This window comes from Scomber japonicus, chromosome 3 (assembly GCF_027409825.1).
Source record: "Scomber japonicus isolate fScoJap1 chromosome 3, fScoJap1.pri, whole genome shotgun sequence".
Taxonomy (NCBI): domain Eukaryota; kingdom Metazoa; phylum Chordata; class Actinopteri; order Scombriformes; family Scombridae; genus Scomber; species Scomber japonicus.
The window spans coordinates 30838763-30955823 of record NC_070580.1 but is presented as its reverse complement, the minus strand read 5'-3'; the positions used below and the strand labels follow the sequence as shown (position 1 = coordinate 30955823).

The 117061-nt window shown below is 40.1% G+C and overlaps 13 protein-coding genes across 14 annotated transcripts in view; 4 read left to right on the top strand and 9 right to left on the bottom strand.

Annotated features, from left to right (window-relative positions):
• Positions 1-8368: 8368 nt before the first annotated feature.
• LOC128355895 (dynein axonemal heavy chain 12-like) lies at positions 8369-16297 on the bottom strand. The gene is made up of 11 exons (XM_053316278.1): positions 16155-16297; positions 15703-15755; positions 14297-14431; positions 14055-14213; positions 12684-12929; positions 11195-11366; positions 10880-10985; positions 10584-10763; positions 9630-9758; positions 9336-9464; positions 8369-8530 (listed from the first exon to the last, which is right to left on the bottom strand). The coding sequence occupies exons 1-11, from the start codon at positions 16295-16297 to the stop codon at positions 8369-8371; spliced, it is 1614 nt and encodes a 537-aa protein (XP_053172253.1).
• A 3983-nt stretch (positions 16298-20280) lies between these two features.
• rps23 (ribosomal protein S23) lies at positions 20281-23224 on the bottom strand. Its single transcript, XM_053316287.1, has 4 exons — positions 23172-23224; positions 21530-21689; positions 21013-21133; positions 20281-20469 (listed from the first exon to the last, which is right to left on the bottom strand). Exons 1-4 carry the CDS (start codon positions 23173-23175, stop codon positions 20323-20325), a joined length of 432 nt encoding a protein of 143 aa, XP_053172262.1. The 5' UTR covers positions 23176-23224; the 3' UTR covers positions 20281-20322.
• A 7310-nt stretch (positions 23225-30534) lies between these two features.
• atp6ap1la (ATPase H+ transporting accessory protein 1 like a) lies at positions 30535-33689 on the top strand. Its single transcript, XM_053315587.1, has 5 exons — positions 30535-30612; positions 31395-31549; positions 31742-31792; positions 32560-32797; positions 33426-33689. Exons 1-5 carry the CDS (start codon positions 30535-30537, stop codon positions 33687-33689), a joined length of 786 nt encoding a protein of 261 aa, XP_053171562.1.
• Positions 33690-37444: 3755 nt separating this feature from the next.
• Positions 37445-42495, top strand: pde12 (phosphodiesterase 12). Its single transcript, XM_053316275.1, has 8 exons — positions 37445-38092; positions 39225-39652; positions 39954-40059; positions 40363-40507; positions 40747-40825; positions 40913-41035; positions 41173-41378; positions 41870-42495. The coding sequence occupies exons 1-8, from the start codon at positions 37506-37508 to the stop codon at positions 41987-41989; spliced, it is 1794 nt and encodes a 597-aa protein (XP_053172250.1). The 5' UTR covers positions 37445-37505; the 3' UTR covers positions 41990-42495.
• Positions 42496-44164: 1669 nt separating this feature from the next.
• gmppb (GDP-mannose pyrophosphorylase B) lies at positions 44165-54677 on the top strand. Of its 2 annotated transcripts, XM_053316280.1 has the most exons (10): positions 44165-44247; positions 45436-45630; positions 45760-45840; positions 46198-46246; positions 47624-47766; positions 48306-48464; positions 48598-48676; positions 50778-50905; positions 51870-52052; positions 52146-54677. In XM_053316280.1, exons 2-10 carry the CDS (start codon positions 45502-45504, stop codon positions 52275-52277), a joined length of 1083 nt encoding a protein of 360 aa, XP_053172255.1. In that variant the 5' UTR covers positions 44165-44247; positions 45436-45501; the 3' UTR covers positions 52278-54677. The 2 variants fall into 2 exon arrangements, with proteins under 2 accessions (XP_053172255.1, XP_053172254.1); XM_053316279.1 differs by having other exon boundaries at positions 51870-54677.
• Positions 54678-55913: 1236 nt separating this feature from the next.
• Positions 55914-62882, bottom strand: LOC128355342 (E3 ubiquitin-protein ligase TRIM39-like). The gene is made up of 5 exons (XM_053315586.1): positions 62751-62882; positions 61319-61498; positions 58936-60363; positions 56520-56865; positions 55914-56041 (listed from the first exon to the last, which is right to left on the bottom strand). The coding sequence occupies exons 1-5, from the start codon at positions 62880-62882 to the stop codon at positions 55914-55916; spliced, it is 2214 nt and encodes a 737-aa protein (XP_053171561.1).
• Positions 62883-63162: 280 nt separating this feature from the next.
• Positions 63163-64605, bottom strand: LOC128355341 (E3 ubiquitin-protein ligase TRIM39-like). Its single transcript, XM_053315585.1, has one exon. The coding sequence runs from the start codon at positions 64603-64605 to the stop codon at positions 63163-63165; it is 1443 nt and encodes a 480-aa protein (XP_053171560.1).
• Positions 64606-66489: 1884 nt separating this feature from the next.
• LOC128355340 (nuclear factor 7, ovary-like) lies at positions 66490-67965 on the bottom strand. Its single transcript, XM_053315584.1, has one exon. The coding sequence runs from the start codon at positions 67963-67965 to the stop codon at positions 66490-66492; it is 1476 nt and encodes a 491-aa protein (XP_053171559.1).
• Positions 67966-75652: 7687 nt separating this feature from the next.
• Positions 75653-77098, bottom strand: LOC128355339 (nuclear factor 7, ovary-like). The gene has a single exon (XM_053315583.1). It carries the CDS (start codon positions 77096-77098, stop codon positions 75653-75655), a length of 1446 nt encoding a protein of 481 aa, XP_053171558.1.
• A 2736-nt stretch (positions 77099-79834) lies between these two features.
• LOC128355337 (nuclear factor 7, ovary-like) lies at positions 79835-81371 on the bottom strand. The gene has a single exon (XM_053315582.1). It carries the CDS (start codon positions 81284-81286, stop codon positions 79835-79837), a length of 1452 nt encoding a protein of 483 aa, XP_053171557.1. The 5' UTR covers positions 81287-81371.
• An 11880-nt stretch (positions 81372-93251) lies between these two features.
• Positions 93252-95631, bottom strand: LOC128355336 (E3 ubiquitin-protein ligase TRIM39-like). Its single transcript, XM_053315581.1, has 2 exons — positions 95499-95631; positions 93252-94705 (listed from the first exon to the last, which is right to left on the bottom strand). Exons 1-2 carry the CDS (start codon positions 95629-95631, stop codon positions 93252-93254), a joined length of 1587 nt encoding a protein of 528 aa, XP_053171556.1.
• A 436-nt stretch (positions 95632-96067) lies between these two features.
• Positions 96068-97600, bottom strand: LOC128355335 (nuclear factor 7, ovary-like). The gene has a single exon (XM_053315580.1). It carries the CDS (start codon positions 97598-97600, stop codon positions 96068-96070), a length of 1533 nt encoding a protein of 510 aa, XP_053171555.1.
• Positions 97601-100211: 2611 nt separating this feature from the next.
• lmcd1 (LIM and cysteine-rich domains 1) overlaps positions 100212-117061 on the top strand; it is a 17773-nt gene continuing 923 nt past the window's right edge. The window contains exons 1-6 of the mRNA XM_053316281.1: positions 100212-100265; positions 109491-109579; positions 110666-110921; positions 112995-113144; positions 113478-113729; positions 115606-115824. Coding sequence (XP_053172256.1) covers positions 100239-100265; positions 109491-109579; positions 110666-110921; positions 112995-113144; positions 113478-113729; positions 115606-115824 — 993 coding nt within the window. The 5' untranslated portion in view covers positions 100212-100238. The remainder of the gene's footprint in view (positions 100266-109490; positions 109580-110665; positions 110922-112994; positions 113145-113477; positions 113730-115605; positions 115825-117061) is intronic.

Below are 117061 nucleotides of genomic sequence, written 5' to 3'. Positions count from 1 at the left end.
TCACACAGCCACTCCTCTTTTTCTTCTCCCTTCTCTACAAAAACCAAACCTGGACAGGTGAACAGACTCTTTCGGCGTTACCTTGGAAACGCTCCCGGAAACACATCCAAGCATCTGTTAAAGCAATAGATGGCGATGATAGACAGCGACTTTTATTTTTTTTTTTGTTTTTCTTTCTTTCTTTCTTCAGCAGTGCAGAGGGCCAGCGTCGTGCCCCACAGGGAGATAAAAGTGCATCATAGAAGTAGAGTTTAAGGAGAGAATAGAGATGATTTCTTAAAAAAAAAAACTTAAAAAAAAAAGAGAAAACGCTGTTATTGTCCATTTTTTGGGGCTTAATTAAAAAAAACGTTAGTAGTTGGTGTCCTGTAAAAATCATCCTCTGGGTCATTGTGTAATTTTGGAAGCATAAGTGTCACTTTACCCAAATTGTCTCATGATGAAAAGTCTGGTTATTTACTTTTCTTTTTTTTTATGTCAACGAATCCCAAAAAAAGACCCCAACAAGTATCTCAGTGTGTGTGTCGCCGAAACCGGAAGTATCTTATTGCTTTGTGCCATAGAGCTCCATCGATGTCTTAGTTACACTGGGTGACATGAAAAAACACACACACACTAGTTTCATTTAACTCAATCCCACAAACATCATTTTACTGCCAGAAAATACTCAAAATAGCACCAAATCAAATTAATCCTAAATGAATAACTCACATTAATCCGCTGTTGAAAATAGCAAACAAACACATCTCCTGTTTGACTAACACGAGCCTTTTTTTATTATTATTATTTGAAATTAAACTATATATTTGTGAGATTTAAAGTTTTTTTTCCTAAATATAGGCCTATATATAATTATTTCAATTGTATTTTTTTTACGCCTTTTATTTAATAGCAGAGAGGAGACGGGGGTCGCGTGGGGGTTGGTTACGTGGGAGGACGTTTGTGGTTCACGATCAGCGCCTTAAACCCCTTAAACTGCCACGGTGAGCCTATAAAGGTCGAGTTTGGTCTTGAAAACAGCAAATGGCACCAAAATCCAATCCATTTAGTAGCTTTTCTGGAGCTTTCAGTCTTCTGTAGCAGATGAAGTTGCTCAGTAGTTTTATGGGGGTTTTTTTGTTGGTTTTTCTGGTGACTGAAAGCTCCGGTAAATCTAATTAATGCACCTTATAACGCAAATGTTTTGTCATCAGCTGTTTCCAACGTCAAACAATGAACTTAAGGTGTTCATTTTTAAACCCAACGTGAACAAGAAGTCCTGAAATGCTAAAAGAAGTGAATAATTGATCGTGGTGCTACAATCAAAAGCTCCAGAAAAGCTACTAAATGGACGTCACGTGATGAAGAGGAGTCGGACCAACACGTTGTTAGTTTTTGGGGCTTTTTATGGGATTTGTTGACAATAAAAAAAAAAATCTAAGGTTAAAACAGATCTTTATGTTAGGGCTGGGTGATGTATCGATATTAACGAAGAAGAATATTTTTCTGATATATAGTTTATATATAAATATATGTTTTATGATAGAAATCACAATATGGCCAATGGTGTAAAAATCACAAAATAATCCGACTGATTAACTTTTAAATCAGAAACATAAAACAAAAACTTCTGTAACTTTTTTTTAAATTATATAATTTGCTTTGAATGATTGAATTTGAACGACATCAGTTTATAAAACATGATGTATTAAATCATCATGAATCTACTGAAAGCTGATAAAGATGTTGAGTTATCGCCCAGCCCGACCTTCTCATTTAAAATATAAAACAAAACGTCCCTATTTGTCTCATCTGATCGATCAGACGTGTTAACAATCACATCGGTCCATTTATGCTTCCTTCACTGAGTGTCCAGAGACGCAGCAGCGCCCCCTGCTGGTCAGCGACAGGAACTCAAACTGCAGGAGCTGGAATTAAAAGAGAGCAAATATAAATATTTTATTTTTGGTTTATTGAGGTGATAATTTATTTTTTTATTGTACCTTTACCCATATGTTTGGGTAAATGTTTTGTCTTTTACATGTGTGTCCCCCCCTCCCCCCTCTTCTTCTCAAATGTTTAAAAAAAAAAAAAAGATAAAAGAAAGAAATGTAAAGAAATTAATTGCATCAGAGACACAATGTGTGATATGTCAGGAGGATATTAAGCAGTATTATTTCAGCTCACTCAAGTCTGTTTTTTATTTGCTGCTGACTCAGCTCCAGCCTAACTCCAGCTCGATTGGTTATCGACTAACAAAAACATGTCATGAAGAATCGGTCACAGCAGCCAAAAAAAAAAAAAACCCTCAGACTGAGATCAGCTCTCTGAGCTCCAACACTGATGGGAAGCTCTTCTCCTTCTTCTTCTTCTTCTTCTTCTTCTTTAACTGTGTGTCTGTTAGGACGGACGTAGACGCCATCATTTTGTCTCTGAGTTTTGTTTCACTTCACCTTTTTTTTTTTTTTTTTGTTATTTTATCTTTAAAGGCGTCGGTAAAGAACTGCATGCACATGAACATCCTCCTGTTTCCACCACAAGGGGTCAAAAAAACATTCTCGTTACTGTCGCGACTGACTGAAGCGGCGATGGTTCCACGTGTTCTCCTCTCAGATCAGATCATGATATTTATTCATGAATATTTAGCTTCTATATGATTGATTGGGAAAATTATTTAGCAGCATTTTCTACATCTTGACATCATCCTGACTGTTTGTTAGAACAGTGAAAAAGTAAGTGAGATTAAATCTTTCCAGAAGCTTTTGGGCTCGTGTTGTAATTACTGACATGACCAACTCCATTCATTCATCCAGCCCCCAACCTCCCCCCCTCCCCCTCCCCTCCTCCTCCCCCTTGCATATGAAGTGTTTTGTCTTTCTAATGCAGCACTGCCAAGTCCACATCATTCAGTACTACTACAGAGTCCAGATAGAGGAACATGTGGCTCCGATCCATCAGGCTGCAGAAACTCTCTTAAAGCTTAAAATCACTAATGACCAAATAGACTCAGGAAATAAAAGCAGCTGCAGGAACTTAATCAGTCACATTCCTCCTCTCTGCGGTTTCATCACATCTAATAACTTATAAAAAGAAATTAGACTGATGGAAACTCGACTGCTTCAGCTCCCAGAAGTAATTCCCAGAGTGTGTGAAGCTGAGATTGAAAGATGTTCTGCTACATGAGGAGACCCCCGATCGGAGCATTGCAGTTTCCTTTTTGTACACTTTAACCCTCATCTCACTTTTTTTTCTTTTTTTTTTTTAAAAGTCAGAAAGTCAGCCACCTAAATGTCAGAAACATTTAAATATTTATGATGTAATTTCCATCCCTGTTAATACTGAAGACACGAGGATACGAGTAGCAGCTATAGAGTTTGTTTCCAGGTTGAATAAAAGATGAACACATGGTGCATCGAGACTTCCTGAGGTTAAAATGTTACTGGAAAAAAAAAAGTTAAAGTGCAGTTTAATAAAAAAGTATCACGCTTGCTGTAAATTAGATGCGTTTTTTTTTAAAGGCCTCAAACTCTTGACGATGACACCCTGAATTCATGTCCAAAATCACAGAAGAAGACGATTTCTGCCAGAAAGAGAGAAAAGCAGAAGTAAAAGTCAAAATGATGAGATATTAAATTTAGACTTGTGAGATTTTTATTTATTTTATATTATAAAATTGTGACTTTTTTTGGACTTTGCTGAGTCAAAATTACAATATTAATTACACAGTATCTTATAATCAGGATTAATATTTTCTGACCTATTATTATAATTTATTACTTTAGCAGTCAGAGAAAGTTAAATCTTTTACACAGTATTTCTTTTTTTTTGTGCATTTCATGTAATTTTTTCCCGCGCTATTTATATTATATTTGACTTTTGAGTAAATATTTCACTTTTGGACTTATTTATACATATATAGCTATAGCTGCATTAGTAGCTTCCTTTCATGTGTGCTCTGTTTAAGCACAGACTACTTAAAGTACCATTTGAGGGTTGAAGAATTGTCAAGTTTGAGCATCACACTGTTGCATTTTATACATTTTTAACTCCAGGAAATGAGATGAGAGAGAAAGATGATGACTTATATGCAACAATAGTCTCCTGGGTTGACTCCAAGTTGCAGCTTTTGCCCAATTTCTTCACCTATTGGTCGCCATGGTGACCCGTGTGTCTGATTTAGCGTCAGTATGTTTTTTTAAATTACTCCTCCTACATTTTTCATTCTTTTTATGTTTCTTTTTGGCGGGAAATTGGCGTCTAAACACATTCAGAGTCACTATAAACACGACTACTAACTCACTCACTCACTCATGGTTCATGCTAACAGGCTATACGCTTCCTGTATATCATTTATTCCGACACACATGCTAACAGCCTGAACGCATCACATCACCAGCAGTCAGTCACGCGCATGCATGAAAACACGTCACACACACACCTCCACCTTTCCTTCCTACAGAGTTCAATCTTTACAACCTTCAGAGCTGAAACGACTCACAGATCAGATGTGTGTCAAATGTAAAAGATAAAATACTCATCCTGAATCATTTAATCTTGTATATTCAATCTTTTAAAAGCTTATTTTTCTCTTTCAAAAAACAACAACAGGTGTTTGATCTTCCTGCGGAGGTCAAAATAAAATCTGTGACTTCAGCACGTGTGACTCGGCTCATTTCATCAACATTTTTTTTTTAATGAATATCGGGTTTATGATTTATGAGGCGATGCTTCAGCTCCAGACACCCAGGAGCAACAAAAAGCTCTGGGTTTACTCTGCATCATTCAGGTCTATACGTGATCTAATTAATCACTGAAATACAATATCAGCTGTGACACGTCATCCATCTCCAGGTCCTGCATGGTCTTTATGAAGGAAATTAATTAATTCATTTTAGTTTATAATTCAGCTCATTTGTTGTAAAGTTTGCACACAGAAATCTGAGGGCAGAGTTTTATTAATCCATCATAGAATAGAAGTGCTTTTAAGGCTGCAGCCATCAATTATGTTCATTATCAACAGGTCTGACGGTTCATATTTAATAATGAGTCCACTGTAGAGTTTATAAAGTGTCAGAAACTGGTGAAGTCCTGAAGGTTAAATTAAAATATTTAGATGACTTGGTGTCTGATAAACAGTTAAAAGTTTAGTTTTAAGAGTTTAGTATCGTGGAAAACTGGTACTAGTGAATATTTGGCTTTAAAATTACAAATAATGTTAATTTCAAACATTGTTTTAGGATAATTAACCTTTAAATAAAAATATCATGCATACTTTTTTAACCTTCATGCCGTCGTCCTCTCGGGTCAAATTGACCCTGTCTGTTTTGACTGTTCCTTCTTTCCTCCCTTTCTTCCTTCCGTCTGTCCTTCCTCCGTCCCTCCTTCTCTCTTTCCTCCCTTCCTTCCTCCACCCCCCTTTCTTCCTTCCTTCTGTCCTCCCTCCCTCCCTCCCTCCTTTCTCCCTCTTTTTCTTCCTTCCTTCTTCTTCCCTTCCTTCCTCCCTCCTTTCCTTCCTTCTTCCTCCTTCCATCCTCCCTCCCTCCTTCCTTCTCTCTTTCTTTCCTCCCCCTACCTCCCTCCCTTCCTTCTTTCCTCTGTCCTTCTTTCCTTCCTTCTTGCCTTCCTGTTTTCCTTTCTCCCTCCCTCCCTCCTTCTATCTATCTTCCTTCCGTCCTACCTTCCTCTCCTACCTTCCTTCCTTCTTTCCTTTTCTTTCCTCCCTTCCTTCCTTCCTCCCTCCCTCCCTCCCTCCTTTCCTTCCTTCCTCCCTCCTTCCTTCCTTCTTTCCTTTTCTCCCTTCCTTCCTTCCTGCCTTCCTTCCTTCCTCACTCCTCTCCTTTCCTTCTTTCTTCCTCCCTTCCTTCCTGCCTTCCTTCCTCACTCCTCTCCTTTCCTTCTTTCTTCCTCCCTTCCTTCCTTGACACGAGGACAACAGGAGGGTTAACCTTAAAAACATGCAGGAAAATCCTTCCACCAGTCAGACGGCAGCAGCCCGTTTGATGCCTGACAGACAAGCTCTGGGGCAAAGAGTCAAAACTCATCACCTGCCGCTGCTCATATTGCTGACTGAGTGCGCATGCGCAGAGAGTCTATCAACATATTGATCAACTTCTGTCATCTGATTTTAGCAGCTGGACAGTCAGTCTCTGTTTATAGAGATTAAAATCCAGAAAAGTTGAATTTAAAGGTACCAGCGTGTGATCTGTTACACCACACGTGTCCAAATTATTCCATAAAGAGCCGTAATGTGCCTGCAGGTTTTTGTTCTCTAACTAATCGATAGTCTGAATCCTGAGATCAGCTGATTAAATGAATCGAGGCTGCCCTGCGGTGCTTCTGCTTGGTTAGAATTAAAACCTGCAGACACATTACGGCTCTTTATTGAATAGTTTGGACATTTCCTGTGTTACACGATCTGAAGTTACACTGATTCTTCTTCATTGGTGTTTAAACTATTTAACACATGAAACACAGAATCAGATTGACTCAATCGATTTGAGCAAAATCTCCCAAGAATCAATCGAAAAGTTAATAAATTAAGAAGAGTAAAAAAAATAAGTGACATTTTGTGCCTCATTTAATGATATTCTCCACTATTATTTCAATAATTCACTTTTATTTTTTATTCTTAGGAGATTAGCTACAGCAATGTATTAAAAAATAGTCATTTAATCTCCTTAAACGCTGCCGTACATGCTGTTAGTTTAAAATACTCTACTTGTTAAGTAATTGAAGCATTGGTTGCTACTACTACTACTACTAGCCTATTTTTACTACATACTTGTCTTTGGATTTGTAATAATTTTATTTATTCACTTATTTATTTTTCTATTATATTTCTTGTGTACAAAGTGGAAAGATTCGTCCTGACGGTGGCGCTACAGCAAACTCAGAGTTTCATCACAATAAAAAGGAGTCATCATCCTCAGTGAATCATTAACATCCAAAAACACATTTCATATTAAATCAATGTTTTAGAGGCACGGACACATCGACTGTCTGTGATCATATGTTGAATCACAAAGTCTCGTCATGCATGAGAAGAAATAAAAGTGCTCAGAAATACCACGTCAAGTTTGACACATTACAACATGAAACATCAAACTGGGCATCACGACGTGAGTAAGTGGAAGATGAGAGGAGAGGCAGCTGCTTTAAGGTCAAACATGAAGCGATGAGATCAATTAATAATTAAAATGTTTAAACCCAAATAAATGAAATGATAAAAGAATATATGAACTTTTAAAGAGTGACGCTGCCCTGCATTTGGTGTCATAAATGGGTCAATGATGTGATGCAACCCAGTGTCAATTGGTGTAACCAGTATTTTTTTCATAAAAATCTATCTATTATATACAGGAATATAAATATTAACTAAAATGTGGAATAAATATAATCCACTTTATTTAGAAAAAATGAAAGTTTTTAGGATATGTCCTGCTCAATATCGAACAAAATACTTTGAAATTTAAATGTAGAAATACTCTTATTACACTCTATTCTTTTCATTTGATGTTTTAAAATAGTCATATAAAATATTTAATATTCATCATTCTTTTGTGGTTACACCATTTGACATTTTCAGGAGCATTCAGTCTTACTTTTGTTTAAAAAAAATGGTGCAAATGTCATTTCAAATTATATAAAACCACCAAAAATACAAAATGTACATAAGCTCGATGCTGCTTTTAAAGATATTTTTGAATTGCTCATCTTCTTATTTGTCACTGACCCCAATATGAAAACAAGCAGAGGAATAAATGATCATTTACAAACTGTGATACACATTTCTGTCACCAAAAACTGATTTAGAAAAAAAAAAAAACAGTACAAAAATATATATCTGAAATAAATAAGGGACAACCACAGAAAGAAAAGTACAATAAAAATAGAAAAACATATTTTGTCTTTTATTTTTAGATATGTGTCTGATTTAGAGAAAATGACCTGTCGGAGTGATCATGCTGAATAACTCTGGATTATCTTTTTTTTTGGGGGGGGGGGTTTGAGAGGGGAATGACCTGCAGCATTGGTCCCTGGCCGGATTCGAACCAGGGACGCTACGATTACACGGCACGCGCTCTAACCACTCCACCACCAGGGGGCTCCTTCTCTACATTATCTTGATATTGATGTTTGTCTGCACACGTTGCTCTGATGGCCGTACAGGTCGTACTCCAGGTACTGGATGTAGTCCTTCAGTCGCCCCGGCAACGGCAGGAAGCTCATTAAGATAGGTGATCTGAGACGAAGACGACCGAGACAACGACGGATCCGCAGACGACAGAGATGCTTCAGACAGCGGGCGTTCTCTGAGGAAGAGGAGGAGGAGGAAGGAGGAAGATGAATGAAAACTGGCTGCGTCCGTGTTTCTGATAAGAGTCGGATTTTACTCACCTTGCAGTCTGCAGATGTCGGGCCACTCTCGCTCCTCCATCAGCGTCGCCTTCAGCTTGGAGCACAAAGTCACATGATCCACGTAGTCCAACAGAGTGAGAACCATCTGACCCGAGAGGTGCTTTAGCCAGGAGACGGTGATCACCTCGCAGAACTGCACTGACAGACACACGGACAGATGTTCAACATGATATGACGAGTCTGACAGCTGTGTGATTGAACTCCACATCATTCCTTAACCTTCCTGTCGTCCTCCCGGGTCAAATTGACACCGTCTGTTTTTACTGTTCCTTCCTTCCTTTCTTCCTTCCTTCTTCTTTCCTCCCTCCCTCCCTCCCTCCTTCCTTGTTTCCTCCCTCCCTCTTACCTTCCTTCCTTCTTTCCTTCGTTCTTCCTTCATTTCCTTCCTCCCTTCCTTGCCTCTTTCCTTTCCTTCTTTTCCTCCTTCCTTCCTCTTTCCTTTCTTCTTCCTTCCTCCCTCATTTCCTTCCTTCTTCCTCCTTCCATCCTTCCTCTCTCCTTTCCTTCCCTCTCTTTCTTTCCTCCCTCCCTCCTTTCCTTCCAAAAAGGAAAGGAGGGGGGAAGGAGGGAAGAAGGGAAGGAGGGAAGGAAGAAGGAAGCAAGGAAGGAAGGAAGGAAGAAGGAAGGAAAGGAGGGAGGAAAGAAAGAGAGAAGGAGGCAAGGAAGGAAAGGAGGGAGGAAGAAAGAAAGGAAGGGAGGAAGGGAGGAAAGGAGGGAGGAAGAAAGAAAGGAAGGGAGGAAGAAAGAAAGGAAGGGAGGAAGAAAGAAAGGAAGGGAGGAAGAAAGAAAGGAAGGGAGGAAGGAAGAAAGGAAGGGAGGAAGGGAGGAAAGAAGGAACAACTCAAAACAGACGGGGTCAGTTTGACCCAGGAGGACGACACAGGGGTTAAGCTGCTTTTAGGGTCTCACTGATAAACTGGTGTGGACCTGTTCGTTACCATGGTGTCTTTGATCACTGTGTTGGTCCATCCCTCGTAGTCCTCAGGAATGTGTGAGCCGTTACCATAGGGACAGTCAAAGCAGCGCTCCACATCGTAGCCATAGTTACACAGCATCCTGAGAATCACCTAACACACACACACACACACACACACACACACACATATATATGACTGGAAGGATTAAACAATGAGAACAGTTTTCCTCCCAACAGTGAGAAATGAGATCAGTTAAAGGTGACTGAAACTAAAGCTGCTGCTTCCAGTGACGTCTGTGAATCTGAAGAAGTTTACCTCGTCCTTGAAGGCGTACTGCAGGGCTGAGGGGAAGTGTGTCGTGTTTATTCTGGAGAAATAGTTGACGTTGGCTCCAAACCTCAGCAGCAGGTCCATCAATTCATAGTTGCCCAATCGCAGCGCAACCTTAAAGACACAGAAAAGGTCTCACGGAGGATCAAATGGAGGATTGAACCGACAGCGTATCCATCCAGCCAATACTAATATGCAGCGGCTCAAGTTTTCTTTTAGTCTCTGTGCAGGCATGATGGCACTAAAGTCACACCTGAACACCAACTCTTTATGCTAAACGAAGTTACTGTACTGAACACACAGACATGAGGTTAATATCCATCTGAACATCTCGGACTCAGAATGAAAATAAATGACTGAGATATCAAAAATGTTCAACTATTTCTTTGAGTTTGGGGAATTTATCTTCTTTAAATCTTTGATATTTGAAGATAGTTCATGGAAGGAAGGAAGGAAGGAGGGGGAGGAAGGAAGGAAGGAAGGAAGGGAGGGGGAGGAAGGAAGGAAGGAAGGAAGGGAGGGGGAGGAAGGGAGGAAGGAAGGAAGGAAGGAAGGAAGGGGGATGGAGGAAGGGAGGGGGAGGAAGGAAGGAAGGAAGGAAGGAAGGAAGGAAGGAAGAAGGGAGGAAGGAAGGAAGGGGGAGGGTACGGGGAGGAAAGAAAGAGAGAAGGAGGGAGGGAGGAAAGAAGGAAGGAAGGAAGAAAGGAAGGAAGGGGGATGGAGGAAGGGAGGAAGGAAGGAAAGAAAGACAGAGGAAAGAAGGAAGGAAGAGTCAAAACAGACAGGGTCAATTTGACTCGGGAGGACGACACGAAGTATAAGTGACTTTCTCTGTGCTTTCAGTCATGATGATGCACTGATATTGTAACACACACACACACACACACACACACACACACACACACACACACACACTCACACACACACACACACAGCTACCTGCAGACATTTAACAGGGTCTTGGTTGGCCATGGCTCCGGCCTCCAGCAGCATCCTGGCTGACGGCAAGTCGTTATTAGAAACAGCAAAGAAGAGCGCTGACTTCCTCTCGTCGTCATAGCTACGGCGAATCCTGGGATAGAGCATGTAGTTTGGGTCATAACCTGCATCCAGCAAGGCCTGATGGGAGTCAAGAGAAGGTGGACGTTTAGTTGAGGTGTAATCACTAATAATTGTAGCCTATGACAGACCACACACACACACACACACACACACACACACACACACACACACACCTTGATGCAGTTTGTGTGTCCTCCTGCAGCAGCAGAGTGTAGAGGACTCATCCCGCTGTCGCTCACGTCATCGAAAGAAGTTACTGGAATCAGCAGCTGTAGAGCTCTGAAGAACACCAAAATACAAATGATGTAAAGTTGGGGACATGTGAGAGACAGATATCTTGACTCTCAGTGTCTAGTATGGCACCAGCTCCAAAAACGAACTGAATCCTACACTTCCCACAATGCAACTTGCAGCATAACATCACTAAATTGACCTTCCCTGTCTTGTAAATGCCCACATGGAGACAAATGATCTATTATGACATTTACTGTAGGTGTCCTCTGTGAGCCACACGGTGGATCGGCATGTGTCCTGTGAGTTTGGCAACATTGGGGTCCGCACCGAATTCCAGCAGCAGACTGATGACAGCTGGATCTCCACATGAAGACGCCTCGTACAGGATAGACGCGTCATCCTGCGCCTGTGATCGGACGTCCGCTCCTGAAGAACACACGTTAAAGGACACGTTCACAATCTTGGATGTGTCCTTAAGAACTATGAAAGAGGATTTTCCTCGCTGTAATCATTCCTCCTGTTCATTCTGGCTATTAAAAGATCCTCTTTAACCCTCCTGCTGTCCTCGAGTCAAGGGAGGAAGGGAGGAAGGGAGGAAGAAGGAAGGAAAGGAGGGAGGAAGGAAGGGAGGAAGGAAAGGAAGGAAGGAAGGAAGGTAGGAGGGAGGAAGAAAGGATGGAAGGAAAGAAGAAGGAAGGAAAGAAGGAAGGAAAGGTGGAAGGATGGGAGGAAAGAAGAAGGAAGGAAAGGAGGAAGGATGGATGGAAAAAAGAAGGAGGGAAAAAGAGGGAGGAAGGAAAGAAGGAAGGGAGGAAAGAAAGAGAGAAGGAGGGAGGGAGGAAAGGAAGGAAGGAGGGAAGGAAGGAAGAACAGAAGGAAGGAAGGTAGGAGGCAGGGAGAAAAGAAAGAGAGGAGGGAGGGAGGGAAGAAGGAAAGGAAGGTAGGAAGGTAGGAAGGTAAGAAGGAAGGACAGAAGGAAGGACAAAAGGGGGATGGAGGAAGGAAAGGAGGGAGGGAGGAAGGACAGACGGAAGGAAGGAAGGAAGGGAGGAAGTATAGTAACAAAAATACTCTACCATTAAAATATATCTAGTTGATTTGACTCATTTGGAGCTTCAGATAAACTTTTAAATACATTTTTGCACAGAAGGAGGACTGAGGATTTTGTTCCCTGTCGCTTATAATGTAAGAACATTATGAAGGAATCCTTTTGACACATTAAATCACAAAGCTCCAGCCGGTTTGAGAGAAAGAGAGAGAGTAATTAATGTTTCTCTACATATTTGAACTGCAGATGAAATAACAGAAGCAGCAGAGGCAGAGATAATTTAAGGATTGCTGCTGTTTGCCCATTAGCCACGATAGTTTCCAAAGTTTATATTTATAACCCTGCCAATGCCATGGCTCACCTACTTTTTTTTGCCAAACCATGTGAGTAAATTTTGCCAGGAAAAATTAACGTAACTTACACCACCAGGGCTGGAAAAAATACTGCAAACTTTGTACATATTTTGGAATCAGATGATCATAATTTTGGAAAGCCTGAAATATAATGTGTTATTTGATAGACTGACTCAAGCATTCACATGATTTCATCCCCCTTTCTTCACCCAAATCATTTTTTTTCAGTTATGGCCCAAACTATAATCTGCCATGTCAGGTTTACCTTTTAAAGACAGTGCTCAAGAGGTCAAGTAATAACAAAATAATAGGCTCACTATAGAAACCTCCATCCTCTCTCACCTCTCCTCAGTAGGGTCTCCACCACCTCCAGGTATCCTGCCTGAGCAGCCAGGGCCAGAGGAGTGAGCCCATAGTGGCTGCGAGGGTCCGGCTGTGCTCCGGCCTGCAGCAGCAGCTTCACCAGCTCTGAATTTCCCACCCGAGCTGCCTCATGGAGGGGCTGGCGGCCGTGGCAGCCCTCCTGGCTCACCCTGGAGCCATGCAGGAGCAGCAGGCTCACTATGTCAACGCGCTCTGAACGGATAGCTGCAAAGAGACAAGAGAAAGAATTTAGATAATTAATAACTGGGGACTGTTTTCATGTGTCATCAAAAGGATCCCATAAAGGGAAAACTCTCCCCTTCACCTTCTTAATAAAACTGATGAAAAAGTGAAAAAGTTGTCATTAAGCAGGTAGTACCGAGTCTGAAGAGTGGAGCTAATGTGGATGTGCCTTAAACCTGCATTATCTCTAATGGCCAGCAGGGGGCGACTCCTCAAATCAGATTGTATTGAAGTCTGTGGTAAAATGACCCTATTTTTCACTTTATTACCTTAATAAACAATATTACATAATGAGTTTATGGTCTCAATCATTAGTCATCAAGTCTTCTTTAATACAGCATGGAGTTCATTTTGTAGATTATGGTCACATTAAGAGTACAATAGATGATTTGTAAATGGACCCTGGAGATCTCTCTCTCTCTCCAGCTCCACGCTCTCCTCCAAATATGGTCACTTCTCATCACTTTTGGCTCCAAAAAACCAAGATGGTAATGATCAAAATGTCAAACTTAAGGCTTCAAAGCCAATGCATGATGTTACAGTGGCTACATCCATTATTTTTTATACAGTCTATGGTTGTGATTTTATGTATTTTATGTGTTTTATGTCACATTTAAAAACTATTCAATCAGACAATAAGCTTAATATTTGTCCTTTTATACGTTTTCCATTTAATCATGGCATAGTAGATGCATGAATAAAAAGGAAATACATATTATAATGTAGTTGTTTTTTCACTTTATTTATTTGATTTGTTCAGTTAGGCAGTTTAAATCTTCCAAATTTATAACCTACGTATATGGAAACATCTGCATCTGCTTCTACTCAATAGTTTGATCACCTACATTGATTTATATTAGGTGAAGACTTTAGTGGTTTTGTGATATGTAAGTTTGGATGACAGTTTCCAAATGTGGAGCTCAGTGGACGACAATAAACAAAAAAATCATAATTTGATCAAGATGTATTTGAAATTGTGCTCTGAGCTGTTGAGAGAGCTGGAAATCAAACTGCTAAAGGACAGTAAACAGGAAACAAGAGGGAAATCTCTCCTTTGTTCCCAATGACTGAACGGGTTTTGAGAAAGAGAAATGTTGGTCATCCTACCTACAAACAGCGGTGAGTCCTGGTCAAAGTCCTGCGTGTCCGGCCGAGCTCCATGTTGAAGGAGGAAGTTGGCGTTTTCTATCAGACCCTCTTGTACAGCCAGGAAGAGAGGAGTCTGACGGCGGAGGGTCTGAAGATCCACAGAGCGTGGGCCTGAAGCTGGAGACACCGAATATATCTTATCATCCATCTCATGTTGTTTCATTAATGATGTTTTAACAGGTTCAGAGGCTGAAACAAACCTTTGAATATGAACTCTAGGATTCTTTGGTTTTTCTGAGCTGCTGCTTCATGGAGAGGAGTCCAACCTCTGCTGTCAGTCTTTAGAAACTGATCCTTTTGTCCAGAACATAACTTCTTCAGGAGCTTCTCGTTACCTGGTTGATTGAATAGATAGAAACTTAAATCTGACACACATGTACTGTACAGTGCTGCCGCCCAAATCAGCCAAAATCTGAACCCCTAAAAATGTTTTCCTCTTTCAGGCAAATGAAAGAATTGTGTCTGATAATACTGGATAATAGGAAAGGAGGGAGGAAGGAAAGAAGGAGGGAAAGGAGGAAGGATGGAAGGACAAGAAGAAGGAAGGAAAGGAGGGAGGAAGGAAGGAAAAGAAGAAGAAAGGAAAGGAGGGAGGAAGGAAAGAAGGAAGGGAGGAAAGAGAGAGGAAGGAAAGAAAGAGAGAAGGAGGGAGGGAGGGAGGGAGGGAGGAAGGAAAGGAAGGAAGGTAGGAAGGAATGACAGAAGGAAGGAAGGTAGGAGACAGGGAGAAAAGAAAGAGAGGAGGGAGGGAGGGAAGAAGGAAGGAAGAAAGGGAGGAAAGAAGGAACAGTCAAAAGAGACGGGGTCAATTTGACCCGGGAGGGCAACAGGAAGGTTCAATGTGCTTTCAAAGGAAGTTGATGAACGCCAAACTCCACAGAGTCATTTAACAGTTGATCTGAAGCTTATCGGAGGCGTCTGCATGATGAATAATTAAAGTCTTTTGGGAAATAATGACAACATTCACTAATTTGCTTAATTTGTAAAGGACTACATGGTGTAGAAGTTTATATTACCCCTAGGAAGGGTATATATCAGACATTTTGAAAAGTTACACATTTATGAGCTTTAGAAATGGACCTAACTAATAAATAAATATAAAGTTGTAACCATCAAAACCTTGTGAAGAAACCTAGTTGATCATATTTATCATATTATATTCGGCAATTTCTGTAAATATCCCAAAATATCCTTCCTTCCTTCTTTCTTTCCTTCCTTCCTTTCCTTCCTCCCTGCCTTCTTTCTTCCCTTCCTCTTTTCCTTTCTCCCTCCCTCGTTCCTTATTTCCTCCGTCCTTCCTTCCTTTCCTTCCTTCCATCTGTCCTTCCTCCCTCCCTCCTTCTCTCCTCCCTTCCTTCTTTCCTTCCTCCATCCTCCTTTCTTCTTCCTTCCTTCCTTCTTTCTTCCCTTCCTCCCTCCCTCCTTGTCTCTTTCTTTCCTCCCCCCTACCATCCTTCCTTCCTTCTTTCCTCCGTCCTTCCTTCCTTCCGTCCTTCCTTCCTCCCTTCCTCCCTTCCTTTCAATGAGTGTCCTATAAAGGGTTAATAGTAAATCACAACCGAAGCGTTCACCTTCATACAAACATCATAACCCTAACCCTCCTCACCTTGTTTGATTGCAGTGAAGATGATGTTGTTGTTTGCAGAGTCCGACCCTGAGCTGTGAGGAAAGAAGATGTTAAAAATATCAAACTGTAAATCTACCAAAACTCTGTGAAATTGAACATTGGAGCAAAAAGCACACAAACCTTCCACAAAGTTTCCTGTTTTTTTAACAACTAATCGGAGTTTAAAGGAAAAGTATAAACCTTTAGATTTCTTTTTACACTGCTTTGCAATAATATCTCCATAGCTGTTGTATTTTTGACTTTACAGCTTTTTGACAGTTTCTGGACTCCATAGATTTATTCTCTTGTTCAGTGGGAGAAACTTACTTAGACTAAATCATCAATATAAACTGATAAGAGTGAATAATTGCTTCTAAGGAGATCAAATCAGGAGGACACTGAGGGAATGACACCAAGCAGCTGTTTCTAACTCTGGTGTCTGTTGGACTGACCTGCAGCCGTCTCTCATTGTGGAGTCTATCTGAGTTTGTTGAGTCTGTTTGTTACTCTCCAGCAAACTCTGTTCAATCATGTACTGAAGATCTGCATCTTCCTCATCGCCTTCATCCTCCGTCCCAAATCGCCTGTACTCCATGTTGTCCATACGAAGGGTCCTCCTGACTCTTTAAAAAAAAAAATGAAGGTGTATTTCACTGATTTTGTCATTAGCAGGTTGGAGGAAACTGCAGCACTCACGGTCAAACGTATGTGGAGGCCTGAACATGAACATACTGCAGGATATATAATAGCTCTATTATATCTATTATAATAGTTATATCAAGTTCAATTTATTATTTGTCCCAAGATGTGCAATTTGTGCTGCAGCAATCATAAAAAGACACAAGACAACAGTTAAACATGTGATTCCTAAACCATGGGAGCTACTCTGCTGCTGTGACAGACAGCCTCCAGATTTTGGACCAGGCTGCAGAGATTTACTCCCATTCAGCCAACAAGAGCTTCCACATGTCCAGCACTGAAATTGGGTGAAACTTTTAATTATATTATTGCATAAAAACAAGGACTGTGGATTTTAGTCCTCCATCACTCACACTGAACATGTATTAAGAATCAGGCACCTGTAGGTTTCTTTAGGGGATCTACACCAAACCCAGACTTACAGCATGCATACATTCAGCTAAGTGAACCAGTTTTGTGCCAGGAATCAGATAGTATGACATTCACATATAGTGCAAATGAAAAGAGCAAGTGGAGGTCGAGGGGGCAGGTGGGTTCAAATGAGAAGTTCATGTGCTGTATCAGACCAGCAGTCAATATATTGGCTTTTCTTAATATGTAATTATAAACATGTTTCCTTCTTCAAACTATTCACAAATATTGTACAAGGAAGTCAGAACTATTGGCAGTAAACTGAAGTAAAAACAAAGGGACTAACAGGATATTTCAACATTTGTTTTCAGAGATATTTAAAGCTGTATATTTCTGTTCTGACACACGAGGTCATATAGTGGGTTTTTTTTACCTTTCGGTTGTGTCTCAGGTTGTTTGTTTGGTTCCCTCTACTCAGCCGTGGCGTCCCTGGAAATTTAAAAGTGGGTCTGTTGTTGTTGAAGTGAGGGAGGAGGGCTCTGACCTGGTTGGCTGAAACCAGAGCTGCACGTTCACATGGGTCCCGTCCATTAGCGTTTGGCACTTCCCCGATCGTCCACACTGTCTTTAAACAGCAGAGACTCCAAACACAGACACGAGACTTACCTTAAAGATCTGGGTGGATGTCTGTCTTAGAAAAGTGACATAAAATTGTAGAAATTCAGGAACAATGCAGGAACAATGAGAAGATTCATCGTCCATGTTTCAGCTGTCAAACTGCAGCGTTCTGGCTGAGAGGACTGGGGATCAGATACCTGTTACTATTTTTATCCCCTCCAGCAAAGTTTATGTAGTTCACTGCAGCAGACAGCTGACAGACACAGCATGACAGATCATGGTTGGTGTTAAATACTGATGCACCTGCACTCCAGGGTTTTTACTATGTGTATTGTATGAACCCCATCAGATTGAATCTCCCGTTGAGTGCAGCAAACGCAGCATCATGACCAACACGAAATGATTCTCCTGTGATGGAATAATCCCACCTGGTCCCAAGTCCTCTAGATCTTAACCCTCCTGTTGTCCTTGAGTCAAGGAAAGGAGGGAGGAAAGAAAGAGAGAAGGAGGGAAGGAAGGAAAGGAGAGGAGGAAGAAAAGAAGGAAGGAAGGAAGGAAGGAAGGAAAGGAGGGAAGGAAAGGATGAGGAAGGAGGGAGGGAGGAAAGAAATACAGAAGGAGGGAAGGAAGGAAGAAGGAAGAAGGAAGGGAGGGAGGGAGGAAAGAAAGAGAGAAGGAGGGAAGGGAGGAAGGAAAGGAGGGAGAAAAGAACGAAGGAAAGAAGAAAGGAGGGAGGAAGGAAAGAGACAAGAAGGGAAGAAGGAAAGGAGAGAGGGAGGAAAGAAAGAGAGAAGGAGGGAAGGAAGGAAGGAAATGAGGGAGAGAAGAAGGAAGGAAAGGATGGAGGAAGGAAAGGAGGGAGGAAGGAAAGAAAGAGAGATGGAGGGAAGGGAGGAAGGAAAGGAGGGAGAAAAGAACGAAGGAAAGAAGAAAGGAGGGAGGAAGGAAAGAGAGAAGGAGGGAAGAAGGAAAGGAGAGAGGGAGGAAAGAAAGAGAGAAGGAGGGAAGGAAGGAAGGAAATGAGGGAGAGAAGAAGGAAGGAAAGGATGGAGGAAGGAAAGGATGGAGGAAGGAAAGAAAGAGAGATGGAGGGAAGGGAGGAAGGAAAGGAGGGAGAAAAGAACAAAGGAAAGAAGAAAGGGGGGGGGGAAGAGAGAAGGAGGGAAGAAGGAAAGGAGAGAGGGAGGAAAGAAAGAGAGAAGGAGGGAAGGAAGGAAGGAAATGAGGGAGAGAAGAAGGAAGGAAAGGATGGAGGAAGGAAAGGAGGGAGGGAGGAAAGAAAGAGAGAAGGAGGGAAGAAGGAACAGTCAAAACGGACGGTGTCAGTTTGACCCGGGAGGACGACACAAGGGTTAAAACAAGATTTTGACCTAGAACTAGAATGATGAGCGAGTGCCAAAAAATTAACTATTCATGCAAAACCTGTCTTAGATTAACAGAGAATGAAGATGGCATGTGAGATAATGACTAAAGCAGGTCCTTTAGTCATTGTCTTACATGCAGGTCCGTAATGATTGTGACTAAAAAGGAAGATAGAGAGTTAAGTTCCATCTCTGTAGTTCTTATATTAAGGTTGTCTTTGTGTTAAGACTTCAGAAGATACATGTTTTGTCTGTCCTATTTTTTTTCTCTGACGTCAAGGACCACATTAGAAACAAGTGGTCTCATTTTTACTTGTTATCGCTGGCCTTTATTGTCTTCTAAATCAGATCAGCCGTGCAAGTGCTCTTAACAAATTCACATTTAAGTGAACTGAAATACAATTAACCTTTGACTTTCGGAGTCCTGAGACAGTTTTACCCATTTTGTAATTCAACTTTGGACAAAGGGAGACAGTCAGCAATTAATCATTTCCTCAAAACAGTCAGTTTAATTACTCCAATATACAGAAAATTAATTATTTACTTGAAGGCATTGTGTGAAAATTGTGAAGGATTTGCCAAAGCGGGCAAAAATTGAAAAAAATGACAGGGACGGGTAGTGTCTAAAAAGTCAAAAATAGGAAGGGTGGGGGATTGTCCCAAAACTTGATACAAGGGGCCAGAGGGGCGGGCTGAATGAAAAATGTGTAAAATCAAGCACCGTGTATTAAACCAACCCTATAGGCATTTTGTTGCAGGACACATTTTAAGCACAGGTGTCAGTAATATAATTAATGTTGGCTGAATTTCATAGTTTCAGGGTATTGGTTTTGTACACATTAGGACAGTCACTGGGACAGTGTGAGAAGCAAGCCATCCTTAACGTCATTAGTAACATCTTCCTACTATCATAAGTCTGTTGCAAAGAACCTTATATAAAATTATGTTTATTAAATTAAAACTCTGAATGAAATAGGCAACATATAGGTATTTTTATTTCCTGTCCGGCTGCTCAAGGTAAAACAACATGGCAGCTGTGGTTAAAGCGTCTGGTGCATCAGGATGTCACCAAGCTTTTTATTCTCCCATCTTACATTCATCTGTGTTTCAATTTTAATAATTACAGCTGATGACATGGATCGAACATCTGCATTTTACACCCTGTGAAGCTTTCAGTATTTTTTCCTCGACAATTTAACTACACTTGAGTATTAGGCTCTTAACTCTGTATAAAGAGATTAAAACAAAACAAAAAAAGACTTAATTTTGTAGCTCGCTCGACCACAGCTCCCTATAGCCGCTTGGCCTTTTGGCAGTGGTAGTGACAGAACTTCAATCCCTGGGTATACCATGAACCTTTTCCAACAGAGGCTTCCCCGTGTAATACAAATAAGAAATTTGTGCAACGAACATTTTCACTGGCTAAGCAGTCACATGTAAACAGCTGCACTAATTTTCATGCTTTCAAAGTCCTACACATCCTTTAGAAAGATGTGAATATTTCCTCGTGAGTAACAAAGAATTCAATGAAAACACGAGACAATCAGACTGTAATTGAAAATGTGTTTATTTTATTTTCTGCCACAACTATTTATGACCTTGGTCTCTCCTTCTTGCCTTTGTACAGTGCCAGCAGGGACACGTTGGCAACCTTGACCACCTTGAAACGAACTCCAGGAATATCACCAACGGCGTGACCTTTACGTCCGAATCCTGCCACCAGAACCTCGTCGTTTTCCTGCAGGAGCGGAGAAGAGGAAGAAGAGAGAAGGGTGTCAGTGCCAACCGAGCAGAGCTAACATATCTCATTGGCCATAAATTTCATATCAAAAAAGGAGGGATGAAGTCAAAATGCAAGTTTCAGATGCAGGAAGAGTTCACTCAACACTTAAATGTCTATAGATTTTGGGAAAAAACTCAAATCCAGATCAAGTTTGGCATCTGACCTGCAGACAATTTAGACCCCGATAGATTTTTCTGAAAGCTGTGAAATTATGTGATCAGATCATAAATCATTGTCTGACTTGAGCAGCCGTTGGGTTTGTACGATTAGTCTGGATGGGCAGTCAAACTAAAATGCCTTAGCCTTGGAGGGGAGGAGTGATGGCTGAGGAAACAGACATCTAACTCATCCAGACAAGCACTAGTTTCCTACTCAGGTTGACTTCTAGCTTTATTTCTTTGGTGCAGATTCTTGACAGAAACCTCTGGCTGCACCATCACTCGCATTTCACAGATTTTTTCCTGTTTAAAAAAAAACGTGTGCAGCTTTGCCATTTACCTCGATGAAGTTGAGGCAACCGTCATTGGGGACGAAGGCGGTGATCTTCTTGCCGTTCTTGATGAGCTGAACTCTCACACATTTCCTGATGGCAGAGTTAGGCTGCTTAGCCTCAACACCACTGTAGAGAGAAAACAACTTTCATTAAAAAAGATGCAAAAATAAACAGTTTGAACTAAGTGGGCATCTGTACAAGTGCCACATAGATCTGCCCTCTAAATACACTCTGTGCATAAAGTTGTATTTTGGGAGGATTTTATCTTAAATGTTTTATCCCCAGTCTGTGACACCAGCAGTAGATCAGTTATGAAAAAATAAGAAAATTAAAAGAATTTTATAAGATGAAAGCACCACAATGCTGAAAACATGAAAGTGTAAAAGACTGCAATGATTAACACTAAAACATTCTTCAGAGAGACGCATCAGGTTTTTCCCCCACCAAAGTTCAAGCAGGAGGTATTGAGATCGGGGGGTCTCTCAGCCATCACCTCAGCTTGGCAGGTCAGATGGTACTTACACTTTCTCAAGGACGATGCCTTTGGCGTGAGAGGCTCCTCCGAAGGGGTTGGCCTTCAGGGCTGTACCCAGATGGGCCTTCTTGTATTGTTTATCGTGCCATTTCTGCTCACGACGGTGGTTACGGAGCTTCCTGGCGGTACGCAGACCACGACACTTTCCTGAAAGAAAAAGAGCGACAGGAACATTTAGTTGGAGCCAACGCAGGACTGCTGTCTTATTTAGTTTGATATGAAAAACAAACAATTTGTGTCTCATATTTAAAGAGATCAGTGTTTACAAGCTACACGATGTTCCTACAGAACGAACATTCACTTAAGGCAATGATGCAAAAAAAAACTATATGCTTTTGTGCCAGAATGATACAGTGTACAACATTCAAACATGGAGACCTAACCTTAATTACTTTGACAGGCTCAACATTTTTCAAGTGTGTCTTAAAACAGTCTGGTGTCCATATGAACAGTGCAAGAGGTTTTCCTCACTGATCATTCCTCCTGTTCATACTGGCTAATAAAATACCTTTAAATGTGCTTTCAATGTAAGTGATGAAGTCAAAATCCACTGTGTCCACAGTCAATTAATGCAAAAATGCATTTAAAAGTAGATGTGAAGCTTGAGGCTTCAGCAGTCTGCATTAGTCATACCAAGTGGATATCTGATACATTTACAGTCTTTTTAGCATCAAATTCCCTCAATCAAAAGAGGGACATTAGCACAAAACACAATGTTATTAGCTTCTGATAAACTTTTAGCACAGGAGGAGGAAGTGCAGATATTGCTCCCCATCACTTACATTGAAAGTATATTCTGAAGCAATCTTATAATGGCCAATATAAATGATTAAAGCAAGAAAAACATTTATTTGGGCTCCTGACTGTTTGAAGACTTGAAAAACTGACTGAATTATAATTTAACACACGAGATACAAACTAGAAAAACATCCAACAGAACCGGACTGGTAACATGGTTAATAATCAGGCTTTGTTTGTCACAATTATCATCATTTAATTAATTTTTCACCAATTAAAAGCAAAAGAAAAACAATGTGGCATAAACTAAAAGACATTAAATCAAAATGACTTAATCAAAATATCCAGCGTTTCACTTCGACTACCTTAAACTCAAATGCCTGTTAAGTAACCATATTTACCACAAATAATTTTCACTGCTTATCCAAAGGGAACAAACACTTTCTACACTCACAATTCAACCATTTTAGTGAGTTTTAATCGCAGACATTCATCTAAAACCTGCAGATTACGTTTATCTACAATGATCCAACTTTAACTAACGATAACAATCCGAGTCTCCACAGACATCAGAATCCAAGTAAAGCTCAATATTAGTACTTTAACATGTTGTTAATTCATATTTTAATGTGAGATAAAAATCATTTTAATGTGAGGATGAACCGGCCGTGATGCTAAGCTAACATGCTAACACGCCGCGCTATGGCCGCTCCACGTTGCGGACAAACAAGAGCCGTAAAAACGATTAAATTCACCCGCTAATGTGGAGTTTAACTGTCAGAAACACAACGATAATAGTTTATAAGATCTTCATGTATAACATCGATGTGTAAAACCCGAGCAGTGAAGGTAATTATGTGTTATTTTTCAGGTATAAAGTGAGAGACGAACCCATGATGCAGCGAGTCAGGGAGGAAAGGAAGGATCCAGCATGCACCGCGGCAATGTCTAGTCTGAGGACCCCGGATAGGAGGAGAAAAGGGGCTACACAGAACGCCTGACTGAAAATAAGACACGTTTTAACCATAGACTGTGTTCATTAACAGTGTTAAGGAGTAACTAGTTACATGTAATAGCGTCATGTAGTTTAATGACAAAATAAATGTAACTGTAATCGGTTACAGTTACTGAGAAAAAAATGTAATTGAATTAGTTACTTATGAAAATGTTGACGATTACAAAGGAGGTTATATCTGAAGTCCGACCTTTAAGGTTTTGCTCCGGAGGTTTTTTCCTCAGTTTTTAGTATTTAACATATTGCTGAATACATATATTGCTGTTTTTAATTCTTTGAAATCAACATTTTTTTATATTTAGTAAATAAATTATGACTTGGGCTTAAATGGTGTCACAGTACCAATTAAGCCCATACCAGACTTTCTTTCATACCTTTATGTTATGGTTTAATATCTTATCTACATGAACTAATGAATACATTTTCATATGAGAGATAAATGTTGCTTCATAAGAAATGATCTCCCTTATAAATCATGTCAGTATCCATGAAAAGCACCTAAACTTAAGTTTTGGCGCTTAATAGGTAGCCTACACTTACCCAACAGGTGAAAACATTCATTAGAAAATTAGAAAAGTAATCAAAAAGTAATCAAATATAATAAGTTACATTACTCTGAGTAATTTAAATAATTACATTACTTATTGCATTTTTAAACAGAGTAACTAGTAATCTGTAACCTATTACATTTCCAAAGTAACCTTCCCAACCCTGATTATACACTAACTAACATACTTCATATTGTCAGAATATGATCAAAACCATGATACAGGTGTGCATGTAAACACACTTACTGGTCATTAATTAAGGTTTGATAGCTGTTAAGATGTTACGCAGCCTGTGAGGTAACAGGAAACACTCCTCCTCTATATTCATATCATTACTTTCCCAATCAGCGCTGTCCTGAGTGACATCCCTTCCTCTGTAAACTATAAGTGCTAAATACGTAAAGACATCCCAGACTTTTCAACAGACTTGCTGAAAAACTTATTGTTAAAAAATGTAGTCAATAACATAATCTAAGTACCACAATAACAATAATAATAATAAACGATTTACTTAATAAAATTCTTGTAACAATTTTTAAGTATTATGTACATCTCACTTGCCAGTATCAAGTATAATGTACTTAATTCTAAACTTAACATCTGTGAAAATATTGAGTTAATGTTACTTAATTATATTTAAGCATAAATATTTTTTATTTAAACTAATTAATTCATTTTTTCACAGACAGAAATGTCACTGTTGTAAATCTTATCATTTAGAGTTATGAAGTAGCTAAGTAGATTTTATTATACATTTTCATTGTCAATTACTTAGTTGTATGAAATTATGTTACTCATTATAATTATGTAATTGATAAATATTAATAAATCTTTTTATACATCACAAATCATACAACGACAATATAAAATACAATCAAACTATTTATTTTTTTAGTAAACATTAATTAATAACTCCATTCAAATGACCCGACACAGTCTACAATCAAGTGCATTTAGTAAAAACTCTTGGTTTGAAATGATAAACGATGCCCCTGGGGACTGGACCTCTTATTTTAAACATCTAAAATGTCAGCATTTATAAATGTAACAGTGGCATGACTAGCATTAGTCAGCAAAACATGGAGACCCCCACTTATATCGTTTTACAATGGAGCTGAAATTACCATAGCATGACTGAATGCTCATTCAGGTGTCAAGAAAATCAAATCACCATTCACTTACAGTCCCCAAGCCTGCATGTACCACAGTGTATGTATATTGTATAATAATTGTATTATTCTGTACATGTTGTTGACTGAAGGCATCTTAAGTGCTCTGCTCTGTCAGTTTAATCATCATCTCTTAATCTACTGAAATTAAATTCATTTGGCTGAGCTGCTCTGAAAATAAGAGTGAGAGAGAACAATGCCTTTAACCGGTGGGCAGGACCCTCTCTGCTGAGTCTGACTCTGTCCTTCCCTGATTGGCTGATTCATCAGTCTGTCAGGGGGGGCTTACAGACGGTGGGCTGATTAAAGTAGATTAGGAGAGAGAGAGAGAGCGAGAGGACAGGGGGAGAGAGTGTGCTGGCATCACGCTCTGGTCACCACAGCGATGGCTTCACCGTGGAATCACTGCTGCATCCTCCTCCTCCTCTCTCTCCTCTTCCTCCTCCTGCATCTGCAGTCTTCCTCCTGTCTCGACCGACCACCGGCTGACAGGTAGGTGAACAAACTGAGAAATAGACTCAGAGATGTAGTTTTACCTTGATGATTGGTGTTGTTGTTTTTGACCTCTGCTGAAGCTTTAATCTTTGACACTTGACACATCAGTCAGGATTACTGATGCGTTTCTGCTGCTGGACCCACGAAACCATATGTGGAGTTTCATTGATTGTGTTTCTTTCAAGCTGCATTAACTAATTTTTGTATTTGGTCATTTGGGGACGGAGGGACACACCGAGAACCTCTGATGTATTATCACCTTATAAAGTAGTTGTGGAAAATATGTTTTACACATTTTACACACCCAGTAAACACCTGATCATCCCACTGGAGTCTTGTTTGCGTCCTCCACATGAATACACATCCAAGACTGACTCTCCTTTTAGCTCTGATTGTTCTCCAGTCAAACAGCCGCCTGCTGCTGGAAACACTGAGACTGAACCAAAATTGTGAATGTGCCCTAAAACCAAAACCAGGAGCTAAAAGAGGCAAAAAAGCCCTGCAGAGCTGCAGAGCTTGTCCAAACCAGAGCTGGAACAAGACTGAATATTGGTCATAATGGACACAAGTCAGTATCCAAATCTCCAGTTACGTCCAAGACTGATGACTCTGCATCTCAGGATTTATGTCCACTTCCACTGTTCAATGGTATTGCAGGAAGTTGTGTGTCCTTTGTGTAGAGAGGGGGGAAATAAGGGTGTGGAAGTCATGGTGGTGGTAGATGGGTATTTAGCAAGTAGTTCTGCAGTGATTAGTCAGTATAAAAATAACTATTTCAACAGTTCTGATGAAAAATTAATAATTTTAATTAATTTTTAAGCAGAAACGCCAAATATTTGCTTGTTCTAGCTTCTTATATGTGATGATTTAATGCTTTCTTTGTCATACATGAAAAACAATTGTAATATCTTTGGGCTTGGGTCGGTTGGTTGAATAAAATCTATTTATAAAGATGTCACCTTTGACTTTGGAAAATGAGCAGAGTCAGCCCTACACGTCTGACTTTCATTTAGGAGCTTGCATGCCGTTGCAGACCTGAAGATATTGTTCCCATTTTCATTAACCATGACCACAATGTTTAGCTAACATAAGTGTCATAACTGCCTTAAAATGCCTTAAAATACTATTATATACTATTATTTGCCTTAACCATGATCCCCCTCACCTCAATCACACATAACATATTTGCTGTGTGCAGATTTCATTGAAAGCTAGAATTGTAAAAACGCTGGTATTGGTCCTGAAAGAATCTGTGGTCATTAAATGTTACTCTGTGTCTGCTGGAATAGCTGCTCGTAGTGTCATTCTTTGCAGTGTGCAGCTGTTGACGGCAGAGGAGGGAGAAACTGCAAAATCTCCTTTTGGCTGAGAGCCACCCTCTCCTTTATGAGTGTGTGTGTGCTCATGTTTGTATGATTATATAATCAGTGCAATCCCACGATGTACACCTCTTCTGACCCAGTACACCAGAGGAGTGAAACCTTTTATTTGGGCTGTTGGGAGGACTTGCTCTAATACATTTATTATACGCAGAGAAAAATGTGTTTTTTTCTGCATCTGCAGAGGTTTTTATCCTGACAGGCACTAAGTCCTCAGACAGAGGCGGAGCGTGCACCAGACTCATTTAGATTAGGCTGTCCATGGCCAGACAACTTTGGTTGATTATTTTGCACAGAATTAGGCTACGCTCCTCCCAAACTGAGCAGAGGAGACTCAGTGTGTTTTGGTTTTTGACAGACACACATGGATAAACCCTCATATTAGATTAAACAACTGTGTGTTTTGCTTGACATACCTTAAACATGATGTATGTAAAATGTTTTTCTACAGATTTGACCAAACATATTCCAAAATGGAGTACGTACATTTTGAACTGCAGATGGACATTTGGCATCTACAGACTTTACATTAGTTATAAGGTGAACAGAAGTACATGTGAAGTATATTCTGGGCTTTCATGTGAAGCAATATGAAAACTGAAATGTACTTTTTCTCCATGAATCCTGCTGGTCTCTGCATGTCTCTAAAAATATATTTTCTCAATCAGCTTCTTAAAAGTGGAGTCTTTCATCACCACACACTCTTTTCTGCCAAAGTTTTAACAGTTTTGGTGATTTCACACGAGGGATCTCTGTGGGGGGTTTATCTATTCTCTTCTCACTGGTTTGAAGCTGGCGGATTCAGGTCTAAAATCTATAATGCTACATACTTACGAACCAAGATTAATATTTACCAATTTGACACAAAACTGAGAACACAAGGTTGTTTTTCCAAAGCTTTCAATCACATCACATGACCTTCCTCGTGGCCTTCCTTCTGCTTTAACTTTTAGCTTTCTTATTTACAAGTAATGTCCACTGAAATTAAATGGCATACATATCTGATCTGTAAATCCTTTGTCTTCTGTTCTCCTTTGAGAAAAAGTTAGAAAACAAAAGAGATAAATGTAGACATTAAATTCTCTGATTTCATGATTGCACCCCTGAGTTTTACATTATTTAAATTAAATACCTTCCGCCATCCGCTTACATAGCTGTAGACTTTATTACAATAAAAGCTAATGCAATCATAGGCAGAGCAGATGGTCACACTGAGCCTGACCGCATCCTGCTACTCAACTCAAGAGCTACAGATGCTGAACAACAGCCCACCTTTCCTGCTAAATGCTCCTTCATATCTCACCTTCAAACATGAACACACAAAAAGACCTTCACTGGGGAAAAGTGCTAATTAGCTGCTCAGCTCCAGCCCATTAAACAGCATGTAAACATCCTGCAAATGTCTCTTCAGACCAGTTGGATGCTGGTTTGGTTGTTGTTGCTCAACACACTGCCTGCCCATCATTTAGCCGTGCAGCTCGTTTACTTCGTCTCTGTTCATATGGTGTAACAGCGGTAGTCTTTCAAATGACGTCAATCAACCAAAGACACTGACATCTTCCTCCAGCTGAGTTAGACAAAAAGGAGCATTTTGCGGAGATATGGTTGATCTCCGGGGAGTCATCGGAGTTAAAGTGATGAATACCAGACGATTAATAGCCTACTCTCACTTCAGCTGTAGTTTTATGGAGGGAGGCGTTATTGTGGTACATGTCATCGTTTCAGTGCTACAAGACAAACAAAGACTAAATTAGCTACAAGGCTCAGCTAAGCATCTTCTCCCATTAAAGTAAACTCTGACGGAAGTGTGACGACACTATATAGACACCCAGGTAGCGGTCATTACAATGTCTTCTTCATAACACAAAAGTATTAACATGTAAAGAAGGATGATTACTGTGATTCAGTTCGACTTCAATATTGTAAAAAAAAACAAAAAAACTACGGCCGGTTCTCTGGGTTATTTTGAAGCTTCGTCCTTGATGTTGCCTTACTCGACCTGTTGATCTGCACAGGCTCAGGATTCTTTATATAAAACCTGAATGTGCTGCATGTTTTTGTGAAAGACAATCATGGCTTGTATTTGGTGTTAAGCTGATCCTGATATGAACTCATTGTCCGTTATATTTCGCCTACAAGAGTCTAATTTCCCTGTCTCTGTAATCTGGGTCAGAGAGGGTCCTCTCAGGATCAGTACATTTCTGTACCAGACAGATCTGTTACCTTAAGGATTAATCCACAAGGTGAACGGCTGGAGTACAGGACAACCCAGATGCATTGTGGGTGCTTGATACCTCATGGGTTACTCTCCTGGTCATTATCTTCTATTTTTAACCATCATCATTTATATTTGTCCTGGGTAATTTAAAATATTGATATGATGTTGCCTTACATGTTAATCCTTTTCTAATATTTTGAGTTTTTTCACTACTGTCTGAAGGTTCTTATCGCCGTCTAAATATACTCCAGTTTAATTTGGTTTTTATGAGACACTATTCAGTTGTATCTAATAAGCACATATCTAATCCTAAACATTTCTGGATTTAGCTAAAGTTCATGCCACACACTGTCAACTGATAATGAGTTAGAATGATACCCTGAAGATGAAAATATCAATACCACCATTTTAAAGAAATGTATTTTTAGCAACTGAAAACAAAATGTAATAGTAACTAATTGTTGAAAAAAAGAAGAACGACTCATGGATAAGAAGCAGAAGTCCAAAATTAAAAGTCTTAAGTGAGAAACAAATTATTAACACATTGGTTGTAGTTTTCTAGAAGACAACATGACATGTGATTGATGGTGGGGAACATTGAACATTGTTTCAGTTATTGATTAATCCTCCTGTCACTTCTGTTTACAGTCCTGCTGTCTTTCCAGTTCATGGTAAGTCCATCTGTCTGTATCTGTCTATCTGTCAGTCATTATGACCACTGACTGTCTTCTTGGCTTGAAAGTCTTCCCATAAACTCCACCACTGGATTGTCTGCTATCAACATTTCAGGAATTGTTAACCCTCCTGTTGTCCTCGAGTCAAGGAAGGAAGGATGGAAGGGAGGAAGAAGGAAGGAAAGGATTGAGGAAGGAAGGGAGGGAGGGTGAAGGAAGGAAAAGAGAAAGGAAGGAAGGAAGGAAGGAAGGAAGGAAGGAGAAAGGAAAAGAGGAGGGAAGGAAAGAAGGAAGGAAGGAAAGAATTAAGGAAGGAAAGGAAGGAAGGGAGGTAGGAAAGGAAGGAAGGAGGGAGAAAGGAAAAGAGGAAGGAAGGAAGGAAGGATGGAAGGTGGGAGGGAGGGAGAAAGGAAAAGAGGAAGGAAGGAAGGAGGGAGAAAGAAAAAGAAGAAGGAAGGAAGGATGGAAGGAGGGAGGGAGGGAGAAAGGAAAAGAGGAAGGAAGGAAGGAAGGAAGGAAGGAAGCAAGGAAGGAAGAAAGGAAGGAACGGTCAAAACAGACAGGGTCAATTTGACCCGGGAGGACGACACAAAGGTTAAAAAAGTGTTTGGTTTAGTTTGGCGAATATATATTTTTGGCCTTACAAAGGATTGAGAGCTTTTACCAGTGAGAGGAGCTTTAAAATATCTATATAAATACGACTTGTTTCATAAAACTAAATTAATCTAGTTATTGTCTGTCTCTCCAGATGAAGGGATGGCGGAGAGTGATGGAGGGATGAGGATGGAGGAGAGTTTGGTTCCTGCTGGACAACCATTCAAACGACTGCTGCAGGTAAAATCAGTGGAGGAAAGAGGAAGTTTTAACTCTACTGATATTCAACTTTAAATAAAGAGCAGTGGGAGCAAAAGTAGCTGTGCCAACATGTAGAAACACATCACAAAAGTCCTGCATGCGACATTTTACTTTAGTGAAGATAAGCAAGAATCAGCTGAAAATCTAAAATAAAGTAATTAAATATGAAGAAGGGTTTAGTTTCACTGTTGAGTGAAATAATTGTAGTTTTAGGGTTTTCTTACTCTTTCAGGTCAGTTGAAGAAGAGAAAGGAAGGAAAGAAGGATAGTATAAATGAAGTTTAACAGGAAAGATATAAAAGGATAAAAAGAAGGAATGATATGGTATAAAAAGGAAAACCAGTTGCTTCAGAGGTTGTAATGATACACATGTTTACAGTCATATTCATATGAGATCAGATATGCAAACAAGAGTATCTATAAGTTAAGTATTGGGTGAATTAGTCAGGAGTTTCTCATTAGCAATCGACAAAAACTATCAACACAAAGTGAAATAGTGTTTCACATCATTTTTTGCCTCCTCTCCAGTCTCTAGATGTATCACGGAGAAAATTACTTCAGATGCCAGGATATGCCGTTCCCTTTCCTCCCCTCAAGGTGATGTAGTCTACAGTCGATGATTCAGCTTTAACACAGTAAAGTATGGCAGTGTACTGCATTGCTGCCACTATGACAATAGTGCTGTGTTTGTCTAATTTTATTCTGACTGCCCCAGTTTTTACCAAGAGGAGAGTCATAATACTCATCTCTCTGCCCACCAGGTGTTGTCCAATGGGGAGCCGTGTCTCCTGTTCCAGGCCAGGAGGCTGTCTCTCCGCTATGAGAGGCAGAAGCAGCTGGACCTGACGGAGCAAGCCTTCTCTCCTCAGAAACCTGTCGACACCAGTCAGTCTGTCTGCAGCAGAGACAAGGCCACGTATGTAAAGCCGTGACCCATCTGTGTACCTGTCTGTCTGATGTGCACAGACCATTAAAAGCAAACATTACTTATTTAGATTTAACTGTTTGTTGATGTGAAAAGGAGACAACTTGTCAAATCAGTTCAAACTGAGATCTCAGCTGTTCAGACAACTGACTGTGCATCTATCTGTCTGTATGTCTTCATCAGGCTGGTCATGAGGTTTGGTGATGTGGAGGATGTAAGAGACCTTTTCATCAGGTAAGTCATACCTTTAAAATATTCATAAATTCTGGATTTTACAAAAAAGGGAAAGCTACAAAGTTTATCTCATTTATGGAAAGACCTTACCTAATTATTAGTCAAAGGAGAGTATTTTCATGTTTTAACGTATATTTAAAGTCATATCAAGGCTAATCCACAAAAATCCACAGCCTTGAAAGCACCACAAGCATGCTGAAAGACTCACTATAGTCCAGCAAACAAAATGGTTGGATAAGTGAAAAATGGAGAAGGTTGAACTTTGCTATTCTTTGATCCTTAGTGGGCCGTCAATGTAAAGTTTTCAGACTGAAAACAGCCAGTAAAACAATGCAGGGGGCTGTGTTGATGGGTGTAGGTTGTTTAAGGCTGGTTTCAGTAACAGATTTATGAGTTTGAAGCCTTCTCAGACAGTACAAAAAACACCACTGTGATTTTTACTTTAAAACATGAGTTTACAACTCTGGAAAGTTATGACAGCTTTACTTTATATTTTGTTGCAGTGAATTCAAGGTGAACAGTAGAAATGCAGTGTTCATGCTACAAAGGACTCTACCAGGATGTCTGCTTAGTTGCACTTATTTAATTGCCCGTTGACATCACCTTGCAGTCTTGCAAAAGTTCAGCCTGGTTAATCTCTTTTGCTGGACGATAAAACCCAGTGAGTAATCTACAATAACACAGGACAGAGCAGGACTGCAGGAGATGAGTAGAAACACATTTGTTAATAATTTATCTTCCTCTCCTCTCGTTCCTCTGGTGTCCAGACTGCAGCTGTCCAACACTTTCTACGAGTCTTCAGGTCAGTGGTGGTTCTCAGTGGACAGCATCTCGCTCCTTTACAACACCTCTGAGGAAGCTGTGTTCAATGCCAGCGAGGTGTATGCTCCTGCCTCCTCCTCCTACCACTGCCTCCATGTGAGCAGCCTGCAGCGGTACAGCGCCCTGCTGTTGCCCAGCACCGACCATGCCCGCCGCTGGACCGTCACCTTCACTGACTTCCAGGTACGTGTCTGTTTAGAAACCTCACACAGGGTCTGACTAATGCCTAATAGCCTCCAGCCACCACCAGCATAACAAATGACATCTGTAGAAACTATCATAATCAGTATTTTATTTGACTATTCACTAAACCTCTCCTCTGAATACTGTCTATAGCTTAGCAACCGTCACTAGGGATGGAAGGCTTTGCCAAGAGTTTGGAGGGTTTTTCTTTTACTATCCTTTTCCAAACCAAAAACCAAAAACACAAGATAAGAAGTGTCTTAAACAGTACATTTGTCTGCTCTAACATGAACAACAATAGCCTCGTCTGGCCATTTTCTTTGTTAACAGCAGAAGTAACCCAGAAGTACTTCCAAGGCCAAGAACAGGCATAAAAAAACGTTTGTAATAAAAAAACAAACATACAATTTGGGAGAACATTTCATTCACATATATAGTTTGGTTACTTTGTTTTTTTTCTGGGTTCAAGATCAATATTTCAGCTTTTAGTTTTGAATTTCAACTTTTCAGTCTTTAAAATTGATAAACCATTTGGCCTCTTTTAACCTCAATAAGCAATAAAATTGAACTTTGAACACACATATTTTATCTTCTTGATTATTTTCAATACATCTGTCTCCTTTCACAGATTCAGGCGTTTAACGTCACCTCCGGTAAGTTTTCTCCTGCGAGTGACTGCGCCACTTTCCTGACGCCGGCCATCCTGATGGGCCTCGTCACTTCTCTCATCCTGCTGCTGGTCCTGGCCTACGCCCTGCACATGGTCATCCACCTGAAACACATCGAGCATGACAACGAACACAAGGCTGACATCTACTACACTGAAAACTCTGAACACCCTGAACACCCTGAACACTGTGTGGAAAACATCACTGAGAAAAACTTTTTGTAGTGTGAGCAGGAAGGTAATTAGAGACTGTCAATACATACACTTTAAAGAGCAATGCAGTTGATTTGACGCTGGTGTAATATACTTTAAGCTCAGGATTTGATTTTTTTAAAATATATTTCTAGTGCTTTGTAATTTGCCTATTAGTAAGTTTCTGTACATGTCTTTATAACAAATTTAATAAAACAGACATTGGAAGTCTACCTTTTGATTTATCTGTGTCCTTCTATAGTTATAGTTCTATATTGTATAATAGTGTAAATTAGTGTTATCATTATTTAGTTTGTTTGTTTGTATGTTTCTGTTTCAATAAGGGGAAAATGTCCTGACTTAGATACATATAGACTGGATCACCAATGCAGATCAACACAATGTCCTCTTCTTCAAGGCTGACGGCCATGCTAGCTGTTAGCCTGTCTTGCTAGTAGGCCATCATCTAGTTTTTCTAGCCAGCCTGAACTTTAATGTACTATGCAGTTTTTATTTTATAGGTTAAGCGATCGATGGCAAAGTCCCCAAAGTATTTCACAGTCCAAAACCATAAATCAAGCAAATATCACTCCTGGCAACATTCATTGACGTGTCCTTGATCCAGGACCAATTTGCTACAACACTGGTGTCGGCTTCAAGTTATTTAGGCTAACAAATAGTCACAGACAAAACTAAACCAATATACTTCAGGGATGAGGGTTATTATTCAAAGCCCATCATGATCTTGTTGAAGAAAATCACTCAAGTCCTTATTCATAGATTGCTATAAAGATGGTGGCTATATTGGTATTCCTGATTATGGTGAGCCTACTGACACAGAGCTGGTTTGAGACAGTAGACTGAACCAGAGGAAATAAAATGGAAGCATTTCATACACTAAGATCAAGGCAGTGGTCAGCAAATGAAAAGAAACAAAAGGCAGGAAGGAGGGGCATTTGCATTCAGACCTTATGATCTGACACACAGACAAGATCAGTGGGTAAAATATCACAAACCACTGTTAGAAAATATTCTATTTTATGGTGTAATTACTCTATGGTTAAGGTTTGGTTTAGGGAAAGATCATGGTTTGGGTTAAAATGATCACTTTGTTAAGGTTAAAGAAATATGTGTTGTGGGTTAAAGTTCCTGCTTGCTTAGTTTCCACTGCAGGAGCTTCAGGGTTCCTATATTTTACCAGGAATTTCCTGCAGTGGAAACGGGGCTAAAGTTAGGTGACATCAACAAAAACATTTAAAAAAAAAAGGGAAATGGGAAACGAAAGCATTTGTCTCTTGTTGCCAAGTACACTGTTTTGTTCTATCATTCATCCTCCCCTCCTATTCTAAATAATGAAATGTGTCACCTTCATTCAGTATATACATCATCTGAACTGCGCCATGGCTCCAGGTCATAATTACTACAGCTGATAGATGTCGTCTATCACTCAAGTTTAACCATGTGTCTTTTTTTGGTCAACTGACATTATGACCTATTGTGTTGTTTTTCTTGGGTAATGAGTTAGTATAAAATAGAGCACTTATGGTCTCCACAGAGAGACATACTTGTGTCATGTGGAGCAGTTTGGGTCTCCATATAATCAAGAATGATGTATTATTGAAGACTTTGGGTCCCCATAGCATAAGACATTATGTAATATTGTTCACATTGGGTCTTCATAGAATAAATCATGCAATGTTGTACACTTTGGGCCTCCACATTAACTAATAATTATATAAAGCTGAACACTTGGGTCTCCTCAAAGTATGTAATATTGAACACTTTGGGTCTCCATAGCATCACTCATGTACTATTGAACACTTTGGGCCTCAACAGAAAGTAATCATTATGTAATATTGAACACTTTGGGACCCCATAGCAATAAATCATGTACTGTTGAACACTTTAGGCCTCCATACAAGTAATCATTATGTAATATTGAACACTTTGGGCCCCCATAGCATCAACCATGTAATATTGAACACTTCTGGTCTTTGTAGAAAGTAATCATTATGTAATATTGAACAAGTTGGCTCTGCATAGAATATATTGAACTTTTTACATTAATTTACTATTAATGCATTCACTAATTTGAACTTCTTCCCCCGGAGTTCTCTGTGCTACCTCATCTCACAGGCAGCCTGGGGGCGTCAATGTCGTCCACTTCCTGTCCCACTCCTATTATTTTCAATGTTGATTGTTTGTCACTGTGCCTCTCACTCCTCTCTCCCTCTGCTCCCTCTCCTCTTTATCTCTCCTTTCTCCCTCTCCTCTTTATCTCTCACTCTCTCCCCCAACCCCAACCGATCATGGCAGATGGCCGCCCACCGAGAGCCAGGTTCTGCTTGATGTTTCTTCTCAGTAAACGGGACTTTTTCCTCGCTGCTGTCGCCAAGTGCTTGCTCATTTGGGAATGCTGCGTCTCTTTGAATTTAATTACTGGGTACGGCCTTGGGCTAGGTGATATGAAGAATTGAATATCACAATATTGTTGACCAAATACCTCGATTTTGCAACAATATTGTAGGTATGACTATCGATGCTTTCACAAAATATTTACACAATGAGATTTTAGATAAATAATCATCAGTAATGTGGATGTAATGAGTAAGTGGGTAAATGTAAATCATAGAACAGTTGGAACAGTCTAGTAAGTTAGGAAAATTACATTACTGTATTGTAATGCAGCTTTTAAAAGCAGGAAAAGACAACACTTACACCATATCATGATATTAAGATATCCAAAAGACAATATCTAGTCTCATATCACGATATCGATAGCCCTAGTACAGTCTAGACGTGCTCTATGTGAAAAGTGCCTTGAGATTACTTTTGCTGTGATTTGGCACTTTAGAAAATAAAGATTGATTGATTGATTGATTGATTGATTGATTGATTGATTGATTGATTGATTGATTGATTGATTGGCTCTTTGTAGAATCAAACTATTCAAATCATGTACAGAGACAAAAACCAACAACTACCAGACTGTGTCCGGGGGTTATTATAATTGAGGGAAGGTAAATACAACCCAAGAGGAATATATATGTTCAAAAAACAATCAGTGAGGACAAATGCTAAATATCATTGTATTACAACAAAAGGAGTTCATCTGTGGAACAACTGTACTGAAGAAAGGAAAACATGCAGAACATTAAACAAGTTTAAACAGATATTTAAAAATAACATTTTTGACCAATATAGACAGGATGAACAAAGAGGTGGACTGAGATAATGTGACTTGTGCTGTTTGTTTGCCTGCTTGTTTGTTTTGTTATCTTTTCCATTATTCATTTGTATTGTTTTGAATGCTTGGCTGTTTTTTGTTTGTTTGTTTGTTTGTTGTGTATTTTCTTTGGGTTTTATTTTGTCTTTCTTTTTTTGTCTCCGTTCTCTTCTTTAGCTTGGAAGTGACTGATACATTAAAAAAGATGGAAAGACGAAAACAACCCAACAACAACAACAACTTCTATTTTGTTATAAACCACAGCCTATTTGTTTTGTTTCAAATAAACTAATTTTTTTTAAAGTAATATTGAACACTTTGGCCCTCCATACATGAATCCATTTAATATTGAACACTTCGTCCCTCTATACAGTAGATTCAACGATCCAATAACTGGTGTAATGTTAATACTATCCGGCAGGTGGCAGTGATTACATGTAAGAAGTGTACAAGCAGCCATATTTGTGAAGTTATATCATTTAGTTGCTTTTCTCTTCCGGTTAACTGTGACTGCTCTGATCTACAACCGGGGTGAGGAAGGAGACTCAGCTGTGTGGTAGATAACAGTAGTGTTTAGTCTATTTTAGCCTCCGCTGTCTTCTTCCTATCGCCGGTCTGACTTCATGTTTAACAATCTCTCTGCAGCTGTCTCTCTGCTCCCCCGCCTGCTGCTCTCCTCCCCCTCCTCATCCAGGGCTTTTACCAAAGCCTGCAGCCGCCTCCTCCCCTGCAGCAGCAGCATGGAGCCGGCCGTGGTGAGATGCATCCCCGGGGAGCCCAAACTTACCATCTCCTTCAGTCTGGAGGGCAGCTACAAACAAATGCTGCGGGACCAAGGGGAGACACTGGGGAAAGTCCTGGCTCGGATCTCTAATGGGATCATCAAGGGGCAAGGCAAGGCGAAGAAGTCAAAGAAGAACAAGGTGCAGCAGCCGAGTGAAGCTGCAGAGCTGGTCGTGGTGAAGCTCTTCCACGGTGGGGATGAAGTGGCAGACACAGCGCTGAACTCAGATGCATGGCAGGATGGATCCGTGCTGCAGGTTGGAGATGTTAAATACTCTGTGCAGAGGAATCCACCGACTTTCACCACTGCTGAGCTTCCTCTGTCCCTGCTGGCTGGGTTTCCTGTCTGCCCCAAGCTGGAGGTGGAGTTTGGTAACCTGCAAGACTGCGAGTTCACCTGGTATAAAGAAAATGCCCCAAATAAAAGGTAATTACAGTGAAGTGGTAGGTTGGTACTGACAGGTTATAAAGATCCAAAGCTTGTAGAGGGTAGTGATCCAACATCCATGTAATAAATCCTGCATGTGTGATGTTTTATGTGTGTAATGTAAGGTAGAGGTTATTCTGCAGGTAGTGATGATGTTGGAGTGGTATGTTTCCTCCATGAATGCAAATAAAACCCCAACCATGCCTCCACCTTAGACCATGCTTTTGTACCTTTTAAGAAAAAATAAATTAAAACATGACTGATATATCCGCCTATATTAGGCTGTTATACTTTTATAGATGCCGGTAGTTATATCAGGTGAGCAACAACAATGAACAGTAACAGAAATGTCACTTGGAAACATTTGTAGCTTTTCTTTATTGGACATAATTGATAATTGGGTATCTTTAGACTTCAGACAAAACAAGACATTTAAAAAGAGCCTGTCCTGCATGAACAGTACTTTTTAAGATGTATTGACTATCGACTGATTAGTAACAAGAAATTGTGGTACAGAAATGCCAGTATGTTTGAAGCCATTTAGAAACAGTTTCTCCACCAGAGAGCACTGATAGGTTTATGTTAACATAGTCAAATGTCTAGCTCGGTTATATTTGGTCATAATACTTTAATAACCAAATGTATTTCTTATCAATTCAATTCAGACATTGTAAAGGACACCGCTCATGGAAGAGCCTTAGCCGTGTAAAATACAAAGAAGAAAAATAAATCCACGTATAATTACTGGATTTTTTTCCTTTGTATTGGCTTCAATAATCCAGTATTTGATGGGCTGTAATCCAGAGTCATGTTTAGTTTAAGATAGTGGTCAGTTGGACAAAGAGAAAAATCAGAGTAATATAATAATTGATTGTAGAAAGTGTCCAAAGAGTGGGGCTGCACAAAGAAAATGATAAATAATAGGTAACTTTCTCCAAGTCATTAAAGGATAAGAAATAATCTATTTTTGAAAATTAGAAAGCAGAACTGTGCAACTACCAAGACTATCAAGGTTGTTGTGATCCAGACTGATATAAAATAATCTCATGTTTAATGTGATTTAGTTACAGACATAACGGGACATCCAGCACTCCTGTTCTTAATTTTCTCTTCCTTGTTTTTCTTCTCTTAGTCCTGAAGCTGGTGCAGAGGTTGCAGGTCAGGCCAGCAGTTGGATGGAGGTAGGAAGCGGAAGAGTCCACGTCCCGTCCAATCAGGACATCGGCTGCAGGCTCAAACTGTGCTGCACCCCCAAAGACGGAGCTCGCAGCGGTCCGGCCAAGGAGCTGATCTCTGTGGGAGCCGTGGAGGCCGGACCAGGCGTGTGCACGTTTGACAACCGACACGCCTACACCATTAGAGAGGCGGAGTGGCCGGCCATGAGGGTGGTGTCGTACAACATCCTGGCCGACGTCTACGCCCAGACAGAACTGTCTAAGACGGTGCTTTACCCGTACTGCGCCCCCTACGCCCTGCAACTGGACTACAGACAGAACCTCATCAAGAAGGAGCTGACGGGCTACAACGCTGACATCATCTGTCTGCAGGAGGTCGACAAAGGTAATCCATGACAAAATGAAGAGCCGACTAGCAGAAAATGAATCAGCTATAATTTTAATAATCAATTAACCATTAAAAGTAATTTACCAAATAAACATACCAAACATTCTCTGGTTGCAGCCTCTCTAATTTGAGGGTTCACAACTTTTCTCTGTCTCATATCATCATCAAATCATTTATATCACAAGATTTGCAGTTTGATCCAGAAGCAAAACTGAACTCCAGATGTTGACTCCTGATGTGTATAGTTGCATGAATGAGCTTGATTTCTGACTTTCCTCATGTTCTCCGGACTCTTCAGGGGTTTTCACAGACAGCCTGATTCCAACTCTTGATGCCTTTGGTCTGGACGGCGTTTTCAAGATCAAAGAGAAGCAGCATGAAGGACTGGCTACTTTCTACCGCAGGTCTGAATAAAATGTCTTCTGTGTTTTTTCATTATTGTCTGATGCAGCCACAGTTCGGTGTTCTCAGGATTGAGTTGCTTCACCTCTAAAAGTAGTTATTTATGCTACTGTGTCTGTGTGAAGTAGAATAAAAAGGTTACAATGAATTGTCAAAGCTGATGGCTGCCCACAGAGAAACGCTTTAGTCAGATCTCAGATTTTTTAACTACTGAATTTTGTTGATATGATATTAAAAGTTTTTAAATCCAGCATTAAGTCAGGTAAATTTAAAATAACATTATGTTGTTGATTTGATTTTTTTAGGTCAAAGTTTAAGTTGCTGAGCCGTCATGACATCATGCTGAGTGAGGCGCTGACCTCTGACCCCATCCATACCGAGCTGCTGGAGAAGGTTTCTGCTAACAGCACCCTGAAGGATAAGATCCTGCAGAGGTCCACCACCCTGCAGGTACTGCTGTTCACCTGCTGTACGGAGTGAGAGTACATTTGAACGAGGACTTAGAAATAGTTTTTTATTTAGTCTTGTTGAGCTTTGGGAAATTGTGTTGCATATTTTTTAAAGAGTTAATCAGAAAAACAATAGATTTAAAGAATAATAAAAATATTCTAAATTGCAGTCTTGATGTTGTGAACCTTCAGCTTTTATTAATCTCTGTTGTGACACCTTCCTGTCTCATTTCTCTGCAGGTCACTGTGCTCGAGGACCTGAATAAACCAGACAGGAAGTTGTGTGTGGCCAACACCCACCTGTACTGGCACCCTAAAGGTAGAACAACTCATCCCTCTGAACACACTTTAGATGAGTGAAGATCTGAAAACCTTAAAGTACTTAAAAACAAACTTCCTTTTGAAGGGGGGAACGTCCGCTTGGTCCAGCTGGGCGTCGCCATGCAGCACCTGAGTCATGTGATCAACGAGCTCACACCTGGAGCCCCCCTGGTGTTTTGTGGAGACTTCAACTCCACCCCAAACACAGGTAACTCCACCACTACAGGCACGACCACACCTTCTTTAAAATACTTTAGATGAAGCCTTTATTTCTAAACATTTAATAAAACATGTCTCATTATTCTAGCAGTCTGAGTTCTGTTTATGTACCTCTTCTTGTCTCAGGTGTGTTCCAGCTGATCACGGAGGCTGCGGTTCCTCAGGAGCATTCAGACTGGAGCAGCTCGGGTCCGGAGGAGTCCTGCAGTATGGAGTTGCTCTCTACCTTCCCGCCGCTGCTGAGCGCCTGCAACCAGCCGGCCTACACCAACTATGTGGGAGGATTTCACGGCTGTCTGGATTATATCTTCATACAGCCAGACAGCATGCAGGTAATAATACTGCTACTGCTAATACTGATACTACTACTACTATGAGTACTGGTACTACTACTGAAAAAGAATAGCTTAATTGCTTAACTGGGAAGTGCACTGCTGCAAGGTGCCCAGGAAAAGTTTAAAGCAGGACTGCAGGACTTTTGTCTCCCCCTTGTGGCAATGAGAGTAATTACAAAAATACTGTTAACTCAAGCTCACTTCGGAGGCTCTGCTGTAGCTTACTTTGTCGCCACTGTTGTGACTTTAAAACAGTGGATAAGAAGTACTGAGTGTCACACAAACCTTAGGAAATGAGTAATTTCAGAGTTTGATCCATTCAGTCAGATAACATGGAAAGTCTAGAAGAGCCACATAATTATTAATATTATTTTATCCACATTCAAGTTAGCAGAGAGCTGACTGGAAGTGTTAATGAATGTGTTAATATTCTTTGTCTGCTTTAAAGCAGCTCAACTTGAATCTACCATGTTTGTGTTTGTGTGCAGGTGGAGCAGATGATCCCTCTGCCGAGCCACCAAGAGGTCACCACATACGAGGCTCTGCCCAGCGTGGCTCACCCCTCCGACCACATCGCCCTGGTCTGTGACCTGCGCTGGAACCCCTGACCTCTGACCTCTGACCTCTGACTTCCAAGCACCCGGTCAAACACGCTGGAGAAACGATCCAATCTGACTTTGGATTTCTTTTATACTTGAATGGCGTCTGAAATGTGTTCCTGCAGGTTCTCCAAAGATCTCTGAGAGACGAGAGGAACATGGACGAGCAGAGGAGAACTGTCTTAAACTACAATATGACTGAAGTGTTGTGATTAAGTTCATACTGTATCATAGTACAGTACAATAATTAAGAATTTGAATCACTGATATTCAGTGTTGGGGTTGTTACTGCAAACAGTAATTAAGTGCAAAATGCTTATTTTTCTGAATCAGTTACTTTGGTTTGTTGGCATGTGGTTGGCTTTCTCTTGCTCTCTAAGGTAAACTCTAATTGACTTTAATTCTCAATCACATGGTTAATTAATTAATATTAACATTTTATTATAAGTATTTATTGTTATTACTTTGGCCCAACATGTTGTACAGTGGTGCCTTATTTTAAAAAAAAATAAAGTTTGAGCCTACAGACATGCTTGAGTCAGATTATTGGATCATTCTTAATTATTCCAACATTTAAAGGACAGATTCACTATTTTATCAGTCTGTCTTAAAACAACAATTAGGTTTCCAAATTAACAATGACAGAAGTTTTCTATGCTGTAATCATTCCTTCCTTCATACTGACTATTAAAGTCTGTGTAAAGCAATAATAAATATATGATCTGAGTTTGACATACCTCAGAAAAGTGTGTTAACCACCCCGTCAAATTTTAATGATTTAAAAAATTGCCAAGTATATAAAATTAGGCATCAAGCTGTTCTCTCTGCTCTCAAACACTTGGGGCGTGTCTGCCAAATGTCCGAAATTGACTCAAAATTTAACTGTCAATCATATCTCACCACCAAGACCTTAAAAATAGATGGTCCGTCCAGCAGTTTTGTTGTGTCAACTCAGCCCGACATGTACGAGCCACCAGAACGAGAATCCAGTTCTGAGCCAGTGGACACTGACTTACCTTATATGTATGTCTTATATGAGGCTTCAGTAGTCTGAGTTAGTCTTTTCAAGTGGATATCTGACACATTTACAGTCTTTTTAACATCAAATTCCCTCTTTATGTTTCCCTGTTGAGCTGTGGTGGAAGTATAGTAACAAAAACAGGGTCTTTGGCATTAAAAAGACTTTAAAAGATATCTACTTGATTTGACTCATTTTGATGGCTGAAGCTTCATATAAACTTTTAAATATTTTTTTAGCACAGCAGGAGGACTGTAGATTTTGTCCCACATCATTGACATTGTAAGCACACTATAAAGATTTTCTAAAGGTCAGTATGAACAGGAGGAATAATTACAGCAAGAAAAACATGTATTAATGTTTATTTGGTCTCCTGACTGTTGTTTTAAGACAGCCTTAAAACTTGTACACCTGTCCTTTAATTCCCTGACTCTGATGTGACTTTTCTTTAGTGTTGGTTGTAAATTGACTGTATGGATGCAGTACTGTGGCAGCGCCCTCCGTCGCCACGCTGTTTTTCTCTGATTGGTCAGAAGTGAAGAGGAGGCGGGACCAGAGTATTTGGGCCATACCACTGTGTCTTATGTTAGGGGTGTAATAGGAAAGTTTAAATAAAGGTTATGGGGTCAGTGTGACAGCTGTGGCACTTTAACCATTATTTTAGTCAAGATATAAAATTAAAAGACCTCAAATTAATGTTCTAATGATTTGGGACTATTAGTGTACTCCAGTTCAGTCACCGGTCTATATAAACACCCCCGACTCACTGACAGCTGACAGAGGCAAAACGTTAAGTTAGTAAGATTTAGTGAGTCAGACCGGAAACTGACCAATTTGATGTTTAAAATAAAAGCATGGCATCACTTTTTTCCCCCTAAGTTAAATGTTTATTTCTGCTTTTAAGGTCAGGCTAAAAAAAAGTCAGGTTTGACTGATTATTTGACTCCATCACTTACATTATAAGCACATTATGAAGGGATCTTGTAATGATAAGTATAAACAGGAGGAATGGAATAACCTATTTCTGACTGTTGATAAATATAAACCCGTCCTTTAACTAAAAAAAGGACAGGCTGGTGGGGTTTTATTTTGAATCCTCTCACCGGATGTTGTTTTGTGTGACGTCGCTAACTTGACGCTACGCCGCTGAACCGGAAACCAAACAAGGACCTGAGATTTGAACATCTTACGTGTCATTCCCAGAGTTTCAATCCTCCTTTAAGACTATCAGGAGATAAAACACACCGCTGTGAGTTTTTACCCTCTTTATATTTTACATTTTACACAAAATAATACGCAGGAGCAGGATAATATAACTGGTTAAAACTGGTTTAATAAGTGAAATGAGAAGCTTGTTAGCTTTCTGAGCTAATGTGAGCTAATGACAGAGATCAGCATGTTTCTATCTCTAAACTCCTCATAATTGAGATTTATTAAACATACCACTGTTCAAATACAAATTATAGCTTCTTATAATAGAGACAGTCCAGTTGAGACATTACTATCAGCTTGTTTTTCCCTCTGTGTCCTTGGTTTTCCTTTTTATTGACACTTTAAATGGGCTGAAATGAGACCAATGTGTCTAAAGACTGACTTCCTTAATGAATGAATGAATGAATGAATGAACTTTAGTGACCTGAGGCAACACCATGACTGACCATGACTGACAGCCTCAATATAAGAGACATCAGCAGGACACAGATCCTCTCATGGGATCAGCTTCTGTAGGCTATGGGTCTTTAAAAGGCAGCAATTATCTATTACTTTACTTATTAATGGATACAAGTGTCTAAAAATATATCAGAAAATAGTACGAAAGGGTTAAATAAATAAATAAGTTTACTCTGAGCAACCATCCAAAACCCCAAAAGATATTTAGTTTACATTCAAAGAAGATTAAAACACCTCGAAAATAATAATAAATAATACCAAGTTTTACAGAAATCATTTATTTTTATTATCCTGCAGTGTGTTCACATGGACTTGACGTTTTCTCCAGAAAGATGATTAACTGTCATGTGAACGAGAAACCTGCTTGCTGTAATCAGATTCTAGGATTAAAGAAACATGGTTAGATTTCATAATCCTGTGGAAACCCATTCCCATCATGAAAATAAGAAATACTGTAAATTTAATGTTAGATAAAAATTTAAAAAACTCTGAGAAAAAATGATGAGACATTAAGTCAAAAATACTGCTTTTAAATTCAATTTGTTTAAATACGTAAAAAATAGATACCAATAAAATCAAAATTATGTGATTGTCATACTGTTTGACCTAAAAGCTCATACCTTTCTCTCACCGTTTCACATTTTTTATTTTTTATCATTTCTAAAATTTGGTGTTAATGTGCCTCCATATAATCCATTCAGCAGATTGACATTAAAATTGATCACATAGAAAATGTCTAACTGTGACTCTCCTCTCTCCTGCTCAGGCTGTGTCCGGTCACGTTATTGATGAGTTGTGGTTGCCCTGGTAACGGTTGCAAACCACAGAAGCAATGAAGGCTTTGATATTAGTGGGTGGGTATGGGACCCGGCTGCGACCGCTCACCCTGAGCGTCCCGAAACCGCTGGTGGACTTCTGCAACAAACCCATCCTGCTGCACCAGGTGGAGGCGCTGGTCAAGGTACGGAAGAGGCAACGTTCAGGGTTACTGAACGCAGCTGCTTTCCTGTCAGTTTCTTTAATGAAGCTACAGTCAGAAGGCTTTAATTGATGTCTCATTCTCTCTCTCTGTTTCTGTGTGTATTTGTAGGCTGGAGTGGATCACGTGGTTCTGGCGGTGAGCTACATGTCGGAGCTGCTGGAGAGAGAGATGAGAGTTCAGGAGGAGAGAGTACGTCCAACAAACTGATGCACTGTTACAGCCGTGATGCAAATCAGCACACACAATCAATACATGAATATGTTTTAATAGTGTAGAGCAGTGGTCTCCAACCCTGCTCCTGGTGAGCTACTGGCCTGCATGTTTTAGGTATCTCCCCTCTCTAACACACCTGATTCTAATTATTAGCTTGTAGAAGTTCGTCAAAGGGTTTAATAATAACGAGTTATTAGAATCAGGTGTTCTTAAAATATGCAGGACAGTAGCTCACTGCAGGGTTGTTGATCACTGCTGTACAGAATCAGAGCAGTGGGTTGAAAATTGTGCTGACTGCACAGTATCCTGAATGTTTCTCTGTTTTCTCTGCAGCTTGGGATTCGTATCTCTTTGTCTCATGAGAAGGAGCCTCTTGGAACAGGTGAGTCTGCACATCTGTATCTCACTGTATATCTCATCATATCATCCCAGCATACTAGTCCAGTTGATTTAGCCCAGTATGCTTCAGGGGGCAAAACAAAGCTTTCTGAGGCACTAAATCAATATGAAGCATTTGTACTGTGAACAGTTCACAGTTCAGAGGAGAGGTTAAAGCGTCCGTTTGGTGAATGAACCACGTTACAGGCTCAAGCAGTCGATCGAGCTCTCTTTGATCGAGCTATGAGTTAGCACTATGAAGCCATTACTCATTCCAATCATTCCAGTTCATTCAGTGAAGCCCCCAGTGCTGGTCTAAAAAAAGCACCAGCAGTGGCATTTGTCTCCATCTGTTCAGCTACAGCCAACATGTCAACATATCAACATATCAACTTATCGGTTATCGTAACACGTGAGATTTCATTCAGATCCGTCGCTGCCATCTTGAATTAGGCAGAACTAGTAGATTAAGGTTTAACGTGATCACAGAGCCAAGTCCGCTGACTTCTGATGGTAAAGTTGACAGATTTATTCATTTCTCTGCAGCAAGTTACATTATGAATAAATGAAAAAAAAATAAATAAATAAACAAATACATACAATTATGAATAGATAAATAAACAATAAGTTCATTGATTAATAACCAAATGAATAAATATACAAATTTGTAAAGATACAAGTAAATAAATAAATGAATACACAAATAAATGTAGCTTTTATATATTCAATGTCTCATTGAAGTTGATTTATTTATTCTGCTGCAGCAAGTTACAGTATGGATAAATGAAAGCATAAATAAATAAATAATTAAATTGATAAATAAATGTCTAAATTAATTGATATACAAATGATTAAATATATACAACGTACAGTACATACATGAATGAATAAATAAATGTAACATTTATAAATGTCTCATTTAATTAGTGATTTATTTATCTATGGTGACAATTAAGCATTCAGTCATATAATTATTTATGTATATTATTTAGTTTCAGCTCTTAAAACCCTCCACAGTGTCCAGGCCTCGTTACATCACACTGACGGATACTAGTGTGATGTAATCAGGCCTCTTTTGGTGTGGTCACATGATTTTTGGTGTGGTGACGTGAGTCATTGAAACATCTTGTTGTGAAAGATCCTTAAGCTTTAAGAGTTTAAAAGTGTGTCAAGTGTAGCGTCACAACTGTCTATATACTTTTGGCTATAGTGTAGTATTTTGAACTTGAGATACTTTAACCACTTTAATACTGGGTCTTAGTGTCTTAGTTCTACTCAAAGGGATCAAAAGGTCTCAAAGCAGCACTAAGATCCATTTGGACCTGGACTGATAGAAACAGATAATAATGATGATTTAACATGTGTGTGTGTCGGTGTACAGCGGGACCCCTGGCGTTGGCTCGAGAGCTGCTGAACATCGACAACGAGCCGTTCTTCGTCCTCAACTCGGACGTCATCTGTGATTTTCCCTTCAAAGACCTGCTGCAGTTTCACCGCAACCACGGCAAGGAGGGAACCATCGTGGTGAGAGACGGAGACAGAGCGTTACTGAGATTATTCCTGTGAATGTTTTCTAGTGACGAGCCTCCACAGCTCAGGGCTACTGGTCAGGGCACAAAGTTCAGAGTCCTTTGAAATTCACTTTTACCTCACTTTTTATTTAGAAGTGTCATTACAAATATGAAATTAATGTTTCTACATGGACATTTGTACTGAAATATAAACAGTTAGAACTATCCTCCATTATCTAAATGACATATAGTGCTAAAAACATGACTGTGTACATTCAAGTGCAATTAAACATAAAGCAAATACAACAAACCACCATATGAATAACCTGTAACACTAGAATTCACCTATTAGAATCACATTTTCCACCATTACAGTAAACATTTATGAGGTTACATCTTTACAGTGCTCGACAAGCAGTGAACAAGATACGAGATAGCTCATCATTAAGATAATAATGTTTTTGTTTAAGCTACAGTTTTGAAGTAAGCCTGACTATTCAAGGCTGTCACTCACATCCAGGTGTGTGTTTTGTGTTTTGTGTGTGTGTGAAGGTGACACGGGTGGAGGAGCCCTCGAAGTACGGCGTGGTGGTGTTTGAGACGGAGAGCGGCAGGATCCACCGCTTCGTCGAGAAACCGCAGGTCTTCGTCTCCAACAAGATCAACGCCGGCATGTACATCTTCAATCCCAGCATGCTCAGCAGGATCCAGGTCTGTGACATGGACACACACACACACACACACACACACACACACTCTACTACTGTGAGTTTTACTTTTTCACCGTACTAACATTTCTTATGTTTGTGACTCTATTTCTTCGTGTGTGTGTGTGTGTGCGCAGCTGAGACCAACATCCATAGAGAAAGAGATATTTCCCGTCATGGCACAGGAGGGACATCTGTACGCGATGGAGCTACAAGGTAACTATTACTACTACTGCAGTACTACAACACAATATTATACTACACCATTTTTTTTTTATGGCTGCAACTAACAACTATGTGTTTTGTCAATTATTTCCCAGATTAATCATTTATTGAATAGAATAAAAGCAATAACAAATCAAATTATTACTATTATAAACTCATTATGCAACACTTTGTAGGAGTCAGTGTTATGCTGCTACTCTCTCTATTCAGAAAAAGGATCTCTGATGTTGTGAACACATAAATGTCCAGTAATCAAATATAAAAAGACCCCCACTTTTTTAAATGTAATTTCCAGAATGAAATATTGTCTTATATTCAGGCCAAATCAGTGTTTGTTTTGTTTACTCAGTTTAAAACCCAAGGATATTCAATTAAGTGCCATGTATGACAAAAAAAAGCAGCAAATCTTCAGAATTAGGAAGCTGTAAAATATAAATGTTTGGTATAGCTTCATTCATGACTTCATAAAACAAGATTAGTTGTTCATTATAAGTGTTTTATTTAGTCTAAAATCCAAAGATATGCAGATTACAGTCATATAAAATAGAGAAAATCAGCAAATACTACTGGAAATATACCTACAGCTGGTATTTTCACTTGATAAATGACTAAAACAATCATTTATTTTATACACCAGAGAGGATGATTCTGTGACATCACTATAAAGAGGTCAGACAGTTGTGTTTTATGACCCATCAGACTTTCTTCCCATCTATGTAACTTTGTTCTCAGTCATTTATTGTATTTATCTGAGCGACGCAGTGCTAACATGATATTAGAACATACTGTGGGAAGTTGACCCGTGTGCTCGCTCTGGTCTCTTCAGCTCACTGCCCCACCAGACGTAAGTGTTTGGGCTTTTTCTTCACACCCGAACTCATGTAGTTCTGGAGAGGAATCATTTGTAGAGAAGCACCGATATCAATAAGACACTTTAAACACGATGGCTGGATCAGAGGATTTGTTAACTGTTTCCAGATATTTTAATTAACCGAGATTCAGATCAGCTGAGCAACTCTGTAATCGGTGCTTCTCTAGACCCGCATCCCTCTCTGGGAGCTGTCGGCTTTTTCAGTGGAGACGTGTAGCTGAGCAGTTAAACCTCCCTCCCTCCCGTCCTGTAGTCCAGACCAAAGACTGGTCTGAGTCACTGATCCTGTTCCAGATCGTAGTGGCTTTGTTTTTCTGAGCGACTCATTAAACTGTGTGAGAGTGAGAGAGCTTCCTTGTGATTTCCTACTGAAATGTAAACACGTAAGACAATGAAATTGTTAATTAAATCAGCTCTTTAAAGCTGGCTTCAAATTTGTTGTTGAATCTGTTGTCATAGCAACGGGTCCTGAAGCTGAGAATAATTTATGTTAATGTAGAAAAAACAGCTAAATCATTTAATCGAAATCAATTGGATGACTCAATTTACTAAAAATTGGTCACATAATGTTGTTTCTTGGATCTTTTTTTAATTCAGTTTAGTTTGTTTTGTTTCAGACTTTGGCAAGTTTGTTATTTTTATTTTCCTTTTATTCCTTTTATCAGACAGAGGATGATAGAAAGGGAGTGGACAATGATATGCAACAGGTCCCTGGTTGGACTTGAACTGGAGATGTTTCCATTGTCATCGTAATAATTTCAGTTTTTATAATCAGTATATTTGCCTTTTCATTGTTTCCCACCATTTTCAAAACACACTGAGGTTTTAGACTGATTTTCTTCCAGACGTCAATTTAATTCTGATAAATTTCACAGGAAGAGAAAAATAATACATCTCTGAGCAGGAAACAATATAATAGTCTGCAGGTTGGCAGTAAAGTGAAACATCCTGTAGAGTTTATAGTTTAAACAGCGATATGATGATCCTTTAAACACAGTAAAGATAAAGTACCTCTTATCTTATCTTATAACTGGTCAGCCTGTCAGTCAGTGGAAGCAGCTGTTGTGACGTAGCGCTCGCTGCTGATCATGTGACGTCAGCTGTTGGAGATCACAAGGAAACTCGTGGTTTCGTGTCCTTGTCTCCATGGTAACTAACTGCTGCCACTGTCTGTATGTCTGTTTTTGTCTTGTTTTGTTTTTGCTGTCTGTCTGTCTGCAGGTTTCTGGATGGACATCGGTCAGCCTAAAGACTTCCTGACAGGCATGTGTATGTACCTTCAGTCAGTACGGCAACACGCCCCCGAGAGGCTACGCACTGGACCCGGTTTCCTTGGCAACGTTCTGGTGGTAAGTTCAAAAGTATCGGAGGGAAATAAAACCTCAGCATGAATCCCACAATCCCAATGTCGGTTGTGGCCACAATAAACAACTAATTAGTTATAACAACATAAAATAAATAAAACAAGTAAAATAACTGAATAGTAAGGAAAAGGAAAAAGAGGGGCGGGGTCTCTCTCTTTCCAGCAGCTAATTCTTTTAAGAAGCGTCTTCAGCATGATCAGGAATAACAGTAAGATTATTGCTAATATCGGCCAGCAGGGGGCCAAAGATTTTATGAAACAATATCAGAGATCCCTTCTGTGATAACTTAAACTCCTCTAGCTGCAGACATCGTAGAATTTCACGTATATAGCTGTTGTGATTCGGGGGAGAAACGACGGGAAAAATGGTACGCCTGGCCAGCAGGGGAGTGAAGGCAATGGCACGCTGTGCAGTAATGGGCTTTAAACCTTTTTTAACCTTATACATTTGGTCAGATTTTCAATATAAACATAGGTTTTAAACTTTATAATGAAGATGTTGTAACATATTTTAATGCAAAGACCCTGAAGATTGATTTATTGTAAGTGTAATGTGTTTAATGGGAATATTCTTTTCCAAAAACATGACCAAGTTTTTCTATTTTCTTTCATGATTTTACATATTTTATAAAACTCTCTTATAAAATGTCCTCAAACAAAAAACAATATATATATAGCATTAATCAAAATTCTTAACTCTTTTTTTTCCTTCTGTCATTGTCCTTTTCCTTTTTTTAAATTTTGACTTGATTGTAATTTCATTTTATAATTTCTAACTTAGACTTCTGATCTTTCTCTGTTTGTGAAATACAGTAGAAAAACATAGCAGACCACCTTAACTCTTTTAACTTCCAGCAGGTTTTATGGTCGTTAAGTTCCCTTCTTGTGTTGGATAAAGATAAACAACTGAACTCTTTAATTATCTTCCATTCTTTCTTTTTCCTCTCCAGGATCCGACGGCTCAGATCGGGGAGAACTGCACCATCGGCCCTAACGTGACCATCGGTGCCGGCGTGGTCGTTGAGGACGGTGTGAGGATAAAACGATGCACGGTGCTGAAGGGAGCGCGGGTTCGATCGCACTCCTGGCTGGAGAGCTGCATCGTTGGCTGGAGCTCCTCTGTCGGCCAGTGGGTGAGTAAAGGACGATGTCACCAAAACTCACTGGATACTGGATGTGTCGATACTTGTTCTGATTGTTGTCTCCTGGTTAATGTGTGTCCTCAGGTTCGTATGGAGAATGTGACGGTGTTGGGAGAGGATGTGATCGTGAATGATGAGCTTTATCTGAACGGAGCCAACGTGTTGCCTCACAAATCCATCAACGAGTCGGTCCCGGAGCCACGAATCATCATGTAGCATCGGACTGAGGAGAAAAGCCCAACGCCTTTTAATACGAACTCAAATAACACCCATTATGTGCCAGAGAAAAAGAAAAAGAGAAAGAGAGAGAGAGGGATGAACACATGGGTGGAAGCGAGGAGAGGAAAAGGAACAAAAGAAGGGTTTTTGTTTGTTTGTTTTTTTTATTAATTTGGACTCGTTTTTAGCCCTGCTTGGCTGCACCTTTCATGAATCAGAAACGATGGGGGTTAGGTGGCGTTCACATGTGATCTGGCCCATCAGGAAGGTTTAAAATTGTTAAAGCTCTTACAGTCCTGAATGTGATGGATGTTATATACGTGTGAACACTGCATGAATAGAGAAAAGGTGAGGGAGTGGGCTGGTTGATTATCACATGGTGCTGGGGACTGAGTGTGTTTAAGGGAGGCGGAGTTAGAGAGCGACATGAACACTGCTGTTTAGATTCACTATGCATTTACATTTTCTCTACAGCAGCAGAGTATCAGTGAATAGATCTTTTTAAAGGATTAAACTACATCTATATGTTTCTCTGTTGTAGCAGAAACTGGAGTATTGACTGACACAGATTTCTAAGCTGACGCATAAAACAAAATGCAGTATTGATTATAGTTAACGCTGGAGTCATTGATTAATTTTGGCCACTTGGGGGCAGCAGAACAAGCTTTAAACACAACATCTGACTGATTGTCACCATATAAAGTAGTTAAGGTGAACATTTCAGCAAAGAGTCGTTTCTCCAGCAGACACAGAGGACCATTATCATCTCATCTGAGTCAATCTAATCATTGTTTAGCAACTTTAATCAGTGATAGAGTAGAGGTTGATTATGTCTCGATGCCTTGGTAAACTCAACAGCTTTTTCTGTTTTCTTTTTTTTTTTCTGTTTAGCATGAGATCCGTGCGCTTTAATGCCAAACTGGTTACTGGTCTGTGAAAAGTGAACAAAATGTAACAAGCTTTTTATAAAAAGCTGCAGATTATGTAGAACGTTTACAGATAATTGAGTCACATTGTTAGACTGCACCTGGGATATTCTACTTAAAGATAATATATTTGTTTACCATGTTTTTCCTTTGTTTGAATGTTTCTGAAAATCTTGTTTCTGCCAGGTGCGGTGAGAGGAGAAACAGGTTGGAAATTAATTTTTTCTTTATCACTAGTGGGGCTAAAAATGCTCTTTTGGGACACTAGATTTAATGTTGTTACTTAGCTTTTATCTTCATAAGGTGGCTGTTTGAGAACATTTCAGATTTCTTAATGCCGTCAAACTTCGCACAACTTTCATCAGTCTCAGCTGTAATTCAGTTAGCTCATGCTAGCATCTTTAAAACACTGCACTTGGATATTAACATGCTAATGTTATAATGTAACATTAAGCTTGTTAGCCTGCTAACATACTAATTTTAGCATTTCCCCATTCACTGCAGAGACTCAAACACAATTGGCTGTGATTAAAAAGTTGATTCCTTATTGACGGTTTTACCCTCAAGGTCCATTATAAGATGAACTTTCATTTAGGTATCTGTGTCAAGTTCCTAAAGTGCTCCGATAAATATTAACATCTATAGTTCATGACAACTCGGAAAACTCTAACAAACAGCTGCTGATGGATCTAGTGATGAGGTTGTTTGTCAGCTTTGTTCTTAGGGAGAATCCAGTGACTCGAGGTCAGGGGTTGAAGTTCATCACTGAAAGTCTATAATAAACAATTAGCATGTTAGCATGCTGCTAGCATTCAGACTGTTGGGAATTCACCCTTTACTTTTAGAAATATCCTGTCATGAACGGACAGATGAGACGAAACGTTGTCTTCCACCTTCAGTGTCAATATTCACCCTCAGGGGACCATTAATGTCTGAACCAAATTTCATGGCAGTCCTTTTGAAAGTTGATAAAACATCTCACTTTTCACCAAAGAGTTGAGGACCAACAGACTCACTGACAGACCAGCGTTGTTGAATTTAGCATCAAACATTTGGAATCAGGTGTATTAAGATATGAAGAAGAGTTTAATCAAAACAGGTTCAAATGGAGATGAATTAGCTCTGCCCCTAGATTAGTTTCTTTATTGTTGTTAAATGAGTCCTTTTAATGTGCAATTGAAGGTTTATAGGTCTCGTTTCCACAGTCGTCCATGGTTTTTTTTTCAGTTCAGAAGTACAGAGGTTAGTAATAATATGTCTTCTACATGATGTCAGATGTCTGTCTGTCTGTCCAGATACTCAACAACACTGATCTCTGAACTGAGTGCAGTCGCTCCTTGTTGTTATGCAGTTAGTGACAAACAGTATCCAGAAAGCTGAGCATATAAAGACTTAAACTGTCTGAATGAATGAAGTCAACTCTTGTAATGAAGTCTTTTTTTAAAGAGAATAATATACTGACCACATCCACCGCTTGTCTCTGCTTTTTATTTTTATTTTTTCAATGCATTCCTCTGATTTTATTTATGAAGATCAGTTTACTAGTCGTTATTCACATAACAAGTCAAGACAATATCCTCAACAACCACAGCTGCTCTCGACTTCTGTACTTTTCTGTGGAGGCATATTAGCAACAAAAACTGGAAATGAGCTTTAGGACAAGTACAATTTATTCATAAGATATAAGTTGAAGTAGAATCGCAATAAAACGGTAACAAAACAAGGATAAAATACAATGTACAGTTAAAAGTGGATTCAGGAAGTACTCAGACCCCTTTGGTTTTTGCACACTTCATTGTATTATTGATTTAATTCTTTATAGATGCTCATTACCCATTAATCAACAATCAATAACTCATATTTACAAATTGAAAGCATGTATTGAGATTTGTTTGCAAATATGTTAAAAGTCAATAACTTAAATCTTTCATTCACAAAGTATTCAGACCATTTGCTGTGGCACTCCGAAGTTGATTATCCTTCAGATGTGTCTACAACCTGATTTTAATCCACCTGTGGCAGCTGAATTGATTGGACAAAGTTTAGAAACAAACACACCTCTGTATATAAGGGCACAATTCATACTGCATATCAGGACAAAGACAATCCACAGTAACTTACAGTAAGTTTATAATTAAGACTCAGTTTATTTAAAAAACGTAAAGCAATGAATACTCTTTCAAACTAACAGTTCAGGAATAAATTTAAAAGAAAAACAAAAAAAAAATCTAAAAAATACATAATGATGTCTTCTTAAGCTCTACTTCCTTCTTTTTTCTCCCTTAATAATTGGTTTATGCATGTCACATCAAAACTTGCATCACTTCTTCTCAGAGTCATAACTTAGTTCATACAGAACAAACATCAAAAAGATCCATGTTGAGCTCTAGCTGCATAATCGTCAAATTTAGACTTTTTCCTTAGTATCAACAATTATCCAGTGATTGTTTGTGTATCCATGGTTTCAGTGTAAACAGGAAATGCATTGTTTCCTTGTGCAGATTCATTTATAAAGAACAGACATTTGTGGGTTGAGCAGCAGAGCTGAGAATGTGTTGCGCCCCTGAAAAAAATTGCCAAATCTTCTCTGCCAATACCTAACAGCTTATTCTGCTATTGACTCTTGTTTGATGGATTGGATGACTGAAGTCTGAAGAAACAAGACATATTGGCAGTTTAACAATTAACAATTCATTTAACAAACGCCTTAGTAGCGTGTGGAAGAACCATACACAGCCACAACAGCCTGGCACCTCTTCCTCATGCTGATCACCCGCCTGGTCACACACTGCTGTGAGATGGCATCCCATTCTTCAACCAGCATTTGTCGCTCTGCTGATCATCCCACAAATGCATGTTCCTTACAAATGTGGCACCATTTAAAAGGGAGATTGGAATTTTTAATTAGTCTTGCTTATTCTAAAAATAACACATAGTATGTCCATCTATACCCTCTGGAAAACAGACCACAAGCCTCTAGCCGAAGGGACTGTGTGCTGCTCTGTTGTTACAGAGACTGTAACTGGTAATATCTTCATTGGGAGTTCATTCAAAGTGGCAAAGTATGGAAACAGTCTCTCAGTGAAAGTGTGTGTGAAGGTGTGTATGTGTGTGTTAGTATCAGGATCAGAGAATGACACTTTTCCTTTGTCCCAGTCCAGATGAACTCTGATCTTCTGCAGCTTCGTCTTCACTGAGAGAACTTTATCAGAGAGTGATGGAGAGACTGCTGTATATTTTCCATCAAGGAGACACACTTCCCAGAATCCAGCCTGTAATTGTCCCTTGTGTCCGGCAGATTCATTTACCAAACCCACACAGCAGAATTTATCATCTCTGACCTCCACATCCCAGCTGTGAGTCCCCGAGTTAAATCCCTGAGAGGCGAGGACGTAGAGGTGGCGATCAAACCTCTCTGGGTTTTCAGGAAGTCTCTGTTTCTGTCCACATCTCACACTGGTCAGATCTTCAGAGAGGTAGAGTCTTGGATGAGCAGTGTTTGGATCCAGAATCACAGGAGTGTAGGAGACTATCTCCTTCATCTTAGTCCAGACGTTGTAGGTCAGGTTGCCCAGGTGTTTGGCCACATCTATCAGAGCTCCTGAGACCAGCTCTGGGTCATCCAGCAGGAGGCGCTGCTGGACTCTTTCTACAGCAGCCTTGTAATTTAGCAGGAATGAAACGTCTTCAGCTCTCAGCTCCTCCTCTGTGGCTCTGATTGTGTCTGAAAGAGCTGCTATCTCTCTGCTCAGACCCTCAATCTTCATCTTCATCATCTGACTCATCTGCTTCTCTTCCTCCCTCACAGCAGAGATCCTGGCCTCCTCTTCCTCTTGTAGAAACTGGTGAAGCTTCTGAATCTGCTCCTTAATCTGCTTCTCTGTGTCTCTGGCCTGGACCTTAATGTGTTTTGCTGTTTGATCACATTTTCCTTTAACTTCTTTACAGAGTTTTAGTTTCTCCTGTAAGGAATTAAGGGATTTCTTGAGCTCCTCTTTGTGATCTTGTCCATGACAGACGTGAAGGGACAGACTGTTTTCTGATTGAGAAAACATTTTAACTCAGTTTGAAGCAGAAAACACAGCAGACAGGGAGGTTCGGTCTCAAAGATTCTCTTACTTTCACTTTGAATTGTAGCTCCTCTAAAACTCTTCTTTATGATGTGGAATCAGTAGAAGCTTGAAGTAGCAGTGTATCAGTAGTCCAGTAATCCCAGTGTTCCCAATATTCCCTCCTTTATGTGACCTCTCTCTGTGAAATTCTTGAGTTTGGTCGGTTGGTGAATCTTGAACACTGTGAACAAAAAGCGGAGCAGTGCTCTATGACTAATGTCACCTGATACCCACAGTTATGGAATGAGGAATAAACATACTGCACATATTCATCTGATGCATGATGAGATAACACGTCAGGCTAACAGGTGTTATTTCAAAGGATGGTGGTAAACAGAGGCGTTGTAGTGAGAGTAATAGTGAAACTAACTACCTAGAGACCATCAGCCTGGCCCATCAGAAAGGTTTATACTTGTTCTACTTGAGAGAACTGACAGATTGTATTATCAATTTGAATTTTGGTGCAGATAACGCGTGTGGAAATGCAATCCAGTAAGTGGGGGCGCTGTTGTATTTCAATGTGTTATTGAACCTAAGAACATACAGAGTGATGTGAAGAGCCACTTTGCACTTTGAATTGCCAATTGCCAAATGCATTTTCAAATTGCGTGACAAAATTGAAACTTGAATTGCCATTTTGCAAAATGCATTGCCATGTGAATAAAGGTGTGGAAGCATATTAGCAACAAAAAAAATGGAAATGAGCTCCAGGACACATTATGTTTATTTATAATATATGAGTTGATTATGAATCACATGAAACAATAATAAAACCAGGATAAAACAAAATAATGTACAGTACACAATGGATTCAGGAAGCATTCAGACCTGTTCACTTTTCGCACCCTTTATTGTGTTTTTGATTGAATTATATACATAGATGCTCATTACCCATGAATATACACATAATAACTCATATTAACAAAGTGAACACGTTTTTCCAATTATCAAAAACTGAAATCTCTCATTTACAAAGTATTCAGTCTCTCTCTCTCTCTCTCTCTCTCTCTCTCTCTCTCTCTCTCTCTCTCTCTCTCTCTCATATCCCAGGAACACTTACATACTGTATATCACTCCCTGTTCATTCACATACCTTTAGACAAAGGGACTGTGTGCTGCTCTGTTGTTACGGAGACTGTAACAGGACATTGTTTCACATTTAAAAGCAAAAACAACACAAATTGGCCTGACAAAAAATAATGATTTCTTACAGTCTGCTTTTTTCTCTTTTTTTTTGCCAAACACTTTTTCTTCATTATCAATTATCAACAATAATTCAGAGACCGATGTTTGTACATTCATGATTACAGTGTAAACAGGTAATGCATCATGACTAAGAGTATATTTACTATAAGACAGCAACCAACTCAATTAATATTTTGGAAAATGTAAATAAAAAAGATAATAGGAGTTATAAGAAACTATGCTTAGAAGATGTGTGTGTGGCAAAAGAGTGTCCCATTATCATTGCAGTATATGCCAGGAACACTTATATACATCACTCCCTGTTCATTCATATACAGACATGTGTCCCTTGTTTACAAGCTTTGGACAAACTGGCAAAAAAAAACACAAAAAAACAACAACAACAACAAAACATAGTATGTCCATCTATACCCGGTGGAAAACAGACCACAAGTCTGTAGACAAAGGGACTGTGTGCAGGTCCTTTGTTACAGAGACTGTAGCTGGTAATATCTTCAGTGGGAGTTCATCCATGGTGCCAATGTAAGGAAACAGTCTCTCAGTGAAAGTGTGTGTGAAAGTGTGTATGTGTGTGTTAGTATCAGGATCACAGAAAGACACTTTTCCTTTGTTGTAGTCCAGATGAACTCTGCTCCTCTGCAGCTTCTTCTTAAGAGAAATAACTTTATGAGAGAGTTGTGAAGAGGCTGCTGTATATTTTCCATCAAGGAAATACACTTCCCAGTATCCAGCCTGTGCTGTTCCCTTATGTCCAACAGATTCATTTACCACACCCACACCCCAGAATTTATCATCTCTGACCTCCACATCCCAGCTGTGAGTCCCTGAATGAAACCCCTGAGACCCCAGGACACAGTGGTGATGATCAAACCTCTCTGGGTTTTCAGGAAGCTTCTGTTTCTCTCCACGTCTCACACTGGTCAGATCTTCAGAGAGGTAGAGTTTTGGATGAGCAGTGTTTGGATCCAGAATCACAGGAGTGTAGGAGACCATCTCCTTCATCTTAGTCCAGACGTTGAAGGTCAGGTTGCCCAGGTGTTTGGCCACATCTATCAGAGCTCCTGAGACCAGTTCTGGATCAACCAGCAGGGGGAGCTGCTGGACTCTTTCCAGTATAGTCTTGTAGTTCAGCATGAAAGAAACGTCGTCAGCTCTCAGTTCCTCCTCTGCGACTCTGATTGTGTCTGAAAAAACTGCTATCGCTGTGCTCAGACCCTCAATTTTCTCCTTCATTATTTGACTCTTCTGCTCCTCTTCCTCCTTCAGAGCAGAGATCCTGGCCTCCTCTTCCTCTTGTAGAAGCTGGTGAAGCTTCTTGAACTGCTCCTTAATCTGCCTCTCTGTGTCTCTGGCCTGGACCTTATTGTAGTCTGCTGTTTTATCACAGTTTCCTTTTACTTCATTTAAGAGTTTCAGTTTCTCCTGTAAGGGCTTCAGGGATTTCTGGAGCTTTTCTTTATGATTCGGTGTAGCTTCATTGATGGGTGTGAATTTGTGGTTGTTGTGTGTTTCTGAATCTCTGCAGACGACACACACTGGCTGCTGATGATCCAGACAGTAGAGTTTGAGTTTCTCAGAGTGCTCACTGCAGAGAGGCTCAGGCCCTGCTGAAGATCTCTGATCTCTGTTTTGTAAGAAAGCCTCACACACGTTCTTTAATGTTAAACTGACAGGTGGTTCACTCATAGATGATCTTTTCTTACAAATTGGACACTCACTTAGTTGTTTCTCTCTCCACCAGTTCTCCAGACAGGCTTTACAGAAGCTGTGGGTGCATGTCAGGACAACTGGATCTCTAAAGATTTCATGACAGACGGAACAGGAGAGATCGTTTTCTGACTGAGAAAACATTTTGTCTCTGTGTGAAGCAGAAACCACAGCAAACAGGAAGTTCTTCAGTTTTGAAAGTTAGTTTCCCTTTGAATCGAAGCTCCTCTTAACAAACTCTTCTAACTCCTCTTTAAAATATAACATCAGCAATATCGCAGCAGTCCAGTAATCCCAGTGATCCCAGTATTTCCAGTATTCCCTCCTTTATGTGATCTCTCTCTGTGGTATTCCCGAATTTGGTCTGTTAGTGAATCTTCAACACCCTGAACGAAACGTGTAGCTGTGCCCACAGTTACAGAATGCAGTACCCACATACTGCATTCACCAGTCTGATGTAGGTCACCAAACCTCAGTTGAATGTGTGCTATATAAAAGTGTGGTGGTAAAAAGAGCTGTTGCAGTGAGGGGAACAGTGCACCTAAGTAAATACCCAGGTAGCAGACATGGGGAGAGCTCTCAAAAAACTGGCATTACAAAGATTGATTTTATCTGCAATTTTGCAATTTTTTCACGTTATTAAAATTGTATTTAAACTATTAGTGTTGGCTGATTTAGTAGTTCGACTGCCCTTTTTTTTGTATCTGAAACTTTATTAGAACCACTCAGGGGCCTCCCTAGAGGAACCTCTCACTCAGTGCACATGGTTTAGTCCGCTCCTGTAGTAGGATGGACAAAAATAGTTTCAGCAGCATCAAAATAAGTTTTAAGAATTTAGATTAAATTCGTAATATTCAACTTTACTTCTTGTATTAAGATCATTCAGTCAGTTTTAGAGTGATAGCAGTTTGTAATACTGTGTTTTGTTGTATAATGTCGTATAATGTTGAGGGCTGTAACTAACGTCTGAAAATAGTAAAAAAATGTCAATCATTGTTTCCCAAAACCCAAAGTGATGTCCTCAAATGTCCAGTTTTATCCTGATCAACAGTCCAAAACCCACACACCAATTTTGATAATCTCTGACCTCCACATCCCAGATGTGAGTCCCCAAGTTAAAGCCCTGAGAGCCGAGGACACAGTGGTGATGATCAAACCTCTCTGGGTTTTCAGGTAGTCTCTGTTCCTGTCCACATCTCACACTGTTCAGATCTTCAGAGAGGTAGAGTCTTGGATGTATCTGTGATTTTTGTGTGCTATTGGATCTCTGCAGACAAGACACATTGGCTGTTGATGGATTTTTTGCACCCTTTATTGTGTTTTTGATTTAATTATATACATAGATGCTCATTACCCATGAATCTACAAATAATAACTCATATTAACAAAGTGAACACATGTTTTTAGAATGTGTTACGAATGCGTTAAGTCAAAAACTGAAATCTCTCATTCACAAAATATTCAGTCTCTCTCTCTCTCTCTCTCTCTCTCTCTCTCTCTCTCTCTCTCTCTCTCTCTCTCTCTCTCTCTCTCTCTCTCTCTCTCTCTCATATCCCAGGAACACTTACATACTGTATATCACTCCCTGTTCATTCATATACCTTAAGACAAAGGGACTGTGTGCTGCTCTGTTGTTATGGAGACTGTAACAGGACATTGTTTTACATTTAAAAGAAAAAAACAACACAAATTGGCCTGACAAAAAAACCTGCATCACTTCTTCTCAGACTTATAACTCAGTTAAACCAGAACAAACACTTTTTCTTCATTATCAATAATCAACAATAATTCAGAGACCGTTGTTTGTACATTCATGATTACAGTGTAAACAGGTAATGCATCATGACTAAGAGTATACTTACTACAAGACAGGAACCAACTCAATTAATTTTTTTTTAATGGAAATAAAAAATAAAAAAGATAATAGGATTTATAAGAAACTATGCTTAGAAGATGTGTGTGTGGCAAAAGAGTGTCCCATTATCATTGCAGTATATGCCAGGAACACTTATAGACATCACCCCCTGTTCATTCATGTACATATACATACATATACAGACAGGTGTCCCTTGTTTACAAGCTTTGGACAAACTGGCAAAAAACCCACAAAACAACAACAACAACAAAACATAGTATGTCCATCTAGACCCGGTGGAAAACAGACCACAAGCCTGTAGACAAAGGGACTGTGTGCTGCTCCTTTGTTACAGAGACTGTAACTGGTAATATCTTCAGTGGGTGTTCATTCAAAGTGGCAAAGTATGGAAACAGTCTCTCGGTGAAAGTGTGTGTGTCAGTATCAGGATCAGAGAATGACACTTTTCCTTTGTCCCAGTCCAGATGAACTCTGATCTTCTGCAGCTTCTTCTTGACTGAGAGGACTTTATCAGAGAGTGATGCAGAGACTGCTGTATATTTCCATTAAGGAGACACACTTCCCAGTATCCAGCCTGTAATTGTCCCTTGTGTCCAACAGATTCATTTAAAACACCTACACACCAGGATGTATCATCTCTGACCTCCACATCCCAGCTGTGAGTCCCTGAATTAAATCCCTCAGACCCCAGGACACAGGGGTGATATTCAAACCTCTCTGGGTTTTCAGGAAGTTTCTGTTTCTGTCCAAATCTCACACTGGTCAGATACTTCATTCTCCTCTTGCTGATTTATCCTCAATAATGTTTCTCCTTTGGGCCTTTGACTTTCTCATAGTGATGGTATACCAGGTACTGGAGACATGCAGGTCACGTCATCAGGTTTGGTTTCCACCTCCCCTCCTCTTTGTATTTTTTCAGAATCCTCCTGATTGTGGGTCTTTGCTCCCTCTCTCTATCAAGGCTTCCTGAATGTAGCATTAACACCAGTTTCTCGGGTTTCTTTAACAATGCTAAATGATGGCATTTCTAAGCAGCCTTACTTAACTAAAAAATATTACCTGTGTTGAAAAGGCCACCAGCCAGTATATGAAGGGACTGTGTGCTGCTCCTTTGTTACAGAGACTGTAGCTGGTAATATCTTCAGTGGGAGTTCATCCATGGTGCCAATGTAAGGAAACAGCTTCTCAGTGAAAGTGTGTGTGAAGGTGTGTATGTGTGTGTCAGTATCAGGATCAGAGAAAGACACTTTTCCTTTGTTGTAGTCCAGATGAACTCTGATCCTCTTCAGCTTCTTCTTAAGAGAGAGAACTTTCTGAGAGAGTTGTGAAGAGGCTGCTGTGTATTTTCCATCAAGGAAATACACTTCCCAGTATCCAGCCTGTGCTGTTCCCTTATGTCCAACAGATTCATTTACCACACCCACACCCCAGAATTTATCATCTCTGACCTCCACATCCCAGCTGTGAGTCCCTGAATGAAACCACTGAGAGCTGAGGACACAAGGGTGATGATCAAACCTCTCTGGATTTTCAGGAAGCTTCTGTTTCTCTCCACATCTCACACTGGTCAGATCTTCAGACAGGATCAGTTCTGGATGAGCAGTGTTTGGATCCAGAATCACAGGAGTGTAGGAGACAACCTCCTTCATCTTGTTCCAGATGTTGTAGGTCAGGTTGCCCAGGTGTTTGGCCACATCTATCAGAGCTCCTGAGACCAGCTCTGGATCAACCAGCAGGGGGAGCTGCTGGACTCTTTCTACTGCAGTCTTGTAGTTCAGCAGAAATGAAACGTCTTCAGCTTTCAGCTCCTCCTCTGTGACTCTGATTGTGTCTGAAAGAGCTGCTATCTCTCTGCTCAGACCCTCAATCTTCTCCTTCATTATTTGACTCTTCTGCTCCTCTTCCTCCCTCAGAGCAAAGATCCTGGCCTCCTCTTCCTCTTGTAGAAAATGGTGAAGCTTCTTAAACTGCTCCTTAATCTGACTCTCTGTGTCTCTTGCCTGGACCTTAAAGTGTTTTGCTGTGTGATCACAGTTTCCTTTAACTTCATTTAAGAGTTTCAGTTTATCCTGTAAGGGCTTCAGGGATTTCTGGAGCTTCTCTTTGTGATCCTGTGCAGCTTCATCAATGGGTGTGAATCTGTGGTTGTTGTGTGTTTTTGAATCTCTGCAGACGAGACACACTGGCTGCTGATGATCCAGACAGAAGAGTTTGAGTTTCTCAGAGTGCAGACTGCAGAGAGGCTCAGACTCTGCTGAAGATCTCTGATCTCTCTCCTGTGCAAAGGCCTCACACAGATTTTTTAATGCCAAGTTACGAGGCGGATCACTCAATGAATGTCTCTCCCTACAAACGGGACATTCCCGAGTTTGTTTCTCCCTCCACCAGTTCTTCAGACAGTCTTTACAGAAGCTGTGGCTGCATGTCAGGACAACTGGATCTTTAAAGATGTCATGACAGACGGGACAGGAGAGATCATTTTCTGATTGAGAAAACATTTTAACTCCGTTTGAAGCAGAAAACACAACAGACAGGGAGGTGTGTCAGTCTCAAAAGTTCTCTTAAAGTTACTTTCACTTTTAGTCGTACCTCCTCTAAAATTCTTACTTGTCATGTACAATCAGCAGACGGTTGAAGTAGCAGTGTACCGATAGTCAAGTAATCCCTGCGTTTCCAGTATTCTTTCCTTTGTGTGACCTCTTTCTGTGAAATTCTTGAGTTTGGTCGGTTGGTGAATCTTAAACACCGTGAACAAAACGTGCAGTAGTGCTCTTTGACTAATGTCACCTGATGCCCACATAGTTATGCAATGAGGAATAAACATACTGCACACACCCATCTGAAGCATGAGATAACACGTCAGGCTAACAGTTGTTATTTCAAAGGATGGTGGCAAACTACCAAGGGATCAGCAGCCTGGCCCATCAGAAAGGTTAATATTTGTTAAACCTCTTACAGTGCTGGAGGTAAAAACGTCTGAATGTAGTGGATGTTATATATGTGTGAAAACTGCATGAATAGAGGAAAGGTGAGGGAGTGGGTTGGTTGTTTATCACATGGTGCTGGGGACTGAGTGTATTTAGGGGAGGCGGAGTTAGAGAGCGACATCAATATAATGAAGGGAAAATAGTGAAACTAACTACCTAGGGACCATCAGCCTGGCCTTCTCTCTTATAAGAAGGCCTCACACAGGTTCTTTAATACCAAGTTACAAGGCGGATCACTCATAAATGTCTTTCCCTAGAAACGGGACATTCCCGAGTTTGTTTCTCTCTCCACCAGTTCTTCAGACAGGCTTTACAGAAGCTGTGGCTGCAAGTCAGGACAACTGGATCTTTAAAGATGTCATGACAGACGGGACAGGAGAGATCCTTTTCTGATTGAGAAAACATTTTAACTCTGTTTGAAGAAGGAAACAGAGCAAATAGGGGAAGTTCTTCAGTCTCAAAAGTTCTCTTGAAATTACTTTCACTTTGAATTGTAGCTCCTCTAAAACTCATCTTTATAATGTAAAATCAGCAGAAGGTTGAACAGGGAGTATTCCAGTTGTCCAGTAATCCAATAATCCCAGTGTTTCCAGTGCTCTCAGAATTCCCTCCTTTATGTGACCTCTTTCTGTGGCATTTCCGAATTTGGTCTGTTAGTGAATATTCAATACACTGAACAAGAAGTGCAGCGTTGCTATATGACCAGTGTCACATGATGCCCACAGTGCCCACATACTGAATACACCCATTTGATGCACATAACTACACTTCAGTTAAATGCCATTACATCAACGCGTAGTGGTGAAGAGAGACATTGCAGTGAGGGGAACAGTGAAACTAAGCATCTTGGGAGCAGACATGGGGAGAGGTCTCAAGAAATCAAAAAAAGTTAATATTTATTTTATTGGCAGTTTTGAATTTTCACATTTTTAACATTATATTTAAACTAGTGTTGGTTCAATAAGTCGTTCAACTACCTATTTCTTGTATCTAAAACATTATTAAAGCCTCTGATAATAATGTATAAGTTGATCTAGAATCACAATGAAACTATAACAAAACAAGCCTAAAGCCCAATAATGTACAGGTGTCAGTGGATTCAGGAAGTATTCAGAGCCCTTTGCTTGTTGCACACTTTATTGTATTGTTGATTTCATTTTATAAGGATGCTCATTACACATTAATTTACAATCAATAACCCATATTTACAAAGTGATAAAACCAAAACCAAAAAACTCTATCTTCAGCTCTTGCTGCATAATCATCAAATTGTCTCCACATCTCACACTGGTCAGATCTTGGAATGAGGAACACACATACTGTACATACCCATCTGATGCATGATCAGGTATGCGTTCAACTTTTCTCCTCTGTCTTTCTCCCGAATTCTCCTCATTATGGGTCTTTTCTCTGTCTCTCTGTCTCTCTGCGAAGGCTTGCTGAAGACCACAAACCTTTAGACAAAGGGACTGTGTGCTGTTCTATTGTTACAGAGACTGTAGCTGGTAATATCTTCATTGGGAGTGTATTCAAAGTAATAATGTAAGGAAACAGTCTCTCAGTGAAAGTGTGTGTGAAGGTGTGTATGTGTGTGTTAGTATCAGGATCAAAGAATGACAGTTTTCCTCTGTCCCAGTCCAGATGAACTCTGATCTTCTGCAGCTTCTTCTTCACTGTGAGAACTTTCTGAGAGAGTGGTGGGGAGGCTGCTGTGTATTTCCCATTAAAGAGCTTTATTTCCCAGAATCCAGCCAGTATTTGGCCCTTGTGTCCAACAGATTCATTTACCAAACCTACACACCAGGATGTATCATCTCTGACCTCCACATCCCAGCTGTGAGTCCCTGAGTTAAATCCCTGAGAGCCCAGGACACAGTGGTTATGATCAAACCTTTCTGGGTTTTCAGGAAGTTTTTGTCTCTCTCTACATCTCACACTGGTCAGATCTTCAGACAGGATGAGTCTTGGATAAGCAGTGTTTGGATCCAGAATCACAGGAGTGTAGGAGACCACCTCCTTTATCTTGTTCCAGATGTTGTAGGTCAGGTTGCCCAGGTGTTTGGCCACGTTTATCAGAGCTCCTGAGACCAGCGTTGGATCATCCAGCAGGGGGCGCTGCTGGACTCTTTTCAGTGCAGTCTTGTAGTTCAGCAGGAATGAAACGTCTTCAGCTCTCATCTCCTCCTCTGTGACTCTGATTGTGTCTGAAAGAGCTGCTATCTCTCTGCTCAGACCCTCAATCTTCCTCTTCATCATCTGATTCTTCTTCTCCTCTTCCTCCCTCAGAGCAGAGATCCTTGCCTCCTCTTCATCTTGTAGAAACCGGTGAAGCTTCTTAAACTGCTTCTTAATCTGCCTCTCTGTGTCTCTGGCCTGGATCTTAATGTAGTCTGCTGTTTGATCACAGTTTCCTTTAACTTCGTTGAAGAGCTTCAGTTTCTCCTGTAAGGGCTTCAGGGATTTCTGGAGCTTTTCTTTATGATCCATTGCAGCTTCATTGATGGGTGTGAATTTGTGGTTTTTGTGTGCTTTTGAATCCCTGCAGACGACACACACTGGCTGCTGATGATCCAGACAGTAGAGTTTGAGTTTCTCAGAGTGCTCACTGCAGAGAGGCTCAGACCCTGCTAAAGGTTTCTGATCTCTCTGCTGTAAAAAAGCCTCACACAGATTTTTTAATGCCAAGTTACGAGGTGGATCGCTTAATAAATGTCTTTCCCTACAAATTGGACACTCCTGGATTTGTTTCTCTCTCCACCAGTTCTTCAGACAGTCTTTACAGAAGCTGTGGCTGCAAGTCAGGACAACAGGATCTTTAAAGATGTCATGACAGACGGGACAGGAGAGATCATTTTCTGATTGAGAAAACATTTTAACTCCGTTCGAAGAAGAAAACACAGCAGACAGGGAGTTTCTTCAGTCTCAAAGATTCTCTGAAAGTTACTTTCACTTTGAACTCCTCTAAAACTCTTCTTTATGATGTGGAATCAGCAGAAGGTTGAAGTAGTAGTGTACCAGTAGTCCAGTAATCCCAGTGTTCCCAATATTCCCTCCTTTATGTGACCTCTCTCTGTGAAGTTCTTGAGTTTGGTCGGTTGCTGAATCTTGAACACGCTGAACAAAAAGTGGAGCAGTGCTCTTTGACTAATGTCACCTGATACCCACAGTTATGGAATGAGAAATGTACATACTGCACACACCCATCTGATGCATGAGATAACAGGTCAGGCTAACAGGTGTTATTTCAAAGGATGGTGGCAAACAGAGGCGTTGCAGTGAGGGTAATAGTGAAACTAACTATCAAGGGATCAGAAGCCTGGCCCATCAGAAAGGTTAATATTTGTTAAAGCTCTTACAGTGCTGGAGGTAAAAACGTCCGAATGTGATGGATGTTATATGTGTGTGAACACTGCATGAATAGAGGAAAGGTGATGGAGCGGGTTGGTTGTTTATCAAATGGTGCTGGGGACTGAGTGTATTTAGGGGAGGCGGAGTTAGAGAGCGACATGAATATAATGAAGGGATAAATAGTGAAACTAACTACCTAGGGACCATCAGCCTGGCCCTCTCTCTTATAAGAAGGTCTCACACAGGTTCTTTAATACCAAGTTACAAGGCGGATCACTCAATAAATGTCTTTCCCTAGAAACGGGACATTCCCGACTTTGTTTCTCTCTCCACCAGTTCTTCAGACAGTCATTACAGAAGCTGTGGCTGCATGTCAGGACAACTGGATCTTTAAAGATGTCATGACAGACAGGACAGGAGAGATCCTTTTCTGATTGAGAAAACATTTTTACTCCGCAGAAAACACACCAGATTAATCAATGATCGATAATTGATCGTTAAAAATGTTGTCGATCACATTAAATGTTTATCGATCAAACGCTGGTTTCAAATAGAAGTTGTGTTGCATAGTGTGAGTCTTGAAGCAATGCAATGAATTTCACTATGTGGCAGCAATGAGACATCTTACCAACAGGGGGCGATATTTGACAGCTACCGTAGATATCCATACGCGTAGATTACGGGGGGGACGGGTGGGATATGTCCCCACCACTATTTATAATTTGAATTTTGTCCCCACCACTTTTAAAATGTGCAAACCAATTGCGACCGAAAAAAAATCCCCACATACTCAACCGAAATCGTCGAGTCTAAATCATGCGATAGGCGCGCACTATGACATCCTCACTGCATGCACACCTGCCTGGCTGTGTGTGGAGCAAATGAGCGAGAGGGGATTGTGATCATCAGTACCTCATCCAGTGGCGTGGTGCGCCGCGCGCGCACCTGTGGGCCTTGCCTTTATTTTTGTTTGTAAAATTTATGAAATAAGAAATATTTAACGTCATAGCAAGGGGGAGGGGGAGGAGGGTAAACGTGTGCTGTCTGTACACGGCGTTATAATGGAGAAGTGGCTTAAATCATTTTCAAGACAAACAGACAAAATTGACATTTTTATTCAGAAAATAGCCGGTCCTTTTGCTTCCTGTAAAAAGCATGCTTGTGACCCTGGATAACGATATGGATACATCATCTAGCCTGCATGTGGACTGCCACATAAGGTAAGAAATTGGTTTACGTAATTTTGCTGCTGGTTTTGTTTGCTCGTGATGACCTGGCCAAAGGTAACCCATGGTCCTAAGCTACGATTGTGATCTGATTCTGGCTGGTGGTCAGCTAACAAGCTACACACAGTGGGATTGCTATACCAATGTGGTTATAGTTGTTTTGTCTGATTGAGATATGTGACGTTAGACTTGAAGCCTGGTAGGCCTATCAATATGTTCTCGCATAACCTATGTGATTATCCTAAACTGTAGGATTTTATTTGCGGGCAATTTGCTTATGATGTAACGAGTGAAGTCTACATTGGTCCTTCGCAAGTGTTTACTGGTGGTCAGGATTTGACAGATGCAATTCTCGTCTGGGTGCTTTTTTCTTCTGTTTTTTTTAATGCAGTATAACATAAGCTGCCAGCAGCCCTGGCTCTCAGAAGGCTGATGCTCAGTACCTCGTTTCATTTCGTACCCCCTTTACAGTCTGGCATTGTTTGTCTGGTAAACTTTGTTGATGTCAAGAGAAGTGTTAAATTGCCAACACTGTTCTTTGTCCTATGTGTATTAGTATTACATATCCCGAGCCAATACACTGGTGTTTCCAACGCCGTTTTGCAAAACAAGCCAAAACACAATCTGTGGTTTTCAACTTTTATTGTTCGAATACAATTTTCAACACCTGACAATACACTGTAGAGCAGGGATTCCCAAACTGTGGTAGGCCTACGCGTACTCCCGGTGGTACGCGAGCTGCTTCTAGGGGGTACGTACGCGAGATGAAAAGGGCTATGGCGGACAGGTGTTAAAATTAACTTTTTAAATCTTTTGTAATTAATTCATGAATAAATACATAATTTCGAATCGGATCATAACGATATGGAAACATGAAATTAAAGGATATCACTTATAAACTGTGTAGGTGTTCATCAAAAAAAGGGCAGCTTATTAAACATGACGCTGGAATAGCTACATCAATAGAATGCGTTACTTTTGTGTCGGATGGTGGGTGGTCGTGGGGCAACAGTTTTGGAACCGCTGCACTAATTCAAGACTCATTGTGGATATAACAAGTTTTTTTTTTTAAAACAACAAAAACGGAAAGGAGGGGGGGGGGGGGGGGGGCGTTACGTTTTTTGTCCCCACCACTTCTAAAACCAAACTGACGCCCTTGTAGATATCAAATGTAAACATGAAGAGGTCAAGGCAAAGTTTGGCGTGGGACCTTTTCAAACTAAAAATGACGGAGTTCGTTGTAAACCTGCACCTTGGCCAGGCCAGGATAGCACCACAATGCCTCTGCATCCCGGCTACTTCGGTCCCGTCAGAGCGTTTCAGCTGCTCGACTGACTGTCACCAGGCTGCGCTCACTGATCCCTGAGCATGCTAGCATGCTAACCAACAAGAATCAGTAGGCTGGAGTTACTTTACTTTGTCAGCAGTGGAGAGTCACCACTAAAGCCTTTAGGTGAGTCACTCTTGTTGTTTTATGAGGCTCTAGTTTTATGAGGCTCTAATGATTAATCGATAATTGATCGTTAATTTTCCCGATGATCGATCAAGAAAATGTATTCAAATGCCCATCCCCATGTCAGTCTTGAAAGTTATCTTAAAGTTGCTTTCTTTTTTAGTCCTAGCTCCTCTAAAATCTTCTTTATCAGCCTACTCTTTGCCAGAGTTGAGTAGTTATGGCTATGTAGGTTACAGACTATAAAATATGAATGATCTAGTTTGAAAACTAGGATTATCCATCTGCCCCCTGTAAAGTAATTGACTCAACAATATCTCCATTGAATTTAAAGGAGAATGGCGACACCTGCTGATTGTTGAGAGGCATGACAAATCAGTCACTCCACTTCACATCACTATCAGCCGAATGAGTCTCTTGTAAAAGATATTAGATCAGCATTTTTTTGTGCACAGAATATAAAAACTAATTTCCTTGTAGTACTGTCAAAGATACCTGTAACATTAGGAGAAATTATTTTTGATAAATGATTTTGGACACTCACTTATTTGTTTCACTCTCCACCAGTTCCTCTCACAGTCTTTTACAGAAGCTGTGGCTACATGTCAGGGCAACTGGATCTTAAAAGATGTCATGACAGATAGGACAGGAGAGATACTTTTCTGATTGAGAAAACATTTTGTTTCTGTTTGAAGTAGAAAACACAGCAAATAGAGTAAGCTCTTCAGTCTCTTCAGTCTTGACTTTAAGGCATAGTTCCTCTAAAATGTTTCTTTATTATGTGGAATCAGCAGAATGTTGAAGAGGCGATATTACAGTAGTCCAGCTTCTTTTCTCTGTGGTTGGTTATTTTTAGATGAAAATAATCATGCAGTCTGACAATAAACTCGACAACCACAGCTGCTCTTGACTTCTGTAATTTTCTGTGGAAGTATATTAGCAACAAAACTGAAAACTGGAAATGAGCTGAAGGACAAAGTTTATTTATAATATGTAAGTTTATTTAGAATAACAGTCAAACAGGGATAAAACAATAATGTACAATTAAGAGTGGATTCAGGAAGTATTCAGACCCCTTCCCTTTTTGCACACTTTGTATTGTTGATTTTATTCTATATGAATGCTCATTACAAATGGAAACATAAGTATTTAGACCCTAAACTGCATTATTTTTCTTAAGATGAGTCTACAACCTGATTTTAATCCACATGTTGAATTGACTGAAAAATGTTTAGAAAGGCAGATATAGCTCTGTGTATAAGGGAACAATATATACTGCAGGACAATCAGGACAAAAAGAAATCCCCAGTAACTTACAGTACGTTTATAATTAAGCTTGAATCTAAGTCTTTAAAAAAAGAAAAGAAAAAAGGAATGAATAAAAGCTAACAGTCCAGGACAAACAACACAATTTGGCCTGACATAGAATATTTTCTTACTTTCTGCTTCCTTTTTTTTCTCCATTAAAAACAGTTTATACATTTTACATCAAAACCTGCATCACTTGTTCTTAAACCAGAACAGACACTTTGTGAGTGCGTGTGCGTGTGTGTGTGTCTGTGTGTGTGTGTGTGTGTGTGTGTGTGTGTGTGTGTGTGTGTGTGTGTGTGTGTGTGTGTGTGAGAGAGAGAGAGAGAGAGAGAGAGAAAGAGAGAGAGAGAGAGACCAACTCAATTTATATTTTGAAACTATGCTTAGAAGACATGTGACAGTACAGTTTTTTTGGTAAAAGAGTGTCCCATTATCATTGCTGTATATGCCAGGAACACTCATATACATCACTCCCTGATCATTCATATACAGACATGTATCCTTGTTTACAAGCTTTGGACAAACTGGCAAAAACCCCCACAAAAAACATAGTATGTCCATCTAGAACCTGTGGAGAGCAGACCACAAGCCTGGAGACAAAGGGACTGTGTGCTGCTCCTTTGTTACAGAGACTGTAACTGGTAATATCTTCATTGGGAGTTCATTCAAAGTGGCAAAGTATGGAAACAGTCTCTCAGTGAAAGTGTGTGTGAAGGTGTGTATGTGTGTGTTAGTATCAGGATCAGAGAATGACACTTTTCCTTTGTCCCAGTCCATATGAACTCTGATCCTCTGCAGCTTCTTCTTCACTGAGAGGACTTTATCAGAGAGTGATGCAGAGACTGCTGTATATTTTCCATTAATGAGACACACTTCCCAGTATCCAGCAAGTAATTGTCCCTTGTTTCCAGCAGATTCATTTACCAAACCCACACTCCAGAATTTATCATCTCCAATCTCCACATCCCAGCTGTGAGTCCCCAAATTAAATCCCTGAGAGCCCAGGACGTAAAGGTGACCATCAAACCTCTCTGGGTTTTTAGGAAGTTTCTGTTTCTCTCCACATCTCACACTGGTCAGATCTTCAGAGAGGTAGAGTCTTGGATGAGCAGTGTTTGGATCCAGAATCACAGGAATGTAGGAGACCATCTCCTTCATCTTAGTCCAGACGTTGAAGGTCAGGTTGCCCAGGTGTTTGGCCACATCTATCAGAGCTCCTGAGACCAACTCTGGATCATCCAGCAGGGAGCGCTGCTGGACTCTTTCCAGTGTAGTCTTGTAGTTTAGCAGGAATGAGACGTCTTCAGCTCTCAGCTCCTCCTCTGTGACTCTGATTGTGTCTGAAAGAGCTGCTATCTCTCTGTTCAGAGTCTCAATCTTGTCCTTCATCATCTTACTTTTCTGCTCCTCTTCCTCCCTCAGAGCAGAGATCCTGGCCTCCTCTTCCTCTTGTAGAAACTGGTGAAGCTTCTTAATGTGCTCCTTAATCTGCCTCTCTGTGTCTCTGGCCTGGACCTTAATGTGTTTTGCTGCATGATCACATTGTCCTTTAACTTCTTTACAGAGTTTTAGTTTCTCCTGTAAGGAATTAAGGGATTTCTTGAGCTCCTCTTTGTGATCCTGTCCATGACAGACGTGAAGGGACAGACTGTTTTCTGATTGAGAAAACATTTTTACTCTGTTTGAAGCAGAAAACACAGCAGACAGGGAGGTTCAGTGTCAAAGATTCTCTTACTTTCACTTCGAATTGTAGCTCCTCTAAAACTCTTCTTTATGATGTGGAATCAGCAGAAGGTTGAAGTAGCAGTGTACCAGTAGTCCAGTAATCCCAGTGTTTCCAGTGCTCCCAATATTCCCTCCTTTATGTGACCTCTCTCTGTGAAATTCTTGAGTTTGGTCGGTTGGTGAATCTTGAACACACTGTGAACAAAAAGTGCAGTAGTGCTCTATGAATAACATCACCTGATACCCACAGTTATGGAATGAGGAATAAACATACTGCACACACTCATCTGATGCATGAGATAACACGTCAGGCTAACAGGTGTTATTTCAAAGTGTGGTGGCAAACAGAGGCGTTGTAGTGAGAGTAATAGTGAAACTAACTACCTAGGGACCATCAGCCTGGACCATCAGAAAGGTTAATACTTGTTCTACTTGAGAGAACTGACACATTGCATTCTCAATTGAATTTTGGTGCAGATAACGTGTGTGGAAATGCAATCCAGTAAGTGGGGGCGCTGTTGTATTTCATTGTGGTATTGAACCTAAGAACATACAAAGTGATGTGAGGATTGCACTGCCACTTTGCACTTTGAATTGTCAATTGCCAAATGCATTTTCAAATTGCATGACAAAATTGAAGCTTGAATTGCCATTTTGCAAAATGCATTGCCATGTGAATAAAGGTGTGGAAGCATATTAGCAACAAAAAAATGGAAATGAGCTCCAGGACACATTATGTTTATTTATAATATATGAGTTGATTATGAATCACATGAAACAATAATAAAACCAGGATAAAACAGAATAATATACTGTAAACAATGGATACAGGAAGTATTCAGACCTCTTCACTTTTTGCACCCTTTATTGTGTTTTTGATTTAATTATATACATAGATTCTCATTACCCATGAATCTACAAATAATAACTCATATTTACAAAGTGAACATGTTTTTAGAATTTTTTACGAATGCGTTAAGTCAAAAACTGAAATTTCTCATTCATAAAGTATTCAGTCTCTCTCTCTCTCTCTCTCTCTCTCTCTCTCTCTCTCTCTCTCTCTCTCTCTCTCTCTCTCTCTCTCTCTCGTATATCCTAGGAACACTTACATATATCACTCCCTGTTCATTCACAAACTGTCATTTGTCTTGTGTTGACAAACTGTGGACAAAATAGCAGGAAACTTTTTTTTCTTGATTTTTTTTTTTTGCATAATTACATATACAGTATTACATATATAATACTGTAACTTTAAAGTAATTTAACATTTTTGGTCATAGTCATAACACAATCATGATTCAGTTTCAGGGTTATATATTGATTATCTTCTACCAACTAAGATACTAAATGATGGCATTGTTATGCAGCATTACTCAACCTAAACTCTTATATACATCACTCCCTGTTCATTCATATACAGACATGTGCTTTGGACAAACTGGCAAAAAACCCACAAAAAAACAACAGCAACAACAACAAAACATGGTATGTCCATCTAGACCCTCTGGAAAACAGACCACAAGCCTGTAGACAAAGGGACTGTGTGCTGCTCCTTTGTTACAGAGACTGTAACTGGTAATATCTTCATTGGGAGTTCATTCAAAGTGATAATGTATGGAAACAGTCTCTCAGTGAAAGTGTGCGTGAAGGTGTGTATGTGTGTGTCAGTATCAGGATCAGAGAATGACAGTTTTCCTTTGTCCCAGTCCAGATGAACCCTGATCCTCTGCAGCTTCTTCTTCACTGAGAGGACTTTATCGACGAGTGATGCAGAGACTGCTTTGTATTTTCCATCAAGGAGACACACTTCCCAGAATCCAGCCAGTATTTGTCCCTTGTGTCTAACAGATTCATTTACCACACCTACACCCCAGGGCTTGTCATCTCTGACCTCCACATTCCATCTGTGAGTCCCTGAGTTGAAGCCTTCAGAGCCCAGGACACAGTGATAATAGTCAAACCTCTCTGGATTTTCAGGAAGTTTCTGTTTCTCTCCACATCTCACACTGGTCAGATCTTCAGACAGGATGTGTTCTGGATGAGCAGTGTTTGGATCCAGAATCACAGGAGTGTAGGAGACCATCTCCTTCATCTTGTTCCAGATGTTGAAGGTCAGGTTGCCCAGGTGTTTGGCCACGTTTATCAGAGCTCCTGAGACCAGCTCTGGATCATCCAGCAGGGGGCGCTGCTGAACTCTTTCCAGTGTAGTCTGGTAGTTCAGTATGAAAGAAACGTCGTCAGCTCTCAGTTCCTCCTCTGTGACTCTGATTGTGTCTGAAAGAGCTGCTATCTCTCTGCTCAGACCCTCAATCTTCTCCTTCATCATCTGACTCTTCTGCTCCTCTTCCTCCCTAAGAGCAGAGATCCTGGCCTCCTCTTCCTGTTGTAGAAACTGGTGAAGCTTCTTAAACTGCTCCTTAATCTGCCTCTCTGTGTCTTTGGCCTGGACCTTAATGTGTTTTGCAGTTTGATCACAGTTTCCTTTGACTTCATTTAAGAGTTTCAGTTTCTCCTGTAAGGGCTTCAGGGATTTCTGGAGCTTTTCTTTATGATCCGGTGCAGCTTCATTGATGGGTGTGAATCTGTGGTTTTTGTGTGTTTTTGAATCTCTGCAGACGAGACAGACTGGCTGCTGATGATCCAGACAGAAGAGTTTGAGTCTCTCAGAGTGCTCACTGCAGAGAGGCTCAGACCCTGCTGAAGATCTCTGATCTCTCTTCTGTAAGAAAGCCTCACAGAGGTTCTGTAATACCAAGTTACAAGGCGGGTCACTCAATAAATGTCTTTCTCTACAAACTGGACATTCCCGAGTTTGTTTCTCTCTCCACCAGTTCTTCAGACAGTCTTTACAGAAGCTGTGGCTGCAAGTCAGGACAACTGGATCTTTAAAGATGTCATTACAGACGGGACAGGAGAGATCATTTTCTGATTGAGAAAACATTTTAACTCTGTTTGAAGAAGAAAACACAGCAGACAGGGAGTTTCTTCAGTCTCAAAAGTTCTCTTAAAGTTTCTTTCACTTTTGGTCGTAGCTCCTCTAAAATTCTTACTTCTCATGTACAATCAGCAGACGGTTGAAGCAGCAGTGTACCGAAAGTCAAGTAATCCCAGTGTTTCCAGTATCCTTTCCTTTGTGTGACCTCCTTCTGTGAAATTCTTGAGTTTGGTCGGTTGGTGAATCTTGAACACACTGAACAAAAAGCGGAGCAGTGCTTTATGACTGATACCCATAGTTATGCAATGAGGAATAAACATACTGCACACACCCATCTGATGCATGAGATAACAGGTCAGGCTAACAGTTGTTATTTCAAAGGATGGTGGCAAACAGAGGCTTTGCAGTGAGGGTAATAGTGAAATTAACTACCAAGGGATCAACAGCCTGGCCCATCAGAAAGGTTAATACTTGTTAAAGCTCTTACAGTGCTGGAGGTAAAAACGTCTGAATTTGGTGGATGTTATATATGTGTGAACACTGCATGAATAGAGGAAAGGTGATGGAGCGGGTTGGTTGTTTATCAAATGGTGCTGGGGACTGAGTGTATTTAGGGGAGGCGGAGTTAGAGAGCGATATGAATATAATGAAGGGAAAATAGTGAAACTAACTACCTAGGGACCATCAGCCTGGCCCTCTCTCTTATAAGAAGGCCTCACACGGGTTCTTTAATGCCAAGTTACAAGGTGTATCACTCAATAAATGTCTTTCCCTAGAAGTGGGACATTCCCGAGTTTGTTTCTCCCTCCACCAGTTCTTCAGACAGTCTTTACAGAAGTTGCGGCTGCATGTCAGGACAACTGGATCTTTAAAGATGTCATGACAGACGGGACAGGAGAGATCCTTTTTCTGATTGAGAAGACATAGAAGTAGCAATGTACCAGTAGTCCATTAATCCCAGTATTTCCAGTGTTCCCAATATTCCCTCCTTTATGTGACCTCTCTCTGTGAAATTCTTGAGTTTGGTCGGTTGGTGAATCTTGAACACCGTGAACAAAAAGTGCAGTAGTGCTCTTTGACTAATGTCACCTGATACCCACAGTTATGGAATGAGGAATATACATACTGCACATACTCATCTGATGCACAAGATAACATTTCAGGCTAACAAGTGTTATTTCAAAGTGTGGTGGCAAACAGAGGCATTATAAGGAGGGGAATAGTGAAACTAACTACCTAGAGACCATCAGCCTGGCCCATCAGAAAGGTTAATACTTGTTCTACTTGAGAGAACTGACAGATTGCATTCTCAATTTGAATGTTGGTGCACATAACGTGTGTGGAAATGCAATCCAGTAAGTGGGGGCGCTGTTGTATTTCATTGTGGTATTGAACCTAAGAACATACAGAGTGATGTGAAGAGCCTCTTTGCACTTTGAATTGTCAATTGCCAAATGCATTTTCAAATTGCATGACAAAATTGAAGCTTGAATTGCCATTTTGGAAAATGCATTGCCATGTGGATAAAGGTGTGGAAGCATATTAGCAACAAAAAAATGGAAATGAGCTCCAGGACACATTATGTTTATTTATAATATATGAGTTGATTATGAATCACATGAAACAATAATAAAACCAGGATAAAACAGAATAATATACTGTAAACAATGGATACAGGAAGTATTCAGACCTCTTCACTTTTTGCACCCTTTATTGTGTTTTTGATTTAATTATATACATAGATTCTCATTACCCATGAATCTACAAATAATAACTCATATTTACAAAGTGAACATGTTTTTAGAATTTTTTACGAATGCGTTAAGTCAAAAACTGAAATTTCTCATTCATAAAGTATTCAGTATCTCTCTCTCTCTCTCTCTCTCTCTCTCTCTCTCTCTCTCTCTCTCTCTCTCTCTCTCTCTCTCTCTCTCTCTCTCTCTCTCTCTCTCTCTCTCTCTCGTATATCCTAGGAACACTTACATATATCACTCCCTGTTCATTCACAAACTGACATTTGTCTTGTGTTGACAAACTGTGGATAAACTAGCAGGAAACTTTTTTTTCTTGTTTTTTTTTTTTTTTTTGCATAATTACATATACAGTATTACATATATAATACTGTAACTTTAAAGTAATTTAACATTTTTGGTCATAGTCATAACACAATCATGATTCAGTTTCAGGGTTATATACTGATTATCTTCTACCAACTAAGATACTAAATGATGGCATTGTTATGCAGCATTACTCAACCTAAAATAACACAATATACTTATCTAGAACCCACAAACCTTTAGACGAAGGGACTGCCATTGATGACCAGTTTATACATTTTACATCAAAACCTGCATCACTTCTTCTCAGAGTTATAACTCCAGTTAAACCAGAACAAACACTTTTTCTTCATTATCAATTATCAACAATAATTTAGAGACCGTTGTTTGTACATTCATGATTATAGTGTAAACAGGTAATGCATCATGACTTTTCTTTGTGCAAATTCATCAAAATGTGTGTGTGTGTCTGTCTGTGTGAGAGAAGTAAGAATATACTTACTACAAGACAGCAACCAACTCATTTTTTTTGTGTGTGTGGCAAAAGAGTGTCCCATTATCATTGCAGTATATGCCAGGAACACTTATATACATCACTCCCTGTTCATTCATATACAGACATGTATCCTTGTTTACAAGCTTTGGACAAACTGGCAAAAACCCACAAAAAACATAGTATGTCCATCTAGAACCTGTGGAAAAAAGCCCACAAGCCTGTAGAGGAAGGCACTGTGTGCTGCTCCTTTGTTACAGAGACTGTAGCTGGTAATATCTTCATTGGGAGTTCATTCAAAGTGATAATGTAAGGAAACAGTCTCTCGGTGAAAGTGTGTGTGAAAGTGTGTATGTGTGTGTCAGTATCAGGATCACAGAAAGACACTTTTCCTTTGTCCCAGTCCAGATGAACTCTGATCCTCTGCAGCTTCTTCTTCACTGAGAGGACTTTATCAGAGAGTGATTCAGAGACTGCTTTGTATTTTCCATTAATGAGACACACTTCCCAGAATCCAGCCAGTATTTGTCCCTTGTGTCCAACAGATTCATTTACCAAACCCACACCCCAGGATGTATCATCTCTGACCTCCACATCCCAGCTGTGAGTCCCTGAATTAAATCCCTCAGAGCCCAGGACACAGGGGTGATATTCAAACCTCTCTGGGTTTTCAGGAAGTTTCTGTTTCTGTCCAAATCTCACACTGGTCAGATCTTCAGAAAGGATGAGGTTTGACTGAGCAGTGTTTGGATCCAGAATCACAGGAGTGAGGGAGACCATCTTCTTCATCTTGTTCCAGATGTTGTAGGTCAGGTTGCCCAGATGTTTGGCCACATCTATCAGAGCTCCTGAGCACAGCTCTGGATCATCCAGCAGGGGGCACTGCTGGACTCTTTCCACTGCAGCCTTGTAGTTCTGCAGGAATGAAATGTCTTCAGCTCTCAGCTCCTCCTCTGTGACTCTGATTGTGTCTGAAAGAGCTGCTATCTCTCTGCTCAGACCCTCAATCTTTTCCTCCATCATCTGACTCTTCTGCTCCTCTTCATCCCTCAGAGCAGAGATCCTGCCCTCCTCTACCTCTTGTAGAAACTGGTGAAGCTTCTTAAACTGGTCTTTAATTTGCCTCTCTGTGTCTTTGGCCTGGACCTTAATGTGTTTTGCTGTTTGATCAAAGTTTCCTTTAAAATTTTCAAATACTTTCAGTTTCTCCTGTAAGGGCTTCAGGGATGTCTTGAGCTTCTCTTTGTGATCCTTTGCAGCTTCATCAATGGGTCTGAATCTGTGGTCTTTGTGTGCTATTGAATCTCTGCAGACAGAACAAACTAGCTGCTGATGGTCCAGACAGAAGAGTTTGAGTTTCTCAGAGTGCAGACTGCAGAGAGGCTCAGGCCCTGCTGAAGATCTCTGATCTCTCTCCTCTAAGAAGGCCTCACACAGGTTCTTTAATGCCAAGTTACGAGGCGGATCACTCAATAAATGTTTTTCCCGACAAACGGGACACTCCCGAGTTTGTTTCTCTCTCCACCAGTTCTTCAGACAATCTTTACAGAAGCTGTGGCTGCATGTCAGGACAACAGGATCTTTAAATATGTCATGACAGACAGGACAGGACAGATCCTTTTCTGATTGAGAAAACATGTTCATTCTTTTTGAAGCAGAAAACAGCAAATAGAAGAAATTCTTTAGTCTCAAAGGTTTTCTGAAAGTTACTTTTACTTTTTAATTGTAGCTCCTTTTAAAAACAATTCCTCATAGCATCAGAAGATGGAAGTAGCACTGTACCAGTAATCCCAGTATTTCGAGTATTCCCAGTCTTCTCTTTATGTGGTCTTTCTGTTAAATTCCTGAGTTTGGCCTGTTGGTGAAAGTTGAACACACTAAAAGAAAAGCGCAGCGTTGCAACCGCTTCACTTTGCCCACAATAAGACAGTACCCACATACTGCACACACCCAACTTATGTACGTCACTACACCTCAGTTGATTGGATATATACGTGTGGGGGCAAACAGAAGCACTGTAGTGAGGGGAAAAGTGAAACTAAGGGACCCAGGGACCAGACATGTTACTGCAGGTTCACATGTTTTCGGCATTTCGTAGTCACATGCAGATGTTGATTGAACTATTTGGTGTTTCACAGTTTTATTATATAACTCGCCTGCTGATGCTGCCGTGTCGTCCCCATTTTAGTTAGTTGGAAATAATGCCCCATTGGGTTGCAATGTTAGATAAATCTCAGCCATTCTGTGTAGTCAAACACAGTATTGCATCCTTCCTGAATATCACATCTTTTGATTACACAAGACATAAGCCATGCTAAGTTTGATGATGATAATTTTATTCATAATATGTAAGTGGATTTAAAATCACAATGAAACAACACTTCTCTCATTTTCTATGGAAGCAAATTAGCAACAAAATTGAAAGCTGGGAAATGAGTTTAAGAACAAACAAAGTTTATAAGTTGATTTAGAATCACAATGAAATAATAATACTAAAACAAGGATAAATCACAATAATGAACCTTAAACAGTGGATTCAAGAAGTATCCAGGGCCCTTTGCTTTTTCACACTTTGTATTGCTGATTTAATTCTATATGGATATTTATTACTGTTAATCTACACAATAAACCATATTTACAGAGTAAAAACATGTTTTGCAAATGTGTTAAAATTCCAAAAATGAAATTTGTCATTCACAAAGTATTCAGACCCTTTGCTGTGGCACTCCAAATGTGGTCAGGTGCATCCTTTTTGCTTAATTATTCTTGAAGCTTATTTACAATTTGATTTGAATCCAATCTTTTTAAACTGAATTAACTAAACAAAGCTTAGAAAGGCACACACCTGTGACTATAAGGTCCCACAGTTCACACTGCATGTTAAGTTTCTGCTATTTAAAATACAGTAATGATCGATTACTCAATTACAATATCAAAACTTGCATCACTTCTTCTCAAAGTCACAACTCAGTTAAACTAAAACAAACATCAAAAAGCTCTGTCTTCAGCGTTTGCTGCATAATCGTCAAATTTAGTCTTTTTCTTCAGTATCAACAGTAATCCAGTGACTGTTGTTTGTGTATCCATGGTTACAGTGTAAACAGGAAATGCATCATGACTTTTCTTTGTGCAGATTCACCAAAATGTAAAGAAATATACAGTATTTATAGAAAAAGTAGGTCTGCAACTAATGATTATTTTCATTTTAATTACAGTTACAGCATCATTATTTCAACCTTAGTCAACATAATTAGAAAAAGTAATTTAACATTTTAACTCACGGTCATAATACAAATGAACAGATAATTACATTTCAAGGTTATATACTCATTGTCTTTTTTCCCCTGGTAATAGTTTTGTCTACTCCTAGCATTTCAAATAATCTCAACTCTCCTCTTACTGATTTATCCTCGATGATGTTGCTTTCCTCCTTTGGGCCTTTGACTTTCTCATAGTGATTGTATACCAGGTACTGGAGACATGCAGGTCAGATGATCAGGTTTGGTTTCCACCTCCCCTCCTCTTTGACTTTTCCCTGATTCCTCTTGTCTGTTGGTCTTTTCGCTTTCTCTAAATGTCAAGGCTTCCTGAATGTAACATTAATGCCAGTTTATCTAGTTTCTTGAACAACTAAGATGCTAAATAATGGCATTTCTAAGCAGCCTTACTTAAGCTGAAAATAACATATCATATGTCCATCTAGAACCTGTGTCGAGCAGACCACAAACCTTCAGATGAAGGGACTTTGTACAGCTCCGTTGTTAAAGAGACTGTAACTGGTAATATCTTCAGTGGGAGTTCATTCATGATGCCAATGTAAGGAAACAGCTTCTCAGTGAAAGTGGGTGTGAAGGTGTGTATGTGTGTGTCAGTATCAGGATCAGAGAATGACACTTTTAATTTGTCCCAGTCCAGATGAACCCTGATCTTCTGCAGCTTCTTCTTCACTGAGAGAACTTTATCAGAGAGTGGTGGAGAGACTGCTGTGTATTTTCCATTAAGGAGACACACTTCCCAGAATTCAACCAGTGTTTCTCCCTTGTTTCCAGCAGATTCATTTACCACACCTACACACCAGAATTGATCATCTGTGACCTCCACATCCCAGCTGTGAGTCCCCGAGTTAAATCCCTGAGAGCCCCGGACACAGAGGTGACCATCAAACCTCTCTGGGTTTTTAGGAAGTTTCTGTTTCTGTCCACATCTCACACTGGTCAGATCTTCAGAGAGGTATAGTTTTGGATGAGCAGTGTTTGGATCCAGAATCACAGGAGTGAAGGAGACCGCCTCCTTCATCTTAGTCCAGACGTTGAAGGTCAGGTTACCCAGGTGTTTGGCCACATCTATCAGAGCTCCTGAGACCAACTCTGGATCATCCAGCAGGGAGCGCTGCTGGACTGTTTTCACTGCAGTCTTGTAGTTTAGCAGGAATGAAACGTCTTCAGCTTTCAGCTCCTCCTCTGTGACTCTGATTGTGTCTGAAAGAGCTGCTATCTCTCTGCTCAGACCCTCAATTTTCTCCTCCATCATCTGACTCTTCTGCTTTTCTTCCTCCATCAGAGCAGAGATCCTGGCCTTCTCTTCCTCTTGTAGAAACTGATGAAGCTTTTTAAACTGCTCCTTAATCTTCCTCTCTGTATCATAGACCTGGACCTTAATGTATTTTGCAGTTTGATCACAGTTTCCTTGAACTTCTTTAAAGGCTTTAAGTTTCTCCTGTAAGGGCTTCAGGGATGCCTTGAGCTCCTCTTTATGATCCTGTGCAGCTTCATTGATGGGTTTGAATTTGTGGTTTTTGTGTGCTTTTGAATCTCTGCAGACGAGACACACTGGCTGCTGATGATCCAGACAGAAGAGTTTGAGTTTCTCAGAGTGCAGACTGCAGACATCTTCAGACCCTGCTGAAACTTTCTGATCTTTCTCTTGTAAGAAAGCATCACAAAAAGTGTCAGGTTGATCCATAGATGATCTTCTCTTACAAATTGGACACTCACTTAGTTGTTTCTCCCTCCACCACTTCTCCAGACAGGCTTTACAGAAGCTGTGGGTGCATGTCAGGACAACTGGATCTCTAAAGATGTCATGACAGACGGAACAGGAGAGATCATTTTCTGACTGAGAAAACATTTTGTCTCTGTGTGAAGCAGAAACCACAGCAGACAGGAAGTTCTTCAGTTTTGAAAGTTAGTTTCCCTTTGAATCGAAGCTCCTCTTAACAAACTCTTCTAACTCCTCTTCAAAATATGAACTCTGCAATATCGCAGCAGTCCAGTAATCCCAGTGATCCCAGTATTTCCAGTATTTCCTCCTTTATGTAACCTCTCTCTGTGGTATTCCCGAATTTGGTCTGTTAGTGAATCTTCAACACCATGAACGAAACTTGTAGCTGTGCCCACAGTTACAGAATGCAGTACCCACATACTGCATTCACCAGTCTGATGCAGGTCACCAAACCTCAGTTGAATGTGTGCTATATGAAAGTATTGTGGTAAAACGAGCCGTTGCAGTGAGGGGAACAGTGCACCTAAATACCCAGTAATGCAAGTAAAATACCCAGGTAGCAGACATGGGGAGAGCTCTCAAAAAACTGGCATTACAAAGATTGATTTTATCTGCAAGTTTGCAATTTTTTCACGTTATTAAAATTGTATTTAAACTATTAGTGTTGGCTGATTAAGTAGTTCGACTGCCCTTTTTTTTGTATCTGAAACTTTATTAGAGCCACTCAGGGGCCTCCCTAGAGGAACCTCTCACTCAGTGCACATGGTTTAGTCCGCTCTTGTAGTAGAATAGTTTCAGCAGCATCAAAATAAGTTTTAAAAATTTAGATTAAATTCATAATATTCAACTTTACTTCTTGTATTAAGATCATTCAGTCAGTTTTAGAGTGATAGCAGTTTGTAATACTGTGTTTTGTTGTATGATGTCGTATAATGTTGAGGGCTGCAACTAACGACTGTCTGAAAATAGTAAAAAAATGTCAATCACTGTTTCCAAAAACCCAAAGTGACGTCCTCAAATGTCCAGTTTTATCCTGATCAACAGTCCAAAACCCACACACCAATTTTGATCATCTCTAACCTCCACATCCCAGCTGTGAGTCCCCAAGTTAAAGTCCTGGGAGCCAAGGACACAGTGGTGATGATCAAACCTATGGGTTTTTAGGAAGTTTCTGTTCCTGTCCACATCTCACACTGTTCAGATCTTCAGAGAGGTAGAGTCTTGGATGTATCTGTGATTTTTGTGTGCTATTGGATCTCTGCAGACAAGACACATTGGCTGTTGATGGACTTTTTGCACCCTTTATTGTGTTTTTGATTTAATTATATACATAGATGCTCATTACCCATGAATCTACAAATAATAACTCATATTAACAAAGTGAACACATGTTTTTAGAATTTGTTACGAATGCGTTAAGTCAAAAACTGAAATCTCTCATTCACAAAATATTCAGTCTCTCTCTCTCTCTCTCTCTCTCTCTCTCTCTCTCTCTCTCTCTCTCTCTCTCTCTCTCTCTCTCCCTCTCAGACTTATAACTCAGTTAAACCAGAACAAACACTTTTTCTTCATTATCAATTATCAACAATAATTCAGGGACCATTGTTTGTACATTCATGATTTATAAGAAACTATGCTTAGAAGATGCATCCCATTATCATTTTAGTATATGCCAGGAACACTTATATACATCACTCCCTGTTCATTCATATACAGACAGGTGTCCCTTGTTTACAAACTTTGGACAAATTGGCATAAAACACAAAACAACAACAACAAAACATGGTATGTCCATCTAGACCCTCTGGAAAAAAGACCACAAGCCTGTAGACAAAGGGACTGTGTGCTGCTCCTTTGTTACAGAGACTGTAACTGGTAATATCTTCATTGGGAGTTCATTCAAAGTGCTGATGTATGGAAACAGTCTCTCAGTGAAAGTGTGTGTGAATGTGTGTATGTGTATGTCAGTATCAGGATCAGAGAATGACACTTTTCCTTTGTCCCAGTCCAGATGAACTCTGATCTTCTGCAGCTTCTTCTTCACTGAGAGAACTTTATCAGAGAGTGATGCACAGACTGCTGTGTATTTTCCATTAAGGAGACACACTTCCCAGTATCCAGTCAGTATTTGTCCCTTGTTTACAGCAGATTCATTTACCAAACCCACACTCCAGAATCCATCATCTCTGACCTCCACATCCCAGCTGTGAGTCCCTGAATTAAAGCCCTGGGAGCTGAGGACACAGAGGTGACGATCCAACCTCTCTGGGTTTTCAGGAAGCTTCTGTTGCTCTCCACATCTCACACTGGTCAGATCTTCAGAGAGGTAGAGTTCTGGATTAGCAGTGTTTGGATCCAGAATCACAGGAGTGTAGGAGACCATCTCCTTCATCTTAGTCCAGATGTTGTAGGTCAGGTTGCCCAGGTGTTTGGACACATCTATCAGAGCTCCTGAGACCAGCTCTGGATCATCCAGCAGGGAGCGCTGCTGGACTCTTTTCACTGCAGACTTGTAGTTCTGCAGGAATGCAAAGTCCTCAACTCTCAGCTCCTCCTCTGTGACTCTGATTGTGTCTGAAAGAGCTGCTATCTTTCTGCTCAGAGCCTCAATCTTCTCCTTCATCATCTGTTTCTTCTGCTTCTCTTCATCCCTCAGATTAGAGATCCTGGCCTCCTCTTCTTCTTGTAGAAACTGGTGAAGTTTCTTAAACTGCTCCTTAATCTGACTCTCTGTGTCTCTGGCCTGGACCTTAATGCAGTCTGCTGTTTGATCACAGTCTCCTTTAACTTTGTTGAAGAGTTTCAGTTTCTCCTGTAAGGACTTCAGGGATTTCTGGAGGTTTTCTTTATGATCCGTTGCAACTTCATTGATGGGTGTGAATTTGTGGTTTTTGTGTGCTTTTGAATCTCTGCAGACGAGACACACTGGCTGCAGATGATCCAGACAGAAGAGTTTGAGTTTCTCAGAGTGCAGACTGCAGAGAGGCTCAGACCCTGCTGAAGATCTCTGATCTCTCTGCTGTAAGAAAGCCTCACACAGATTCTTTAATGCCAAGTTACGAGGTGGATCGCTTAATAAATGTCTTTCCCTACAAATTGGACACTCCTGGATTTTGTTTCTCCCTCCACCAGTTCTTCAGACAGTCTTTACAGAAGCTGTGGCTGCATGTCAGGACAACAGGATCTTTAAAGATGTCATGACAGACGGGACAGGAGAGATCATTTTCTGATTGAGAAAACATTTTAACTCCGTTTTGAAGAAGAAAACACAGCAGACAGGGAGTTTCTTCAGTCTCAAAGATTCTCTGTTACTTTAACTTTGAACTCCTCTAAAATTCTTCTTTATGATGTGGAATCAGCAGAAGGTTGAAGTAGCAGTGTACCAGTAGTCCAGTAATCCCAGTGTTTCCAGTGTTCCCAATATTCCCTCCTTTATGTGACCTCTCTCTGTGAAATTCTTGAGTTTGGTCGGTTGCTGAATCTTGAACACACTAAACAAAGAGCGGAGCAGTGCTCTATGACTAATGTCACCTGATACCCACAGTTATGGAATGAGAAATGTACATACTGCACACACCCATCTGATGCATGAGATAACAGGTCAGGCTAACAGGTGTTATTTCAAAGGATGGTGGCAAACAGAGGCGTTGCAGTGAGGGTAATAGTGAAACTAACTATCAAGGGATCAGAAGCCTGGCCCATCAGAAAGGTTAATATTTGTTAAACCTCTTACAGTGCTGGAGGTAAAAACGTCCGAATGTGATGGATGTTATATGTGTGTGAACACTGCATGAATAGAGGAAAGGTGATGGAGCGGGTTGGTTGTTTATCAAATGGTGCTGGGGACTGAGTGTATTTAGGGGAGGCGGAGTTAGAGAGCGACATGAATATAATGAAGGGATAAATAGTGAAACTAACTACCTAGGGACCATCAGCCTGGCCCTCTCTCTTATAAGAAGGTCTCACACAGGTTCTTTAATACCAAGTTACAAGGCGGATCACTCAATAAATGTCTTTCCCTAGAAATGGGACATTCCCGAGTTTGTTTCTCTCTCCACCAGTTCTTCAGACAGTCTTTACAGAAGCTGTGGCTGCATGTCAGGACAACTGGATCTTTAAAGATGTCATGACAGACAGGACAGGAGAGATCCTTTTCTGATTGAGAAAACATTTTTACTCCGCAGAAAACACACCAGATTAATCAATGATCGATAATTGATCGTTAAAAATGTTGTCGATCACATTAAATGTTTATTGATCAAACGCTGGTTTCAAATAGAAGTTGTGTTGCATAGTGTGAGTCTTGAAGCAATGCAATGAATTTCACTATGTGGCAGCAATGAGACATCTTACCAACAGGGGGCGATATTTGACAGCTACCGTAGATATCAAATGTAAGCATGAAGAGGTCAAGGCAAAGTTTGGCGTGGGACCTTTTCAAACTAAAAATGATGGAGTTCGTTGTAAACCTGCACCTTGGCCAGGCCTACCCAGGATAGCACCACAATGCCTCTGCATCCCGGCTACTTCGGTCCCGTCAGAGCGTTTCAGCTGCTCGACCGACTGTCACCAGGCTGCGCTCACTGATCCCTGAGCATGCTAGCATGCTAGCATGCTAACCAACAAGAATCAGTAGGCTGGAGTTACTTTACTTTGTTAGCAGTGGACAGTCACCACTAAAGCCTTTAGGTGAGTCACTCTTGTTGTTTTATGAGGCTCTAGTTTTATGAGGCTCTAATGATTAATCGATAATTGATCGTTAATTTTCCCATGATCGATCAAGAAAATGTATTCAAATGCCCATCCCTATGTCAGTCTTGAAAGTTATCTTAAAGTTGCTTTCTTTTTGAGTCCTAGCTCCTCTAAAATCTTCTTTATCAGCCTACGCTTTGCCAGAGTTGAGTAGTTATGGCTATGTAGGTTACAGACTATAAAATATGAATGATCTAGTTTGAAAGCTAGGATTATCCATCTGCCCCCTGTAAAGTAATTGACTCAACAATATCTCCATTGAATTTAAAGGAGAATGGCGACACCTGCTGGTTGTTGAGAGGCATGACAAATCAGTCACTCCACTTCACATCACTATCAGCCAAATGAGTCTCTTGTAAAAGATATTAGATCAGCATTTTTTTGTGCACAGAATATAAAAACTAATTTCCTTGTAGTACTGTCAAAGATACCTGTAACATTAGGAGAAATTATTTTTGATAAATGATTTTGGACACTCACTTATTTGTTTCACTCTCCACCAGTTCCTCTCACAGTCTTTTACAGAAGCTGTAACATGTCAGGGCAACTGGATCTTAAAAGATGTCATGACAGATAGGACAGGAGAGATACTTTTCTGATTGAGAAAACATTTTGTTTCTGTTTGAAGTAGAAAGCACAGAAAATAGAGTAAGCTCTTCAGTCTTGAGTTTAAGGCGTAGTTCCTCTAAAATTTTTCTTTATTATGTGGAATCAGCAGAATGTTGAAGAGGCGATATTACAGTAGTCCAGCTTCTTTTCTCTGTGGTTGGTTATTTTTAGATGAAAATAATCATGCAGTCTGACAATAAACTCGACAACCACAGCTGCTCTTGACTTCTGTAATTTTCTGTGGAAGTATATTAGCAATAAAACTGAAAACTGGAAATGAGCTGAAGGACAAAGTTTATTTGTAATATCTAAATTGATTTAGAATAACAGTCAAACAGGGATAAAACAATAATGTACACTTAGTGGAGTGGATTCAGGAAGTATTCAGACCCCTTCCATTTTTATACACTTTGTATTGTTGATTTTATTCTATATGAATGCTCATTACAAATGGAAAAATAAGTATTGAGACCCTTTGCTGCATTCTTTGTCTGATTTTAATCCACATGTTGAATTGACTGAACAAAGTTTAGAAAGGCATACCTCTGTGTATAAGGGAACAATTTATACTGCAGGACAATCAGGACAAAAATAAATCCCCAGTAACTTACAGTACGTTTATAATTAAGCTTGAATCTAAGTCTTTAAAAAAGAAAAGAAAAAAAGAATGAATAAAAGCACTCATTTACATCACTCCCTGATCATTCATATACAGACATGTATCCTTGTTTACAAGCTTTGGACAAACTGGCAAAAACCCCCACAAAAAACATAGTATGTCCATTTAGAACCTGTGGAGAGCAGACCACAAGCCTGGAGACAAAGGGACTGTGTGCTGCTCCTTTGTTACAGAGACTGTAACTGGTAATATCTTCATTGGGAGTTCATTCAAAGTGGCAAAGTATGGAAACAGTCTCTCGGTGAAAGTGTGTGTGAAGGTGTGTATGTGTGTGTTAGTATCAGGATCAGAGAATGACACTTTTCCTTTGTCCCAGTCCAGATGAACCCTGATCTTCTGCAGCTTCGTCTTCACTGAGAGGACTTTATCAGAGAGTGATGCAGCGACTGCTGTGTATTTACCATTAATGAGACACACTTCCCAGAATCCAGCCTGTAATTGTCCCTTGTTTCCAGCAGATTCATTTACCAAACCCACACAGCAGAATTTATCATCTCTGACCTCCACATCCCAACTGTGAGTCCCCGAGTTAAATCCCTGAGAGCCCAGGACGTAGAGGTGACCATCAAACCTCTCTGGGTTTTTAGGAAGTTTCTGTTTCTCTCCACATCTCACACTGGTCAGATCTTCAGAGAGGTAGAGTCTTGGATGAGCAGTGTTTGGATCCAGAATCACTGGAGTGTAGGAGACCACCTCCTTCATCTTAGTCCAGACGTTGTAGGTCAGGTTGCCCAGGTGTTTGGCCACATCTATCAGAGCTCCTGAGACCAGCTCTGGATCATCCAGCAGGGAGCGCTGCTGGACTCTTTCCAGTGTAGTCTTGTAGTTTAGCAGGAATGAAACGTCTTCAGCTCTCAGCTCCTCCTCTGTGACTCTGATTGTGTCTGAAAGAGCTGCTATCTCTCTGCTCAGACCCTCAATCTTCTCTTTCATCATCTGACTCTTCTGCTCCTCTTCCTCCCTCAGAGCAGAGATCCTGGCCTCCTCTTCCTCTTGTAGAAACTGATGAAGCTTCTGAAACTGCTCCTTAATCTGCCTCTCTGTGTCTCTGGCCTGGACCTTAGTGTGTGTTGCTGTTTGATCACATTTTCCTTTAACTTCTTTACAGAGTTTCAGTTTCTCCTGTAAGGAATTAAGGGATTTCTGGAGCTCCTCTTTGTGATCCTGTCCATGACAGACGTGAAGGGACAGACTGTTTTCTGATTGAGAAAACATTTTCAATCAGTTTGAAGCAACAGCAAATAGAGGAAGTTATTCAGTCTCGAAAGTTCCCTTAAAGTTACTTTTGCTTCATAACTCCTCTAAAACTTTTCTTTATAATGTAAAATCAGCAGAAGGTTGAACAGGCAGTATTCCAGTTGTCCAGTAATCCAGTAATCCCAGAGTTTCCCGTGTTCCCAGTATTCCCTCCTTTATGTGACCTCTTTCTGTGGCATTTCCGAATTTGGTCTGTTAGTGAATCTTCAATACACTGAACAAGAAGTGCAGCGTTGCTATATGACCAGTGTCACATGATGCCCACAGTGCCCACATACTGAATACACCCATTTGATGCACATGACTACGCTTCATTTAAATGTCATCATATCAAAGCGTGGTGTAGAAAAGAGGAATTGCAGTGAGGGGAACAGTGAAACTAAGCATCTTGGGAGCAGACATGGTGAGAAGTCTCAAGAAATCAAAAAAAGTTAATATTGATTTTATTTGAAATTTTGAAATTTCACATTTTTAACATTATATTTAAACTAGTGTTGGCTCAATAAATAATTCAACTACCTATTCCTTGTATTTAAAACATTATTAAAGCCTCTGATAATAATATATAAATTGATCTAGAATCACAATGAAACTATAACAAAACAAGCCTAAATCCCAATAATGTACAGATAACAGTGGATTCAGGAAGTATTCAGAGCCTTTTGCTTTTTGCACACTTTATTGTATTGTTGATTTAATTTTATAAGGATGCTCATTACACATGAATTTACAATCAATAACCCATATTTACGAAGTGATAAAACCAAAACCAAAAGACTCTATCTTCAGCTCTTGCTGCATAATCGTCAAATTTGTATTTTTCTTCAGTGTCAACAATAATCCAGTAACTGTTGTTTGTGTATCCATGGTTACAGTGTAAACAGGAAATACATGATTTTTCCTTGTGTAGATTCACCAAAATGAAAAGAAATATACAATGTAGAAAAAGTAAGTCTGCAACTAATGATTATTTCCAATATAAATACATATACAGTATCATTATTTCAACCTTAATCAACATAATCATAGAAAGTAATTTAATATTTTCATTCAGTCATGATACAATCATGACTAGATAATTACATTTCAGGGTTATATGCTGATTATATATTCTTTCTGGTAATCATTTTGTGTAGTACTCCTAGCATTTCAAATAATCATCTTTTCCTGATTATGGGTCTTTTCTCTCTCTCTCCTTCTTGAATGTAGCATTAATGCAAGTTTCTCTGGTTTCTTTGACAACTGAGATGCTGAATGATGGTATTTCTAAGCAGCCGCACTTAACCTGAAAATAAAACATGGTATGTCCACCTAGAACCTGAAGAGAGCAGACAACAAACCTTTAGGTGGAGGAACTGAGACTGTGTGTTGCTCCATTGTTAAAGAGACTCGAACTGGTAATATCTTCAGTGGAAGTGCATTCATGGTGCCAATGTAAGGAAACAGCTTCTTAGTGAAAGTGAGTGTGAAGGTGTGTATGTGTGTGTCAGTATCAGGATCAAAGAAATACAGTTTTCCTCTGTTGTAGTCCAGATGAACTCTGATCCTCTGCAGCTTCGTCTTCACTGCGAGGATTTTATCAGAGAGTACTCGAGAGACTGCTGTGTATTTTCCATTAATGAAACACACTTCCCAGTATCCAGTCAGTATTTTTACCTTGTTTCTAGCAGATTCATTTACCACACCCACACACCAGAATTGATCATCTGTGACCTCCACATCCCAGCTGTGAGTCCCTGAATTAAATCCCTGAGAGCCCCGGACACAGTGGTGATGATAAAACCTCTCTGTATTTTCAGGAAGTTTCTGTCTCTCTCCACATCTCACACTGGTCAGATCTTCAGAGAGGTAGAGTCTTGAATGAGCAGTGTTTGGATCCAGTATCACAGGAGTGTAGGAGACCACCTCCTTCATCTTAGTCCAGACGTTGTAGGTCAGGTTGCCCAGGTGTTTGGCCACATCTATCAGAGCTCCTGAGACCAGCTCTGGATCAACCAGCAGGAGGCGCTGCTGGACTGTTTCCACTGCAGCCTTGTAATTCTGCAGAAATGAAACGTCTTCAGCTTTCAGTTCCTCCTCTGTGGTTCTGATTGTGTCTGAAAGAGCTGCTGTCTCTTTGCACAGAGTCTCAATCTTCCTCTTCATCATCTGACTCTTCTGCTCCTCTTCCTCCCTCAGAGCAGAGATCCTGGCCTCCTCTTCTTCTTGTAGAAACTGGTGAAGCTTCTTGAACTGCTCCTTAATCTGCCTCTCTGTGTCTCTGGCCTGGACCTTAATGTAGTCTGCTGTTTGATCACAGTTTCCTTTAACTTCTTCAAAGAGCTTCAGTTTGTCCTGTAAGGGCTTCAGGGATTTCTGGAGCTCCTCTTTGTGCTCCTTTCCAGCTTCATCAATGGGTCTGAATCTGTGGTGTTTGTGTGCTATTGAATCTCTGCAAATGAGACAGACTGGCTGCTGATGATCCAGACAGAAGAGTTTGATTTTCTCATAGTGCAGACTGCAGAGAGGCTCAGACCCTGATGAAGATCTCTGATCTCTCTCCTGTAAGAAAGCCTCACACAGATTCTTTAATGCCAAGTTACGAGGCGGATCACTCAAATGTTTTTCCATACAAACGGGACATTCCCGAGTTTGTTTCTCTCTCCACCAGTTCTTCAGACAGACTTTACAGAAGCTGTGGCTGCATATCAGGACAACTGGATCTTTAAAGATGTCATGACAGACCGAACAGGAGAGATCGTTTTCTGATTGAGAAAACATTTTAACTCCGTTTGAAGCAGAAAACACAGCAAATAGAGGAAGTTCTTCAGTCTCAAAAGTTCTATTAAAGTTACTTTTGCTTCATAACTCCTCTAAAACTTTTCTTTATAATGTAAAATCAGCAGAAGGTTGAACAGGCAGTATTCCAGTTGTCCAGTAATCCCAGTGTTTCCAGTGTTCCCAGAATTCCCTCCTTTATGTGACCTCTTTCTGTGGCATTTCCGAATTTGGTCTGTTAGCGAATCTTCAATACACTGAACAAGAAGTGCAGCGTTGCTATATGACCAGTGTCACATGATGCCCACAGTGCCCACATACTGAATACACCCATTTGATGCACATGACTACGCTTCAGTTAAATGCCATTACATCAACGCGTAGTGGTGAAGAGAGACATTGCAGTGAGGGGAACAGTGAAACTAAGCATCTTGGGAGCAGACATGGGGAGAGGTCTCAAGAAATCAAAAAAAGTTAATATTGGTTTTATTTGCAGTTTTGAAATTTCACATTTTTAACATTACATTTAAACTAGTGTTGGCTGAATAAATAATTCAACTACCTATTTCTTGTATCTAAAACGTTATTAAAGCCTCTGATAATAATATATAAATTGATCTAGAATCACAATGAAACAATAACAAAACAAGCCTAAATCCCAATGATGTACAGATAATAGTGGATTCAGGAAGTATTCAGAGCCCTTTGCTTTTTGCACACTTTATTGTATTGTTCTTCTGTCTGTCTCCACATCTCACACTGGTCAGATCTTGGAATGAGGAATACACATACTGTACATACCCATCTGATGCATGAGATAATACCTCATGTGAGCAGGTGTTTTTTTGTGTGGTGTGGTGACAAACAGTGGCATTGTAGTGATGGGAATATTGGGACTAACCTCCGAGGGCCCATACATGTTTTTGGGACGCATTATCATTAAGACTCAATCTATTTGAAATTGAACACACTTGCAATCTAACAGTACAGGATTAAATTCAAAACAAAAAACAGAAATTGCCTGACAGAAAGAAAAAAAATACAATCATTTCTTCTGACATTCTGCTTCCTTGACAGAAAAAAACCTTTAAACATGTATTGTACAATTAGTATATATACAGTATTATTATATCAACACAATCGTAGAAAAAAATAATATACTTTCATAGTCATAATGCAATCATGAATAGATGATTCAGGGTTAAATACTGATTTAGTTTTTGTTTTTTTCATCATTTTCTATACTCACATTTCAAATGATCTCTTTAAATCAATACCTCATTCTCCTCTTGCTGATTTATCCTCAATAATGTTTCTCCTTTGGGCCTCTGACTTTCTCATAGTGATGGTGTACCAGATACTGGAGACATTCAGATCAGGTCATCAGGTATGCTTTTCAACTTCTCTCCTCTGTCTTTTTCCCGATTTCTTCTCATTATGGGTCTTTTCTCTATGTCTCTGCGAAGGCTTGCTGAAGGCCACAAACCTTTAGACGAACGGACTGTGTGCTGATCCGTTGTTACAGAGACTGTAACTGGTAATGTCTTCATTGGGAATTCACTCAAAGTGTCAATGTAAGGAAACAGCTTCTCAGTGAAAGTGTGTATGAAGGTGTATATGTGTGTGTCAGTATCAGGATCACAGAAAGACAGTTTTCCTTTGTTATAGTTCAGACGAACTCTGATCCTCTGCAGCTTCTTCTTCACTGAGAGGACTTTATCAGAGAGTGACGGAGAGGCTGCTGAGTATTCTCCATTAAGGAAACACACTTCCCAGAATCCAGCCTGTAATTGTCCCTTGTGTCCAGCAGATTCATTTAAAACACCTACACACCAATTTTGATCATCTCTGACCTCCACATCCCAGCTGTGAGTCCCTGAGTTAAATCCCTGAGAACCCAGGACACAGTGGTGACGATCAAACCGCTCTGGGTTTTCAGGAAGCTTCTGTCTCTCTCCACGTCTCACACTGGTCAGATCTTCAGAGAGGTAGAGTCTTGGATGAGCAGTGTTTGGATCCAGAATCACAGGAGTGTAGGAGACCATCTCCTTCATCTTGTTCCAGATGTTGAAGGTCAGGTTTCCTAGGTGTTTGGCCACATCTATCAGAGCTCCTGAGACCAGCTCTGGATCATCCAGCAGGAGGCGCTGCTGGACTCTTTCCACTGCAGCCTTGTAGTTCTGCAGGAATGAGATACCTTCAAGTCTCAGTTCCTCCTGTGTGGCTCTGATTGTGTCTGAAAGAGCTGCTATCTCTCTTCTCAGACCCTCAATCTTTTCCTTCATCATCTGACTCTTCTGCTTCTCTTCCTCCCTCAGAGCAGAGATCCTGGCCTCCTCTTCCTCTTTTAAAAACTGATGAAGCTTCTTAAACTGCTCCTTAATCTGCCTCTCTGTGTCTCTGGCATGGACCTTATTGTAGTCTGCTGTTTGATCACAGTTTCCTTTAACTTCTTTACAGAGCTTCAGTTTCTCCTGTAAGGGCTTCAGGGATTTCTGGAGCTCGTCTTTGTGATCCTGTTCAGCTTCATCAATGGGTCTGAATCTGTGGTCTTTGTGTGCTATTGAATCCCTGCAAACAACACAAACTGGCTGCTTATGGTTCAGACAGAAGAGTTTGAATTTCTCAGAGTGCAGACTGCAGACAGGCTCAGACCCTGATGAAGATCTCTGATCTCTCTGCTGTAAGAAAGCCTCACACAGGTTCTTTAATGCTAAACTGACAGGTGGGTCAGACTTAGATGTTCTTCTCCTACAGGTTGGACACTCACTCTCTTGTTTCTCCCTCCACCAGTTCTTCAGACAGACTTTACAGAAGCTGTGGCTGCATGCCAGGACAACTGGATCTTTAAAGATGTCATGACAGACGGGACAGGAGAGATCGTTTTCTGATTGAGAAAACATTTTAACTCCGTTTGAAGCAGAAAACACAGCAAATAGAAGAAGTTCTTCAGTCTTGAATTTTCTCTCAAAGTTCCTCTAAAATTCTTCTTTATAATGTGGAATCAGCAGAAGGTGACGCAGCAGTGTACCAGCGGTCCAGTAATCCAAGTGTTCCCAGTATTCCTTACTTTATGTGACCTCTTGTCAGTTGGCAAACCTTGAACACACTGATCGAAAAGTCCAACGTCACCCGATGCCCACACAGTTATGGAATGAGGAATATACATACTGAACATACCCATCTGATGCATAGATAACACCTCACATGAGCAGGTGTGTTTTTATGTGGTGTGGTGACAAACAGTGGCGTTGTAGGTTGTCAATGACCGTGTATAACCATATCATGATCCTATGAAAAAGTATCAACCATTATCTAACCTCCCAGGGCGCAGACATGTTTTTGGCCTCTTTGTCATTTCGTAGTCAGACGCAGGTGTTTATTGAACTATTTCATGTTCCACAGTGTGACGATGTAACGGCACACCTGCAGGCTGGACTGTGAAGTAAACACTTCAGATAATTAACCTATAGTTGTTATAAAGTAATAAAAAGAGATGAATACAAGTGCAATAAGTTTCTTTGTCACATAACAGACATGTCTTATGTCACTGATGTTGCAGAGCCCCACTGGGTTGTAATTATTTTACTTTATTATTTTGACAGCTTGTGCACAAGAGGGAACAGATGGAGAGATGTGAGTTAATATCTTATATTCTTATATTATTTTGTACCCTCTCAAACTTTTTCATTGAAGTCTTAATTAATGACCACCATATGAGTTTTCTCAGAGTGAATCCAGAGATTTTTTTGTCAACTTGAAAGGCTATAAAGTCACTAAAGTCTGACGTGCACATAGAAAGCCCAAAAGTTGCATGTTAGATTGTTAAGTACTGTTATCTTCTCTGACTGATATCTGATTCAGTGCTGGTAATTCATAGGTTGAACCAAGCCCTGTGATAGTAATATTGTCAGTGACGTCACACAGGGAAAGTTTTGTGTGTTTCAGTTAAGTGATGAGGTACGGTTGTGTATTGCAGTAACTTTATTAACAGCCATCTGTGTGTGAGTGAAAGAAAAACCACACAACATTGTCATCCTGCTATTACTGCATTTACCTCTGTACTGTATGTGTTGCTGCAAAAAGAGAAGTAAAAGAAGTGAACAGCACATCTACCTCTCTCAGCCCTTTACTCATCCATACTCTGGAAACGACACAATGTGGTGAACCTAGTGACAAAACACTGAACTAACACTCAGGCTGCTCATTTTATTATTACCTCCACTATCTGTGGTCAATTATTACACTACTACTCTCTGTCTATTCTTTATTTCTGTATTGTAGATCATTAGCCAAATATATATATATAACCTGTGCAAAGTCCATGTTCATGAATGCTGCTACAGTTTTTCTATGCCTCTACCAAATCAACCTTGCACACTATATTCTTGATTTTTTAATTCTTCTAAAGTTGATACTACCTTTTCACCAAGCCTGTGAATCATTTCTTCATAGGGAGCATTTGAACCTGAAAAGTATGAATGTGACTGCGTTGAGATTACAATAAAGGTCTTTGAATCCTTGAATCTCGCAGGGTTAAGCACCATTCAGCCCTGCATGGCTCTGTTACGCCCAGGTGCCCTGTGGGACTCTGCTTGGCCCTCTGCGGTCCACATTCTCCTGAACCGCACAATGAAAAACTGCAGAATGAGAGGAGGAGGAGGAATCTCTGACGTTCCCATTGGCCGAGGACTTTTTCAGGCTCGTTCTTATTGGCTGGCAGAGTGTGAGCAGGGAATCCCTCAGGGCTCCTTCTGTCTTTGTCTCAGAATGAAAACACAAACAGTCCAGTCAGGCCTCAGTGCTCCAGGGTGTCTGGCAGTCTGCTGAAGACCAGGACTGCAGTAGTCTGATCTGCCGAGAGTCATCAGCAATAGTACAGCCGCTGTTTCTATGACCATAAATCTCCCTGATTACTGCCAGTCTGCTGCTACATGGTCTGCAGCTGTAACATTGCAAGTACCTGTAATGTTTACCAAAGCAGAGTGAATTCCATATGATGTGTGTGAGAAAGTGTTGGGAGATAAATCTCATCAGTGGCGTGTTGGAACAAAATCAGGAGGTGAAGAAACCAGCTCAGTTCATATTGCAGAGGGTGGAGAAGGAGAGCTGGCAACAGGACGAATCAGAAAGCAAGAGTGGAGAAAAAAAGACTGAAGAGAAAGGAAAAGTCCACAGTTAGAGACGAGAAAGGTGAGTTTTGGTGTTGTTGAGAGTTTATAAAAATATGTTAAAAAAAAACAAGAGAGAGAAAAGAAAAGAGAAAACTGAGGTTGAAAGTGAAGTGTGGAACCAGGTGGAGAAGAGAAAAATACTTTGCAGTGAGAATGAAGAAGTAAAGAAAAGAGTTTATGTTGCTCAGCAGGAATGAGATGAAAGGCTAGACGGTTAAATTGCAGTGGGCCAGGAGCGGCTGTGGGCGGGGAAAGAGAGGAAGTGTGGTCGACAAGAGAGGAATTTAAAGCCTCATTGTTCTGGAAGAGCAGAGGCAGAGAGAGCCGAGCAGCCGAGGAGTCGAACCACCGACAGACGCTCAGCAACATGGACGTGAGCTCAGCCATGAAGAAGGTAAGACAAGAAACAACAGTTAAAGTCCTCGTTTCCAGATGTTTCCAGACTAACAGCAGAAATGTGGAGGTCAAGGATCAGAGAGTCACTTAGTCTGAGGTGATGTTGTGATGAGAAACTGTTGTGAGGGCAGGAAACCTTACCGAAGTCAGCTCCTAGAGTCATCTCACTGTTCCTGCTTAGTTCTTCTGTTTCCATCATTATCATACCTGCAGAAAGTTGGGTGGATAATCAGACTTCATTGCTGTTTTGTTTCTATTATTCAGTCAGACTGTGGTCATGTTATTTCATCTCAGCTTGAGAGAAATCGAGTGATGTTTCAGTGCCATCTTTGTCATTGTGAATTGAATTGAAGAATTGAATTGAAGTTGTGGTAGCTGCTAAGTTTTCATTTTATGTTGATTTGTATAATATGTTGATTAAGAGTTGTTATTTCTGTAAGTTGATTTACAACAACCTGTACCTGCAGATACAGCACCCATCTCATACACACTTGTGATCATTTTGTGATTATTTTTGGATGTGATTGATAAATAGCCAAGTAGGTAGCTATGTAGGAAGGTGACGTCTTCATTGTTAAAAGTGACATATCATGCTTTTAGTAATTTTCAATATTATTTCTGTACTATTGTTTGCACATGTCCACAAATTTACATATCTTTTCGATGGTATGTTTTTTTGGGTTAGGGTTAGGGTTAGGGTTAAGGAGTCGTCCACATTGTCCACTGACATATTTCATATCAGTTTCCGGCTCGAATATGCACTGATGTATTTGAGAAGTTTCCCTTCCATGTAAAGAATGATAAAAAATGAGTAAAATCCTACTACTATGGTTTGTTTACATAGCTTCTTGAGTTGTCTTTAAGTCTGTCATGACACAGTTTCCAGACGATGACCAATCAGGACAGAGTTGGCTCACCAGGAGGGCGGGCCTTATAGAGACAGGAGCTCAAACGGCCTGTTTTAGGCAGAGGCTGAACTGAGTGGCTGCATGAAGAGCCAGTATAAGACAAATAAGGATTTTTTTTTAGCTGTGAATCATGCAGAGATTTTCTAGTAGAGCCCAAGAATATAAATATAGACCTGGAAATGAGCATGATACATCCTCTTTAATTATGCCAACTATTCTCTGATTGGTCAGTCGATCCCACAGTCAAGGAAAATTGCTGTCAGTGATCATAACCTCAGACCTGTTTGAATCACGGAGAAAATCTGGGAAATGTGTCTGGCATTTCTGAGGTCTGGAACCAGGTTAATTTAAAGTTATAGTGTTTAATATTTTAATATCAAATCTCATTAACATTGAGAGTATCTATATTCTGTAACTGCCTCCATGTAGAGTAGTTTTCAATGTGGATTTCACTCAGATGAAATAATGCATTCTTCCTCTAGATGTGATACAGAAGACAACATGACACTACATTCATAATACTTGTATTAACTCAAATAACTCTGTGTCTTAGTTGCCAAATTAATCTGTGATGAACAGACAAATCGTTTTTTAAGTTTTTAAGATTTTCTTGATAATCTATGACACTCTGCCAAAAAGTAATTTACTGCAGTTACCGTATCAGCCAAAATGTCAGTTAGAGTGATGGCCTCAGCAGGAAAAAAAAGAGCCTCTTAATAAATTAAATTAACTGAAGTGAAGCATGGAAGCAATTTTATAGACCTTTTTTATTTTCTTGTTACTTTTTTTTTTTTTTTACAAATTTGGTTAAGTTTCTACATGTATGTGCTTCAGTTAAAGATAGTTTAAAATCAGTTAGGTCAAATCTGTTGTCTGTTTACATCTGATCCATCTCAAACAGCTGGACACTTCTAATTCAGTATGTCGTGGTAATCCATGAACACGAAGACCTTCACCCCCTGCTGGTCTCAGATCCCTGCTGTAATTCGTCCAGAGGTCACGTCAGTCTGCGGTTGATAACCTGACGGATCAGTGTCACCTGTTGGGAGGTTTGATCCTCACTTGCCCCCATTTATACCCTGGAGCTGGAAAAAATAGCATCACCAGGCTGTAAATAAACCCCAACACACAAACACAATGGCTTTCAGGAGTGAGAGGAGGTATGTCTGTAATGAAAATAGAAACAACTCTCAGAATAGATAAAGTTATATAAGCACTTTTATAAAGACAAAAAGTAAGGACAGTTTTAACAGTCAGGAGCAATGAGAGTGCTTTCAGTCGGGTTTACAGATAGATTTCCTCAAAAAAGTATAATTACCACGTTAAAATCCTTAAAATGGCATCTTCTCGTTCCAGAATCTATAAAATGGAAATATATTAAATCTCAAAAGTTGAACTACTGGACACAAGACTTCTCCTACTTCATCGTAAAGTCCATTCTCAGTGTTGGCTTCAAGTTTTTACATCTCACTTCTGTAAGTTGCATATTGGACCAGAATTAGAGTCCAAACTAGTTGTGATGTTATGAATACTTCTCGTATGGCCCGCTCCTTAAAATCAGATTTTAAATGAGCACGGAGAAACTTTCCACTTTCAGCAGATGAATGTGAAAACAAACTCTGCACATACATCATTCTGCACAAGTGAACCTCAAATATCTAACTGAAGGAAAAAGAGGAAAAACACATATTTGAATGGAGGGAGACTTCACCTCTCCCCTCTTAACAAACCGTCTTTCTCTTTCTGACTGATATCTCCTTTTTATCACACAAAAAGAAAATGTAATACTGACATTATACTCTCTAAATACCAGCTCATCTGTGGCATATTTATTTAATTTTGTCATAAATGGGCAACAACAGGAAATATCAAGGATGCCATGTGATACAAGTCTGGGCTCAAACTCAGGAAGTTAAATGCAGCAGGTCAATTGTTGCCCTTTGTGACCTCCAGCTCCTTATCTCCCCGTTTCCTGCAGTTTCCTCTTCACATAGCCGAAATGTTTAGAATTACTCAGCCGAGTCTGATCCACCTACAACATACTCGGCTTATCAAGCTCCTAAATATAGAGACGCTACACATTTCCCTCTTTCTGAAAAAATGCATTTCCAGTATGACTCATATTTGGCAAATGCCCTCATTCAGAGTAACATGATACTGTACTGTTGAGTGTTTGTGGTCAAGACAACTCCTTCAAACCAAGTGAAGGTCAGTGATCATCTGATATTTTTAGTTATTACAAGTGTTTGTGGGATTTTTATGAGATTTTTATTCTTCTGTAGCAAAACCGGGAAGCTCAGGTTTCACTTTGGTTCTCAATTCTCACTGCTGACAATTTAGTTTATTGTTTATCTGAGTTAGTTTAATTTACACCGCCTGCCTTTCAATTTAATTCAATTTGGTTTTATTTATATAGTGCCAAATCAAAATAGAAATTATCTCAAGACACTTTTCACATAGAGCAGGTTTAGACTGTACTCTTTAATTTATTATTTAAAGAGACCTTAACATTCAACCCCATGAGCAGCACTTGGCAACAGCGGCAAGAAAAAAGTCATCCTTTAACGGGAAGAAACGTCAAGCAGAACCGGGCTCTATGTGGGCGGCCATCTGCTTGACCAGTTGAGAGAGACAGACAGAGACAGACAGACAGAGAGAGAGAGAGAGAGACAGAGAGACAGAGGAAGGGAGGAAGAAGAAAATGGCATGAACATACTAAAATTGATGTAAAGTTTGTCATCTACAGAGTTTTGTCGAATATTCCTTCAAATCTGGTTTAGGTGACTTCAGGAAGGGGTTTCACTCTTAACATCACACAGTATATCGGACTTGGTGAGTGCTAACTGGTGTCAGCTCAGTGAATAATAATAAACAGGCAGTCTCTGTCAGTCTCTACTCCCTAAAGGATGAAATGAAGTTGTTCTTCTTCAGCTGCTTCTATTCTGGCGGTCATCGCTATGACCTTTTAAGCACGAGCTGATCAACAAAAGTCACTTCACAAACACTCTGCGTCGCTCTGTTCACACCTCTAAATACTCTCATCTGTCCGCTGTCAGCGCTAATGACAGCTCATCTCTCGCTCCTCTGAGGTCACGCTCTCTGAGAATTAATCCTGTTACAAACATGAGGAACATGTGCAACAGCTATAGTGATTATTTTAATTAGTGATTCATCTGCCGCTTATTTTCTCAATTCACTTTATGTAATTTCTTTTCAAAGGTTTTATCTGAAGAGTCCCAAATCCAAAGATATCCACCTTACAATCATGCTAACCCTAACCCAGAAAATGTTGTAATTTTAAATTTACCAAACTGATTACTTGTTTATCAAAATAGTTGCTGATGAATTTTTTCTTGATCAGCTAATTGATCAATCAACTAATCGTTCCAGCTCTGGCAACAATACAACAAGCTGGCAACACAAGCAAAAGTCTCGGTGTGATTTTATCTGGAAAAAAAGAATAAAAAGTATGAAGACAGATCAAAAGAGTTCATGTGCTGTTGCTCTGTGTTTGCTGGTTTCAGCCTCTTACTTCCAATGAAAGGGACATTTTTTTAATGTTACCACATACAATGTTATTTCAGACAACACTGTGCTTCCAGCTCAACCCTTAATTGCACACCCTTTCCTGTTTCAACATGACAATGCCAACGTGTGCAAAACCAGCTCCAGAAAGAAATTGGTTTCCCAGTTTGGTGTGGAAGAACACGCCTGGAGTCCTGACCTCAACCCAATCCATCACATTTGTGATGAACTGGAACGCTAAAACCCCATGTATCACATTTGTGATTAACTGGAACGCCAAATGTGAGCCAAGCCTTGTCAGCCAACATCACTGTTGGGCCTCACTGATGCTCTTGTGGCTAAATGGGAGCAAATCCCTGCAGCCAGGTGCCAAAAGCTGAATGAGAACCTGAAACCAGAAGAGCGGAGGCTGTTATAGCAACAGATGCCTCCCCCCCGACCTTTATATATACAGTATATTACGGGTATGAATGTCTCCCTCAGGAGTGATGGCCTTGTTAATGCCTGGTGACAGATGGACAGGTGGGCGAGTCAGTCAGACAAAGAGCAGCAGGTTGTTGTTTTCTGCACACATAAACACACATATGATCGCCTCGTTTCATAAAGCATTCCCCACTGCTTACCCTGACCTTAACCATCACAACCGTAACCATCAAGCTGAACCCCAACCCTAAAACTGAATCTGAACCCAGTTCTTACCTTAACCCTCAAACATCCTTTTGAAGGTCCATCCAAAAATGACCTGATCTAAAGCAGCCATGATTTGGAGGCTTTTTTTTAAATCCGCCAATTATATTAACAATGTCAGGAGTCAGGAGTCAAATATTTACACAAATCAAACAAATCACTGTAGCAGAGGTCAAACGTCGACCAGAAACCAACAGATCTGTAAATCCACAATTAAACGTTCACTAGTTTTACAAATGAAAGAACTTCACAGAGAAAGTTAATTCCTGACCTTTTAGAAGAAAAGTTTTATTTTCTCCGGCGCTTTCATCTCATCTCGCAGTCTTTCACCAGTGGATAGAGTTTGTTCAGTTGTCATCGTGTAACCTCAATATCAAACGTACGCGATGACAGTTGAACAAACTGTGAGAGGAGTGTAAGATGTGGGTGAAAGCTCCAGGAGAGAAGAACAAAAGAAAGCTGTTAAGTGGACTTTGAGTTAAGATTTATTTTAGGAACTTTTGTTAAACTGACGATGACTAATAACAGGCAAGACATTAAACATCTTGGTATGGAAGACAGCCAGCCACGTTCTTTTGTGTCCGAACATAATAAAGAAATAAGGAAAGAAGAAGAAGGTGCGACGATAAAAGAGCAGAAGGGGTGAAACAACGAAATGTTTTAAGAGGTGAAGCTGAAGAAAGAGGAGATGAAAAAAAGAGGTGTTGGGACGACAGATAAGACTCTGGAGGGTTTGTCAGTACAGTGATGATGATGATGATGTCATCGGGTGGACCAATGAGATCATCCACCCTGCTTGTGTGTGTGTGTGTGTGTGTGTGTGTGTGTGTGTGTGTGTGTGTGTGTGTGTGTGTGTGTGTGTGTGTGTTAACTCCCTTTTCTTACTCCCACACTCACTGAGAAACGTTCAAAACAACAATTCTCAGCTGACACCTCCTCGCATGCCTTCATCATTGCCGTCACTTCAAGCTGTCAGGAAGTTATTATTTCTTTACCCTTATCTCGTACGATGTTGTCATTTGAACATCTAATCACTGTTTTTCAAGTTTTTTGCATTTTATTTTTTTTTATCAAACTAACTGCTGTCATGCTTGTTCAGTTTAGTTTTGACTCAGTTCTTTGAAGTTTACTCCAAGTCCACATAGTAGATTTATCTGGAGCTTTTCAACCAAATGATTGAAATCTCTGGAAAAGCAGTCAGACTTCTACAGACGGGGAAAAATTAAAGGAAAAACCAACATAAAAAAATATCTTAGTAAAGTGTTGGGACACCACATCCTGCCAGAACTTCAATCCACCTTGGCATTGGGATGAAGACCATTCCTCCAAAAGATATTCCCTCATTTGGTGTTTTGATGATGATGATGATGATGATGACGATGGTGGTGGTGGTGGAAAATGCTGTCTTACACATCAGTTCAAAATCTTCCATAAATGTTCAGCTGTGTTGAGATCTGGTGACTCGGAGGGGCATACCATCTGATTCACATCATTCTCATACTCATTGTGTCATTGAGTGTCATCTTGGAAGAGACCACTCCCATCAGGATAGAAAAAGCTTCATCATAGGATTAAGGTGATCACTCAGAATAACTCTTGTATTGATCTGCAGTGATCCTGCTCTCTAAGGGGACAAGTGGAACCAAACCATGCCAGCAAAATGCTCCACACAGCATACCAGAGCCACGAGATCCCCTCACTGTAGGGATCAAGTATTCAGACGTGTTCAGTTTTTTCCTTTAATTTGTCGCCCATCTGTATTTCCAAGGTAAAAAATGCACTTTCACTGTCACAGACCCTTTGATTAATGTTTTAATCAGGGTTTCTCTTACTTCAATGTCGAAAATCTGAGTTTAAATCTTCAGTGCCTTTAGAAAAAGTAAATAATTTCAAGTTCAGGCTGGCTTCTCGTCAGGTACAGACGAGTCTCACAGACTCGCCAGCTGTGTGTCGCTGAGGGGAAAATCACAGGTGTGAGTCTGACTCAAAACAATGTCACATAATAAATCACCAACCAACTTTTTTAACATAAGAAATACTCAAAAGATACAAAAAATGAATTTAAATTTCAGTAAATATAAACAGAAATCCCAACACAGTATTACTAAGATGACAATCCTCTGTAAGAAACATGAATACAATCTAAAAATAAGGTAAAAATGAATTCCTTCTTTCCTTCCCTCCCTCCTTCTCTCTTCCTTTCCTCCCTCCTTCCTTCCTCCCTTCCTTCTTTTCTCTATCCTTCTTTCCTTCCCTCCTTCCTCCCTTCTTTTCCTTTCTCCCCCCCTCCATACTTCTTTCCTCTGTCCTTCCTTCCTCTGTCCTTCCTTCCTTCTTTCCTCTGTCCTTCCTTCCTCTGTCCTTCCTTCCTTCCTCCGTCCTTCCTTCCTTCCTTTCCTTCTTTCCTCATTCCCTCCTTCTCTCTTTCCTTCCTTCCTCTGTCCTTCCTTCCTTCCTCCATCCTTCCTTCCTTCCTTTCCTTCTTTCCTCCTTCCCTCCTTCTCTCTTTCTTTCCTCCCTCCCTCCCTCCCTCCCTCCCTCCCTCCTACCTTCCTTTGTCCCTTCCTTCTTTCCTCTATCCTTCCTTCCTCCCTTCCTCTTTTCCTTTCTCCCTCCCTCCCCCCTCCTTCTTTCCTCCTTCCTTCCTTCCTTCCTTCCTCCCTCCCTTCTTTCCTTCCTTCCTTCCTTCTTTCCTCTGTCCTTCCTTCTTCCTTCCTTCTTTCCTTCCTTCCTTCTTCCTTGACTCGAGGACAACAGGAGGGTTAAAGGTGCAGTGTGTAGAACAGAGTGGCATCTTATATGATACATCTAAATCTAATATTTATGGATGCCCCGTTTTGTCAAAAATATAACAAATCATTTAACTTGAGAAACTAAGTAATAAAACATGTTAATTCATATCATAATTGCACTTAAACCTGGTGTTATTTTATATTTTTTGTTAATGTCTTGCCTTCTCCTCCCTGTCTGTGGCACTCAGCCTGAAGCCCTTCACTTCCTACTGAAGATGTAAATCCTTAAAAATGGATCACTGATATTTAGTTTCATATTTTTTTAAAGTTTCAGTCATTCCCAGCTGGGCTCTGACGTTTTTACCAATCATTACTCAAACAGGAGGAAATAGTACATTTGTTACAGACTGTTTTCAGCTTGTGTTCATGAAGTGAAGCAACGTGTCTGTGCAGCTTCGTGGTTTGTTTTTAATAGTTTTTGGACAACGGTTGAGCTCTATGGGACAGAGGAGTGAGATATATCAGGCTTTGGATACACAGATGATACTTAGTTGGATCAATTGATTTTCTGTTTTCTATTTTTTTTAACCAATCATTCATAACTTTGCATCTGTTCTTTCCCTTTGCTGGTGGAAACCTGCTGCTACACTTGTTATATTTCTTCGTCAGGCTGTTCTGACCTTTATTTATTTCAAATTGAGTTTTCAAAAAACTGTAGTGAGAAAAAAACAGTCGAAACTGACAAAGAGCTCATAAGACACTATTGCATGAATGCCATACATGGACCCCATCTCCAGTGTGCATCATATATAATATACATACATACATATTTCATAGACAGTTTTTTTTTTTTTGCTTCAATTTGCTACATTTTCAATAGTCAGCCCATGTACAGATAAATGCCCAAAAGAAAAAGAAAGAAAAAAAAAGGTCAACAAGAGAAAAGACAAGGAGAGAATGGGGGGGGGGGGGGGTTGCATCAAATTCATTTGTAAAGTATTCTAAAAAAGTTTTTTTGAACCTTTTTACAGATAAGAGCCCTGAATGGTGCATCTGATTTTTTCTAGCTTAAGAAATGCCATCACCTCACGGACCCAATGTGAATGGGATGGAGGTGTGGTCGATTTCCAACCAAAAAAGGATCAGTCAGCGGGCTAGTAAGGTTGAAAATGCTATGAAGTCTGAATGATGTTTTGATTGCCCACTGTTGCTAGGGGTAACCCCGAATACTGAGATAACTGGCTCAATTCTCTTGTTCTGACCTTTGACCTTTGATGCAATAGAAATGTATGAACACCTCACATGATCAGAATCTTATGAATTATTTGAGTGCATCCATCAGTTTTGCTGTATTTTTGTGTCTCCGCTCAGATGACTGTGAAGCAGAGTGCAGGAGGTGCAGGAGGTGCAGGAGGAGGAGGTGCAGCAGTGTGCTCTGGATTTCAGCCACATTCTTGGAGGTAAAACACTTCCCTGATTATTTAATCGTTGTTATTTCTCTGCAGCTGCAAAACTAAAAGAAAAATAATGAAAGGACCCAAATTTCATCAGTTCATTAAATGTAGATCAAATAATCACCACCTGCAATAAATACATAAATAAAACTGATGTATTGGCCGTCGCTGGATTACCCGGTAACACTGGTGCTGCTCAGTATTTAAACTTTCTGGAGATCCTGAAGAGAAACTTTGAAATGATTTTTTAATAGTAGCCTACAGAAAATACTTCTCCCACATCACAGCTCCATACATAGTTGAACCACTTAATGTCGGCATGCTAACTTAAACTGGTGGCTGGAGCAGCGTGGCACCACTCTGTGTAGATAGATAAGGAAGGAGCTTTAACTTCAACTGAACGTTTTCTAGTCTTTTCTTTATTTTATATCTATATATATTTATATTGTAATATCTTTGGGTTTTAGACAAAACAAGACTATTTTAATAAACAACATGACCCCGTCTGGTTTGACTGTTCCTTCCTTCCTTCCTTCTTTCCTTCCTTCCTTCCTTCCTTCCTTCCTTCCTTCCTTCCTTCCTTCCTTCATTCCTTCCTTCGTGCCTTCCTTCCGTCTGTCCTTCCTCCCTCCCTCCTCCTCTCTTTCTTTCCTCCCTCCTTATCTCCTACCTTCCTTGCTCCGTTCCTTCTTTTCTCTATCCTTCTTTCCTTCCTTCCTCCCTTCCTCTTTTCCTTTCTCCCTCCCTTCTTCCTTCTTTCCTTCCTCTCTCCTTCCTTCCTTCTTTCCTCTGTCCTTCCTTCCTCTGTCCTTCCTTCCTCTGTCCTTCCTTCCTTCCTTTCCTTCTTTCCTCCTTCCCTCCTTCTCTCTTTCTTTCCTCCCTCCCTCCTTCCTCCCTTCCTTCCTCCCTTCCTTCTTTCCTCTATCCTTCTTTCCTTCCTTCCTCCCTTCCTCTTTTCCTTTCTCCCTCCCTCCCTCCTCCCTTCCTTCCTTCCTTGCCACTAAATGTTACTGCACCTTTATCCCATTAAACTCTTAACTAAGTTGGTCAAGTGATGTTTGTCTGTTGTCTCCTCTTCCGTACTTTGAACAGGAAAGCCTGCATGGCGTGCGGCTGCAGCACGGTCGATCACGCTCCAGGAAATGATGTAGAAGACGACCAGCGAATGGGACGCCTGCTCGCAGACTCACCCTGCTCCCATTTGACAGCGAAGGTTAAAGGTGGCGGCGGCCTTCGCATGTACAAGAGGAACCGTATTGTCGTGACCAATCCGGTGGTGTCACGCAAAGACCCGACCTTTAACGCCACGACATACGACTGGGCGCCGGCCGGCCTCAACCAGAAACTGGTGAGGATGAAGGAGTGAATGAGGAGGTTTCTGCAGGTTGTTGGTGTGTGTCAGTTTGTAAAGTAAAAACACAAATTTATAAATTAAAAACATTTGATTTGGGAGTAAAACAGACTTTCTATCTTAACTTCTATTACTGCTCCTCTTCTGCATTTAAACACCATAGAAGAAGAGTAAAAAACACTACATGCATCAAATATTATGAATGAAAATATAGATCATGTAGTGAACATAATAAATTGAATTCCCATCCTAAAAATTTACTACTTGAATTTCTTTATTAGTGAGTTCAGTTATTTCATTTGACTTGTGCAGCCCTCTCCGCCCGTCCAACAGTCTACTCCGTCTGGTTTCCATTAAAAAGAGACTAAAGTATGTTTCAGGTTTCACAGCCTATAATTATGATGATGACAGTGATTATTGAGCACGGCAGCACAGTGGGGGAGTAACGGGGGACATTACTGTGGTTTAACTTGTAGAGACAAATCCAGATCCAACCATGACTGCTCTCCAACTCGGTTTCTCTCTCTCCACACACACACACACACACACACACACACACACACACACACACACACAGTCATGTTTCCATCACTTCAGCGGACATAACATTGACTTATATTCATTTCCTGGAGTCTTACCTTAGCTTTAACACTGACCCTAACATTATATTAAGTTTTCAGCATAAAATTTAATGATTTATGTTACGGGAACTTACTTTTTGTCCCCAAAAGGAAGGCGAGTCACCACAAGTGACATTTTAGTGGAAACGGGCCTATTAGTAATACAAGTTTTTTGAATAACTTCAACATGTGTGTACTTGTATTCTGCTGTGAAATGGTGCTATTAGTCCAACTCCAGACTGTTAGTCACTATCTTACGGTGCAATCATCCGACACACTACAAGTACTGTACGTCACTGACAACACCTGAATGAGCAACTGAAACTCACAGAAAGTCTGAGTCAGGAATTGGCTTCTAAGCATTTCTCCCGTGCTGAATTATGTCATCCGGTCATGTTAGTGAAAGGTTGACGTCTTTGTTTGTTGGAACAGTCGTCTGCATTGTAATTCGAGACCAGTGTTTACTGATTCATCTACTTAAGAATGAGTGTGTTCAACAAACTCAGATTTCAGTGGTGGGAAAAACCAGCAAAGAGCCAAAAATGAAGAAATTGATCTGTACAGTATAATGGGCATATAAAGATAAATGATGGACTGAGACCAATGCAGAGACATGGAGTCATTTATCAGTTAATTTCCATCTTTCTTTAATTTTTCTTCAATCAGTCTCTAATTTGTTTCAGCGACTCTGGAGGCGTGACAAATGTGATAATTGTTTATATAAAAGGCAAACAGGATCCAAGAAGCCCCTATTCACTCATATCACTAAAACTGAGCGGTAATAAATACTCATGCACTGAAGTTGCTTTTAATAAAACTTAAAACTGGTGAATATTTGATCTTTTCATGAACATTTTTGACATTAGAGACATATGATAAGATTCTTCAAATACCCCATAATTCTCATCCTGCGTCTCGAAATTATAGAATTTGCCATTTATGTTGATAAATGTTCATATGACCATTGACATGTATTTTATCTTATTTTATCTTATTTTCTGACCTTATCCTAACATACAAATGACATTTTTTTCTGACTTTTTTTTTTTTGAAGTTGAAGCAATTGATGAAATGCTTTAGTTTTACTTCTGGTAATATACTCTCCACTATTGAGGGAATACAGATAGAAAACACAGATCAGATGGTAAAAAGTATCTGTTCCCATATTGATCATAAATTAACTGCAAATATGTTTTTAATATGCCGAAGTATAATCAGGTCATTGTTCAAATCACACAAATCTCTTTCTGTCTACATTGTAGGTTGTGAACTTATTAACTACCGGTATATCATAATGATCGATCAAGGCTGCCAGATTCACTCTAAGCTTGTTTTCACTGAAAGCATATTGTATTCATCATGGAGCCTGAACCTGATATTGTCCAGTACATTTCTGATTAATTTAAGGTCAGTCTGAAACTAACTAAAATGTCCCCTTGTCCCCCCTCAGGCCATGCAGTACATGGAGCTCATCCCACAGAGTCAATGTCCGGTTTTGGGGACGGATGGAGCGTTGGAGCGACGCAGGCAGCTCCTCAGCCAGCTCCCCATCTACGATCAGGACCCCATGAAGTGTCAGAGTCTGGCCAGTGAGGAGGAGGTACATGATTAGATAGATAGATAGATAGATAGATAGATGGATGGATGGATGGATAGATAGATAGATAGATAGATAGATAGATAGATAGATGGATAGATGGATAGATAGATAGATAGAGAGAGAGAGAGAGGGATGGATGGATGGATGGATGGATAGATGGATGGATAGATGGATGGATAGATGGATGGATAGATGGATGGATAGATAGATGGATAGATGGATGGATAGATGGATAGATGGATTAGTTCTCCAGCCAAATCAGTACGACTCATCTAAAAAATGTCTTCTTATTAAAAGTTGACTCTGATCTTTTTCGTCTATGTCCTCTCGCAGATTTCCTCCATGCTGCTGTTTGTGAAGCAGTACAAGCAGGAGGTGCTGGGAGTCGGGGAAGTGGCTTTACCTGGTGAGGAAGGAGCTCTGAAGGAAGCCGCCATTCAGAGGACAACAAAGGAGGTCAAAGACCGCAGCAATAGTGACAAGAAGGATGCTCTGGAGCACCACGACCACAGCTCCGCCAATAACAACGCTGCCTCCACCGCCGGCTCCACTAACGGAACAGATGACAGCACGAAGACTGAATATGTAAGTAAATAATGCATCTGATATAATTGAAGTTTAAATCCTTGTGATCTTGGATGCAGATAGTAAACTTTTTTATTCTATAGGCTGCAGACCTCCAAAAAGACCTTTAGCACTTAATGGTGTCAACATTGCTCAGTTTACTCCCTTAAGTTGTATTTACAACATTATAGAGTCTTCTCTTTCACTCAGAGAAGGTTTTGCGATCCTATCATGTTTGCAATGTAGTCTGGACCTCTAAAATATCACTCTTAATAGGTCTTACAGTATGTCTTATCACTCTACTGATCAATGAGTAATTCATAGCTATTTCATCTGTGTGGTTCTCTCAAAAATGTGTGTAAAGTTTCTGTCAAAGTTCAAGTTAAAAAGAAGCAGGACTGTAGATTTACTTATGGGCAGGGACGTGCACATGATTATAGAGAGGCAGGGGCTCAAAGTCAGAAAAGGTGCAGAATGTGCCGATTTTTTTCCCGGTCCTTTTCCCAATATGGAAATGAATGTAAAATTAAAAATAAAGTGCTAATAGAACGCTAACTACTTAGCTGTGTGTCCTGTGTAGGTGAAAGTGATATGAAATTGCCATTTATTTTGTGTCAACAAATGATTGTCAACATGAGTAATAATACAGCTTATATCCCCAGAATGCTGAAATGACTATATTATTGTTATTATTATCATTATTATTATTATTATTTTTTTTTTAGCCCACACAGTAGTAGCAAAGTCACAATAAACTTTATATCTAAACGTCGGACCTGTACTTCAGACCTGTAGAGAGGGAAATCCGCCGTAAACAGGGTGTATTCTATTTTGAAAATTAACCCGGTGTTTTATTTTGTATTTTGTACACGATTTCCTGTCCCGCACGATCTGCTCTGTGTGAATGATGCGCCGTGCTCCCACGTCCGGCAAAAACAGAAGCTGACACATTGACTAAAATAGAGCGTTTTTCTGAAATATTATTCATATTTAAACATGTTGAATAAGTGGATGGCGACTAGTTAGACCATAACTCACAGGTTCAAGTTGCTCCACTGTCACGTCTCCCTCTCTCTCTCTCTCTCTCTGTCTCTCTCTCTCTCTCTGGCAGAGAAGCAGCGGCTCAACACACACAACAACCCCGTATTACAAGAAATGGGTACAGTTTTTGTACCGCCGTTTTTTTTTTACATCGCTAACAGGAATGTATTAATGTTATTTAAAACAAACAAATAAACACACACACACACACACAGAGGGCACTTTTTAATACGAGGCAAAAAGGGCAGGGGCTCAAGCACCCCTAGGGCCCTATGTGTGCACGTGCCTGCTTATGGGAGATGCTACCACCTGATGTGGTATGAATGTATGTATGGTTGATCTTTATCCATGAAATGTCCTCAGGGTAAAACATTGGTGAAATGTGTTACATACTGTGTGTAGTTATACCCAGATAACTTATTTTTTCAGTTGCATTCCTTAAAGGATGTCTGGACCCTTACCGTTACTACTAATAATAATAATTATAATAATAGTCTGGTATCTATCTGTAAAACACTTTTCACAATCCATGTTAGAAAAGGCCAAAAGAAAGCAAAACTAAACAAATCATAAAATTATTAGAGACAAGACAAGTTCAAAGAAACTAAAAACCCAAATAAAGTCAGGAACAGCTCTCCAATAAAAGTATATATTAAACACGCCGTCTGCTCTACTTTTAATAGATTACAGTTTTACTACTTTGTCCTCTTTTAGTCAAAAACTGCAGTATGTGTCTATCACACTGCGTCACTGAAAGTCCCCTAAAATGTTTCTGACCCCATTTATTTTCTTGTTCCAGTCATTTCCAACATGATCTCTTTTAACGTTAATATTCTGTCATCTCTTCGTCCCCTAGCGATGTACTGGTTGCCAAGGTGAGGTTGACAAGGAGAGCCCAGCGGTTTACGCCGAGCGTGCAGGTTACCCAAGCGCGCTGTGGCATCCCACCTGCTTCGTGTGTTCAGAGTGCGGCCAGGGATTGGTGGACTTGGTCTACTTCTGGTCCAATCAGAAGCTGTTCTGTGGGCGACACTACTGTCAGACAGTCTGGCCGCGATGCTCGGGCTGTGACGAGGTGAGATGACGTCACGGTGAACTTCCTGTAGACTTGTTTATTATGAGTCATGGTAACGTAGCGATGTGTAGTGAGACGACCATACCATCCAATACACTACAGATTATATAGATTATAAGAATAATACAATCCACTTTGTTCTTTCCATGATTAAAATGGATGAAATTGAGTCTAATGCAGCTTTTCCACTACACAGTTCCAGCACGACTCGACTCGACTCGACTCTTGCGTTTCCACTAGGGATAGTATCTGGTACCTGGTACTTTTTTAGTACCTGCTCTGCTGAGGTTCCAAGCGAGCCGAGCCAATGTGACGTCAACAGACTGCCGGCCTCTGATTGGTCAGAAGAGTTGTCGCTGGAAGAGTCATGAGCTGTCCCACACAAGAATCAAACCCGCCATTTTTAAATACCGGCAACAGCGTTACAGCCACACGGCTCAATTTTGTTGCTCTGTGTGTGACAGAAAGCCACATACAGCAGCAAGTACACCATCACCTCCATGTCCTCCATTGTTTATGTGTTTGTGTCGCGTATAAAACAAAGTCACGGCAGTATCGCGGAGCTGTTGCTATGACGACCCCGCCCACGTTGAGTAGGTACCTTTTTGTAATGGAAAAGGTCGTTCCTGGAACCGAGCCGAGTCTAGGCAAGCCAAGTCGAGTAGTGCTGGAACTGTGTAGTAGAAAAGCACCATAATAGCCTTAGTCTCTTCTTGGCCTCCACAAAATTTTGTATATTGTGTTTTGTTTGGCGTTGTTTGATTGGTGGAGGTGTGCTTTTTTTTAGTCTGAGCATATTAATTATGCTATTATACCATTATTTTTACAAGAAGCCATTTTATTCTTATTATTATTGCCTCTGTAATTCTGTCTAGGCACAACAGATGAAAAACAGTCTCCTAGCCTAACGCTGGCTCATTTACAGTTCTTTTTTTCCTATTGATTACTGATTAATTGTCCCTGTCAAATAAATAAATAAACACATTTTAAAAAATAACATAAAAATCCATTAAAATCTATGAACAAACAGCTTTGAGGGTATTATCTTACAATCACAACTAGTTCTCACAAGTTCTCACAATCACAAGAAAATATCTTGTAATCAAAACGTCTTTATCCAAACAAAAATATTATTGTTTTGTTTTATTATTAAGATAAGATCGACATTAATGTCCTGAGGGAAACTTATCTTGGGCAACAGTGCTACAAGAGAGCTGCAGTCAACCTATTTATAACC

Bases quoted from the DNA above. Each gene is read 5' to 3' on its own strand.
- LOC128355337 (XM_053315582.1), bottom strand. From the start codon at position 81,286: ATGAACATGTTTTCTCAATCAGAAAAGGATCTGTCCTGTCCTGTCTGT.
- LOC128355342 (XM_053315586.1), bottom strand. From the start codon at position 62,882: ATGAAGTATCTGACCAGTGTGAGATTTGGACAGAAACAGAAACTTCCT. The intron at 61,499-62,750 runs GTCAGAGATGAT...TCTTGTCTGCAG, and splicing joins CTCACAGCTGGGATGTGGAG to AGATCCAATAGCACACAAAA. The intron at 60,364-61,318 runs GTCAGAGATTAT...ATGTTTTCTCAG, and splicing joins CTCACATCTGGGATGTGGAG to TCAGAAAACGATCTCTCCTG.
- LOC128355895 (XM_053316278.1), bottom strand. From the start codon at position 16,297: ATGGAGTACAGGCGATTTGGGACGGAGGATGAAGGCGATGAGGAAGAT. The intron at 14,214-14,296 runs GTTTGTTTCAGC...CGGTGTCTCCAG, and splicing joins CCTAGAGTTCATATTCAAAG to CTTCAGGCCCACGCTCTGTG. The intron at 8,531-9,335 runs GTAACGAACAGG...CTGTCAGTGCAG, and splicing joins CAGTGATCAAAGACACCATG to TTCTGCGAGGTGATCACCGT.
- LOC128355336 (XM_053315581.1), bottom strand. From the start codon at position 95,631: ATGCGTCCCAAAAACATGTATGGGCCCTCGGAGGTTAGTCCCAATATT. The intron at 94,706-95,498 runs GTATGTACAGTA...CTTCAAACGGAG, and splicing joins TTATCTCATGCATCAGATGG to TTAAAATGTTTTCTCAATCA.
- LOC128355339 (XM_053315583.1), bottom strand. From the start codon at position 77,098: ATGTTTTCTCAATCAGAAAATGATCTCTCCTGTCCCGTCTGTAATGAC.
- pde12 (XM_053316275.1), top strand. From the start codon at position 37,506: ATGTTTAACAATCTCTCTGCAGCTGTCTCTCTGCTCCCCCGCCTGCTG. The intron at 38,093-39,224 runs GTAATTACAGTG...TTCTTCTCTTAG, and splicing joins GAAAATGCCCCAAATAAAAG to TCCTGAAGCTGGTGCAGAGG. The intron at 41,036-41,172 runs GTAACTCCACCA...TTCTTGTCTCAG, and splicing joins CAACTCCACCCCAAACACAG to GTGTGTTCCAGCTGATCACG.
- LOC128355335 (XM_053315580.1), bottom strand. From the start codon at position 97,600: ATGTTTTCTCAATCAGAAAACGATCTCTCCTGTCCCGTCTGTCATGAC.
- LOC128355340 (XM_053315584.1), bottom strand. From the start codon at position 67,965: ATGTTTTCTCAATCAGAAAATGATCTCTCCTGTCCCGTCTGTCATGAC.
- gmppb (XM_053316279.1), top strand. From the start codon at position 45,502: ATGAAGGCTTTGATATTAGTGGGTGGGTATGGGACCCGGCTGCGACCG. The intron at 48,677-50,777 runs GTAACTATTACT...GTCTGTCTGCAG, and splicing joins GTACGCGATGGAGCTACAAG to GTTTCTGGATGGACATCGGT. The intron at 50,906-51,869 runs GTAAGTTCAAAA...TTTCCTCTCCAG, and splicing joins TCCTTGGCAACGTTCTGGTG to GATCCGACGGCTCAGATCGG.
- LOC128355341 (XM_053315585.1), bottom strand. From the start codon at position 64,605: ATGTTTTCTCAATCAGAAAATGATCTCTCCTGTCCCGTCTGTCATGAC.
- atp6ap1la (XM_053315587.1), top strand. From the start codon at position 30,535: ATGGCGGAGAGTGATGGAGGGATGAGGATGGAGGAGAGTTTGGTTCCT. The intron at 30,613-31,394 runs GTAAAATCAGTG...TCTGCCCACCAG, and splicing joins CATTCAAACGACTGCTGCAG to GTGTTGTCCAATGGGGAGCC. The intron at 32,798-33,425 runs GTACGTGTCTGT...CTCCTTTCACAG, and splicing joins TCACCTTCACTGACTTCCAG to ATTCAGGCGTTTAACGTCAC.
- rps23 (XM_053316287.1), bottom strand. The intron at 21,134-21,529 runs GTAAGTACCATC...TTCTCTCTACAG, and splicing joins GGCATCGTCCTTGAGAAAGT to TGGTGTTGAGGCTAAGCAGC. The intron at 20,470-21,012 runs GTAAATGGCAAA...CCGCTCCTGCAG, and splicing joins GTTGCCTCAACTTCATCGAG to GAAAACGACGAGGTTCTGGT.